Below are 144,179 nucleotides of genomic sequence, written 5' to 3'. Positions count from 1 at the left end.
CTGCAGGGTGAGCGCCCCCTGCTGGCCCCACTAACACCTCTTCCAGCAGCAACCTTAGTTTTTCCCAGGAGGTCTCCCATCCAGGTACTGAGCTTCAGTGGGTTACCAGTTGTGAGTTGCAGGGGTGATATGGCTGCTGGCCATTAAGCACTAGTTGGATAAAATAATCAAATACAGAGCGAAGGTAATAAACTGCTTGACAATTTTTTATTGTCAAAGTAAAGTAACCAGAAGAAGATAATCTCAAAACTGTATAATAATATCAATATATGAAAAAGATTAAACTGAATATAAATAAAATAGGAAAAAGGAAATGAAAATAGAAAAACACATGGTGATTTTAACAAAGCTCCATAGGTTTACAAATTTGGATAAACTTCTGTTAGAAAAACCTGTCTCGTTTTTTTTATCTGTCCTAAAATTCAAGCAAAACAAAAAGAAAGCAGTTCCCATGTAGAGAGCTAATACTGACGCATTTACACTCATTCTGGTCATGCCTCAAAATAAAACAATATGAGAAATTCATACATTTAGACCTTAACAATACAGCATAGTAAACCTAGAAATACAATACAGTTTGATTCTCTGTTATGTATTTCAGTCATTCTACTTTTGATTACATGAAAGTAAAAATACATTTATACTAAAAATTATTTTAACTGCCAGTAAGAAAACTATCAAACGAAAATGGTTTAGAACTCCCAGCATCTGAACAATGGATCAATGTTGTGAAGGAGATTTATGTAAAGGAAAAAATCACCTATTCTCTTATGTTACAGACAGAGAGGTCTAGCTAATACTGGCAAGCCTGGATTGAATTTATGACACCATTGAGACTTATTTTTATTCTGTGAAAGACAATGAAGCTATCTTTTTTTTTACACTATTGGCTGTTTGTTGTGTTTTTACTAATTACGAATTGCTAATTGTGTTCTTCCCTTGTTTGCATGGCTTATACTAATTATAATTATTTAATCATAAGTGTAAAATGAAAGATGAAAACAGAAAATCACTGTTATTTTGTATAGGTTTTACCTGTTAATCCTTTCGTCATTAAATAAAAAATTAAAATAAATTAATGCATCAGCAAAAGAGCTAGTAGCCCAAGCACTGTGATTTCACCTTTTGGAACTCATAACCTGGCTCTGGTTGCTAGCAGAGACATCCATTACCTTATTTCCAAGCCTTCTGGACTTGCAGAACATAAGGGAGCACACCAGGATGCAGAATCCCACATCTCCTGCAGCTCCTAGCCTGTGAATGATATTAGAAATGCAGTGCTTTTGTCTGCTCCTGTAGCAAGTACCCAGCTCTGGCAATGTTACCTCTAATTTTAGAATTGTGCCTTTAATTATGTGATAATTCATGATGTGATAAAGTCATTAAATGTTTCCTGAATGTTGCAAAAACATCATTTGGCCATTTTATCATTTCTGGGACTTATTGCTTTGGTCCTACAGCAGATGGACTCCTGAATGGATTGTGTGAGACAGCATGTAGTAATGCTTGAACATCCATCCATTTTCTCACCATTTCTTCCAATTCAGGGTCGCAGGGGAGCCTAAGCCTATCCCGACAAGGAAAGGGTTCGAGGCAGGATACACCCTGTCATTTAATATATCAAATACATATTTATAGATAGTATCTATGCCATATATATTAGTATATAATATAGATACCATGATGTTTTATTACTATTATTAGTTGTAGTAGTAATAGTAGCAGTAGTAGTAGTCTTCTAAAGGATCAAATAATAGGTTTATTCCATGCTGAAAAGGGAAGAAAGAAAACAACGTTTCGGCCGTGGAGCCTTCTTCAGGTGTGAGCACAACTTGTAATTATTCACTTGTACATCACATTACATGAGTCATTACAGAGACTAGTGAGCAGGAAGGGCTACTTCACGTCACAATTCTTGGGAACTCTTGCTTTTGCCCGTGGTGAGACCAGGGGTTTTTGACAACAAAGGCAACCACCCAGTACTTTCACAAAGTTCAAGATTTTGTGCTTAATTTGGAATTTTGGATGCCATCAATTAATTTATTTTGTAATCAAGATTGAATAACTAGTCTGAGAAACTGGGACTACTGTTTCCCTTTAAGGTTTCTTGTACTATTAACAACAGTAATATTGCATGCATACCTATTGTGTATATGTTAAGATTACATGGATTTTACTGTTACTCTTTGTTTTTTAATTGAAATATCCACGAGACTGCTCCCTGGTATCAGTGAAAATAACATGCCCCAAGGTAAATGGCTACAGACCAGGGGTGTCCAGTCCTGGTCTTGGAGGGCTGGTGTATCTGTGTGTTTTCAGTCCAACTAAGTTCTTGCAGAACAAATCAGCTTATTATTGGTTTAAGTGGACCAATTTAACAGTTTCTCTCAGTTTTTCAGGTGCTACTCCTGGAGACACACCGGCCCTCTGGGACCAGGACTGGACAGACTTGCTGTACACATAGTGAACTGTAGTTATTTTAATATAAGGTCATTTCTGGTAGCTGGTAGCAATCCCCAGGTCCAGGAGCCTGTACTAAAACCTCAGGGAGCTCATCTAATGACTGACTGCCTTAATTTAAATTATAGCAACTTTCCAACCTCTATATTTTGCTATTTGAGAACATTTAATTGGAATGTTGTTTGTTCAGTTGGGTACATGCCTGTGCATTTTTCACTCAGTTTCACTAAACCAAGAGAATATCCATCCAGACAGTAAGTTTATTTTTTTTATCTTGCATTTAACAAGATAATGACAACTTGGTGAGTGCCTATTCATACATAAGGAAGCTTCTTTATTTTATTAATTCTCAAGAGAACAAATACAGTCCCATCTAGGATATGAACCTATGTTCTTTAGGGTCTGAACCTTAACACCTACTCCTGAGCCTAAGGGTACACAAAGCACCCTTACATAAAATATCACACCACCCCTATCAGCCCTGAGCATATTATAATTATTAATACTATAATCTTTCCATCCAATTTCTAACCCCTTTATCCAATACAGGGTCACTGGGGAGCTAGAGCCTGTCCCTGCAAGAAATGGACACAAGGCAGAGAACATCCTGGATGGGATGCCAATCCATCAAAGGGCTGACAGAAATAAACACACACAGGCTCACAGCAGGGCCAATATTTCCCAGAAGCCAATTAATCAATTAACCTGTAAAGCGCTTTGAGTGGAGTGTCCAGAAAAGCGCTATATAAGTGTAAGCAATTATTATTATTATTATTATTATTATTATTATTATTATTATTATTATTATTATTATAACCTACAGTACCAATATGTCTTTGAGCTGTGGAGGAAACCAGAACACATGGAGTAAACCCAAGCAAACACAGGGAGAGCATATCTATTGTATTAAATAGAATGCACTAATTTGTATTGGAATACAGGATTACAAAATAACACAGAAGAAAACCAAAATCAGTGTTTGACACTGCAAATTCTAAAATCTCACAATTTCACACACCTATTTGTCATGAAACTAGAGCACCCAAAGGAAAGCCATGAGAACACAGAATGAACATACAAACTCCACACAGATAGCACCCCAGAAAGCGATTCCAGGTCCCCAGCACTGCAAGGCAATAATGCTAACCACTGTGTCACCCTGCTGCCTTTAATATTATCATCATAACTTATTTTAATGTTTAATCTACATTTGCCTCAAAGTGCAAAGTCATCTCATCCAGACAGGAAATGATGACGGTGACACACAGAGCTCGTCCTCAACTCTCATTTTTTTATGTACGGCAAACATGAGCCACTCTAACGTGAGGGTCTTGGACATATACACAGAACTTTCAGGCCTATACTCTGAACATGCTACTATACATGACGTTGTTTATATAGAAACAGTTGTATTTAATTTTTTCTTGTATGTGACTTCAAATTTGGCGGCATGTCCTGGAATTTCACACATCTATTTGTCAAAGTTCAAAGTCCCACTGGACAGGGGGCCTGCTGTGACACCCATGAGCAAGAAACTTCACTCACCAACACATCCAGCTGAATACAGTCAGACAAATATAAATCACCTTGTATAAAAGTCTCAGCACTAATCAGGGCAGAGAATACCCTAACTTCAAATACGGCAGTTGGAATGAGTGTTCCAGTAGTTAACAGGCAGGCTGGCCACCTAGTAGTTCTGCTGTTGATATGAAAGCTTCCCTTATGGAAGAAAAACAATGGAAATTTACAGTACCATGGGCTACAGTCAGATTCAGGCAGCATTTTTCAATACAGAGTGGGGTCTGTAAATTCCTTCCACCCAGATTACCTTTTAATTAGGTCCATTACATGCTAGCAGACTTGACCCTAAGCAATGCAGGGTTTTATTAGATGTAGTTTTACTACATATTTGGAAAACTATATAAAATGTATATGCATTAGCTACTGTTTGATACCTGGTTACAAGTCACAATAAATCATGGTAAGTAGTGTGTGATGCCCTCAGTCTGGGCACTCAGTCTGTAGGAAGGGGTGATGTGGAAACTTCAGGGGGAGCAATATGTGAATTTTTATTAACTAATAAGGAATTGGAAGCCCTTCCTGGAAGTCTCCTTCCTACAAGTTTTGAACTGTTTATACTGTATATATTGGACCATTCTTCAAGCAGGAAAGCCTCCACTTCTTTGAGAGATGAAGGAGGTGGAAATCTACCCACACTCAATGTTCCAGTTGATTATAATAATGATTGATGATTCCTATTAATAATTTTCATGATGTATAGATCTGGTGATTGGGGAGGCCATGAAAGGTGTCTGACTTCATTCTGGTATTCATCAAACCACTCTTGAATCTGTTCATCAGTGTGTACAGGATCTTGGAATATGGGAACATCTTGAGGAAAAAATGTTTGCACAATAGAGTGTACCTGGTCATCTAAAATGGCTTTGTATCCATTGGTTGTAATTCTACCATGCAGACTAATAATTAAAACCAAATGTCTTCCACAGGAGGGCTGCCCATACAGTACCATAACAGATCAACCACTTTGTTTAACAGTTGGAAACAGCCAGTGTGGATTAAAAGCTTCCTTTGGCTATCTCCAAACATGGACACATCAAGATGTAGGAAAAAGAGTAAAAGACGACTCATCAGACCATATTACTTTCTTCTACTGCTCAGAAGACCGGCTTTTGTGCTGCTTACACCAGGCCAGTGCTGTACATTGGCCGTGGTAAGAGGTGGTTCCTGAATGGCAACCCTACCATAAATATCAGTTTTGTGAAGTTCACGATGTTCAACGAAGTATAGAAAATAAATAAATAAAATATAAAAATACATTTTTAAGCCCATTGCTTTGTGGTCTTTAGCAACTATCCTGTTAACTGTCTGTCTGTCCCTGTCAGTGAGCTTTGACTTACGACACTGTTGCTGTTTTTTCTTGTTTGGTGTATTCCCTCATGATTTTTGACACTGTTCCCCTTGATACATTAAACAGTGTTGTACTTCTGTGACTGATGCAGCAGCAATTTGGCCATCAACTATTTGACATCTTATAAAATCTGTTAGATCTTTGCTTTAGAAACTCACATATGAAGGCGTTGATTTTAAAACTTATTTCAGAGCAGAACCATACTGGTAAGTAGTATTTGAAATAGATATGAAACATATACAGTATGTAGCATTCTTTATATTTTTAATTAAAATTTTAATTTAACTGTAATTTAATTCAAAATAAGTTCTTTCATTATTTCACCTGCCCTCCTTTATTAATACACTAGGTCCTGTCTTACCTATTATTAGACAGTTAACCTGCTGTAGGTGGCAGCCTATTAAAACCAGTCAGTACAGAAGCAAATAACAAGAGGGAAGATATAATTTAATTCTTCAACCATCTCAGCCTTTGTGACTTTGTGACTTGTGAAAAGACTTTGTGTCACTGATCCTGATGCCCTGCAGACATTAGGAAAAATATTCACCTCATCTACAGTAGCTTTACATATTTTTTTGGAATGCATTAACAAATTAATTTGATGGTTACATGCTCCCCGATTTGGAATTCTTGAATGATTTGAGTCAGCAGTTCAACCCTTCTTTTAGTCAACAGTCAGAATATCCTAAATATTCTGCAGAAAGCTATAGCACAGAACAAACCAAGTTCCCCTTTTGTCTACCTTGTGAACCTCGGGAAAACAAACTGTGCACAGACTCTTTTAAAGAACAGTGTGAGCAGGACACGACTTTGGCAGAGCTCCCTGAGCCCAGCGCAAGCAAAAGCTCTCTCCCCACTGTCGGGATCCTCCCAGCACTGAGAATCTGCAGCAGAAACCCAGCTAGCTTTTACCAGTTTGGATATGGAGTAACTTCATTAATCACATCATTCACGAGAAGACTATAACAAACACAGGAAATGTATTGTAACGCCCTCGGCTGGTGGTGAGGAGGAAGCGCCCCTAGGCGCTCGTAGTACCGCTGGGCATGCTGGGAGTGGTAGATGGGGAGAGTCTGAGGGTCAGCATGATGACCAGCGGCTGACCCTACCCGTGTAAATTATGTCCTAGTAGTTCTAGTGCCCTGTGTAGTCTTATAAGAGTATACCACCCTAAAGATATGTACGTGTTCCGTCAGTCTCCTCATGTGCCTGTAGATCGTGTGGTTGTTAATGAATAAAGCTAGTGCTTGGTTTGTTAATTGAATTCACAGGGTCATAGATGGCAGGTTGCTGTGTGTGGATGTGGAATGGGGGACCGTTAACCTGTGGCTAATCAATGTGTATTGTCCTACTGACGTGGGAGGAAGGGTGGAGCTACTCAAGGCACTCTCTCCCCTATTGTTATGTAGCACAGACGTGATAGTGGGAGGGGATTTTAATTGTATCCTAGCTCTCCGATAAAATTGGATTCCAGCTCACTGGCCCTGCAAAACTAAGTTCAAGACTTTAAGCTCTCAGACACATATAGATGTATATATCCCACAACAGCAGGATATACATGGTCAGGGAGGAATAGCAGCTCCAGAATTGACTATTGCTTTGTCTCAGAGAGAGTGAAAGCCTGAGGAACAGTGAGTCTGTCTCCCAATAATGCTCCAGCCGCCTACAGTATATGTCGATATTATATAATATGTCTTTGTTGTAAATGTCTGTAACATGTCTGTAGATTTTATTTTACTTCTATTTTTTGTTTTGTTCTATGTTAATTTTATTATTTTTATTTGCTTTGGCAACACTGATTGTACCTATCGGTCATGCTAATAAAGCACCTTGAATTGAATTGAATTGAATTGAAAGTTGTTGGGGTCACTCTTCAGCCTGTCTTCTTCTCAGATCATCAGGCTTTAGGGTGTAGAGTGGAACTCCAGGGTGGGACTGTCTTTGGCCCAGGCCTCTGGAAACTCAACACAAAGCTGCTAGAGAACAAGGGGGTAGTATCCCGCTACAAGGAGAAACTATTACAGTGGCTGTCCTTGCAGTGTCTGTACGGGTCAGTAAGAGAGTGGTGGGAGGAGGTGAAGGTGAGGACAAAGGCCTTTTTCATGGCTGAGGGAAGGAAGGCTGCTGCCAGACAGAGAGGAGTGCTAGCCAGGAAACAGAGGCAGCTGCAGCGTCTCTACACGATGCTGCACAGTGGCTTCGATGTGCTCGAGGATATCACCCTTTTAAAAAAGGACATCCGGAGCATAGCCAAAGAAAGTAGTCGAGGAGTGCTGTTAAGAAGCAGAGTGCAGTTCTTGGAAGAAAATGAGAAGTGTACTCGCTTCTTTTTCAGGAAAGTGGTAGGCTCCAAGTCTGTCATGGAAAGTGTAGTTGATGAGGAGGGATGAGAAAGAACAGAGCCGAATGCTATCCTCTCCTGCACCGAGGCCTTCTACTCAAGACTGTACAGCTCTACAGAGGTAAATGATGAAGAAATTCATTTTTTACCTCAAAGCTAGAAAATGTTTTGAGTGAAGAAGATAGGGAAGTACTTGAGAGGGATTTGACAGTAGAAGAGCTGAGACAGGCTATGGAGAGCTTACATAAGGGGAAAACTCCGGGTGCTGACGGGCTCCCTAAAGAATTTTATTGCACCTTTTGGGATCTGCTTCAGGATCCGCTACTGCTCCTATTCGAGGAAAGCTATAAGACAGAATTGCTGCCTGACTCCTTAAGAGAAGGCACTATCTCTCTCTTGTTTAAGAAAGGAGCAAAGAATGACATAAAGAACTGGAGACCCCTTAGCCTGTTTGGCGTGGACACTAAGATCCTGTCCAAAGCCCTTTTCCTGCGCCTACAAAATGTAGTGGCCTCACTGGTAGGGAAAGAACAGACTTGTGGGATAGCAGGACGCCTGATGAGCAACAACCTAGCCTTGTTGAGGGATGTCTGTCTGTACTCAGAGGATCGCTCCCTCCCTCTGTGCATTTTAGGTGTAGACCTAGAAAAGGCCTTTGACCACCTAAACCGGCAGTACTTAACATCGGTACTTGAGCACATGAAGTTTGGCCCCATCATGAGAAAGTGGATTAACCTGCTGTACACAGGTAGCAACAGCAGAGTAATGGCTAATGGCAATAGATCACGCCCCTTTGAAGTCTGTTCAGGGGTGAGGCAGGGCTGCCCATTATCCCCCTTGTTATTCATTTTGGCTATGGAGCCCTTAGCCTGTGCCTTGCACCAGGATCAGACCATTAATGGGATACCAGTGCCTGGAAGTGAGGGAGGAGAGCTAAAGACATCTCTATACATGGATGACGTCACCCTGCTCCTCTCTGACAATGCCTCAATTAGCAGAGCTCTGCAGTGCTGTGATCGGTTCTCTTTGGCTTCCTCCGCAAAAATTAACAAATCTAAGAGTGAGATTTTTTAGCAGAACTGGAGGGAGCCAAAAGAAGGACATGATCTCAGCCTGCAAGAGAAGAGAATTAAGGTCCTGGGGGTGTATTTTGGAGAAGAGATGGGAACAGTAAATTGGCAGAACAAATTGCCAATCTTAAACAAAAAACTGATGCAATGGAAGGACCGAGACCTCACCATGACAGGGAAGGTGCTGGTCATCAAAGCCGAGCTCCTGCCTGTCTTGAACTTTCTGGCTTCTACCTTCCCAATCCCACACCATGTTGTGGCGGTGCTGAGGAGATTGATGTTTCAATTTCTATGGGGTGGGAAGCAGGAAAGACTCAGAAGGGAAATAATGTACAGGCCGATACCCTCAGGGGGGAAGTCTGTCCCAGATATTGCTACGAAGCTGCTGTGCATTTTCCTGGCCTCAGTGCTGAGATGCTTTGCAACAGCACCTGCAGCGCGTACCTGGACTTATTTTTCCAGGCTCTGGGTAGGTAGGGAGGTGTTCAGGGTGTGGGGTGTCAGACCCAAGCTGGATGTCCCACTCTCTGACACATGCCCTGCAATTTATGGGACAGTTGAAAGTTTTCTAAGATCTCACCCAATTGGCCATATTCCCCTCCGAGATGTCAGCGTCCAAAAACTGGAAGATTTCGTTGCACCCCAGAACAATAGGCAGACCCCTGTGGGCATTTTAACATCAGCCCAAACAAGGAAGGTGTGGAAACACACATCCTCTAAATTTCTGTGCAACATTCACAGAGATTTAGCCTGGAGTGTCGTCCACCAGTGCTTACCGGTACGAACTTTCTTGTACCGTAGGGGCCTCACCCCCAGCCCTCGCTGCGTTAGGGTGGGCTGCGGCGAGGAGGAGACTGTGACCCATCTCCTGTGGTCCTGCTTTTTTGCTTAGGCCTTCTGGGCACAGTTTGAAGATTGGTTGCAGGCCCTCTCGCCCCAATTTACCCTGACCGCTGCTTTCGTCATATACGGCATCTCTCCTGTCAAACTTCCTCCTGACGTGTTCGACAGGATCTGGGCCGTGGTGAACAGTGGGAAAGACGCCCAGTGGAGAGTGAGGAACATGGGGCTGTTCAAAGGCATCGAGGTCCCAGTCAAGGCAGCAGGTAGCCTGGCCCTGTTCATCACCCGAGAGAACTATTACCTCAGAGATCTGTGGAGAGAAGGGAGGGAGGAAGCAGTAAATCTGTGGGAAATAGAGAGCATAGGTCAATATCTCAAGAAACTGTGAAAAACATTATCATATTTAAGTAAAGAATGTGATTTGCACCAGAAAAAAAGAAAATTGTTGCTATGTAACTGTTACCGTGTCAAAATATAATGAGATGTGATCATATATACTGTTTTAAGTATGTATATTAATGTAAAGCTTTCTGATTTGTGATGTCCTGTATTTTTTTGTGAAAAGAAAATAAAGTTCCTAAAAATTTAATCGCATCTCCACTGGTCCTTAGTTCTGAAAAGAGCCTGTAAATGCTACATTGGTGTCAGCAGTGGGATGGGATAGCCCTTCGCCAGGGACAGCGAGTTAAGTGGGGGAGAGTGTAACGGTTACGGCCATCAGGGTGTGTAAGAGCTGGCTTACTAGAGCAGTGATGTCGCCACCCTTCCCTGTGATAGCAGGACTACAGCTACTGGGCTGTAGAGAGATCTCTCTTTAGCTCACCGGGCTGGGTCCCTGTTGAGTGATGTGGGAGTCCCGGGTTCGAGCCCCCGACGGTGCCCCTACTCCGGCCGGGCGTCCTCCCCGACACTGAGGGCACCAACCCCCCAGGATGGGAGGCCTCCAGCCTGCGGCTAAGGACCGTGACGGGACAGCTTGCTGCAGTCCGGGGGAAACAGGTGCTTGCCTTCCGTGTAGGTGCAGTGACGGTGTGCCACCCCTGCTACTTTGCACCCATCCAGGAGGACTGCATTCTGGGGCTGGACCTACTGGAGCGAGTGGGGGCCAGTTTGGACTTGGGCCGGCAGGAGTTGGTGTGGCAGGGGGAGTGACTTCACCTGGTGGAGGGCAGGCCCGGTGAAGGCCAGGCCGAGTCGGCCGGGGGGCCAGATAAGGTGGGGGCCAAACGTTGCGTGGAAGCGAGGCGCGCCATTGAGGACCTCTACCAGAAGAGCTGCGAAGGCCTCGATCAGGACCAGCGGCAGCGGCTCCAGGAGCTACTCGCCCAGAACGAGGACCTCTTTGCGGCGAGAGATGAGGACTGCACCCGCACTGCCCCGGTCCAACACGAAATCAACACCGGCGACGCTCGGCCCATCCGCATCCCACGGGGACGCATGGTTCACGCCAAGTGGACCGCCGCTGAGGAAAAGATCCGGGAGATGGCCGCAGCGGGGGTGATTGAGCCCTCCGCGAGCCCGTGGTCGGCGCCAGCTGTACTGGTAAAAAACCCTCGTGGAGGTTCTGCGTCAACTACCGCAAGCTGAACGAGGTCACCCGGAAAGATTCCTACCCCCTCCCGAGGATAGATGACACCCTGGACTACATCACCGGGTCGACCTGGTTCAGCTCCCTGGACCTCCGCTGCGGCTACTGGCAGGTACCGCTTGCTCCCGATGCTCGCCCGAAGATGGCCTTTTCCATCGGCCAGGGCCTCTGGCAGTTTACTGTCATGCCTTTTGGCCTGTGCAATGCCCCAGCGACGTTCGAGAGGCTGATGGAGAGGGTGCTGGCATCGGTCCCGCGGAACCAGTGTGTGCTGTATCTGGACGATCTGCTTATTCATGTCCGGGGTTTCGACCAGGCCTTGACGAACCTCTAGGCAGTGCATGTTGTTGGACCGCGAGAGTTGGCTACCCACCCAGGTAAGGTCACCGCAGTGAGGGGCTGGCCGACTCCAAGCACCGTCGCGGAGCTGCGCAGCTTTCTGGGGTTGGCCTTGTACTACCGGAGGTTCATCCGGGACTTTGCCAGCATCGCTGCCCCACTGCACCGCCTCACCGACAAGGGCCGCCGTTTCGAATGGGACTCGGGCTGTTAGACGGCCTTCGGCCGGTTGCGTGAAGCTCTGGTGGGGGCCCCCGTGCTGGCCTACCCCGACCCGCGGTTACAGTATGTTCTCGATACCGACACGAGTAACTCGGGGGTGGGTGCGGCGTTGGCGCAGGAGGGGCCAGAAGGGGAGCGCGTAATGGCCTACTATAGTCGAGTTTTGATTAGGGATGAACGGAACTACTGCGTGACCCGTCGCGAGCTTCTGGCGATAATGGCGGCGGTCCCCCACTTCAGGCTGTACCTGTTCGGGACCTGGTTCCGGTTGAGGACCGACCATGCGTCCCTCACCTGGCTGCTCCACTTTAAGGAGCCGGAGGGGCAGATGGCGCGATGGATAGAGATCCTGCAGGAGTACGACTTCACCGTCGTGCACCGTGCGGGGTCTCGCCATCTCAATACCAATGCTATCTCGCGGCGCCCCTGCAAGGCCACGGACTGCCACCACTGCGCCCGGCGGGAGCAGCGTTAGGGGGCTGTCCACACCGTGGTGGAGGCGAGCATCACGGCCATGGCCCGGGAGGGGCCGCTGGGGGTGGGCCTGTCAGACCTGGCGCAGCTTCAGGCAGCTGATCCTGACGTGGGGCCGGTGCTCCGCTGGAGGGCAGCAGGAGTGCGGCCTACGCGAGAGGAGCTCGCCCCATACCCAAAGTCCGTCAAGGCCCTCTGCGCCCTGTGGGAGGCCTTGGAGGTAAAGGACGGGGTGCTGCGCCGGGGGTGGCGGGTACCCTCCAATGGCAAGGTACGGTGGCAGCTGGTGGTGCCACAGTCGCTCCGCGGGGGTGTGCTCCGAGCAGTGCACGGCCAGCCGGGCGTGGGGCACTTCGGCGGTAAAAAAACCCTGCAGCGTCTCCGAGGCCATTTTTATTGGGGTCTTTGCCACCGAGATGTGGAGCGGTATTGCCGAACGTGTGCGGTGTGTGTGGCGCAGAAGGGCCCCCCCGAGTGCTCTCGGGCCCCCCTCCAACAAAACCAGGTGGGGCTCCTATGGAGCGGGTGGGGGTGGACGTTTTGGGCCTGTTTCCGTGCACAGAGGCCGGGAACCGCTACGTCTTGGTGGCCATGGACTATTTTACGAAGTGGCTAGACGCCTACGCCCTCCTGGACCAGAGTGCCCCCATGGTGGCCGATGCACTACTGGAGGGGATGTTTGCCAGGCTGGGGGTGCCGGAGGAGTTACACAGTGACCCGGGGCGTAACTTCGAGTCCCGGGTCTTCACCAGAGTGTGCCAGCGCCTGGGGATCACTAAGACGTGGACCACCCCGCTGCATCCCCAGAGCGACGGGTTGGTGGAGCGGTTTAATCGGACGCTCGCCACCCAGGTATCCCGGCACCTCCCCTTTGCGCTCTGGGCTTATAGGACCACGGTCTAGGAATCCACCGGGTGCACCCTGGCCTCGCTCATGCTGGGCCGGGAAATGCGAACCCCGGTGGACCTGGTCTTCGGCCTGCCGTCCGGAAACGGGTCTGCACCGCCGGCTGCACCGGACTACGAGTGGAACCTGCAGCAGCGGATGTGGCGGATGCACAGCTTTGCAAGGACCCACCTGATTCAGGCGGGGGTCCGGCAGAAGCGGCACTACGACCTGCGCTGCAGGGGGCCTGCCTTCCAGCCCGGGGACTCGGTTTGGGTGTACAGCCCGCGCCACCGCAAAGGCCTCAGCCCTAAGCTGGCGCCATCGGGTGGTGGGCGAGGTCTGCTACCGTGTCCGGTTGCGAACACGGGGGAGAGTGGTGGTCCTGCACCGAGACCGCCTGGCCCCCTACCGGGCCCGGGAGGAGGAGCCGTGTGGGGAGGCTCTACTGGAGCAGCCGGGGCTGGAGCCGGCCGATAGTGGGGCATCCGTGGGTCACCAGCCGTCACTGCAGCGCAGCGGCCGCTCACGCAGGGTTCCACAGCAGTTAGCCGAGTACGAGTACAGCCTGAGGGGTGTGTTCGACGTTGGCGAGACGCAAGATACTTCAGGCGGGGGCAGTGCAACGCCCTCACCTGGTGGCGAGGAGGAAGCACCCCTAGGCACTCGTGGTACTGCTGGGCATGCTGGGAGTGGTAGCCGGGGAGAGCGTAACGCTTACGGCCATCAGGGTGTGTAAGAGCCGGCTTACCAGAGCGGTGACGTCGCCGCCCTTCCCTGTGATAGCAGGACTATTCAGAGAGATCTCTCTTTAGCTCACCGGGCTGGGTCCCTGTTGAGTGATGTGGGAGTCCCGGGTTCGAGCCCCTGGCGGTGCGGGGCTAACCTAATGCGGCAAGGGTGCCCGTCTGAACCTCTGTTGCGTTACAGTATATTTACTTGAGAATATACTGTTTGAGAAAATGCAATGCAGTGATTTAGTAAAAATCACTAAACAATGTGATTTAGTTATACAGTATGAGACTGACAGAAAGTTGATGCATATCTTGACTTAAAATATTCATTTTGATCACTGTAATCCCTAAGTGAACAATCAGCATTCGTATTCACAACAGATCATTTCACAGATCCATATCCGATTACGTTGTTGTTTATTATGCATGTTTTGGTTACATGAATAAATTGTATATTGTATAATTAGAATCTGTGTGTGAGACTGTAAATTATTGTTTCATTGTTTCCTAGAAGTCATCAAGTACTCTTGTAGTTAACTGAGACAATTTCTGATTGTTACAGCAAATTAAAATCCCCAACCTCCTATAAAGGACTACTTTATACTGACAGAATAACATAGATTACCATGTTTCATCTTAGGCTAAGGGACTTTTTCAGAATTAAATAGTGAAATGCAAACAGGACACAAATAGAAACTAAGGAAAAGTGCATTTAAAACATAGAACAGGAAAAACTTCTTTACACAAAGGGTTGTGGGAGTATGGTACAAGCTGCCCAGGCATGTTGGTGAACCGCTACCCTGGCTTCTTTGGAAAAGCAGCTTGATCGATTACTAGATGGACTAGATGGGCCGAGTGGCCTCCTGTTGCTCTTAAGTTCTTATCTCATTCTGGCATCACTACAAACTTTTAGGTGCACCATTAGTCCAAATGGTTTAGATACCCTGTGTGACTCACGCCCACTCAGCCCCAGCAACCTCATGCCAAGCTATGGCTGGAAACAGCATTTACAGAATATAATGAGACACCATTTCTTTGGGGTACTCAACAGTGTCAGATCCACCCAAGACATCTGTGAAGCTTAAGAACTAAGAGGTGTATTAGAAATGGCTGGTTAAGCCAAGAATGCAATCATAAATACAGCATGGTTCTCTGACAGCGGTGCTCTTAAATCAACCCAACCCTGACCTGATTTAATAGTGGACCTATTCAGTTTAATGGCTTGTGTTATTGGGAAATGTGCCTATAAGCTCTAACCCATTTCTGCAGCACAATGACTAACGGAGAGCAGCAACAGGATCAGTAGTGAAAGCCAAATGGCACAGGAACTAGGTTAAAACCAACTGTGCTTGAACATATGTAAACGTAAAATAGAGGGCTAGAATAGAGATTTTAAATAAGATTTTAAAATGCATCTTAACACTGTTCACATAACTTCAGTAATACCTGTTAGTGCTCTGCTAAAACACAGACTAGCAAGAAAGGTCAGTCCAACAGCGCAGCTGATTGCAAGAAGAATTTACCAGCCTGGAACTGTTTCCTTCTCCCTCTGACCTCTGTTCTTTGCTCCTGGATCAGAAGCTAAGCCCACATGCTTCATATCCCATCCGCACTCCTCTTTTCCAGATCACTAGCCTTGACATTCTCCCTGCTATTCCTCACACTTCTGAGTTCAAAACTGCTTACATAACCACTGTCTTCAAAAAAGCCTTCTCTCAACCCCTCCTCTCCCTAGGTCTTGGCGCTTTCCTGCCTTGAACGTTTGAATAATCTTTCATCAACTGTGCACTGCCTCAGACTACTGAGAGGCCGCTCTCTTCTCTGACACAACCTCTCTTCTTGCTGTCTGTGCTGCTTCTCTCTCCACTGTCATCCTTCTGTCCATCTCTGTGAGCTGTGCATTTCAGATGTTGCTCATGACTGGTTCTCTATCTCACCCTTCCAGGCGTCATGGCTCTCTCTCTCTCCTTAGTTTGACCTCTAGAGTTCCTAACAAATTACTGTATGTAATGCAATCTGTCATTAAGACATAAAGTAACACACATCCTGTGTGCCGTGTTGACAGTGGACACAGTGGCATAGCGGATGTGCAGGCTTGCTCAGCCTGTTCTTAGTGTCTGTGATTAGGACTGAAAACAGGAGACACTTTTGCATTACAATTATGCATTTCGATAAGCTCCCCCCCATGGCCCTGTAGTGGATAAAGCAGGTAGAAAAGGAATGGGTGGATTTTTTTGTGTGTCTGGATAAGTCCAATCATATTATTGAAAGATTCCCTTGGAAAAAGCTAGATCATGAGAATCAAACTCATTTCCTGGATGGTCTAGTGCTGCTTTTTCTGAGCAGACAAACTTTAACAGACGGCACTAATAATGACAGTTCACGTTTAAGCTTAAAGTGCATCAGGCACAGTAGTCCTGTAATTTTACCAAAAGCGGAAAAAGAAAAATAATTCTCTGTGCATCTCTTTATTCTCTTGCAGTCGTCAGTATCTCTGCTGCAGTTAAGACTGCTTCTCTAGCTCTTGTGACTTCTTCGTCTATTTTTTTTTGGTGTTGCCGTCAGTGTCTCTGCTACTTGTCAGGCTGTTTAAGAATCCCTGATGGGCAGCTTGTCCTCTGCTCATTCCACACTCCTACTGAAAAGAACACCAGGCTTTTACTGGAAGATTTGCACCTGCCGTCTGTCAAGGCAGTAACTAGCGGCAGCTATGATCTCCCAGGCAGAACTAGCTGATGCCCTGTCGCATACATGATATTACTCAAGGTGCTTTGCTGTTAATAATAATAATAATAATAATAATAATAATAATAATAATAATAATAATAATAATAATAATTGCTTACACTTATATAGCGCTTTTTCTGGACACTCCACTCAAAGCGCTTTACAGGTAATGGGGACTCCCCTCCACCACCACCAATGTGCAGCATCCACCTGGATGATGCAACGGCAGCCATAGTGCGCCAGAACGCTCACCACACATCAGCTATCAGTGGGGAGGAGAGCAGAGTAATGAAGCCAATTCACAGAGGGGGATTGTTAGGAGGCCATGATTGATAAAGGCCGATGGGGAAATTTGGCCAGGATGCCGGGGTTACACCCCTACGTTAATAGTTAATTACTATTCAAAACTGTCAACTGTCTCTTCATGAAGATGTAATAACTAATAAATGCCTCAATGCCTGGTTAGTAGAATTAAAATCATGTTGTTAATTAAACATTTAGACCCACTATGTAACTGAGAACACATGATGGAATAAAAACCAGAGAACACCAGGTCCTACAGGAAATGAGTCTGACACTGGGCTAGATGATAGCCTCTGTTCACAAAGCCACCAGCAAGCAGATCACGTAGGTGAACTGGGTGATGTAAAATGTCCTATGTTCTGGGCTCCCATCTGCCAGTGAGCCTGCACTACAGATTAATCTATTGTTTCTGATGAGGCAGAAACCCTCCAGTGGTACGTCTGCTGATTAGCAATCAAAATATATTAAAAGACTGGTGGTTTGTAGCATCTTCCTATCCTGCAGGGCTGTATACCATGAAAAAACAATCTTTTCTGAAAAATTAGGTTCAAGTAGACAAAACATGTTGCCGTCTTGATTTTCGTTTGGCACTTAACAAGTGTTTAGGAAACAACATATACGTACAGTATACATGTAGTGAGATAAGAAGTATTCTTTATGTTATGCAAACCACATGGTCCTGTTATTTTTAGATTGTTTTATCTTATCATTTGAAAGGCCTGTAATCAAATATCACTGGCAATTGCAATGCATCTGACTTAAATTCCTCTGACCATGAAGGACATTGAATAACAACACCATATAACCTAGAAGGGCAGCTGGGGTGTCTGTTCTATTCATGCTCCATTGCTCTGGTCTTGTCAGTTTCACTTGTTGGAGGAAGAAACCTAGCTGTATATTTTCATCTCTGCTTTGTGCTGAAGTTTTGTCTCTGTTGTTGAAGAACAGGCAGAATAGAGGAGGCAGAGCAATGTCTAGACTGTATCGGAGTCAAATACTATGGATCTCTGTGACACTAGGACCTGACACGTAACTGAATCAAATTCAAGCCTTTTTCAGTGTGTGGCTCCTAACAAAGTCTTCCAATATGGTCCATCAAAGCAACTCGTAAAAGGGTTGTGGCCAAAGAAGGTAAAGGGAAACTGCTTTCTTCCGAGACAAAGCGTTTCTTCAGAACACCTCCCAATCTCTCATTCCAGCATTTGTTTCTTGTTGATAGAATAACAATCAGCTTTATAACTCTACAAATTCACCTGAATCCCACTTTTGATGAGCCTAGAGTTCCTTATTTGCTCTTCCACTGATATCGCTGTTGTCAGGGAACCTATACTGTAGGTGGAATAGGAGGATCCTCATGCGTGACTGGAATCCCACAGAACACAGATTAGCGAAGGGACGATCCGAAAGACGATATCCAAAGGCTGGGTCGATAAGGGAGGCAGAGGGTCGGTAACGAGAGATATCCAAAAACAATCCAAAAGTCAAAATCCAGGAGGCAAGGTCGAAAAGGGAGGCTAAGGGTCCGGTATTGAAAGATACCCAAAACAATCCAAAAGACGAAATCCAGAAGGCGAGGTCAAGTGGCGAAAGCAGAAGATTCGTAACGGGAGATCAGTCGAAGGGCTTGGAAACGCACACTGGAGAATACGTTGAAAGGCTTCTCAATAGTGAGCATGGGAAGGGTTTAAATACAGAAAGGAAAGGGGTGTGATTGGATGATTGGTAAGGGAGTGAGAATTTGAGGAATCTGATGCATGTGAGAATGTGATGGGTTCAATAAGGGATGAGATTGTGAAGCAGAGTTTCCTGGAATGTAACGTCGTTTGCGAGGGAGAGTGTGGAATGTGACAGGGACAGAACGGCGTTTCTGAGGTAGAGTGTGGGGCGTGACAGCTGTCATATGACAGAAGAGCAAGAGATGAATAAAGAAGTGAAACACACTGCCCTCTCTTCATTCATACCACTGACTACCAGAAGAAAGTGGTGTCCACTATCTTTCTTCTTATCAGCAACCAGGATCTTTTTATCCCCCAGGAGGCAAGCTGTCTCATCGTAAAACATCCCCAGGTATCCCAATTCTATCTCCTTCCCAAAATCCACAAACTCAACACCACAGGATGCCCTATTGTCTCAGCATGCAATCGTCTAACCAAACTCATCTCTGTTTTTCTTGACAGATTTATGAGACCTCTGGTTGAAATGCTTCCCTCATATATCAAGGATACTCTCCAACGTTTCAATGATTTCCAATTTCAGGGTCCAGAATGCTACATTTATACCATGGATATCATGTTTCTCTATACCATCATTCCCCACAATGACAGTCTTACAGCCCCTCAAGATTATTCTAGACAAACACACAGTTCTGGATCCACCCACCCACACTCTAGTGCGTCTTGCGGAATTGGTTCTCACACTCAAAATCTTCTCATTTAATAACCTTTTTTATCAGCAGGTTAGTGGAGTCACCATGGGCACCAGGATTGGACGTACTGTAACTATGCCAATATTTTTGTCGGTAGAAGAATGCTTCTTTGCTTCCTATACTGGAATATGTCCCTGACCTCTAAAAGCAATACATCGATGACTGCGTTGGTGCTGCTAAATGCTCTAATGACCAGCTAGAGCACTTCCTGCAGCAATTTACTAACTCTCACCCATCCCTCAAATATACAGTTAACATCTTCCACCATTCTTCGTTTTCTAGACATACAGATTCACACAGCTATCTCCTGTACAGCTCTTTTCACTCCACTCACACCAAAAACTCCCTCCCTTCTTCACAGTTCCTCTGGCTACATAGACTCTGCAGTGACGACATGGATTTCCAGAACCAAGCACTCAAAATGTATTATTTTTTCATCAACAGAGGATACCCCACCCATGTTATTGATAGGGCCCTCAACCGCGCCAAAAACAGCCCTCAGCTCATCAACTTGACCAGGAACGTTTCGGCCGTGGAGCCTTCTTCAGGTGTCACACCTGAAGAAGGCTCCACGGCCGAAACGTTGTGTTCTCTTTCTTCTTTTTTTCAGCATGGAATAAACCTATTACTTCCTCAAGAAGTAAAGTCGGCTCTGTCCGTTCTTATAGATGGTCTCGATGTTCTTAGACCATTCCAGTCTATTGTCGATATGCACTCCCAGGTACTTGTACGAGTCCACCATCTCCACGCCACTCCCATGAATGTAGACAGGAGTAGGTTTGACCTTTTTCCTCCTGAAATCTACCACCAGTTCCTTTGTCTTTGTAACATTCAGTTCCAAGTGGTTCACCCCACACCACTCCACAAAGCTGCTGACCAGTCCTCTGTACTCCTCCTCCTGCTCACCCTTGATACATCCCACAATTGCAGAGTCATCTGAGAACTTTTGCAGGTGGCATGACTTTGAGTTGTACTTAAAGTCCGAAGTATAGAGGGTGAAGAGGAATGGAGAAAGAACTGTCCCTTGAGGTGCCCCTATGTTACTCACTACCTGTTCAGACACACAGTTCTGAAGTCTCACAGACTGTGGTCTGCCCATCAGGTAGTCAGTGATCCACGAGGTTGTGGAGGCATCGACTTGCATCTCCTCCAGCTTCCTCCTTAGAAGTAAGGGCTGGATGGTATTGAAGGCACTGGAGAAGTCGAAAAACATGATCCTTACAGTGTTGCCAGCCCTGTCCAGGTGTGAGTAGGCCCTTTGCAGCATGTAGATGATCGCATCCTCCACACCAACACTGGGCTGGTAGGCAAACTGTAGGGTGTCCAGTGATGAACTGACCAGGGGTCTCAGGTGGGATAAGACCAGCCTCTCCAGTGTCTTCATGATGTGAGAAGTCAGTGCAACTGAGAGATAGAGATAGAGATCTCTCTATCTCTGTTCTCAAAGAAGAGTTTCTCAACTCCCATAGCAGAATGACATCAGAAACAAAAATGATCCTGAAACTTGATTCACACCTTCCCTTTCTCTCAATACCAACTTATGTTTATGTAATCTTCTCTATTCTCATGCAGGTTTTGACTTCAACCCTTTCTTCACCCTTCTGCAATTTGCACTTCCTGAGCGGCCTCTCTGCCCCTTCTGCCTCCTTCCCTCTCCCTGCTTTTGTTTTTCTTTGCTTTTGAATTTTTGCTGTCTGCCCTGTCTTTCTCACACCTGAAGAAGGCTTCACAGCCGAAGCATTGTATTTTCTTTCTTCTCTTTTCAGCATGGAATAAACCTATTACTTGTTCTCTACATTCTCTCCTGCTGGCTGCTGGCTGTTGCTAATGACCCAGTTGGCAAGAGAAACCTCGGCTGATCCAGTCATGAGATCGTAGCAGGACTATGCTTTAATTCTTCCAGTAGTCAATACTTTCTGTGCCTCAAGCGGGTCTAAATCTACACAAACAAACACAGGCACAGTGTGTTCATGCACTTTACGGCCCGCTGACCATGCCAGATAATTAATTTAGCCTGAGAGAACATCAATGGAAAAAGCAAATTGCAGGTCTTATTCTCAGGCTTCTCACACATATTCCTGGTGCAATGTCAGGAAGGGAGCCTGTTCTCTCATGCTGCCAATAGTGCCAGAACTCCTTCAAACGATGTTTGATTCTGAACAAAGTCACACTAAGCAATAAGCTGGGGCCTCTCTTTCAGGTTGTTCAAATCAGGTGAATTGATTACAACTGCACAAGTCTTTCTGTGCATCATCAGTCAGTATAATGGAACAGTGATGACCTAAGCAGCACCTATTGCTTTATTGTGTGTGCAACAGTGTAGGGAAATCTGAAATGGCTCAGACAGCAGTACAATGAGAGCCAGACGTACTGTATCAGGGGATTGTGAATTGAAGGACTTCTGGAATGACAGAGGTTGGATACTTTTGGGTGCAGAACTAGAAATATGATTGTCACAGCCATCTCCACGTAACCATGCTGCTGTGTGAGATTGTAATTGCAATACAGAAACTGCTTCAAGGCTACGAGGTTACAAGTAGGTAATTTTCAGTAAATGATTGGCACAAAAATGGATGGATTTCTCCAAAATAACTTATCTTTCCATTCAATAATTGCACTCCTGTACAAGAGCAGTGTTTCATGTGAGAACTGGACCCACAGTCTTTGTCTTAAAGGCTCGTAGCTCCAACCACTGCACCACAGCTAGGACTAACAGCTCACCAACGTCTTTGCTCAGACAGGTATGTTTCCAGACAATATTTAAATATTTCTGTGATCATAGGCATTCTGTAGTTCATGTAACCGTAAACCTAGTGACATTTACTGCCACAGTCATTTTACTAAACATTCTTAAAAAAATGCAAAAGATACCCTTGAGGCGATGACCTAAATACAGAAATTGTTAAACTGCATATACTGTAGCAGGCTTAAAATACTCAGTTCCTTAAGGCCTTCAGACATATTTGCTTCAACATAATAAGAAAACATAAGAAAGGCTACAGAGGAGGTCATAACCATTGTTTTAGCTTTCAACTGATTTAATTAACGGCTCAGTTGAGTTGGATACAGTTGTCATTTATGTTAACAACTTCCCCTCCCCACTGAAAGCTGGTGTGTGGTGGGTGAACTGGCACATTATGGCTGCAGTCGCATCATCCAATTGTGGTGATAAGTATAAGCAATTCTTCCTCTTATTTAAACATCTGTTTTGGCTTCAAGCTGAAGCTTTGTTTTTTCTTTAATAAAATATGGGATCTCCAAATATTTTTAAAATATATGAACATAAGAATAGTTACAAACAAGAGCAACTAGTTTCATACAGCCATTTCTTGAAACAAGCTGGGCAGCTTGGTCCAGATTATTTTATAACCAACTAACAGATCTAACTTCACTCATCTTGACTCAGCACAACCTCCCCTGCAACAGCCAGATCAGACCAAGCGCTGACACACAGCTTACCACCAGACTGCTGCCAGCTCCAGGCAGCTGCACCCCACTGGTCACACTACAGCACTGGTGACACCAGCTCCAGTGCCAACCAGCAGCACCGGCATCGATGGGGAACTGGGCTGTGCCCCACTGGTGACACTGCAAGTCCCAGAGCTCGGGGCTCCGAATATCAGCAAGCCAGCTCAAACCCACTTTGCTCTGCTGGTTCCTGCTGAAGTCTTAGTAATAGCTGAAAGGTCTCTGAACCAAGCAATGTGATTTTTAGATCCATTCAAAATACACATTTTTTTACAGCTAATCCATTAATCAATAAGCCTAGAGCAAAAGCTGGAAAACACAGTGAAGTTATTTAATCCTGCTGCACACAGAGCTCAGTTTTAGGAAAGGTTTTAGGAATTTTAAGAACAGTAACACAGGATCTGTCTCAGATTGGTCGCAAATGTTGGAAGAATAAGATGCACTCAACTCACTATTGCCCCTCAGTCTGCGTTCAGAAAAAAGAATTTGCACGTACTGGTCGAGTCGCTCTGGAAATTACCAGAGCACCGTCTGAAGCAGCTTTATTAACACTGTAGGCAGAACCAGAAGCACAGAACTGCCGCTGGCTCCCCCAGCTGTGCTGTGCCGTTCTGTTGCTGGTGAATAGCATAGAGCTGCAGTCTGCACTGCTCACAATACATCTCCCACCTCCCACCTCCACAAGCTTGTTCTCTAATGGCAACGAAATCCCTGTTGCACGTTTTTCAGAGTTATCAGAAACAGATGCTCGCCAAGAAGAAACAACTTTTAAAACAAGTGTCTAGACATTTTTGCTTAATGGGCAAACCATTGCATTTTTCACACACTATAAATGCGTCATCTTATTATAGAGAAAAGTACTTTTTACAAGAAACTTCACTGGCAATGTGAGAAGAGGAAAGAAACAGTCTATAGTTCAGCTACATTAAATTATTTTTGTATTCCCTTTGGATCAAAACACATCTATTGATATTACTATTAATAGTTAACTTTGTTAAAATCTAACAACAACTTTCAGGAAAACAATTAATAAGGCTGCTGACCTGAAAAATAAAAAAGCACAATTAGAAAAGCGCTATCAGTGTTTCTCTCTACTGATGGCATTCATGCTGTTAATTTTGATGATTTATTTTTATGAATGATGTAAATGTAAAAATTATGTAACATTTAATATAACATTTTACATCATTTACAAATCATGTGAAAAATGTGAAATAATTGATATTTCATGTTTGCTCACCAGTGCCTCCATACTGATGTGTTTGAGCTAATTAAAGATCCTATAATTATTCTTTCACATTTGGCCTAATGTTAGTAACAGTGTATTTAAAGCAGAATTGATTATTTTTTGGATGATTTATTTTATCCACAGCAAACCATATGCCATGCAAATCTACCCCATCCATAAAGACATTTTGATTTCTCCATCTTTTTGTAACATGATGTCAGAACTATTAAGCAAACGAAACCGATTCAAGTGTTGTCAAGGTTGTTGTCTTTTTTTCAAAGCTAAGCTTTATATTAATTTATTATTAGATTTACAAATCTAAATCTGTACACCAGTCTTTAATTAAACCAATCAGACACACGCTGATTGGAAGTTCAATCTTAAGCAGTATCTACCATACACATACTTCAAATCCTTTGACAGAGAGATGTGCTTCTTATTGAGAGCACTGCAAGCTCACAGGGGTGACAGCAAGCAAAAGGCACCCAGCCTGTTTGCTAATGATAGACAGACCAGACTCAAACAGGCTACAACACACTTCACTGGTTAAACTGCTCAAACACTTTTAGCACAAACAGTATTAGCAGTGACAATACCTTATAGGCTGATGTGGTCAGCTCTCACAAGCTCAGCAAGGCTGGGTCTGGTCAGTACTGGGATGCTGTTGTAAGTGGTGTTACTGTGCCAGTAGGTAGTGCACTTTCTTCTGGACTAGACTTTCCAAACTGATGCTCCATTATGGTGGCTGGGTACATTGTGCTGCAGAATGCGATGTCCTTTGTATGAGATGTTAAGCCAAGGTTCAAAAGAAATTAGAAGAGAAAAAAATCAGAATGAAATTAATTTTATAGCATTTAAATCACACTTTCCTAATGCCAACATACATACTCTTCTAGTGTCAAAGAGTGACATAAAATGGGTGTATGGCATAAGCTCTTGGGTTATATGGTCTTTAAATATGGGCATAATGGCCAGGGTTTCTCCTGATTTCGGGTGTTTTGTATTTGCTTTTTTCCTCTAATCAAAGTCTCAAGGCCTCATAGTGCAGATAGTAGTGCAGATTGAACAACACACAAATTGCCCAGACACCCCTTAATTTCCCCAGTTAGTACCGACACATTGGATGTGTGGGGGTGCTGAACAGGTGGAACTGAACCCGAGACACGGGCCTGAAAGCAGAGAGAGACAGAGCACCGTTACACCTGGTAAATTGCAGCTCAATAATTAGCCCCACTCGTTAGTGGTGCTTTGGGATTAGGGGGAGACTATAGGGCACACTTCTTATGTGTGTCCCTTGTCAATACTTTCTCTTGTGTGTTTATTTGAGTATATAGTGATAGATTGTAGCTGTTAGAAAAACTGAACCTTTATGTAGTCTAACTGTCTTGTGCTGATCTGTGGGTGCACTGGTGGTTCTGGAGGACACGAAGGGCCAGGTGTGTAGAAAGCATCTCAGCCACAACCAAGTAGTCTCTCCAACACCCCAGGCAGAATTAAAGCTCAAGCCATCTCAAGCTCAAGCCAAGTGGTCTGTTCGTTCCCTATATTTGCTATTGCTTAACCAAACCTTGTCTTTCCTACAACTTATGATTTTACAGTACATCTGATAAAGAACAAACCCTCTGGTATTCCTCATCAATTTCCCAGCTACTGTGCTTTTAATAAAACTTTATTAGATCTGCAAATAACCTCCTACAGCTCTTTCATTAGTATTTCACATTAATATTGGCGTCCGAAGAGAAGGTCTCTTCAGAAGCAGCTTGTATAAGGGAAACGATGATGATAGGCATGGCATTAATCAAAAGCAGCTACAGGCAGGTGATATAAATACATATTTTTGTTTTATTTTTTCACCCTCCTTTTCTCGTTGTATTTTTAGATTTTCAGACGCGTCTGTCACCGGTGACGTAAGTTCTGCGAGTCTGTCTCCACAACAACTTGCCGCTGAAACACACCACGGCAGCTCGGGTAGATTTTTACATAAGGTCTCACTGATCTGCCTGATGCCCAGGTGAGGGCAAGCTTAGGGTCCCCGTGTTACAGGATTGCCTATACAATATACTCACCTGTATTACAGGGTCCCCGATGGACGTCAGCGGTAGGGACCAAAAAGTCGAAAAAAACCGAGATGACGTCCACAGAATGCTCCGACCATACGAACAACGTAAATACAGGCGTTAGGGTGCCGTAAGGGCGTCAACCTCGCTCATGCAATTTAAAGCGCGTGGGTTATTCTCGTAACAATCAAAGTAACAGAGACGCGATAGGGAATATTTGTGTTCACTAAGTTCCATCTACCCAAATACCCCAATTTCATTAGTCAACATTTACAAGTACCATTTTTACCCAATACAATATCATGTTAAACATTTTAAACGACATTTCAAACAAACGTATCTGAACCAAACACTCGTTTATGTGATCTTACCATGGAAAGGGGGTGAATTTTGTTTGGTTGTTACTGCGCTTCATCTTAGTTTCAGCACTGCAATAATCACCCGCACTTACGATCGGAACTCAGCGATGTACAGATGTAAACATAAACATAATATAACGCAACAGGGGCCCAGGCGGGCGCCCTTGTCGCATTAGGTTGGCCCCCCACCGTCGAGGGCTCGAACCCGGGACTCCCACGTCATTCAACAGGGACCCAGCCCGGTGAGCCGAAGAGAGATCTCCCCACAACCCAGGGCCTGTGGTCCTGCTATCACTGGGAAGGGCGGTGACGTCACCTGCTCTGGTAAGCCGGCTCTTAGTACCTGGCGGCCGTAAGCGTTACAATAAAATATTGTAACGACTGCGGGGTGTGGTATGGAATGGAGCAAACATAGAACTCAGGAAACGGGGTTAAACAACACATTTATTAACCTGAACCGGGGAAAGGTACACACACAAGGACAGGGATTACAGCGCTGCACCTACACTACCACAGACACGAAGAGAAGAGGGTGTCCCCCAGCCTCCGTCACACTATATACAGTCCCGAATTGATCCTTTCTGGGCCTTGAGCAATCAATTAGCAAGTACTATTGGATTTTAATAAAAGTAATATAATTTATAAAATAAAAGTCAGCTACGCTGAACTGGATATTCAAGGTTTTTTCTGAACTTCATTCACTAAATTGAAAACGATGTACTGTACTGGAGTGCGGAAAGTTTTACGTCGTGGCCCCAATATCTCGATGACGTTAGAGGAAAGGTACTGTATAAAAGGGGACACGTACACTAGATATTGAAAGGTATTTGGATGCTGTTTAAGAAGATGTAGCTTTAGATGCAGTATTTAATAGATCTAGCAGGGCCCGGGGCCTTTTCATTGCACCCGAGTTCTTTACTACAGTACAAAGGTTGGAGATTTTGATTTATTTAAGAAACGCAATAGTTCAAACACAGCCCCTGCATGTTAAGGAACTAAAAACAGAATTTAAATTAAATCTGTTATTAAGGGCTCAATTATTTATTTATGTAGCTATTGCGGAACAGAGCTGAAATGACAACCTGCATCACGGTGCTGTATTCCTACAGGCACTGTACAGCCGCAGTCCTCCTGTAGTACCCAGGGCTGTAAACAGGACTCCATACAGTACTGACACTGCATCAGTCTAGAACAAAATTCTGCCAAACATACAGGCAATGATGTGTGAAACAAGAACTGGGAAACTCAGAAAATCTCATGGTTACTAATTGTTTTTCTCTACAGTTTGATCTAGGAAACATGTAACCGTAATGGGTTACTTTTTTAAATGTGGACACCAGGAGTGCAGAATGCTGGTTAAAATGCCTGTTAAAAACTGCACAGCAAACAAATGAGGACAAGATAGACTATTGATAAAATCAGAGCAAGTAAAACAGACAAAGGAGAAGGGAAACTAGAACAGAGAGAAACCGCGATGCCCGCAGCATCCTACAACTATAACTTATTAAAACCAAAAGAGTCAGATAAACTTGATTCGACACCTGGTAGAGAAAGGGTTACTGCTGTCAAGTGTTCTGTGGCCATGACAAGCATGTGTACAGCATGTGAATGCCGTGCTTTAACAGAAGGGCATAAATCCTTGACTACACAAAGAGAAAGCAGCCGTGTGTGGGTGTGAGAGAGACAGTGCAGCCGTACTGGGATCTACAGGGTCTTGCAAAAATATTCACCCCCTTCCAGTGATGTCCCATTAATTCATTTTTTTATTGCAAATAATGTAGATTTATATAAAGAGCATACTTTAATAAACTTAAACTCTCAAACTGGACAATTTAATGGGTGAAAGATGAATTTGAACTTGAACTTGAACTTTATTGCCATATGTAACCGGTACTGGTACAATGGAATTCTTACTTACAGAAAGTCTCTTGATTGTAAAACAAGTGTAAAAAACAAGACAAAGTGCAAACAGTGCATCAAGACAATGTACAAACAAACAATAGACAATGTGCAAGTAAACATGTAGACAGATTGAATGTAAACAATACAGATGTGTAAACAATGACTGGAGATGTGCAATAGATAAGAAATCATAAAGAGGTAGATGGTGATGGTGTAGGTGTGGTCTGAGGGGGATGGCTAAATGTGTTCGCCAGTCTCACTGCTTGTGGATAGAAGCTATTGAAGAATCTAGTGGTAAGTGTCCGTATGCTCTTATATCTCTTGCCTGAGGGCAGTGGTGTGAAGAGCTCATGCCCGGGGTGGAGACTGTCCTCTGTGATGGCCAGAATTCTACCACGGCAGCGGTCCTCATAGAGCTGTTTAATCTCTGTGAGACCGCAGCCGATGATCTTCTGGGCCATATTGACTATTCTCTGCAGTGCCTTTCTTTCTCGCGAAGAGGTGTTGCCATACCACACGGTGATCCTGTTGGTGAGGACGCTCTCGATGGTGCAGTGGTAGAAGTTCACCAACACATGTATTGGCATCCCCCATCGCTTGAGGCACCTCAAGAAATAAAGGCGCTGCTGAGCCTTCTTCATGATAGAGTCAGTGTTCACAGTCCAGGTTAGATCTTTAGAGACGTGAATTCCAAAAAACCTAAAGCTGGTGACTGTTTCCACTTCCGTTCCATCAATACTGAGTGGGCTGTGAGTGTATGGCCTGTGTCTCCGAAAGTCCACTATTATCTTTTTCGTTTTCTTTATGTTCAAGTCCAGGTTATTGCTATAACACCACCTAAGCAGCTGTACAACTTCATCCATGTAAGTGGACTCCTCATCATCACTGATCAGTCCTATTATAGTGGTGTCATCGGCAAACTTAATGATGCGGTTGTTGCTGTGTCTTGCTGTGCAGTCGTGAGTAAATAGGGAGTACAACCTTGGACTCAGACAGCAGCCTTGTGGGGTTCCAGTGCTCAGGGTGAGTGGTGTTGATGTTTTATTGCCTATCCGCACCACCTGTGGTCTCTCGATAAGAAAGTCCAGCAGCCAGTTGCAGACAGAGTTGCACAGACCTAATCCCCTGAGCTTTGTCACCAGTTGACTGGGTATGATGGAATTGAATGCTGAACTGTAGTCCACAAACAGCATTCTCACATACGAGTTCTTAGTGTCCAGGTGTTCCAAGGCTGTATGCAGAGCCAGGGAGACAGCATCATCCACTGATCTGTTGTCAGGAAAGTGTTATCAATCACAAGATGTTGTCAGGAAAACAAAATCACAAACTAACATATATGAATTTTGCACCTTGTCCACATCTACTGTGTGTTGACAGTTGTAAAACTGGAGAGTATAAAAATGTATAGAGCTGTCAATTCCAGATCTAATAAAAGCTTTGTGAGGTACGAAAAAGAGAATACCGGAGTGGGCATTCAGCACAGAACCACTCTCAATTTAACTTTATTTCGATATCAGTGCTGAAACTGAGCTTGTGATATTCCACACTACTTTCCAATGCACAAAAGCATTACTATTGGTTTCATGAAATTCCACACTAATTGAGCTAGATAGTGATGCATTGGGCACATACCATAATCATTGATAGAAATATTGCCTTTTCTTATTAATCATGAATTGATCTTTTCTGGGCCTTGAGCAATCAATAAGCAAGTAGGATTGGATTTTATTTTTTAGAAATGTTTGCAAAAAATGCTTGTAGGTAAGTGACTTAACTCACTCTTGGGAAATTACCTGAAACGATTTCTTATATTTTATATATAAAATATGTACGTTAGCAGGCGATTCACTTTAGCAATTAGTGTATTAAAACTATTTAAAGGTTAAAACAAGAGATGATAGGGCAGGAAGCATGATAGTTTGTGTCTCTTCGACTTTGTGCTTTGTGTTTGACGCACACTTGGTAATACCGTATAGCAGGGCTCTGTACATGGTCTTGAGAGGATCAACATGTACTTATGTACTTACAGGTTGTGCAGCAGACATTGCACTGCAGAAATGTTCCAATGTGATCTGTATGCAGACTTAACAAGTAAGTTGTATTTATTGGCAAAACTGTCTCAAGGTCTAGAGCAATATTTCTACTGGATTAAAAGAGATGTATTCACAAGCCTCCTTGTTTACAATGTAATAGGGAAGAATTATCTCACCGGACGTTGAATTTCCAAATTCAGTAATTGCTTTAGTAACTGAATGAAAATCCATGTTGTTTGTCTGATTTGTTGAAATGTGTATGTTAGATAAACCCAAAAGCAACTTTTAGGTTCTGCTACATTCAATAAAAGATTTAAAATCAGTTCATTGTATTCAGTGATCATTTATGAGTATGCATGCAGTTTGACAGCTGGAAGAACCTTCTCTCTGTACACAAGGAGAACTGCCTGTAGCTGCTGAGCATCTCCATGACAAGAAATCTTCAGATTTGATAATAGAATACTGTACATGAGTTGTGAAACAATGATGATGAGAAATATCATCTCTGAGATTCGCTTGAAGCATGTCTTATATACTGTGCCCCACTCATCGGATCATAAACCATGCTGCCGAGAACATGACTGAAGAGCCCTGCAAGCACCCTGCTGACAAAGCAGATGGCCAGTTCTCATCCCGGAATCTCTCTGGCATGTATTCCAGGGAGCTCTGAGCAAGTGATGAGCCTTCTGAAGACATGAGCCATTTTCAGATGTACATTATATCACACAGGGGCTAATTTATCCAAAAGCTATGAACAGGGGTCATAGCTGGGTCACTTCTAAGCCTGAGGCAGCAGGGTTATCTTTTAGCTTGATCTTACAAGAGCTTCGTTAAGCTAGGCAAGGCCTGGTCAGTACTGAGATGAACTGGTTCAGGTTCATGCTAGGAAATCCAGGTTGCTGCTTTAGTGGTGATGATGTACCAGAGGTCTTCCCTCTGGATGAGAACTTCCAAACCAATGCCAATATATGAAGGGATACAGATCTGTAGAAAAGTGCTGTCCTTTGAAAGAAGTATTAAACGTCCGCTACCTGAGGGCATAGGTTTCTATTCGACTCCTGAACTACTGAGCCCGGGCTAATCCCCTGTTCCGCCACTACGCATATGGGTCTTTTTCCAGTCTCCTGCCTCTCCACGGTTTGTCCCTTCCGACATCTGTGATACTCATTGCATAACGCTTTTTAAAAGAGTACGATAGTGCTGACTAAGCTCCTCTCTGGGCTTGCTTGCTAAAGGTCCCTTTAATTTCACTAGTAAATCAATTTCTCACTCCTCCCTTGATCTGCTGTGCAGTGGGGCTGCTGGACCAGACTGTCTATTGACTCATGGGCTGCATGTTATTGATGAAATGGGTCCCCTCCCATGTGAGAAGTTCTTTGGGACCCATGGTAGGAAAAGTGACAATGTGCTGTAAATGCAGTTAAACATGAATAATTACTACAGAACTGAAAAAGTAGGGATACTGTTATGACCACGCACGGCACCTGCCATTAATTGAACCTCATCACCTCGTTAATCTATAACACCTACCTCCTCCACTATTTAAACCCTCACATCCCACATTCCCTCGCTTGGTATTGGAGTCTCTCACCATAATGAGCTTGTTGCTTGTTAGCAAACTCCTTCCGCGCTTTTTCTCCTGATCAACTCTCCAGACTTTTCGACCCAGATCCTGACCTTCAGATTTCTCGGACTATACTTTGCGGATTTGTTTGCCTTCAAGGATACCAACACACACCACATAGGGTGCTGCTTGTTTATTGGCGTTCAGCCCGAACAGATACCAATTAAGACAAATATTAAACTGCAAAAAAGCCATACAACCATTATTTTCAAGGCATTTGAATGGTATCCAGAAATAAGATAACTAATAATTATTCATTAATAACTATAACCTGTCTGACTGAATTACTGGCAGTACCAGATGTGTGGCCAGACACTGGCCACTACTGGCATTGCACAGGCTTGAACTGGGCAAATCTGGATTTGGACCTTCAACCTGTGCTCTGAATGTATCCCATCATTTTCAGGAAGTCAATACATACCATTCCTTGAGAAGATGGCAAATTTCAAAATATACTGCCTGGGGACAAGGAGCAATCAGCTTCATGTCTGCCTGCTCCTGGAGATATGTCACTGGGGGCAGGGGAACAGAAGGCACTGGAGAAATGGAGCTTTCATCCTCCGGCTCCAGTCTGTAACAAAGCCACTGTGTCCCCAGCACTCTGCAGGGGTGTCTGCAGGCCCAGCACACAGGGGAGATTGTCACGGGGGGTACCTGACTTCCCTTTCACCTGTGGTGCCACGTGCCTGTGTCATTGTGTGTCAATGGCACTGTGGGGAATCACAGCAGGGAGACAGCTTACGCCTGTCCTCGGCATAAGAAAGAGAGCTCCACCAAACCAAAGAAAAATGTTTTTTAGCTTTGCCCTTTACAAAAGTACTGAAGGCCACTGGTTTTCCATGAGGACGTCAGGTGTGCAGATTCCCTAAAGAAAGCGAAGAACCGATTCTGTGCCGAGAGGGAGCTGTTAAGAATCAGTTTGCTTTCAGAAGTGAAAGGTGGCTTTTATTTAATCTCTGTGTGTGCAGGAGTGACAGGTTTCATCAAAAACAAAATCTAGCTCAGGACCAGTGAAACTTTCAGTTTAATTCAATTTCACCTGATAAAACAGAAACTCTGATTTTGGTGTCAAATAAGTTAAAAAATGTTCACAAAAGTAGGGCTTTTCTGTGTTGAAAGGTAGAGCAAAAGAAAAGAAAGAGATTGATTTTCCACATGTATCATCATAGGAGGGGGCCTTGTACTTACAATACAGTATATACAACAGCCTGCTGTGACATCAGTTTTTAATACAAAACATTGTGGTTGTGTTGTAAATTCATGGACATGTGTGGTTTGTCCAGTATTGAAAGGCACAACACAGTAGACAATACAGTAGTTGTGTGGTCAGAGGCACATAGTGAGTCAGTAATATCCGTGACTTGCACCATAGATAGAAGGCTGATACTTGCACCAAGGGGTGTGGAAGCAGTATCAGAGAAAAGTATTTTGCAGATCCACAGTACTGTGAAACAAAGTATTAAACACCCATTCCACTATGTGGCCAACGGGAAACACTTTAAAACAGTGTGGTTTAAGATAAGAGAACAGACATTGTTCCCTGTTACTGGGTTGAGAAGAGCATGTTGAGGAGAACCTGTGCTTGAGTTGTTGGAAACAGGACTGTTGAAGTAGGGGATGTTTGACTCTCAGGATTGTCTGAATAAACAGATTTTAAATAAAAGTCTAAACAAGCAAGCAGCTTATGTACTGTGTAGCGGCAATGCTATTAATAAGACAGAATTAAGTGTTGCTGTGCTTTCCTAAATGAGCCCCCTTCTCTCTTTCTCATCTCTGTGGTGCACCCACAGAGAAGCTATTCATGCAGTTCTGATTTAAGGTGTTTTCTCTCAAATAAGGAGCAGCTCCCAAATGGGGATGCACCCAGCCATGCTTGGCTATCATGATCAATGGCCATTCCTGGTGCCTATCTGTCTGTGGCATCCTTGGGAACATCTGGATTGTGGTCCTAGATGTCAGAGGTTATTGTTACTCATCTCTCACCCTGACCATCCAATTAGAAACCTGTAGGGCGTGGTGACCCCATGTGGGTCTGAAATGCCCACTAAACTTTCGACCAACCACCACCTGTCTTGGTCCTGGTTTAAAAGACACTGCACAGCTCAGAAACTTTGCTTCTCAGGTCACTTTTTACACCCTCAGAGACAATCATGTGACGGCCAGTGTTGTCTGTATAGGGACTGGAACCTTGTTTCAACAAAGTGTCGGCCCGGGGAATGCCAGTACATAAATCGCTAGCCAATGCCAACATGGATGCTTCGCTTGATCACCGGAATATACGTTTGGACTCTTGTCGACAACCTGAATCAGTTTTTATTCAGCAGCAGCGCTACAACTGTAAGTCATCAATCAACACTAGAGATCTGGCTCAGACTAGGATGTAAGCCAGCAGACTGTGTTGCTTCGGGCCCATGGCTGGTCTCTGGATTATACCTGCATTAGATCAGAGGCTTAGGACACTTAGGACACTTTTCCACCAGAACAAAAAAGCTATCTCACCTATTTCACCTGTCTACTGTATATTTCTAGCTGTTTTGGGGGCGATCTTCATTTTGTTTTGTTTGAGCAGTGCAGTTTATTAGTTCAGCAATAAATGCAAAAACAATACTTTAATAACTAGTGTTTAAAATTTAATTATTAATCTGATTTTCAAACTCACTCCAGGCCTGAGCTATTTTATGCACTCTGATTTATAGTTTTCACTGCTTTGTCATGTTACCTTCATTTCTTATTGTCTGATCCCTTGGGACAAAACACTACATTACTTGTTCCCCAGATATGCGATTTTCAGAATTTTATTTCTTTGTTCCTCATCTTTCCCAACCTGATCAATTTACCAGTTTACAGCTTCCTGGGAAATTATACATTCCAATTTCTTTTCTAATGATCAGTGATAACTCAGTTGGACTTTCACTTGTAACTTTGTCTTTATTTACAGATTGCCAAATGACCTAGTAACAACCAGAATAGTCTTTTCTTCATTCTAGACTTGAAATATGTATTAGACGATTGAAGGAATCCCTACTATTTTCCTTTCATTTGTTTCTAAAAACGTTGGTCCAAAATCCACCTCCTGTGAGAGCACTCATAAATCTTCTAAATCAAGCCCTATACCATGAGCTACACATCTAGAGGCATTTTTTATCCAATTTCCTCAGAGATTCCTGGAGAATAACTATATTAACATTAAAGGGACTTTAGGGCCCTCTAGTGTTCCTAGATGGCTCTACAACTTTCAGTTGAAATTGCCTTGCCAAAATATACATAGGTTCTGGCACTGCTAGAGCAGGTCTGTCAAATCTTGGCACTGACAGTCAATCGGGACAGGACCAGGGTTTGGGTCTTCCTGAAGAAAACCAAAACTCTGGGAAACAGCCACCACTTTACACTGAACACTGAAGCAGCTACACAAACCTTGGTCTGACAATCAGTTCATCTCGGAGCCTGTCCTGGCAGTGAAGACACTGAGGAAGAAGGCATGCGTTATTGTATTTATTATACAATAACAAGGATCCTTTACAACATCAATTCCCCTTCATAAAATTCTGTAGGCGAAAGTGCATTCTAACCCATTGCCCATCTGTACATGGCAGTGAAGTATGGGGTCCATTTTCAGACCCGGATTACACTAAATTTGACAATCACCCAATAGAAGCCCTGCACACAGAGTTCTGTCAAAATAAAACATCAAACATCAAAGTGAAATCTGTTCAGTCAAGAATAAAGGAGCCTGAGGACTACAGTACATGGGTCAGCCAGGGTGTCATGGGGGCACAGTGATTAACATTCCTGCCTCACAGAAGTGGAGCCCTGGGTTTAATTCCAGAACAGGGGTGCTATCTGTGTGGAGTTTGTATGTTCTCCTCTTGTTCTCGTGGTTTTCCTCTGGGTGCTCTATAGTCCCTTTCACAGCCCAAAGACATACTGGTAGGTTAACCAGTTTCTGGGAAATGGGCCTTGGTGTGAGTGTGTGCGTGTTTGTGTCCGTGTGCCCTGTGATGGACTGGCATCCTGTCCAAGGTGTACCCTTCCTTGCGCCAATTGCTTGCTGGGATAGGCTCCCCCGTGAACCTTGGTTGGATGAAGTAAAATGGACGGACAGTGTTAAAGATTATACCTTTGTGTTGCAGGTACAGAACATATTATTTCATCAGTAATATTTGTCTCTCCCCCTTTGCTGCAATACTTTAACTCCACAGACATATTCCCTATCCTCACTGTACATCTGATCATGAGCCAACAGTCTGGTTCTGGGAAGTACTTGTGTAACCTGTTTGTGTGTTAGTTTCTTACTTCAGAATGAAGCCTTCTTCAAGCACCTCACTGAAAGCTTTACAGATTAACAATACTCTTGAAATCAACCTTCATCAATTACGCCAGGTACTAAATGCTTTCATAAAGCTTTAGTTTCTCATCTGATCAGGGATATCACAAGAACATTTCAGTCAGAAACTAAACTTCTGCAGCTGGAACATTTGTTTTTTCCAGGAGAGTAAAATTAATAATTGTAATACAAGGAAACAATCAAAGAATCTTAGACAATCTTCTGTACAAAGTTGTGTATGCCTGAAAGACTCAGCTAGGCGCCTGAGGCCCAAACATTGGACTCCTTCAAGTCACAGCTGGAAGAAATGTTTGATTTACTGAACTACTAAATGAGGAAGCTTTATGAAATATCCTCCTCTTTATTTGCAAACTTTGTGTTTGACCCCTCTTGAAATAACTTTAAGTGTTTGAATCCCACTGCCAGGAGTTTTTTTCCACCTCATATACTTATTCAATTCACCAGTTTGGTCATTAGGCATCTGTTCTTAAAGATCAGGAGCTCCTTTCAGCTGTTAATGACTTAAGCAGCAAATCTGTTCAAAAGAACTACGATTCTTGAGTGCTGAAGAGGTCTTTTAAGAAATTTTAAATGATCAATTACTTAACAGGTTACCAACTGATCACAATTATATTGTTGATTTACCGGAGACCTACAAAATCTGCTGTGTTTTTAGGACCAGGGTTGGGAACCCCTGATTTGTAAGATCAGTTTTATTGTGTCACTCCATGACCAGGTGGTCATGGACTAATTAATCTTAGTCGCTCTCTATGTTTTCTTATTATGTGTATCTCGGACTCTGCTAAGCCCATTGAACCAAGCTTTGCCCACTCAAATCAGTGGTAGATGGAATTGTTACAACAGCCACTACCAGGGCTCCAGCCTCTTCTCTTTCTGCAGGTATTATCAGCCCCTGCCCACGTACTGCATTCAGTAGGGATCCAGACACACTGAACAGTGTCTCAAGGAACGCAGTCTGGGACAATGCTTTTCTCTTCTTCAAATTTAACACCAGCTAATTAATTTCAAACTTGCACCCAGAATGAATGGTTGGAACAAACCCCACTGCCACGGGACCAGTTGAGGGCCATCTCTGATCCTGCCTGGTGCAGAAGCCCCGTGGGGTAGTGACCTGAGAGAGACCTCCTCTGGGTGTCCTGGTGTCCTGTGGTGCTAAAGGGTACAGAATTGGGCAAATGAGCCCCAGACCATTTCTGTGGAAAGGCAATTCCAGGCTTACAGGCGGGTCTGCTGGGATACCTCAGACTCAGACACCATTGCTCTCATCTATAGTTTTATTTCCATTCATAAAATGTTTACTTACAGTAGCTGCTTGTCCTTCAGTTTTCCACTGGATACTTTAAAAAGCCTGATGACTTCTTCAACGGATTTTTATAGTCCTATGAATGCCAAGTTTTTTCACAAAACAAATTTGTAAGAATCTTATTTGTTGATTCTTCTTCTTCCTTTAATCCAACACAGCCACTCTAGCTAGCACAGAAACTCTAAGACTTTCACATTAAATCATAACTTGATAAGATGGGTTCTAGACTTCTTAATAAAGAGGTTTCAACAGAACAGTGGGGACAAGGTTATCTGACAATTGCTACACTTCTACTAGGCTGTCTTGTACCCTTTGTTGTACACTAACACTTGTAAGCACAAACACACAGACAACACATGAAGTTTGCTGGTAACAGGCCTGGTTAGCTTATTAAAGAACCCAGAAAACCATCAAGGGCCCATTCTAAATTATTTTATTTAATGGTATTATTAGATCTCTTTGTTGTTAAATGTTTTGGAATAGAAAATAACTAATAATTTAATTTATGAAGAATGTGACACATTTCCAGTGTTCTATAATTAATGGTCAGACTGTAGAGGCTGTCAAGAAGCACAGTATAAGTACTGTACTTGAGAATGGTCACAGACAAAAAATCCTGAGATGGGACATACTGTATGTTGTTATATTATACCATTTATACCATTCTTAGGAAACTCAGCTACTTTAAGGTGGTCTGCTTCTACCTTTTCTACAAGTGTTCTAATATGCTGTATCATTTGTTGTTTTGCCAACATCAGTAATTGTAATAAGTTGGGAAAATTAGTGTAGATAAGCAGCAAAATCATTGGTGCAAATAAACCTAAATACTGTCTAGTCTTGTACTTAAGACTAAGAGCATTATGGAGTGTGTAGCACACTCCTTTGCTGTGAATTTAAACTATTTCCATTTGGGAGACACCTCTGTGCCCCCAGGTGTAATGGAAATAGATACAGGAAATTGTTCAGCCCCTCTGCTACAGTGTGTCATTTCCCAAACAATGTAAAATATAACTGCTGAAACACTGTTGTACTGAATTCTTGGTTGATGTTTGTTTTTGTTGTACTGTTGTGTTGGATTCTGAAATAAAACAAACTTCTTCCAAGGGATAATAATACTTGAATTGTACTTAAAAGGGAGTGTTTGGAGGGAGAGACAAGGAGCATCTTAAGAAAAAGCTTTGAACATGGTTAAAGTTGTGAGATTGTCTGTTTTTATTCATCAGGTACCACCTACCTTTACATTAGGATCGATGAACACTGAAAAAACTCAGTGACATAATGCCATTATTGGATAGGTTGGAAGTCAATATTCCAGCAGGACAATGAAACTAACTGTTCTCATCTGCCCCTGCCTGCATTCGATCACAGTCGCTTGTAGATTCAGAGTCACACGGTGCCACTCCCTGGACAATGTCTTTAGGCCACTGGATCAGCTGTAACTGATTTTTTTGCATGTTATTTCGTACCATACAAATGTTGACTATTTTAAAGCTTTCATATTTCATTGCAACCATGATTCAAAAATAGGACAGCAAAATAAAAGGACACAGGAAACAGAAATGTCTTAGCTAAGACAACAGATAAGTGTGCTGTGCTTCTCTATGAGCACATTATTATAACTTTATTGCAAAAATACAAGATCCATCTTCCATCGCAGCATTTACAAACTCTATTTGTAAACCATCTGAATAACCTTTACAGGGTCGACTTATCTCTCAATTCACATTTCAAAGGCTATTAATATCTGTACACACATTTATATACATATCTCAACAGTTGCAATAAATCATCTTTTTGGTTTACAGAACAAAAATAGACAAGCAGACAAATCCGTAACCTGCGTCTCTGCTGCGGATTCACTAGGGGGCAGTGTTGCACATTCATTCACTGGAAAGGCCAAGACTACAGTGAACAATAAATGTTAATAAAAAATAAAAAATGATCAAAATGCCTCTCATTTCACTAAAGTGGCAATCTTTGGTTAGTATTTGAATATGAAAATCTATTTTCATACAAGTCCCTTTGGAAGGAAGCTACTTTCTACTTTAGATACTTTAGATTACAACACTCCCACCCAGGGCAGCAGCTGCACAGTTCACTCTGGTCTACTTGGAGTATTTTGCAAGTGTAATCCCAGATCCCTTTACCCACAATCAATCCTCCCTGACTGGTAGAATTCCCCACTTTTTACTTGCAAATTTAGAGACTTTTCCAGTGGCCACCCAACATTAACAATACTCAATTTAGCTCTGTGCACAGGGGAAAAATAAAAAATGAGAGTATTTGAAAAATAGGTTTAAAGAAATGCTTGAAGCAGTCATTGCTCTCATTTGCAGAGATAGTTTACTTCCACAATGTGTTGTAACATGCATCTCAGCCACTCTGCTGTAAACGTCAATTGAAAAAAAAGGAAGATATCTTTACAATTTGTTAAAAAACACTGGCCTTCATTGTAACAACATCATTAAACATTTTAAGGCCACCAAAATCTGTAGTTTTAAGTTTCTCGGAACTAACTCAAAATCACCACTATTTTCTGTCAACACTCGCCCTTTACAAACAAGGCAAACTCTCCAAACTGTCAAGTTTAATCTTTCAGATCTACAAAGTTAAAATATAACTGTTATATAGAAGTGTCTCTTCTAGCAGGGTCCTGTCACAAGAACAGACATGCCAGTTAGTGATCAAAATATCACAAAACTGCCCCAGATCCTAAGGGCCTAATCTTTAGAATCTAGCTAAACATTTGGAAACACCTTAGATGTGTCCCTAGGTTAACAGTAAGTTACCCGACGTTCTCACAGGTGTCTCCATTCTGGAAAATACATATATTTCACTTGAATGGGCTTTCTGAGCAGTCCAGTTTGGCTTGCAATGCAATTTTAGTTCTATGTCTACTGAAATGTTTGTGTACAATTGCATTAAACAACAGTATACTGAGATCCACACTGAACACTGCACTGCAGCTACATGCCCAGGACAGGGCTGGGAGTTCTGTGGCTCACGGCGTTGAGCTGTATTTCCAGGAGCTGCAGCCCGCCCACTGGGCTGTGTGTGCGCTTGCGCAGATGTGCACGGCTGAAGTCTGCTCTTGGCAATGGCCAGGATTCAGAGCGGTTTGTCATGGTGCAAAATGTCCACTCTGAACTGTAAACCGCAGAGCGGGAAGAGGGAAGGAACCAGTTCCACTAGCCTAACAAATTCATGTATGTTACTCTCAACAGGAGTGCTCCAGGAACCAGCTGCAGAATCGGGAGCCCAGCCAGGACAGTTTGGGCATGTATCCCCACAACATCCAACCTACAACCCCAGAGGTGGTCACAGGTGGTCTTTACACCTCATCCCAACTTGTCCCTCCGTGATGAGTAGTATCATGCAAGCACGGACAACAAGGGGTCCATAATAACACTTCTTAAGTGCACTATGCTTCATCTGACTGCTAGTTTACTAATCTTGGGCCACAGCACTTTGGAAAAATATAAGATGTCAGTTGAAGTTTAACATTCAGGACTTGCAGCCTGTAACACTAGATGGAAGAGCACCGTTTGCTACAGGAAAAGCCCTCCTAGGAAAATTTAGAGTCACATATTTTCTGTACACAAGGAGCTGAATTCTATATGCCAGCTCTTGAATATCCTGAAACAAAAACAAGGAAAAAGTGTGTCTTTCACATCTCAATAGACTTCTCCTGTCCACAGCAAAGTGATGAATAATTACAATAATCAGTGACAGCAGAAACAAAAACCCAGGAAATATAGCATTAAAGGATGTAAGTCTTAGAAAACTGAATGCTAACTATAAATATTTTTACTTGAAATACCTGCTTAATACTCGAGCATGGCCAGCTAACTTGAAAAAAAGCTAAGTTACAGAAGATGTGAAATGTGCCCCAAATTCAACATACTGAAGCATGTAAAGCAATCAGACACCTCAACCTTAGTCTTCTCTCACTTTTTATGCTTCACCCCTTTTAGTCTCCATATTAACTTGTTTTCTGTCACAAATTCTCTCCCGCTCCTGCCTTGTCCCGCTTGTGTGATCAGGATCACACGCTGGAGCCCTGGGCACAAGATATCACCCCTGTCCCTTTCAGAAGTTAATGCCCGACCAGATATTGGCCTTGCACGCAGACTCCCTCACTAGGAAGGTTGACAAAGGACCTGCCTATCCTTGTAGCTTCCATCTGAAAATGCAAGACATACAATGAATTTTAACATCCAAATAGCAGGCATTAGAAATTTAGAAATAAATCTGGGAAAATCTACTGTAAATCATCACGTACAAACAGCCGGAAGAGCTGTTTTGTGAAACTGGGAATTTTCCATTGCGAAGTCTGGACTCAAACGCTTCAACCAAACACACTGAGGAGGGCTCACGGATCTGCGTGATACTCCAAACCTGCATAGCTGCGAAATAAAAACCAGAACAACTAAAACCAGTCCTGAACAACACTGACGTCCAGACTAGGATCTGCACATTATCACAATATAATATCCATATGATGTATTTGTCACTTTTAAAGAAAATGCATGATCCCTGTCCCTAATGCATTTCAATAACTCACACTAAAAACAAGATGATCAAAAGCAAAGAAAGCTTTAAAATGTGAAACATAAAAAATACTGGCCTATCTATTTCCTGTTATGGGTCTCCCATAGTACTGAACTGATCCCACAAGAGGGCAGTGCACTGGCATCAGTGCTGTCTGGACCAAACACACACCCTCCCATTTCTGGAGGACCTCCTTTCAGAACCTCACCACGCTCAGCGCCTGACACCTGAGCAACATGCCAAAAGAGCACAGCAATGACAGAGGGTGGCCTGGGTCAGCTGAGTGACCAAGGCTGTGGGCATCTCTCAGCTGGTGTGGCGGACACGGGCCATGTACACTCTGCAGGCCTGGCAGCAGCTATGAGGGGGCTCTGTAGGCCTCTGTTGGCACAAAGAGCAGGGCTGGGCAGAGCTCAGCACAGCCCTGGTATAAGGGGCAGGCTGGAAACCAGAGCCCACAGAAGGCTTCATAATGGGGGGGTTCAGTCTGATGTTGCTGTCCCTCCAGTCTTTCTCGGGGGGCATGTCCAGGCGGAGAGGCTGTGCGGTTGAAGCAGATACCGCTCGCTGGGTCGGGAGGGTCTGGTAACGGTGGGCAGGCTGGCGGTTGGCGTCATGAGGACTGGGCAGCGCAGGTCTCCTGCTGTAGGTATCTGGGGCTGTCCTGCCCTGCGTGGCACCAGGGCGACTGCTGCCAAGGGTGGCACAGCTGGTGTGTAGGTGTGCCCGGTGATCAGGAACGCGGGAGAAGCACGCAGCTCCGATGGGAACGTGCCGTGGTGCGTTACCTCTGGGCTGGGAAGCCATGGGGGTCGCCCCTGGCACTGGCCTGCGAGGCGCCCTGGGCAGGGTGCCATAACTTAGTGCAACACTGTGGTAGTTTTCACTGGGGAGAGCTTCACTCCGGTCAAGCACAGCCAAAAACTTCTCGACCTTCTGGTGATCTCCTGCAGGACAGAGGGCAAGAGGGCAAGCAGAGGTCACACATATCAAGGGTTAAGCTAGGAAGCCAAAAAAACAAACCAACAAAACAATAATCTAGAAAAAAAACAATGGCACCTAAATATATGCTAGTCGTGGTGTATGAAGTCTAATGCCATTCAATTTTCCCACATGATTTCCCAGTACTTTGGTTAATTCTGCAACCTGGGTGTGTACTGTTTTGGTTACTGTCTTGCATTGCATTATCTTACAAACTAACTGCTTTTGTTGTCTGTTATATTTTTTATACTATACTCACTGCTTGTTCTGAATTGAAGTTGCCTTGAATAAAAGTGTCAGCTAAATGGTGGTGAAATTTATAAAGATCATGAAACAATTATTTATGGAATATGGATTGTTTACATTCAATTACATTTCATACCTTTTTTGGTTTGTACTGATTAGCACTGCCCAAAGGCTGTGTGATTCTCAGCAAAACAGGGGGAAAAAAAATTCTAGGCAACACTGGAATTAGAATAATGAATGTGGCTCACTGCTATTTCAATAAACCAGTTTTTAATTTCAACACACATAAAAACAGAATTAGCTTAAAAGAGCAGCCCTGGCACACTGATAACAGAGCTGCAACACAACACCAAGCACAAAACTGTGCAGACACAAACAGTTCTAGGTTTGACACATCAGCTTTGTGCATCATGCAGGGCTTACTGCAGGTGACTGGGAACAACTGGACTCTCACACTATTTTGCAGAGGAATGCAAATTTCAGTGTGCATTGTATTCTGAACTGCAAGCACTTGTTTCCTGGCCTCCTTCCTGCAGTATGGTGACAGCAGACAGATGGCGCTACAAGCCCCGAGTCATGATTACCTGGCAGTCTCCGAGCAGGGCCCGCCACGCTGGGCCGCAGTGGCTGCTGGGATAGGTGCGGTGGTGCGACAGGGTGGTGGTGGTGTTGGGGGTGGTGGTATTTTTGGGGGTCAGAGGGAAACACAGGAGGATAGTGGGAGGAGGTGAAGTGGGGGGAGGTGTTAGCGTGACGCGGGACTCTGGTGTCCACATGCTTTGTCCTGCTGACCGAGGGCTCCTTTCAAACAAAAACAGACATGAGAAACCCGGGTGATGAGAACATGCGACACACATGTGACCACACGTGCGGTGGGGCACGAGACCGGGGCAAACAGTCAAAACAAGGTGTCACGCCTCCCTCTGCAAAACAGCACTTAAGAAACACAAACAGAGGGATGGGATGCTGAAATGAAAGCCCGAGTCAGGCAGTCTGCTGTGGGACTGCTCTTGTGACTCAGTCCTCAGTTATCTCACGCCATGCGGGGCTGAAGTGTGCCTGGCAAGAACTTCTGCATAGCCACTGAGAAAATGTGGGAAACTTTCAAATGTTTGCAAGCACCTGGGTGAGCTCACATCTTTCAGCAACAATTTCATTAACAGGCAAGGTTAATTTGATCTAACAGCAAAAACAACAGTAAAATCCTTTTGTAGGTAATTAAGTGCAAAATGTTCTCCCTAAAAATACTCCTTCTTCTTAGCTATGCCAGATTATTCTCTTTTTCCATATATCACTGTTATTCTCCCAGATTGAAGACATTTTGTTTGGTTACTTATTTTGAGTAGGTGACTAAATTTTCACAGAAATCAGAGATTTCAATCCTTCACTTTTTAGCCATATTTCAGTAGAACCGCCTGGTGTGGCCAACACTGATGGCCAGAAGCCACACATGGCCATGAATGCAGCGCTTAAATCAGACTTGCTGAAGTATGCAATACTTCCATGACTAAGCCAGAGTGTTTTCCTTTACTATGCTCATGGAAATGAAAGGTAGAAGCAGATGTTTCAGGAAAATCAATCCAGCAACTGCGGTATCAAATCTCAAGAGACCTGAGAATGGCTAATACATACCATGGACACCAGATGGCAGTACAGACTACATGAAAAGTGAAAGCTAACAATATGGAGGTGATGTAATGATGACATGAATGGCAATACAGATACATGGCCATGTACAGATTCTTCAGCTCAAGGGTGAGTAAGACAAGGGGAATAAACGTCTATCTGGTCTGTCTGCAGTTGTTTAAGTCTCTGTGAACCTGTGTAGTGTAAGTACTGGAATACTATATCCGATGAATACCTATTTTACAGGCGTCTACATAGATAGAGATACTAGAATTGTGGCTGTAATAGGCTAGAATAGGCTGTAATCTAATTTGTTGTTTAAGATAATCTTAATTTCTTCTTAACAGGGTAAATGACAGTTCCATAGGTGTAGAAGCTGGATATTTGGTTCCTCAAGCCATATTTAATATTAAGCCAGCAGCCATATCACCCTGCAACTCACAACTGGCAACCCACTGAACCTAAGCAGGAGTGAGCCTGGTCAGTACCTGGGAAAAACTAAGGTTGCTGCTGGATGCGGTGTTAGTGGAGCCAGCAGGGGGTGCTCACCCAGCACTCCTAATGCCCCAGTATAGTGACTGGGACACTATACTGTAAACAGGCACTGTCCTTCGGATGAGACTTAAAACTGAGGTCCTAACTCTCTGTGGTCATTAAAAATCCCAATTCGTTTCTAGAAAAGACTAGGGGTGTAACCCTGGCATCCTGGCCAAATTTCCCATTGGCCCTTACCAATCATGGCCTCCTAATAATCCCCATCTATGAATTGGCTTCATTACTCTGCTCTCCTCTCCACTGATAGCTGATGTGTGGTGAGTGTTCTGGCGCACTATGGCTGCGTCACATCATCCAGGTGGGGCTGCACATTGGTGGTGGTGTAGGGGAGTCCCCATTACCTGTAAAGCACTTTGGGTGGAGTGTCCAGAAAAGCGCTATATCAATGTAAGCAATTATTATTATTATTATTATTAATATGGTTAACAAACTATTGATCCAAGTACTGACACCCTGTAATCTGAAAAATATACAGTATTTTTCAGATTACAGGGTGTTAGTACTTGGATCAATATGTGTCTGGTATATAGTTTAGAAATACATCAGTTATATTTGGGTTAAAGTACCTATCCTCACACCTATGTAGGCGTTGAAAATAAACTTTCCTTGACTCTTCCCTATTGTTTCTCCAAAAGGGCTAGCTGGTCTATCTAGTAACCAATGTGAAGAGCTGACTGACAGGAGGTTTCTGGTTCAAATCCCAGCTCTGTTCCCGTCCCACTGTGTGTCACCCAGAGGAAGTTACTTAAGCCCACTGATCTCTGTCCCTCGGATGGGATGTCAAACTCAACACAGTCAATAAATCAGCAGCTATTCACACACAAAATTTCACTCATCATATTCATTTAAAGGGGAACTGCAACTCTATTTCCGCATTTCGGAGTTAGAAAGAACCAGCATTGATGAGTGCATTTGAAACTGCAATAAAATTAAAATATACACAGTAACTTGTAAAATTTTATACTATATCACAAAATAAATTACATTTCCAGGTATGCGCAGCACAATATTCTGCGATTCAGAACAAGGCAACAAAACGCCCGGTGGCATGTGTGGCCCTATGACAATGTAAACGAGCAGACTTGTGAATGATTTCAAGACAGTTTTTCCGACAAATACTACTTATTCATTCTCTGCATGGAGATCACGTTGGAACGCTTCTGTGGTGAAATTTCTGCTGCACAACCTGTAAGTATTCACTCGTACATCATACTACATTAATCACTATGAAGTCTAATGAACAGGAAGGGGTCACATCACATCGCAATTTGTGGGAACCCATGTTTGCAACAACATGGCGACTTACAGTTCAGGATTTTTAGTCACTGAATTCATTTCGTTACTGAGATTTAATCGGCAGTCTGAGAAATTGGGACTGCAGTTCCCCTTTAAAGCAACTGCTAAATTAGTGACTTAACTGTTGTTTACTTGTAATATTGTACTGCCTTGTCTTCACTACTCATCATGATCCCTTGTTTCACTTTTGTTTTCCGTGTTTCTAATTGGAGCACTAAGATGTCTACTGCACATAAGATTTCACCAGCTGTATCTGTACATTTTCCTTCTTTAAACTAGATTCAGTTTTATGTACACATGCACCACCAACATAATCAGAATGGCTGAACTGTACAGGATGTTAGTATGTACAGCATTCAAAGTCCTAATTTTCTTGCTCTTTCAAATTCCCTTTATTTTAAAAGTTTCTGGCTACAGCACAGAACTAGCTAATTATCCAAAACACTAGTTTCTGAAAATTCCTGATTCAGCAAAACTGTTTCAGAAAATGGGGAACTAGCTGTTTTTTATAGCCCTGTGAAAACCTGCATCCTCTCTGGGTCTCCTTGAGGAGTGAGGTGTTCGTTCGGCTGTGTGTGTGGGGGTGTGCACGGCACTCACAAAGCTGTGGGAGGTGGCGATGTGATCGGGGCGCCCTCCGATGACGGTGCCACTGAGACTGCGGGCGACACGGCGCAGGTTCTCCACGCTGTAGGTCTCGTCATCGCCCTGCGGCAGCCCACTGGGCTGTAGAGGTGCCGGCTGAGGAGAGACACCTGGCATTCAGACAGCTGACCCTGACATCTGCAGCTTGTTCAAATACTAGCAGCCTCTAGGGCTTTTCAGTGTTCAGATACCTGCACCCGCTAGCACCATTAAGAAACCTGCACCCACTGGCACCGTTCAGTGTTCAGATACCGGCAACTGCTAGTGCCGTTCAGTGTTCACATACAGTACTGGCAGCCGTTAGCGCCGTTCAGTGTTCAGACACTGGCAGCCATTAGCGCCGTTCAGTGTTCAGACACTGGCAGCCATTAGCGCCGTTCAGTGTTCAGACACTGGCAGCCATTAGCGCCGTTCAGTGTTCAGACACTGGCAGCCATTAGCGCCGTTCAGTGTTCAGATAACGGCAGCCGCTAGTACCATTCAGAAACCTGCACCCACTGGCACCGTTTAGTGTTCAGATACCGGCAGCTGCTAGTGCCGTTCAATGTTTAGATACCGGCAGCTTCTTGCACCGTTCAGTGTTTAGATACCGGCAGCTTCTCGCACCGTTCAGTGTTCAGATGCTGAAGGCCGCTAGCGGTGTTTAGACACCCGGACCAGCTAACACTGATCAGGGTCTGACATACTGTACGTGCTCATGCAGAAGGACCATCCACAGACCACAGGTGAACCCGTGTGGTCAGAATACTGGATAAATAATGGCCCCAAATGGCGAGTGAACATTTTGACAAGGCTTTGCAAAAGAGCGTGATATTACCATAGAATAATAGAATATTATTACAACAATAATAGAAATGCTTACAACAAATAATAATTAAAAACCCAATACATTTTCTGCACAAGTAGCTAACTGTTTCAGATCTGTTACTGAATGTCTGCATTAGTCCATTCAGATGTTGTCCTTGTCAATAACAGACATCTTTCTCAAAGCTGCCAACTCATGAATCCTGTGTCATTCTATCACAATATCTCCCTCCAATTTCCTCTTCCTCCATCATCCATCACAATCTCTCCACTCATTATTTTAATCTCTCTCGTGTGCTTACTGGAAAGACTGATTCACTGCTCAGTAAAGTGAGATGACAGCCACCGTACTGATGACCTCGGCTGCTTTGTCAAATTCTCAAGAACACCTGTGGAAACCGGGCATCTGTTATTTCTGCCTGCCTAACCTGTAGAGAGAGAAACCACACACCTCTCCTGCAATTACATCACATACCTGCCAATCAATAAGAGCCTTTACATACAGCCTTTTTCACCTTAACCTTGCACCAACATCTTTTTATGCCTTTCAGTCCTACTGTATATAGAAGTGCAGTACTTGCCCCTCAGAATACAAGCCAGTTCTGCCCTTTATCTTGTGCATGTTGTGTTTTAATGCAATATGCATTACGTTAGCTCATAATGATGTACTGTTGCTCTCTCAGCAACAGCTAAACACATCAAACCAAGGTTGGCATGGTTATAGACTCTGGCCCTTGTGACCAACTCCAACGATAAGGAGTGCTTACATTTTCACCCATTTCACTTTCTGGGGTCTAAGAAACCACTATCTGTAAAGAGAATGCTGCTTCATGCCTGGTCTCTTCCATGGGGTGGGGGCTGCAGCTGAGGACTGGTGTTTTAGAATCACACCTGCTTTCCCACAACCGGGCCCCTCAAAGTTTGTCATCGGCAGTGAAACTCCTAAGGAGCTTTAAAGTATTCGCAAGCAGCCTTCTTTCTTCATTTTCATATGCATAAGCAGCCATCGAAAAAGTCAGGTGGTTTGCACAAAATACAAAATATGACGAGGATCAAGAACTCAATTTTGAGAAATAACCTCACAATGACACATGACCAAGACTGCTTGCTTCTGCAAGATCTCAGAGATGAAAATCAATGAACAAGGCTATGTAGAGTTGCAAGAAGTCAGAGCTCAGTTCAGTAAAGGATTGAAATGAGTTTTAATTTATGAAAAGGGCCAATTTCCAGAGTGTACACAACAAATACACACATAATGTAACTTCCTGAAATGCTCTGCACCCATACATACATAGTAGAAAGGTTACTTCTGACCATCCCTGCCTTCCAGTTCTCTGAAACATCACACATAACACATGTCTGTCTCCCCAAAAAGAGCGAATTCAAAATGAACCCTTTCACACACACAGGTCACATTCTACAGCTACAACTGTCTCTGATATCCAGCACATCATTAGCATCCTGTGGACATGCCTCTATACCATATGCGCAACTTGCTGTGAGCAGGGTGCTGGTGCAGCCAGGTGCTGGACTGGAGGGTGTGGGCAGGGAGGGGGCTGTTACAGCCTGGTGCTTACCTCATGGATGTGGACAGGAGAGCTGGTACAGCCAGGTGCTCGGTAAGCGTTCCTCTCAATCTCGGCTGTTGGCGTCTTGGAGCGTCCAGGCAGCACTGCCCCAGAGAACAGCTTGCGCACAGCTGGTGTCGCTGCAGGACACATAGTACAGAGCAAAGTGCCAAGATAAGGGGACCAAACCTGCTGTCTCATTGGTTTTAAGCCTGCAGAATCAGTCACATGTAATAGTCTTTTCTTTCAGGAACTGGTTATAAATGACAAATATCTGCACTCAATTAATAAGCATGCAAATAATCATTAGAATGGTTCATTTTCTACTAGGCTGACACTGTCACAGATAAGTAGTAAGAGGTTTAGATATCAGTTTACAGGCATTAAACAGTTTATTTGTCTCTCTGGTTAATAACAAGGCCAGTGGTGGCTTAGCTGCGTTACCGTTCAGAAGCCTTGAGCTCACCTGCACCTGGTTTGCTGTAGGCCTGTGGGCTGGAGTTCTGCCAGGGCCTGGGAGTGCTGGGAGCCTGCAGACTCGCCTGGTAGAGGGAGTCCAGCTCCGAGAGCTCCTCACTGGGGGAGCCGCATGCGTCCCTCTGGGTGTGGTCTGTGGGTGGGGAAGGCTGGGAGCTGTAATAGCGCGTGACATTCTCAGCCCAGCGCTCCACCGGTATTGGAGGGCCTAGCACTGCCGGCTCTCGTGGAGACGAGGGGCAACCTGGTTTGCCTGTGGCGAGGTAGCTGTGAGGGTGGGGATCGGGACCTCTAAAGGAAGCTGCTTCGATTCCATCAGGTCTGTCCAGGCTCCAGGAAGACCAGTTCTGGGGAGCAGGGGGTGGCGCAAGCCCAGGGTTGGAGGGAGTTAGGACAGGAGAGCCATCTTGAATATGGGCTGCGAGCAGCTGTCGGGTCGGAGATCTGGGATAGCCCGTGAAGAGCTCCTTGTGGCTTTGTCCCCGCTCCTGTAAGCTGAGCTCAGCAGATGGAGATGTCCAGGAGTCGGCAGCAGACCAGCTGGGAGGGGAGGGAGACAACGTGTGGGGTACTGGTGCGGCACATGTCCCAGACACGCCTTGGTGAGATGGGAGTGCCAGGCCACGGCTCTCCCCTTCGCCGGCAGGCTGTTCCCTGCTGTCCAGGGGCAGCGTGGGTAAGGAAACAGCATTGTATTTGTGTATTGGCCTTACTCGCAAGCCAGGCTTGCTCTGAGTGACACTGGAGAACTCCGCGCTGTCCCAGCGTTTCGGGGGGCTCTCCTGCTCCCCTTCCCCCTTCTTCTCCCATCCTCCTGGGCTGGAAGGAGGCGGAAGCCACTCAGAGCTGTCCCCCAGAGATCCTGGAGCATGGGCCTGCCCCGCAGGGAGGGGGAGGAAGGGAGACGAGTGTTTTGAGGGTTCAGGGTGCAGGTTCCGAGTAGTGGGAAGGGGCAATGCATGGAGAGGAGAGGGCGGGCAAATAGCGGCATCCTGGTCTGCTTCCTGGTCCTCTTCCTGAGTGGCCATCAGCAGTATTTGGAGCGGGACAGGCTGTTCACTGGGACAGAGAGACAAAAGGACACTCAGTGACCTACAAGGATCAACGTTAGCAAACAGAAACACTGCATTCACCTAATACATCCCAATCTGGTCTCCAGTGCAATACTGCCCACTTAGGTTCTTACCACTTGGTTTCTTATGAAAAGCTTTTAAACCAGTTTAAGGCACATTATATTTTAAATATAATTCATATTAAATATGTCCCTTATTATTCATTCAATTATTATTAGGATGCGCCACAACACTCCAATCAAACTCCATACAGGTAGAAACAGACTCTCTGCACCAGAGACCTCAACTGCAGAGCCTGTGACGACAGGGCCTACTGATTATAGTTCCCCACATTTGGAGAGATTTTTAACACTCATTAACTTCCACTCAGCTGAATAACACCGTATCCTGCAGAACTTAGCTGCCTTCTCACAAGTAAGCAAGGAGCTTGATCAATCAATGAAAACTGCTCGTCTGAAAAGGTGAAAGGTACTGTTTGTAGCATGTACCTTCATGATGGCTGATGACGACGGCCTGAATACTGCAGCTTATCACTTTCAGTACTGTGAGGCCGTGACATGCACAACACGTTCAAGAAAAAAACTCTTCTCCTTCTGAGCAGGTTGTGTTCCAGTGCTGCCAGCAGGGATCTGCCTTACTGATCCTTTAGAAACATCAGGCTTTAACTAAATATCATTCCTAACATACGGGCAATCTCTGTAGATTTATAATTTGTGTTCTTCTGTACTTTAATTTGGCAGCATTTATAAACATGAAAATCTCTCAAGAGATTTTGGAAGGGCCTTTAGCCCAGGCCCAGCTAGTTTTCCAGCCCTAACCTCCAGGTGACCGAAGGAGAAAGGGAACTTTGTGTTAATCAGGGGGTTCCTGGGTCTACAAAACCTTTTAGTGCTTATAATGAAAAACATCCTGATGTATTCGGGGGTAACTCAAATCATGTTCTCTCCTGGGAGATCAGTGTGGCTTATTTTAAACATAGAATTTAATTTGTGCTCCTCAAGAACATCTGGGCTCACTGGTCTTCTGATCTGAATCAAAGAAAAGTGACTTCCGTTTCACAGGTGTCCTGAAAAAGAACATGCCCCCTTGTACTTCCCAGATGGGCATGGTCTTACACACACCATACAGTTACTGGTACCTTTGTGACTGGGCCAGAGCGCCCCCTTGTGGACGTGTCTGTTCTTGCTGCTGCATGCGCTGCTGTAGGCTTCGAGCTCTCCTCATGCACTTTTGCAGCTTCTTATCAGCCACTGTTCTGCTATGAGTGTTAGCACTGCCCTCATGCATGGTAAGTCTTAGTTTAGCTACAATGCAAAGGAAAGAACAGCAGAAAAATAGAAACAAAACGCAAGAAAAAAAAGGCTGAGTTATGGGAGCATGCAACCACTGTTGTTACAGAACACAAAAAAACGCTATGTACTAAAAACGTGAAAGGAAGAATCTCTACCCACACACGCCTGAGAAGGGTGTGCTGCATGAGGGGGAGAAATGGCTCAGACACCCTGAACTAGGCATGGAGGGCTGTGGATTAGATGCGTTTTACTTGATCATCTTGATTCTATTCAAAGTTGTTTTTTTTTTGCTACACTAGAACTACCATGTGTACAGGGAGATGGTAAAATTATAGACAAAAATGTTAAATAAAACAAGCTGCAAAGCCAATAGTAATGGTTTCTGGAACAAATAACATTAAGGTGGAGTGTGAAAGCACTTCTTGAATGCCTGGTCTGCACTGCTTTTGCTAGAAACAGCCAGTGTGTGTCGTGCCTGTTCACAGCCCTTGCTATCGAGCCCGGGCAGCAGGGAGATGTGCTCACTTCCAGGTCCTCAAGCAAGTGGACACAATGATCAGAGTCCATTTACATCTGTCACTGCCATTTCAAACATGGTGCACTCCCGGAGTCACAAGCCACACTCATTTCTGAGTGTGAAATGCACTACAGAGCAGGGGGTCTGCTGCCGCCGCCTGGGTGAGGGCTCAGAGCATACTCTAAATGCCAATGCATCATTCTCTTACATCGCTCTTGTAGAAGACATGCCTGGCTGCAAGCACAGCACTGCCTGAATATCTCTAAACACAATAACCAATGGTTAAACTGTTAAAATCTAAAATGTAAGCACAAGAGATGACAGACTGTGTCACTAGAAAGAGTACAGAGATTAAATCAGTGCGTTATGTTCCTTGGTTTTGTCTGTCTTTAGGGATTTTCATATTGCGTTTAAATCCTATTTCTGGTGTGACAGATGCTGTTTGTGCACTCAGAAACAAAAACATAGATGAGTTTTGTTCAGACAGACATACTGTAGATCAATACTAGATTCTGAGACCCCACTCTATGCCTCTCTGATGGGAGAGGCAGAGCAGGACCTGGGGCCTGGGGAGCTACAGCACAGCGTGCAGGGCAGCTACAACCCCCACAAGTCTTGCTACACAAAACAGCACCCATAGCTCAAGATCGCTGTGCCAAGAACATGTCAGCATTTTAAGATCCAGCTTTTCCATAACATCCAGTCACTTCCCCGGTGCAACCATCTGGCTGGCCCCATTAGTTGCCACAGCAACTTGTAAACAGCCTGTGGAGATGTTCCCCTCAATATTGGAGGGAAAGGCACACAGAATTATTTGTTTACCTGGACGGGAACCCTGGGCACACAATATAGAAAGGCCTGGATCTAGGCTGAGAACAATCTAGCAAGTGTTCTCTGACATTAATAATTCAAGCACACCTGCCCCCTGCCTTGTTTTTGAAAGGAAACAAGGCACTTGTGTTCAAATTCTTAAAGGCCGGAAGAAAATCCCACAGAAAAAGTTTGAACTCTAATACTTTTCAAGTTTTACTTTGATCTTTGAGGGAACAAACTTCAGGGGAAAACATCCAATTTCCTGCAGTAATGCATCTCTCTTTACAAATTCATTTATTTGAATTAAAATGTATTTAGAGAACTAAAGTTCAGTTATTAAACTGGAGAAATGTAATAGCTGTGTTTTGCACTAGCAGTTGTAGTTTTTCCAATTTGCTGCAGTAAATAATGAGAATGCATTATAAAGCAAACTAAAACTACCCTTCTTTGTGTCTGAGGTCTTAGAATTGAATCACTAATCTTCAAGTTCTAAACCAATCTCTTTTCATTGCTGTTTGGTTTTATCATGCTACTGTGGCTTAGGCCAGGTTGTCACTGTAAATGAAACTTTTTTTTCAATTGTTGTCTTGTTTAAAAAATGAAACATAAAAAGTGTCATTTAAATACAGTGCCTTGGAAAAATATTCACCTCCTTCCAATCCTGCCAATTCTCTTGCTTTTTCTGAATTAGAAAAGATGTACAGTATATACATTTTTAAAGTGTATGTTTAATGTCTTTGTATTCCTCTCAATAGGAGAATACATTATTACAGCTCTTAAGGCTTGTGTAAATAAAGTCTTTCCCCTAAGGTATCAACCTGACTTCAAACTCCTATTCTAATGACTCAGGTCCATGTCCTACAGCAGGGTGCACAGAATATTCCTCCAGTCTTTTGGAATGAGGAATGTATTCCTCATTACACAAGGAATTAATGCCATTACACAAGAACACAAGAGAATGCAATGCTATGAATGCAAGAGGAGGCCATTGGGCCCATCATACTCATTTGTTAGCTAACAGTTAATTAATCCCAGGATCTCATCCAACTGTTTCTTGAAAGAAGCCAGGGTATCAGCTTCAACTACAGGGCAGGGTGGCAGGTTCCACACTTCACAACTCTTTGAGTAAAGAAGTGCCTCCTGTTCTCGGTTTTATAAACACATCCCCACAGTTTCTACTTGTGTCTTCTGTTCTGTGCTTCCCTGTTTATTCTGATGTCCACAGGGTTGACTCTGTCAGAAGTTTGGTGATTTTGAACGCATCAAATTAAAGGCGCCCTTACAGTTTCCTCCTCACCACATCTGGAAGCACGACAGCAATAGGCATTGTGTTAGGCCCATTGCCCACATCAGACAAACACAGACACCCACGGGGACAGACAGGCACGATCACGCACAGTTAGTGTAGTGGCAGTGGCAGCAGGCGGAGGCAGGTTAGGGTTACTTACACACAGCTTCGTTACAGACAGCGAGCGCTGCAGCCACGTCCTCGCCCTGCTCTAGCCGCAGGGACTGCTCTAACAGTGAGTCTGCCTCCTGCAGAGACCTCTCAAAGCTGTCACCCTTCCCTGCAGATAACACACCAACGGGGCTCTTTAAACAGAGGCCAGGAACACATTCTCAAAGCTCAGCTGGAGGGGGCTACCAGTTTTATAGGATGACTGTGTTTGTGGAGAGAATCAGGCATATCCTTGATGCTGCAACCTTTCTTCTTTAAGAATTTGGAATGACCAACTCTTTTTGTTATATCCACCAGATTGGGAATATCGGTTGTGTTTTTCGTGGCTGCAATCCCTGTGATCACTTGCGGGCAGAATGAAGAAGTGTAGGCTGACTCCTCCTGCCCACCTTTGAAGTAATCGGCACATCCCAGACAGCACAGCCCCGTACAGGAGAATCGGCACTCCCTGGAGAGTTGTGTCCCTCACTGACAGAACTGCAAACTTGCAAGAGCTCGGGACGCCATAGGGGTCATTGCGAGCGCCGGCCACCTAACGAATCTCTCTGTCAACTGACCCAGCTTGAACCCGTGATCACAGAAATCAGCTTGAGCATGAACCAGTCAGGAGGCCCCTTTGCACACTGCAGGCTTTGAGCCGCTACCCCGCCAGTCCAGCGTGAGAATGTGTGTGTTGGGTGAAAAGGGTGTTGACTGTAGATACCCAAGGAAGATGCCATCTCTCTGCATCTAGACCAGTGGTTCTCAACCAGATGCCCAGTCCTCAGACACTGTCCGGGGCATCTCCATGAAAAAAGAGAAACTTCTCACCCCAAGTTTAGTAGCAGGTACAACTGACACAGGCACTGTGGTTCTGCTTTTAATGTATTATAAATGGCAACATCATTTCCATTAAATTCAGCTGATTTCCCAAAATGAGACCAGAAGAGGTTGAGAAGTCCCGATCCAGATGAAACCCAAGTCAGCAGTGTACAATGCAGAGCACTCCCATTCAGATCTCAGCTGTCACAACCGTTTGAACCCAAGCACAGAACACAGCACACACTGAAAAAGCCATCTCCAGCAGCAGGGCCTGACACGCACGCTACCACAGAAGGCTGATCTTCACACCACGGGCAGAGAAACAACATTCTGCTGTGAGTAGGAGACAGTGTTAATGTGGCCCAGAAGTGGCTTTGACGTGATCACCTGCTTAATGGTTTCCCACTGGTGGGAAACAAAACATTGCACCTTTCTCTACAGGTTCTATCTACCAACTTCAAACTTCAACTTTAAATCTCGTCCTTAAATACAAGCAACCTTTCTTTTTCAAGGAGACTCTAGTCCTGGTTCTCCTTTTATTTTTAAGATATTTTGCTGCCTATCCTCACCGATCCTGAAACAGGACACAGCGTTTCTAAGAACATATGACAAGGGTGCCCTTGCACTCCATTTCCATTTATTCTTTTGGCAGATGCTTTTATCCAAAGATGCAAAGGGTTCAGATACAGTACCAGAAGCATTTCTGATTAAACTCCTATCCTGTAGGAGCTTAACTCTGATGATCTCAGCCAAGCTAATTACATGGTCTCTCGGTATCCCCCAAGAGGCCTTAAAGTCCTGACCAGACCTCAATGAACACACTGCACTCCCAGGGACCTGAACGCTAATGCCACACAGCCTCCCTCCCTGGTCCCTGTTTCCTCTTTCAGCGTACCCTGATTCTGCAGCTCGTCCAGGTCCAAGAACTTGCTGGGTCGGGGGTTGAAGCCCATGGCCGCCTCCTTCTCCTTTTCCTTCTTCCTCTGCAGCTCCTGTTCCCTGGCCCGGCGAGCCACCTCCTCCTGTAGCTCATCCAGCTCGCTGCGGGCCTCCCCTGCTGGACCACACACACAGACAGGACGCTGAGACTGGCAAGCGCCAGCTCCAGCCCACACTGCTGTGCACACCTGCGGGGCCACACACAGCCAGTGCAGGCTGGGAGACCCACGCCACACTTGAGGACACGCCTCCCTCTCAGAGACATCCCTTCAGGTCGGGAGGAACAGCACAAACAAATGGAATATTTTGTCAACACACCCAGAGACCTCGCTGTGTGTTCTTTACTTTTCCCAGAAACTGCACAAAACTGTGAATCTGAGCTTCCATCCTGGCAGGACAGATACGTCTAACTGAAGTTCTTTTACTTCTTCAACCTCCAAAGTGCTGCTCCACATCTGTGCTGTAACAGCATTAACAGGTTCAAATATGATTTATGGGCAAATCATCAGATAAACAAATGACTAATGTTTTCTGTGTCTCTATACCTCAAACAACCTACACAAAGACCTGGGAACAGACTGTTTTGATGAAATGAGCTTGTCTAACTGTCTGATGCTGATTCAAAACGACAGCAGAGCAAACATTTGGACTCAGGAGAGTCAAACAGGCTCTGCCGGGCCCATCTTGTGCCCTGTGTTTTAATTTGCAGGAGGAATGGCACACATACTCTCCAGCGCACACAATTTGCTGAAGGAGTTTACTTATGGCCTTGACCTCATGAGAGCACAAGATATAGGCTGATCATGTCAGACAGCAGGATTTAAAGGAACGCCCATCCTGTGATGTGCTCGGCCTCGATACTGTATGTGCTTACCCAGGCTGGCATGGCTGTTCCTCCAGGGGGGCGTCTTCAGCTCCTGCAGCAAGGCGCTGCTGCTCTTTGATTTGGGCACACTGCGCCAGGATGGGCCTGAGCTCAGGGGCTTTTTTGTACCTGTCTCCCTGTTGGAAAGGGAAATGATAAGGAAATAATGAAACAAGAACTTGCTTTGCAGTCTCCCCAGGATGTGCTCCAGTCCCAAGTTGTCAACCAGCCACACATGTAACTCATCTAAAGCAATAAAGCTATTTGTACAGCAGATGTCATCTACTTACTACAATATTGTGTAATTAAACCGAAGGATATGCAGAGGCTGACATTGCTAATCAGTCCATCAGTTAAGAGCCATCAGACTAGCTCAATCCAAAGCTCTAGGTTTGGGACTGAAATGCAAGACATTAAGCCCCATAGTGTCAGTCTCATCTTCAGATCCCTTGGCTCAGATTAAGCTGTGCTGCTGTGATTGTACACAGGACCTGTCCTGGTGTGGAGCGCCCCAGCACTACTCATGAATGTATACAATTGTCACAATGGCCCACTGTTCCCTGCGCCCACTCCCCTCTCAGCGAACCTGTGTGAGGTGGCTATGGAGCCCTCATTCAGGGGCATGTCCAGGCTGACCGGGCTGCTGCTGTTCCTCTCACTGCTCTCGTAGCCACTCTCCATCCTCTGGATGAGCCGGGGCTGGCTGTCCAGGCTCCGCAAGGGAGGGGCAGGAGGGGGTGGTCGAGCAGTGCTGGCCAGGGTCGCCCCAGCCCCTCCTTCTGATGTAGCTGGGGCTGAATCAGTGTGGGCACCACTGTCCTCGGGCAGCGGTGAGGCCCCAAGTTGACTGTACCCAGCCTGCCTGCGGCGCTCTCGGCTGAAGATGCTGTCGATGTTCAGGGCCTCCCGTCTGGGCCGCCAGGCTGGCCTGTAGCGCCCCCCCGAGGAGCTTGACTTGGACCCACTGCTGGTGCTCTCGACTTCCCAGTCCCTTGTCCGTGCACCTGGCTCCACGACCCCTCCCAGTCCTGAGCTGGAAGAGGAGGAGAGGGGCCGGCTGTGGATGATGCTGCTCATCGTCTCTTTGAAGTCCTTCAGCCGACTGGATGAGGGTTTGGGAACTGTGCGTGGAGCCTGCTGCTCCTTCAGAGTCTCTCCTGGAGAGAAATCAAAACAGGGGCAGGGATCAGGGGTCAGACTGCAAGACCACGGCAGGGCTCAGGGGTCGGACTGCAGGACAGCTGCAGGGCTCAGGGGTCGGGGATAGGACTTCAGGACAGCGCCGAGGTCAGGGGTCGGACTGCATGACAGCTCAAGGGGTCAGGGGTCGGACTCAGCCTTGCACCTCTGACATAATGCTACCAGGAATGTGGTATTTGTATAAGAGTAGGAAATCTTTATTTGCCAGGTCACTTGTGAAGCGGACCACCTAGGCTATGACACACTTCTCCCCTCCATGTCACCCATGCCATCTGTCCTAGCCTGGATGGTCTATAGAGAGTACTATAACTTTGAATCAACAAAAATTGTTTTAGGATATACCAATAGCATAATAAATATCAGAAACTATAAGTTAAATGTTTTAATAGGACATCTTTTCATTCAACAATGATCAAGGCGTCATTAGTGAAGCTACAATATTGGGATAACCAGCAAATCCTTTCTAGGCTGTGTTGTGTGAGTATTATTCACAACACAAAACACACACAATGTGCATCATGGGATTCATAAGAAATAAGAATATTTCATAAGTTCATAAGAACAGCCTATTTGTGGTCTTCCCAGGTATGATTGAATCAGGATAGATTTAAACTCTGGCCTGCATTTGTTTTTTAGTGTCTTAAGGAAAAATCTCAAGGAACTGCACAAATAACAGACAAAAGATGAATATGTTACAGGAATGAAACCAAAATAAAACAAACCACAATAATGTTAACAGCCACATTTGGAATTTTTAATGCTCTAACTCAATTAATACCTGTTCCAATGGAAAACTTCCACTAAATTTTAGGTTAAAGAAACTCATCTAGGTCTTTTCATGTAGAGTATATTTTATCGCTTTCATCTCCTGATGAATGACTTACAATGGGTTGTTTTCGCTCTGAATTCCTTCTTGCAGAAGGAATATATTAAGCTTTTGCCTCACTTTTCCGTGTAAAAAAGTCAAGTCATAAATGGGCCTCACACACAAATCTTCAAGGAATCTGTCCAGAGCAAATAAATATTTTTATAAGCAAATTAGGCTGAGTGCCCAAAAACGTAAAAATGCAACCTAAGTCTTAATTATGTCATGTCTGTACAGTTCTGTGCCAGACAGCAAGGTGACAACCACCAGTAGCCCCCTGATGCACTGTGAGAGATCCTGCGCCCCGGGCTGCAGAGATGTGCGTACCCTCGCTGTGGTACCCTGCAGAAGACACCTCATCTCCGTTAGTGGCTCGGCTTCGCTCCTCACACCGCCAAGGACGACTAGAGCTTCGCTTCCTGTTCCCTGCCCCGCCTTTCCTGTCCACAGTCCCGCCTTTCCTCAGTGTGTATCGCTGCACTGGCTCACTGTCCATCATTTGGCCTTAATGACAAGAAACAACAGTTTATAGCCTGCCTACAGCACAGCTAGGACTGCACAGTTGGTGTCTACCAGTGCACGGATATTCAAGATCAGCTGAAACAAGGAAGTGCCATGATAATGGCTTGTGACTACTTCTATTGCTTGTGTCAGTAATCTATGTAAAATGACACTGTTTTAGCTGAGAATGGATGAAGAATGAGTAGACACACTTAATGAAAACAAAAAGGGATCCCTTTGATCTTGGAGACTGTTGTCTCCAGGTAAGACCTAACCGCTTGCTCCACACACCCACTGTTTACAGAAGAGCCTCTTATTCTTCAACTGCAGTTCATGTGCATTTATGCCCCTCAGGGACTGCGGACACCAGAGCACAGTCTCTGGGGACAAGCCCGTGTCTGTGCAGGGGTGTGGAAGCAGGGGTGTGTCTGAATGCTGCAGAGGACAAGTGTGGGATTACCGGTGTCCAGGCTGCTCTGGGAGGCAGTGTCGTTCTCGGGGTTACACACAACAGTGCCCTGGGAGTCAGAGGAGAAGTGGCTGGCCATGGATTCATGATGGGAATGCTTGTACGTGTAGCTGTCAGTGGAGGAGTCAGTGCGAGTGTCACTGGATATTGAGGGCTCCCGGCCTGAGAATGAAAAAAAAAATACCATGATATCAGATATCATGCTCCTCCAATACTACCAAGAACTTTTTAAAAAGCCAGGGTATTGGCTTCAACCACATGACTGGGCAACTCGTTCCACACTCCTATCACCCTTTGTGTAGAGAAGTGCCTCCTGTTCTTGATTTGGCCTTCAAAGACAGAGCTCTGAAATACTACTTGAATGTGTCCCTACTAAAAGTGAAAGCATGCACAAATAGCCACACCTGGTTACAACCCTGAACCTTGCAGGGCTCAATGCAGCAGCTCATGAAGAAGGCCAATACTGTGAGGATATGCAAGTGAAAACTGTGGGGAACCAGCAAAGGTCCACTGTGTTTGAAGCTCTCCATTTATGGCAGGACACCACAGAACAGTAAAGCAGACAAATACTGGAACCTTGAATCTTAAATTCATCAGTTTGCTGTGAATTCATCAGTTACGGTGAAAAAAAAACCTGACGTATTTGTACTCTCTTCCACTATAACATCTTAAACACTTTTGATGTTAAAAAAAAGTCACACCAATAAACTTGTCCAGCTTTAGACACAGGGTGCCAATACCTATAGTATGTCCACAACTGCATATCTGGCTCTGAACGGAAAATAGAGCCAATTTAATAGCAAGTTGTTGTATGGAAAACGGGCTGTCAAACCTAAGCACTCTCTGTGGGAAGGCGCCACTCGCTGGCAGTGAGGCTGCTGGGAAAGGAGAGAGCCCTCAGGTTGTGCCCAGTGCTGTGTTCTAAAAACGTCATGCCATTCACACCACGCATTCACACATGTAAATGTCAGGCCAGGCAGCGAGGGTCAAGGTCCTGCTGGGCCCCCCGCCTCGTACCCGAGTCCTCGCTGTCGTAGTAAGCCTTGCTGTAATGGTGGAGGTCCAGATGAGATGGTAGGTCTTGCGTTGACACGGGTGTCCCTCGGGGGTCAGCGTAGAGCAGTAGCAGGGGCTGGTAGTGGCCCTTGATACACCTGGACACCACGTCCTTCCACTTCGGCCCGATCTGCAAGGACAGGGAGAGATGAGATAGTCAGAACTGGCACACAGACAGGCATGGCATAGAAAATACACTGTGTGCTAATGTCCCACAGCCTACAGTCAACAACTAGTTTCACTCAATAGACCCCCAGTAATTAACTCACACATTTCCAGAACTACTTAGTAACATAAAGGCTTTTAAGAATAAAGGTATTTTACTTAATCTTTATACAGCACCTAAAGCACTTTGTTTAATGAGCCTCTTTCCAGTGCAAACTCTCAGCTGAACACTTAAAAAACTGCTTGCATTGAACTCTAGACCCATTTTCAAAAGGGCATTCCAGCAAGACAAATTCTGAGTAGGACATTATTCTGGATCAAACAAAACAAACCTTAAACAGCATACTTCAAAGTCAGAAGTTGTGATAGTGTCTGTATACACCTGATCTAAAATACATAATGTTTTGGGCATGTGCCAGATTTTAAGGTGCTGCTGCTCTGAAACAGCAGCATCACTGTAGGAGATCGCAATAAATACCATCTGGAAACTAGACCTCCCTTTACATAGTGCATCAGTCACTCAGCCTTCAGTGGCAGTGGTATGGCACCTCCACCCCCCTAGACTAACACAGTTTGGCTTTTAGCAGCAAGAGTGTTCTGAGTTCACTAGCTGTGGGCAAGACATCCCCTGACATGCAGCAGGGCAATAAGACATAAAACACCAGCTCAAGTGGAGATCTGAATCCGCACTACTACAATCCAGTCCTGTCCTTCACCCTCCAGCCTCGTCCCAGGCCAGATGGGCTTGGACAGGCGAACAATAGGGGGATTTCCTTGTTTTCCATCTCATTTGTGGCTCACGTGGCAGCTTAGTGGGGAAAAAAGCTGCTTTGCAGGCAGTGAGCTACATCCAGTGCAATGCAAGCATTATCTGAAAGAGCCTCATCAGAATGGCTCAGGCTTGCTCAGCGCAGGTGGCCCTGCAAACTTCAGTCCCTAGCCTGTGCCCCCAAGAAGCACAGATACAGGTCTGACCTTCATTTTCACTGTAGTTTCCATTAGGATCTCTCAGCCACGCTGAGGCCTGGACTGCCTGCGCTTCATACAGTGTCACGGCTGGCTAAATGCCTCTAACATGTTTAGTGTAGCTTCTGAACACACACAGATGCCTCATAATGAGATACTTGACCAAATGAGAGTGGCAGCAAGGGTAATTATACCACACACTGCTCTTGTTTTCATTCGCAAGATGGGGGTGTTTCTCATTTGATAGCTCACATTGGAAAACTAAAAATACCACAGCCAAATGTCTCCAGAGAAAGCACAAAATAATTCCTCTTTTGCCAATGTTTAAAGAGGTCTGTTAACTGTCTCATCCCTAGCAAGGCGGAATTAAATCAGCTCAGTAACAGAAAAGCCTCATGATGAAAACAACGATGTGGAAAAAAGATTTTGCCTTTGGGGTTAAATCTAACTCCACATCACAGAGTATGAGTGCTGATACCTGGGTTTCCAAACAGTGCAAAATGATAAAGATTTTTTTCTTCTAAAACTGTTTGCAGGTAGGCCATTAAATTTAAAACTGGGCAGGTATCCTGGGATAAAGGCCATTAAATATCATTCTAGACAGGTGCCCTGGGAAGGCAGGGACAAGGCTCTGGGTTGCTCTCACCTCTTTGACGTGCGCGTCATCGAAGTACATCCACCTGCGGATCTTGGTCTGGAAGAAGAAGGTGGAGTAGTGCTTGCCATAGTAGCACACCATTCCCACCAGATAGAGCTCGGACTGCTTGGCCTTGTCATCTGTCACTCGGTAGAAGAGCTACAGGAGAGAGAAAAAGAAACCCCTCACATTCCACCTGAAAGATCCATGTTTCCCTACTTCAGCCAACCAGCTGGGCTGGGTCCTCAGCGCTCCAGTTTCTCCAGTATCCCAGTTTTCTCAGAATCAGATGTGAAACATGGACCCCAAGACACAGATGGAAACTAAGGGCCATGCACAAGCGTTTACTTAAACAGAGTTGAGAGAATCTGAAAGAAGCTATCTAGCCATGTTATCAAAGCCAAAACCCCAAAACCACCTAGATAAGACCATTTGGCCAATTAGCATCTTGAGAGCTAGCTGGATCAAATGACCAACTCTCAATTGTAATCCTTCTTGCATACAAAACAATGGGATTGAAATGGACAATTACTTTATGTTAACTGCCTGCAACTGGCTGCATTCACACACAATACAAACTTAATAATAACTTGAAGATAAAAAGAACAAAGTACAGTAGATTAAATAACTGATGGCAAGGGAAATGTGGCTCTATAAAATTTTACTTAGATATATGCAGGGCAGTTCTCCTAAGTATCCTTATGATCAAGTTATAGGCTGGCCAAGCACATGTTTCTCAAGGCACCGTTAATCTAGCAGATACAAGGCCAGAGCAGATCAACCCTCTCCTTTAAGAGTCATTATGGGAACTTAACACTCTGGGTCCTTCTGAAATAAGACTCAAGGAGTAGAAATGATGTTTGTGTGGACCTTCAATGTGTACAAAAAGTGTCAAAAGTCATGAACTGTGTATCTAGTCAGCACTAAACCAGGTGACTCAAAGTCACCCTTTTATGTGCCTGCCATCCAACAAGCAGATCGTTTTCAGGAAGCAAGGATCTGAAAATCTGCATAGCTTTCAAATCTGACAACAGTGAGTGGAAGTGCGATACCCACAATATAACAGGATATTGTTACTGCCTCTCTGGATAAATCAAAGCCCTAATGTGATGTGGAATTAAAGGGACCTATAAACTTGCTGGGCTATATGCCCTTGTACCACTATAGAGCACCACTGGAGAGCAGCAGTGTCTTCTGGTCTAAACTTCAATGAAACCCTCCATTTACTGAGCTGCATCTTGTTACTCATCTAGCTGGTTAATTTTAATTCATAAATGCTTCTTTACGTTTACAAAACCACTACTTTAAAGTAAATGCAGCTTGTTAGCAATCAAATGCAAAATTTCTTAAAACAAAATAAAATGTTATTTCCACTAATTTAAGTGTATTCGGTAATTGAATCTGGAGTCCGGAGCACTGGTGCCTCCTGGGAGCTGTACAGCCCAGCCACCCTCTTCACCTCTATGGCGGCTGTGTGCCGTCAGTGTAAACAAAGACGGATTGTGCTCCTCAGCATCCATGAAGTCTGATGACTCACAATCCTCCTTTTTTCACTCCGTTTCTATATTTACGGCAAACACTGAGTCATGCAGTCTGGGCATCCCCTTCCAAGAAGGATGAGGAAACGTACAACAATGACTGCATAGAACTGCAACAGAGTGCTGCCTCCCTGGGACTGAGCTTCCTGGAATGATATCGCCCAGACCGCTGACAGTCCACCTCTGAGGGGACAGTCTAGAAGGTCCTCAGAGGTGGACTGACAAGGGGGTTGGAGGTCTGTCCTGCTCAGAAGGATGCTCACTCGCTGTCCCTCGGGAATCAAGCAGGCCAAGTGTACCTTGAGGAATACCTTCACAGAGGATCGATGACTGATGTTTTTGGAGATCTTCAGATCAATCCGTGACTAGCAAGCCAAACAAGCCAGATGGGGCACACAGCCTGCTGTCATTTGTCATGTTATGTTCTTAGGATTATTGTTAATAATAGACCCAACAACCTCTCCCTTTACACCATCTCCTTAAAAACACCACCCTTGTTTATCTTTTCTGCCAATTCCCAAAAGAGTCCCCTGGGTGGGACACTCTGGAACGATCTCGATTAGAATCCTATCCCACCCCAAACGCCCAACGTGGACTTACATCTCCGAGACGCAGGCACGTGCCCAGACTGTGAATGACGTCTTCTGCCAGGTCGGAGTGGTCCGAGTCCCAGACCAGGCCGATGGTGATGATCTCGGGGGAGTTCATCAGGACACGCCGGATGCGCAGCTTCTCGCCACAGTTACTCTGAGAGACACAGAGGGGCGTCAAGACACCGCTCAGGATGGGAACTGCGCCTCCAAGAGCACCAGCAGCATATATTCCAGAAATGGCCAGCAAGGCCCAAAGCGCAGCACACTCTCTACAACACTTCAGATGTTAAAACCCTGTGGAGAAAAACAGCAAACTGAACCACCAGTTAGTGAGGTGGAGAATTGACCAGCAGTCCCAGAAGTGAATGGGCTCTTTTCCTCTGGAATCTCACCTGCGGTCCTGTGAATGTGATTGCCAGCATGAGTACAGCTGCTCCAACAGTACCATTAATGGATAAGCAAATATCAAGCCACAGAAATGTTTTATTGTGCAATAAGCAAGCACAGGTGTTTGCCTAAATAGGCTTTATGACAAAACTGCATGTGCTTTTTGTAATGAAATGTACCCTGCATACGCTCTTTCCCGTAGTGTGGCAAAACCTGACATTTGGAAATTTGACTTCAAGCACAGCCTCCCACAGGTTCTTTAGATAAAGAGCAAGCAGTGCGGTTAGTTCCTTCTGTTGATGAACAGTGCAGAGAAAACAGAATGCGGGCCGAACCAGAGCTCCATTTTATACTCCATCTCGCTTTGTTCTCACGCACATATACCATCCTCCGTGTATCATCTCACACCTTTGGTCTGAAAACTGTGGGTAACCCATATCACTGTCATCAGGGAAGCACCCAAGTGATTCTATTAGTTACTCTGCATTTTAATTACTGAACAGTACAGTGTGGGGATATAAAATAATAGTATTTATATATTCAGAAAACGTTTGTGAATGCTTTGGAATTACCTGGATTTCTGCATTAATTGCTCAGAAAAATGTGGTGTGATCTTCAGCTAAGTCACAAGACAAACACAATCTGCTTCAAATAATAGCACACAAACAATTTTACTCCTCGTCAATATTGAACACATCGTTTAAGCATTCACAGTCCAGGCTGGAAAAATTATCTGAACCCTTGTATATAGTAATCACATCTTGTCGTAATCGTGGAACTCACAATGTCATGGCAATGCATGCTTGTACTCCTAAAAAGGAAAGATCTGCCAACACATTGTTTGTGTAGAAAACAGGCAGCACTGACGTATGCCATATTTTATAAGGGAGGATTGAAGAAAGATATAAGATGTGAAAAAGGGGTTAACTGATTTCTTTCTGCACAAAAACTTCTTGTGACACAAGACATTCCATCCTTAAGCACCTTTGAGTTATGGCAGGATGGGAGTTAATTTATATGAAATTCCAAGTGCAAGCTAGTGACCCCCTAACAAAGGAAAGATAAAACCGACCATTAAAAGTGTTCAAGGTCTTGGGAAAGTCCAAACACAGGTGCCCCCCCCGTTACCATGGTAACAATTTGCATCAGAAGCGGCTGAAATTCGCTAATAAACTGAAAGTTTTGTACCTATATTTCGAACAGTACTTTGGTCTTATTGTTCCTTGCGTGCAATAAACTCAATTGTTTAAACGTCATCTCGGGGTCCAGCACTTATTTGTCTGTTACAACAGTTTGCTCCAAACATTGCATTGTGCGTTTCTGCCAAACTTTTGTTTCATCCCTTCACAGAACACTGTCCCAGAAGCGTTGTGGAACATCCAGGTGGTCTTTTGCAAACTTGAGACATGCAGCAATGTTTTTATTGGAGAGCAGTGGTTTCCTCCATGGTGTCCTTCCATTAACACCATTCTTGTTCAGTGTTTTTCCTATAGTGGACACATGAACAGAGACTTTGGCAAGTTCAAGAGATTTCTGCAGGTCCTTTGCTATTACCTTAGGGTTCTTTTCCACCTCCTTCAGCATTGCAAACTGTGCTCTAGCCATGATCTTTGCAGGACACCCACTCCTAGGGAGAGTAGCTACAGTACTGAATTTCCTCCATTTGCAGACAATTTGTCTTACTGTGGACTGATGAAGACCCAGGCCTTTAGAAATGGTTTTGAAGCCTTTTCCATCTTAATGCGTCTCTGAAATTCTTCTTCTAAGGTCCTCTGATATTTCTTTAGATCGTGGCATGGTTCACATGAACAGCTCTTTCTTGACTCGGTCAGTAACCAACTGCCTTTCTAATAGGGCAGGGCACCTCCAACCCACACCTCCAATCTCATCTCATTGATTGGAACACCTGACTCCAATTAGCTTTTGGAGAAGTCATTAGCTTAGAGGTTCACATACTTTTTCCAACCTAAACTGTGAATGTTTAAACGATGTGTTCAGTACTGACAAAGAAGTACAATTTTTTGTGTGTTATTAGTTTAAGCAGATGGAGTTTGTCTATTATTGTGACTTAGTTGAAGATCAGACCACATGTTTATGAGTAATTAATGCAGAAATCCAGTTAATTCCAAAGGATTCACAACCTTTTTCTTGAAACTGTATATATAGTTTTTTTTATAGTTTCACTAAGCAAAATGCTTGTTCAGAAATAATGTGACTGGTAATTTATGTGTTCATGCAATAGCTAAGAAAGGGTCATTTTCGACTTGTGTAAATCTCAGGGAACAACTGGGTGTACATGAAGACTTGACGAACAGAACACTTCCCTAGGTGAGGGAGTGCGTGGACATCCTTTCACCTCTATATCCAGCCGATATCTGCACCAATACAGTTACTCCAATCCTCCCCCCTTTTACAACAAATGCTCTCTCTGATCTGTCTTTAAATAATGATGACTCACTCAAAGAATTCTGATTTGCTACATGTATTTCCCTTGTGCACGCGCAATAAATCTGCTTATTACCGAGCAATTTTCAAAAGAAAGCCTTATCCTGACAGCCTGGTAAATGTCAGGGTCAGATGAGCCACAATGAATGAGGCAGATGATAAACCTCCATGCAGTCCACCTAACCACAAGAGAAAGACTGTTTGTTAACAGGGAGCAGGTAAAAGTGCAGTAGAAGCCTCAATGATTCCTTTCCACCTTGAAGTATATAGCCTTAAAGAAAGGTTAAAATAAAAAAAAAAATCATACTTTGTCCTGACAGAATTGGGTCCCTGGTCTCACATCACTACATGGGTAGAAGACTGACCTTGCTTCCCATCATGCACTGCTACCTCAATGCTCGCTCACTACCCTTCCAAGAATCTCTCACACTACGCCACTCCTTGCTTGCCCCTGTGCTGTGTGATAGGTACAGGCTGCACTGATTCAGAATCAAGAACATGTCAGCATGGCTCCCAGAGCACAGTCAAGCAATGCAAACTCTCAGTGCCAACAGCTGGAGCCAACAGAGAGCAATTAATCCCCAGCAGTGACAGCCTGCATAGAGAATCTGCAGAGTGCTGCACCATCTCACAGTTACATAACAGCCACCCAATGGGCTTGTTCAGTGAGACTGTGAAGATTCAGACCTGAGCTACCACGAGCGGGGCCACAAAAATCCTTCTGGAGCTTTCCTTCCAGTCACTCTCCCATCAGGGGACAGCTTGGCAAGGAGAAGGAAGGCAGCAAAACAAAAGCTCAGCATAACTGCCGCTGTGACCTTCATTAGAGAGAAAAACTCTCTAGTCTCTTCACAGAACTGGACAGAGTTACACTGGCACAGAATGAGGCCTTCCAAAAAGCTCCGACATGGAAGGGAAGGTGAATTCTCAGCAGTTTCTGTAAACAGAGATGGGTGAAGGCTGTCACAGCACATTGCAGACTCAATAGTAAGAGCAGGAAAAAAAAGAAGCTCAGTTCAGAGAAAATATTACCCTAAGCACATGCTAAAAGAGCACTGGCCCTGCATTTAAAAGATATGGGTTATTTTACTAAAAGAAACTCTTTTATATGATACAACAGGAGTGTCCCTTCTTCACTATATATATATATGGAATAAAGTACCATGGGATTCAGCCAGAGACCTGCTTTTCGTTGCGTCTGCCTGCAATAATTGATAGTGAACTGCTCCAGTTCATCAGGCTGGCTGCCATTCCAAGTTGATAATGTGGGCCATCTTCCCGGTCGACTCTGGGAACCCAGCTCACAGGATAGAGGATGTTTCGCCATGCCACCTAAGCTGTGAGGCAGCATTATTAAGCAGTACTAAGGTGCTGGGAATCCTCACAGCCGCCATTATGCCGCCAAGTTCCCAGGCTGCTAGCCCCTATTCTTAGAGCCCATGATATACAATAGCTTATTTTCTCAGAGTGAAACACTTAATATTCCCCCTGAGCTGTGGAGCTGTACTGAGTGCACCTTTACCGGCATTCTCAGCACATAAATATGCTAGTGTAGACTCACAAGGGCAGTGGCTCCACACCTGCTCACAAGACGCGGTGCACTGTGAACACACTCAAACAGCAGATGGTGAGCTGATGGCCTGATAGCTTCACCACCTCTGTCACAGCAACAGGCTGCTAGCAGCAGTGCTGTCATGTTGTGTTCTGGCAATCTGACCTGGGCAACAGCACTGCTGTTACAAACAGGGCGTCACTGGAAACAACTCACAGAGAGGCTGTGAGCGTTCCTGCAATAATGAGCTGAAACCACAATTCACCTGCCTATCATCTAACTTTCACATGGACATGAAAATCTGAAATTTGTGATGTTGAGCCAACTCTTGGCATTCATATCTGCCGGCAGCAAATGACATTTTTAACAAACTCTTCTTCCTTTAGAAATGTAATCTTGCTCATACATAAGGCCACACACTGAAAAGAGATACTGAAGTGCATTTTCTGATATGTTGGTGCTCCTCAAAACAGATTACTGATGTACTCACGCCTGGAGCCTGAGAAGGTTCCAGATTGACAAAGTTTTGTACTGAATTTCAGAAATACCAGTTTCACACCACGGCTCACTGCGCACCACTCACCGGGCAGTTCCGGAGGTCCCCCATCGTGCTGGCGTTGCGGAGCAGTTCTCCAAACATGTCGGGAGTGGGCTTCTCCCGGCACTCCAACATCCGGATGGCCTGGTTACTGCAGCATACAGATGCAACAACAGGCAGAGGGTTGGAAATGGGCAGCGATACCAAATCTCACAGAAGCTTGCCAGCTCTACTGTACTGTAAACCAAAACTTTTTTTCTCTTTAACCTCTCTCTCATACAAATAAAAGAAAACACACAAACTTCCACAACATGACAATTTTCTCTTTTTTTTTGCTAACTAAACAGTTCTATACACATATAATACCGGTGTGGCTCTGTTACTGATTTTTTTTATTTACATTTTTTTAAGTTAAAAAGGATACAAAGGCAGGCTCAAGTAAAAAGAAATAGACAGAATTCCGTCAACCGAACCTCTCCCGCACCAACATCAGTTTCTTTTTGCCTTTGTCTATTAATCTATTAACAGTCTGCTCTGTGAACAAGAGGTGAAATTCATGACACTTGAAGAAGGCTCCACGGCCGAAACGTTGTGTTTTCTTGTTTCTCATTTCAGCATGGAATAAACCTATTACTTGTTCCTTCATGTAATGTATGCTTAGTCAGATTAGCGCATTTCAAAACAGCCCTTAGAATCCATTTCACGATGAACAATAGGCTGCATATTTTTAGTGCAGCAGATCTGGACTGGTATTCTGATCTTAATTACTACAGTAACTCAATCGTTTTAAGGCCAGATCAGGAAGCACTGCATGTAGAGGAGAGCTGTTGCTCAGACTCTGCTGCAGTGCTGGCCCCGAGAGACCACACTGGTGCCTGCAGCTCATGAAGCACTCTATCCTCAGCGTGACATCTGTATTTCTTTCAGCATCTTTGCACACCTGGCACATCGGTATGTTTAGCATCATCGGAGACTGCTTCGCTAGTCATGGGCTAGGTTTTTCCAATGAGCTATTTTTCTCTAGAGCCTGATTTTTTACAACAACACTGTACTATATTGTTGCCCCTCTTCCCCATGAAGAGTCACAAACATCAGAAGGGGCTTCAGAATCGTCTCTCCAGAGACTGAGAGGCCTCATGATAGCTGTAATTCCTGCCTCTGAACCCATAGCAGTGTGTATTTATAGATCAGCTCTGGTGCCTTAAGACATCAAATATGCTGCTACATTCCAAGAATTGCTGGATGACACCATGTGCCACACGTCTGATATAACGGGAAATGAATCTGTATTATGCAGCACAGAAGATCTAAAAACTCCTAAACTGGGGATTTTACATAAGTCACATTAAGGCAGACTTGTTGAACAGATTATTTATGGAAATGTTTCTTATGACTGAGACAATGGGAGCCCTGTACACATGGAGACTGGCTTGACTGCCTCAGGAACTCAGATCCTGTCCCAAAGGTTAAGTCAGTTAACCAGTGGCTGTTAAGGCATCTGAAAAGGAATCAACAAATTACAGATGACATAAAGAATTATGTTAGAACAGAAGTGTGCAATTACAGATAAATGAGCTGCAGCCATGCCACAGCATTTTCACTTATACCTAGTGTATTATATAGCTTGCAATCCATATTTTCTATTTATCGCTCTGTCTCTGTTAAAAATGTCAGTGTCTTTGGATACGGTGATATACAGAGGGTGCCAATAAATTCTTGTGCCAGTTAGTTAACATCCATAGGTACTCTAAGGAGTTTATCCAATCCATAGAAAAATAATGTTCATTTTACAGTTTCTTACTTCATCGTGTCCTCTAGATGTGCTCTCTGCATGCAAAGAGCCTGTGGCAGTTCTGTGTCCAAATGAGAATTAGCCTGAGCTGTTAGATAATATCTCGCTCTTGGCACTGGACGCATGGCTGGTCCAGAGCAAGGAGCTGATTCTCTGGGACAGCAGCAGCTCAGCATCCTCACAGGGCTGCTGCTGGAGCAGCTGTCTGTGCATTACGAGGACTCAAGGAAACACACAGTCACCTCCTTTCCAGCACTCATGATCAGTCAAGTGCAGCATGAAGAATGTGTGCTGACATAGAAACAGTGAATTTTATATATATATATCTTACCCGGTATAAAGTAACCTTTAAGATCACATCAACAGTCTGCAAACAAGAGGAGGCCATTTGACCCATCTTGCTCATTTGGTAGTCTAGTGAATTTTAATTTTAATCCTGCCATTTCTGAAAAGATCCCAGGGTTTGAGCCTCAACCGACTGCCTGGGAAACCGGTTCCAAATCCCCACAGCTCTTTGTGTAAAGTAGTATTTGCTATTCTCCATCCTAAATGAAATCTCTGTGGGTTTTCAACTGTGACCTTCTGTCTGTATTGTGCTTATGAATGAGAAATAGACCCCTAGGTTATCTTTATCCCTTAAGGTGCCATATACTGGGATCGGATGTCCTCTCAATCTCCTCTGATCTAGATTGAAGAGTTTTGTCTCCCTTAACCTGTCTGTAAATGACAGTCCCCTGAGAACATGAATCATTCTTGTTGCTCTTCTTTGAACATCTAAAGCTATAAATTATTTTGTGGTACAGTGACCAAAACAAAATACAATAGTCAGAGAGGTCTTATTACTGCATTGTAAACCCTAAGCGTAACTTCCCTCAATTTAATTTCCACACGTTTGCTATACACCCACGCATTGTTTACTTTCCTAATTGGTTCCCCACAGATACATAGATGAATTAGCATAAGCACCATCAACCCTTATGTGCAGCTTCCTGTAACTTAAAATTACCATGTGATGTGTATCTTGTGCATTCCTATTAATGTGGATCTTTCAGCACATGCCCACTCCATGATTTCTCTTGTGGCAGTCACTGTTTGCCACTTCACCTATTTTGCAGCACCTGTATTTTTAACTAGTTCACCAAGCACAACAGAAACTAAACCTGACTGTGAAATTCGCAAAGTCGGCAGTGCGGGGTGTGGTCCCTCCTGCTGGGCACTGTGGAATTGTGATTCCTCCTGCTGAGCACTGTGGAATTGTGATCTTTCCTGCTGAGCACTGTAGAATTTGCAGTGTCGTCAATGAGAGCTGTGATCTCTCCTGCTGGGCACTGTCAAATTCACAGTGTCATCAGTGAAGGCTGTGATCCCTCCTGCTGAGCACTGTAGAATTGTGATCCCTCCTGCTGGGCACTGTGGAATTTGCAGTGTCATCAATGAGAGCTTTGATCCCTCCTGCAGGGCACTGTGGAATTGTGATCCCTCCTGCTGGGCACTGTGGAATTTGCAGTGTCATCAGTGAGGGTTGTGATCCTCCTGCTGGGCACTGTGGAATTGTGATCCCTCCTGCTGGGCCCTGTGAAATTTGCAGTGTCTTCAATGAGGGGTGTGACCCCTCCTGCTGGGCACTGTGGAATTTCGCAGCAGGTCACACAAAAGGCTCTGTCAGGTGGACGCACCTCTGTATGTGGAGAACCTCATTCCTCATGGGAAGTGCAGGGGGTTGTCATCTTTAACAGAGCTCAATAACAACAACTAACAATCCAGGATTATACTAATGTATCTTTCAATTTATTAAACTTTTTCTCTACGTGGTAGTGCATTTGAAACTGTGATCAGGAGGCACTTCACTCAAAGGGTGAATCAGACAAAGCTGTCAAAGCTGACAAACTGGCTTCTTTCAGGAAACAGCTGGATGAATTAGAATTAGAATTCAGGAATAAATTATCTACTTACTATCAAACAGTCTGGATGGGACAAATAACCTACACTGCCTGCACTGAGGGCACAGCAGAAATACTTTGTCGCTGACATTTTAGGAGAGAGTTTTAATATACTGGCATGTAAAAGTAGTTGCAAACAGAGGTCTTTTTAGTGGGCAACACCTGTGGAAGTCGTGCCAACATCTGTACCACTCACCACAGGGAGGTCGTGGAGATATAGTGAACCATCTGGATGAAGGGCAGGGGGTCCGATGTGGCACCACAGCTGTTACAGACACACTGGGGGGAGAAAACAAGCACAGGAGGTCCTCAAAACTCATACTTAGTCAGCAGAAATGAGCAAGAGGGATTTACTGCAGTACCATGGTCATGAACAGAAGCATATTTTAATTGCTCTCTTGTGTGACTGGCGAGAGCTAAATTGTGACACAAGGGTATGGAAGGGGACCCCATTGGTGAGCGGTAACCCAGTGGTTTCTTGGCAGCTGAAATGTTCTGCCCCCTGGGGACTGCATAGGCATCAGCCCGGGCTCTCCTGACAACAGCAGTGCGAGTGAGCAGTCAGACTGCACAGCAGTCCCCATTTTTTAATGACAATCGACTGAACTTCTCAACACCCTGCTTGACCAGATCAGAGCTTCTCCTTCCTCTATGTCACCGGCAGCACTTGAGCTAGTTCACAGGCCCCACCAACTCTCCCAGAAGGTAATTACAGAGCTCCAAAAAAAGGAAAGTCAAGTCACTTGGCCAAATTTCAGACATAACATCCACTGAACTGAAGGGGTGGTAATAGGAGTGTTCATACTGCTGGCCAACAGGATTGTGGCTCATGCACTTTCCTGGTGACACCGCTTAAGCTAGGGGACTCAGAAAAGAACCCACCCAAAGCGGTGGGGCTTCCCAAGGGCAGATATGTCTGTTGACTACAATGTCACTGGGAGTGTTGTCTGCACATCCAGTTAATTTAAGAGTTAATTCCCTTAAAATATACTACACACAACTTCATTATACAACCTTCTATTAAATACTTTGTAAAAAATAGAAGGGAACACACATTCTTTGGATGGGTGGGACCCTGTAAACAATGAAATTATATCTCAGAAGTACAATGGAATGTTCTGATTCTCCCACATTACACATCCGTGGTATAAAATCGGTGTTTTGCTTAAGCATCTGTGTCAGGAACTGTGTGATGCAAAAAACTGTGTCTTTAACCCTGCTGTCTCACCTGCTCAAACAGAGTCATGGCGAACTTCTGGTGGGGGATGCAGTGCTTGGCAGTACATATGTCCTCCTTCGTCTCGTCTGCAATGTGGAAGTGAATCCGCATCAGGATGTTCTCCTGCAGGAACAGTCCCCAAGAACATCCACAGTAGATGACATGGCTGTCTACCCAGTGGAGACACAGCTACAAAGAATTCATTTTTCGCTATCAACATTCACTTCTTTCTGATTAAGACAGATTTGATTTTTCTTCCTTCACAGAACAAGTGTAAAAGAACAAAATCTTGCTACTGAGTCCTGCCATAAATTTCATTTACACCTTCCCCCAAAGCACATGTGAGCTGCAAAAACCTGTGGCTCATAGAAGCTTCACTCCCCCCTGCTTTGTCCCCTTTGAACCTTGTGTGTGCTGTGCATTCCGAGTGAATCAGACAGTAACTGAGCAATGGTAACCCAGAAACACAGGTGAAATTAGGTAATGAACTCAGCCCTGTCGCAGAGACTGCAGACATGGATGGATTCCCAAACCCCCAGGCTGGAGACAGTGGAGTATTTCAGGCCTGTGCTCATTAACAGGAAAAACGTCATCAAACTACCTGACACCACTGGGGATGCCCCATCTTCTCAACAGCTGCCTCAGTCACTGGCACTCCAAAGCAAAAAAAATACTCAATTTTGGGGAAGTGTTAAACTGCACTGAACAGTGTTAATGCCCAGCTACATTTGCAGCTGCCTTGCTCTAGGATACTATGGAGCGGCAGAGCATGGAGTGGGGATCTGAAATTAGAACAAGCCTGCATCTCAAAGCTCTCCTGTGGTTAATAAATGAGCTAGTCAAAAAAAATCCCCCCTAAAGGTTGAGACATTAATGTGTGAACTGAAAAAGAAAGCTACCACAAAGAACTGGTCCTTAACTTGAAAGTCTCCTGAGCTGCAGATCAGTCTGACACACGAAAAGAGGGTGTGTGTGGTTTCAACTCTGAACCACAAATCTCAAAGGGGGTGTGATTAAAAATGATAAAGTGGTGGCCCCCAGCCACAGACATGAAACACCGCAAAGTATGTCCCCAGGGTTCAAGTTGGTAGAGGTCACAGGTGTTAGAGCTCAAGGTGGTAGGTTACCGTACTGTGGGATCCCTGGATCGACACTCACCCTCCTCCTCTGAAACATCAGCATGGCCCTCTAGACAGCCATGCCAGCATATCCCAACTGAGCTCAGGAATTAACAACAGGGTGGTTGGAGTGTAACTGCTCCCTAGACCTAAAAATAACTTTAAGCTTGCTTTTGTCTCAACTCCCTCCATGAAACAGCAAACACAACCTGCTAAAGGGAAAAGAAGCCTAGTATACATGTAGTGCTAACATCCAATTACCATCCTGTCCCGTCCTGTCCCGTTTGCTATAGCAGCCCAGGCGTCTCACAGACACAGCGTCTGCCCCAGCATTTTGCAAACCCGTGCTGTAGGGCACAGCAGAAGTGATATTCAGAGTCCCTGCTATCCTCACTTGCCATGCTACTCAAAGCCCAAGGGATTTGGCTTACCTGTAATTCACAAAAAAAGTATGCTTCTGGATGTATTATTCTGCAACATGGAATATAACAGAAGAACAACATGGGACGTATGCTAAGGTACTTTATATTCTGTCATGTAAGACAGCGTAGAAGAGCTGCAAACTAGTGGAAAAAAATAACTGCCGGAAGGCAGTCAGCATTTCGTTGCTCCCCAGACAGTAGCAACAGCAGTGTGGGAGGGATGGCAGAACTCCAGGTGTGTCGAGTTTTAAGCTGTGCCACGGACCCAAGGGGAGGCCAGCTGTGGGGAGAGGAGGAGAAGGGGAGCTTACGAAGCACTCGGCGGCGTCATCCATGATGCCCAGCTGAAAGCGCTGTTCATCTTGGAAGGTCTTGGCTAGAGCGCTGCGCAGGGCATCGGAAGGCAGCACCTTCTCACTGCTGAACTGGAACTGCGCGAAGATGCTCTGAAACAATGCACAAAACAAATCCATCATGCACAGAGCCCACAGCACGCAGCTCCTCACACACAGAAGGCACACAGACCACAGTCTCTTGGACACAACATGCTGCCAGCCCCAACCAACCAGGCCTAGATCTGGAAGAGAAGCAAATACAACATGTATACATTCATCGGCATGCAGAAGGTGTACCTGTTTCCTTTTAACCAAGAGTGCAGGGGGACCTTATCACTACACACAAACATAAGCATTCAGATACAATAATCCGCTGCTTTATTAGAGATTACTGCAAGATCCCCAAGTAATCATTGTACTAACCCTTCACGTATGATGAGTTCAAGACAGAGTCAGCAATCAATGAGTTATGTGCTTGTTTGGTCTGTTCCTGCTAAAACATGTTAGTGAACTTGATGATGAAGTTGAGCCAGTATCTCCTCTAACTGCAGTCATGCTGGTTGTAAGAATTCACCTGGGTATTAGTCAAGGTCCTGGCGTGTCCCAGTAAATACTCCCAGTAAATTGGCTTATCTCCATTTTACTGTTTTGCTTGCTTAGCCTTTTGTTTTTCTTCACTCACACCTTCGTTTCAAAAATTCCCCAGTGCAGTGGTTCTCAATCCTGGATAATGCCTGTGATGTGTGGTTTTGCTCCAGTCAAGCTACCTAAAAATCATAATTGATTTCAATTTTCTTTTCGAAATCTTTTGTTTTTTTTTAATTTACTTTCAGCTCTTAAAAATGCTAATGAGATTTGTAATTGATGTGAACCCACTGCCAGGTAGTTACAGGACTGTCCTCATTCAAGTGTGCCAATAAAACAGAGAAATACGATGAATTGGGTTGAGCAGAAGGAAAGGCACTGCCTCACTGTGGGAGCTGTCTGACACAGTGTCATTCTGATCTGTGTCCATTCACCATCAATTGATCAACAAATAATTGAGTTGTTTCATTAGAAAGAAGGAAAAAAATAGGGTACATACAGTTCTGTATACTGAAGTGGTGAGTAAAAAGGCACTTGTTTTTTAAAACAAGGACTGTAAAAAAAGTGATATAGACCTCAGTTAGCACGGTTGAATAAGGTACAAGTTGGTTGTAAAGGTTTATTCCATGCTGAAAAAAAGGCGTCTCTTTTCCATTTCGGCTGTGGAGCCTTTTTCAGGTGTGACAGAAATGTTGCATCTCTTTTCCTTTCAGTGTGGAATAAAGCTTTATTTGTTCCTGTTGAATAAGAGCCTAGTTTTAACCGAAACGAGCGGATACTGGAGTTCTCCAGGACCATGACCGAGAATCACTGACCTATTGTAGGAGACAAGTGATAAGACAACACTTGTTTTGATTTCTCCCTGGAAACATAGTAACTTGAAGTTTAATATTTGATCTAACCAACAAACCTCCCCCTTGCCTAGAGGCATTTGTTTTATAATGGATCATTGAAAAAATGCCTTTACCCCCCTTGAACTCAAAAACCAGCAGGGTTTTTAAATGCACACTGGTTTATGTCTAGAAAGATCTACAGAGCTAAAACAGTTTTGTGCTCTTTGGCTTGATGGCTTTATATAAACCTGAAGTCAATCAGACTGATGGCTCTCTGCCTTATGTAACACAGCTGCGGAGTTAGGGTTATGGATGCTGTCTTCAATAATATATTACTGCTCAAGGTACAATTAGATGAGCCTTGCAACCATTTAAATGGAGCTTCCATTAGCCCTGGGAAGAGATCAAGGCTCCGGCTGTCTTTGATAACTCGTGATTCTGGAGACTCGGCACAATTCAGCCCCCCTTCACCTTGGCTGCAGAACTGGCTAACAGATACAGCCGTGTGTCCACAGAGGAGCAGCTCACCAGTCAGAGACAGTTAAACAGAGATTATAAACAGACTGTGGTAACAGCTCCCTCAAGGGCTTCATTGAATTAATTCCCCTGTACTTCTATATATCTCCATCTGTCTGCACATCACACTATTTATAAATACAGATATGGTGTATAAATCAATATTAATGGCTAATGAGTCCTGGGGAACAGACCAAACGCACTTGAAGAATGTCTTTTAGTGTCAAGTATGGATATAATGCTAAGCGGAAACACTGATTTAATAAATCTTTATCATGTGCACACTGGGGCACCTGTAGGGTTGTGTGAAATCCACTTTTTATTTTTATTTTGATTTTTGGTGTTATAAAAAGACACAAAGAATTCACTTGAAGAAGTGTACTTTGAGCAGGCATATAGGTGTCCTACATTCACTACATTCCCAGTGGTAAAGAGAATGTAGTGGAGGTCATGTGCCATTTGCAGTGTGACAGTGCTGCCTAGTCCTAATCCTGGAGGGATGCTGTTGCTGCACATTTTCCAAACCTTGTTAAGGCAGCAGCACCTGGTCTAGTTAAGCCAGTAACAAGCTGGTTTAGATCTTTAAGAGCCGTGTTGGAAAAGAAAAACCTCACAGTCGCACTGGCCCTCCAGAACCAGGATTGGACACCCTGCATAAAGACAGGGTAAACTGTCACAGCAGATACCTGCCCAAACAGCTCATTAATCAGACCTGACGCAGTCTCGGTTCAGAGGTGTTCAGCAAAGGACCAATTATTACTCTTTCCACACTGGCACAGCGGCTTGGACATGTGGAGCTGATGCTACTGGAACAGTAAATTGCTGGGAGTTTTTTTACACCATCCAAGCAACTGTGACCTCAGCACGTTTTGGTCACAGCTAGTTATGGCCTTTCCACATAGAAACACATTTTCTGTGGGGGCACCTTAAACAGAGAATGCCCAGGAACAGCCTAGGGACAATAGAAGTTTGGAAGAATCACAATGGGCAATTATTCTTGCATTAGGAATTAGTCTTTTCGCATACCCCACCTTGATCTCCATGAGACACAGACAGGGAGAGAAGCTTGGGGTCAGAGTGCAGGGTAAGCCATTCTACAGCGCCCCTGGAGCAGTTGGGGTAATAGCCTTGCTCAGAGGCCCAACGAAGTAGGATTCCTCTGCCGGCCACGGGATTTGAACCAGCAACCTTCCAGCCACCGCTCCGCCCCTGGTTTAGAACAGGAGGCTCAACACCGTGCTGGACAGAGTAACGTGTTGAGTAAGTGAATAGTAAGGTGTGTTGAAGAAAAAGCAGATGTCTGGCCTAAAAAACCACTTAGGAGATCAGCAACTGCAATTGACTGCACACGGGCAATTGTGAGCATAAGGGGTTTATGATTGTTATAAATAGCAGAGTGCACTGTAAAACCATTATGTTCATGTCCAGAAATGGCTAAAAGCTACTGATAAAGCAGTGGTTCCTGAAAGGAGAGATTCCAAACAACACAAAACCCCAGACAGACTGCAGGGTGGCTGCTGTGAAGGTAAACCAAGCTCTGCCTGCAGTGCTGAGAGCTGCTCTTTGACAGCAGCTGTATCAGTGCAGCTTCTTCATGACGATGATGAAAGGAGACACCAGTACCAGAGCAACTTCATTAAAAATTGCAGTCCTGTTATGGAGATTCTCTCCATTCAAGAGGAAAGCCTTGATTCAGCCTGCCAGATTCATGAGAAGAGGTGTGGGTCTCCCAATGTTTGCAGAATTAAGAATCTTGCACAGTAAATCTGGATTTTCCAAGACAGGCTAAATCTCACACTATGTCCTCATTATTGTACTATTCATGTATTCAAAATGAAGATGATTGAAATCTGGAAAAAATCCCAAAGAGCAAGAGCACAACAGAATCCAAAACATTTATCAAAGACAACTAAGGCCAGCCATATAAAATGTGCACACAAGAACATTTGCTCTTTCATATGGCTCTTTCGACTCAATGCTTCGCTCCGTCTTCACCAAAACACCAGATCTTCACTAACATCTAGTCACGTCTCATCACTATTCTGTGTCAGTATATAGATAACTCTGTGGATTTTAAATGAAGGGATGTTATGTTGCCAGCAGCCATATCACTCTGCAACTCACAACTGGCAACCCACTGAAGCTAAACAGATGTGAGCCTGGTCAGTACCTGGATGGGGGACCTCCTGGGGAAAACTAAGGTTGCAGCTGGAAGAGGTGTTAGTGGGGCCAGCAGGGGGTGCTCACCCTGCAGTCCATGTGGGTCCTAAAAGCGCTATATAAGTGTAAGCAATTATTATTATTATTATTATTATTATTAAAATTGTGCAATGCACTACTGAGATATCATTAAGAATACTGTGTATAATTTTAGTCATCACATGATAGAAAATCTATTGCAAAGAAAAGCAACCAGATGCTTTCCAGAGCATTCCCTTGAGCCCTTCACCGACACTGAAGGAACTGAATCTTTTTGCAGAGACAACAGAGGGACTGAGTCTGCCCTGTGGACTTCATCACAATTGACACTCAAACACAAATCAAGAGGACAGAGGTGGAAACTAAGTGCTCTTACAACAAAACAGGATCTTCACTCCTGACTTGACAGCAGGCACTTGTTCTCAAGCTCTCTGCATTTCTACGGAATGCTGCAGATTCTTGTTTTGTTATCATGCACTAAGTCTCTTTAAAGGCATATGTTGCGAGTCAGTGTGCTATAGGTACTCAATATTCTTGCATGTATGGAATGTCATCTCTGCTGTTACGGGTTTGGGTGCAATATTGTTTTAAATCACATTGAACTCAAGCTCAAGCTTTATGTCTTGATCTACAGCTGGGTGCTGTTACTTCTTTTCCATCTGGCTGACTGCAGCTGCCCTCGTACTTTCACTGGAGACCGGAGCTATCTGTTGGGGTGCCTTGTGCCTCTGGACAGGTTTAACTTTGTGTCCTGGACCCTAATGTGTACCAACTTGGATTCCATCATACTGCCTGGTCTTTGGAGCCCAGCAACAACACTTCAGACAGCACAGCCTATTGCTGCCGAGCTTCAGGCTGAAGGCACTGAAATGTCAGCTGCTTCATACTACTCTCGTCTGTGACTCAGTACGAGGCACCGGCTGCACACCCTGGGGGACGCCAGGTCAGACTCACAGAGCCCCGTCCTCAGACGCTGTGCAGATTGCACTGATGGCACGACCAGAGCTTCACAGACCAACATAAGCAAGCAGAATGAAAGCTTATCACACTTTCACAATGTTTCTCGTTGGGAAATTTAAATTCTTCCTGCTGGTCTGTTTAGAATATCCATCTGTTCACTTGCTCGTGTGAACAGCAACACAGGCAGAAAAGCTTTTGACATCCCTGGTGCTACTGCCTTCTATTTGCTTTGCTGCACTAGTGCTTCAAGTAAGCCATCTTGTTTGTCTGGCATAACAACAGTCCCCTCTATATTCCGAATGCACACAGCTCCAGAGTGTTGACACATTAAAATGAGCAGAACAAACAACAACTACAACTGCAAACAAACACAGGACACAGGATGCAAACATCTGTATTTAGCAGCCTGGACTTTATGGCACTGACTTGTCTATTAGTGTATAGTTTAAGTGTAAACCCATGTCTAAGATACCAATGTCTTGTGTGCACCCACATTGCTGTATGTAGAGCCCTGCAAAATTCCCTTTGGTGATTTTCTGATCCATCACTGTTTTTAAACTATTTAATCTAAACTATTTAATCTTTAAAAAAATCTATCAGCATGTTTGTAGATTTATTGCCCACAGGTGTGGCCCTAATGTGAAAAAAATGGGACCACAGTGGGGTTCTGTGTTACACCTGACTGAAAACTCTAGTTATTTTACTGCTCAAATCCATCTTTAAAATCCAAACATTTGGTCTTGGTACAATTATGAAACTACTCTGCAGATATTAACATAAAAAACGTAGACATTAGGGTTTATCAATCACTGCTACCCAGATTCAAAAGCCAACAAGGGGAGGGAAGATGGGTTAATCCTATCATGACATAATGAAAACATTCCAGAATGGAAGAAATAAAGTGCTGGAAATCCCCCACATCAGGCTCTTGTCGTGGAAAGGCTAACAGTTCTCAGGCCTGTAATCAGTACAGCAGGCCGCATGCATGCCGACAGGCTGATCTAACACTCCCACCCGAACGTCTGCAGCTGAGTGCATGAACAGAGATTTGGATCTTTGAAGGCCCTATCCTTCTTTTTGTACAGGATTTTAATCTTTTATGATGTTTTATCGAGCACAATCTCCCCTCTGTGAACAGCTGTGCAAGGAGAAAGCTGCTGCTCTGCTCACACTGCTTATGCTCTGTGCTCGCAGGATGCATTCAGGTTGGCACCTCCCTCACCAGGAACGAGGGCTTTCCAATACCGGATGGATAGTGACAGGTTTCACTAATAGTGCTTGTGGAGACTATTGTGAGAGACGAAATTTGGAAATCCTCTGAGGATCCTGGAACCCGGCATCTTATTCCAGAGCACACAGCCGTGACTGAGACACCTTCCCCCTTCAATGATCCCTTAGTGGAGCCCAATGGGAGGGACATGGAGTGGAGTGGAGTGGGTAGCCCCCCCCCCACTCTCCACTCAGCAGGCCACAATCACACTTCCTGTCTCTCGCTAGTGGCATCCTGCAGGGGCAGCAGGGAGGATTTTCAAAAGGAATTTAATTTAAAAAAGGGGCATTGACTTCAGACTACAGAATAATGTAACACTGGCTCTTTAAATAAAACATTCCAAAACAGAGAGAAAGAGGCTAGATTGAAGAAGGTTAAGTAGAGCAGACTTGAAAATGGAGACAAACACTAACAGTTGGGACAGTCGGAAAGCTGTTTTCTCCTAATCAGACTGTAAAGCAAAACTGCTGCAGCTCTGTGCCCAGATGCTCAGCCTTGCCAAGCGGCTTGGTAACAGAGTGCAGGATACAAGCAGATCCAGAGCAAGACCTGCAGAGAGAGCAAATTAAACTGGAAGCCCAGAGAGGCCCAGTTTCATAACCAGGGCACTAACGAAGCCTGAGAAACGATGCAGCTCTTAAGACTGCAAGGAGAGAACGAGGGCTTCTGCTGGGAGCAATTTGGAAGGGGCAAGAGGAACAGCTTTGAGCACTGTGTCTCATTTCCCTAGTCTAATCTCCACCAAGAAAGCCACGTCCTGGGAATTTAAAAACCTTGTTGTGGGGGGTCTGAGCAAAGCTGATTGTACCTGCTGAGTTGCCACAATTAGTGATGCTTTTTAATCACATTTTCAAAGAAAGAGCTCAAACGAGAACAGGCAAGACTCCCGTATTAACTGTGATTTAAAACAAAGATTGCAACAGTCATCAGAACAGTGGGCTCATTCTAAGCATAACATGCAGCAACTAGAACTGATGGCAGCAGTGGTGCACAGAGGGAACGAAAACACTCTGCGATACAAATAAACACAGCTTTGCAGCTGGAAAGATTTTGCACTATAACTTCATAACTGTATAGTGCTTAAAACATGAGAAACATTCATTATCCACTCTGAACACCTTAGAAATAGACAATGAATTCCATGAAAACATTTTTGTTCATGGTAAATCAACTGCTAGGACCTTATGGTGTCATTCAACATGTAATACTGCGTGCTTTAAGATTTTAATATGGTTACTCATATAAGTTGGAAATTGAATTTAGAGGGATAACCTTGCTGCCTTTCAAGCTCTAACTACCACATAGGTAACAGTGTCTGTTCTAATGTGTCTGTATTCCAGGGAAAGGGCACATTTTAAAATCTCCAGCTGAAAGGCTTTTGTGAGCTGAGACATTTTATTTAATGATGTTCCTAAGACTCACAAAAAAACTCTAACCAGTTCAAGTAGGAAAGTAGCAGGGTAGAATATTCTACCTGAATATTCACTGAAATCTGCTACTTCAAGCTAATTTGAAACGGAAGGAACAAAATTTCCAGAGCTAATAGAATGTAAATTTGTTGGAATTACTGTACTATAAAATTTGAAAAACTTTTATCAGCAATTATTCATGGTTACCCGTATGACACTACACAGGGAACATATTCCATCTGAGAATTAATTTTTAGAATTTGGTTTCCCAAATTTGGTCTTTATCAGAAGGGGTGACTTCTGAACACTTGCAGCTGGTTTTACAAATCAGCCTTTGCTAACGTCCCTAATATGACAGATTTTTTTACTTCAACATTCTGGATGGCTATGTTCATGACAGCATGGCAAGGGCAGACAGCAGCGTGCATACAGGCATACAGAAGTAAGAATCAAAAATAATGACTTACTACATTGGCAGACATGGCAAAAGCCAGTCAACTTCCGTGGAAGTTAACAGGCAACTGTCATTGCTGTACATGTCGCTCAGGTGGAGACACTCATATCAAGTAAACGCATATTAATTGAAGGAAGAAAAAAGCTGGCTGAGAGAAGTTTTTGGATCTCATTAGTCTCAAATCATTCAGCACAAAGGAGCCCATTTGAGAGATGCTAAGATGCATCTGTCATCGGCTACATGCAAAGCATTTACATGTATTTAAGCAGGCAGCTGAAAGAGCTTTAAAGAGATGCCCAGACCAGATTCTAATGGCTGCTCCTCATATAAAACAGCCCAAACATCAAGGCCACCAGTCTCTCAGTGTGGCCAGAACAAGCTGCTAAGCTAATCCGGTGAACAGGTGAAGAGACTGACCAAGATGCATGACTGGGTACTGTACCTTGAGAGCACAGAAGATGCAGGAGTCCTCCATGCACTTGTGGGAAGTCAATTGGCGGAAGCTCCTGCGAAAAATGTCCAGGTGCCAGAGAACCTGGAGAAACAGAAATGTGCATTTTAAGGGATAGTTTACTACAGAGGGCACCGTTCACATGCACAGGGGCAGGCTCGTCTGTCGGCACTTGTATTTCAACAACTCTTGCTAGGACTGTTAAACAGCAGATGTATACTGTAAAACAATGTATGCACTGACCAATATTGACACTGGGTGCCAGTCTTACATTCACTACTGTTACCAAAAGCCCTTAATGCAGAAAGGGCACTAGTCAGTTTCAACACTAAAAAGGAGAAATTAATTCCAACCTCTGTGCAATCATTGAGAAAATGCTCTGAGCTTCTGGTGAGAACACCCAGCTGGTCTGAATTTCATGTCACCAGATTCATCGGTTGAGTAAATCAGGATGCCGTTTATTCTTTGGCTTTATTAAATTTGAACAAGAGAACTGGACTAATCCGCTCTCCCCTCGACAAACGCATCTAGTACCTGGATCCTTCAAGCAGAACCCTGCACTAACTCACTTGTCTGTCGCGGCTGCAGGATGTCTTCTGGATTCTGAATAATACAACACAATCCAGTCGTCCTGTTCAATCCCTCCTGGCTACAGCTGGCCAATTTCCCCGTAGTGTTCCAATCCCCTCCATAAATATCAGACAGCCCCCGCTCCATTCCCCAGAGCAGGAGTGCTAGATGAACACTTCACTTAATCCCCCCGTGGAAGAATTCAGCGCATCTCTGCGCTAAGATCCTCTCAGACATCCCAACTTTAAACAAATCAAAGCCTGAGTGCGCTTGCAGCACGCTGCAGAGGATGTGTGCAGCCTGCCAGGAGAAATGGGTGTTGGAGGACCCAGAGAGAGAGAGAGAGAAAGAGGGGGGGGGGCAGGAGACGCAGGGAATGTCATCACTTCCAGGAATTGACACTGGTGCTCCGTGTGAAGATGTGAAGTGACGGCAGAGACAGCCTCACTCACCTGGGCCGGCTCAGGACCCTTGCCATGTTCAAATCAGCCTCCGCTGCAGCACACGTTGGGGGTACACACAACAACAGCCTGAAATTTGGGGGCTTGGGCCTCCTACATATTGCCATGCAGCCCCACCATTGTGTTATTAAAGTAAGCCACACGCATTGCTGTTCAGAGTAGGGTGAGGACTTAATTTCCTGTCCTGCTCCCTAAATGGAAACCGATTTACTCCTTCACCCTTCAGCCAGTAGCAACCCTCTGCTCCGATCTTGATCAGTTCTTTCACTGGGTTCTTTCCCCAGTTTCTCCACTGCCCGAACAGACATACACATCACTGTCATACATAAACAAGCATGGGAGTCAACAAGAAAGCTTTGTAAGGTTTGTAGCTCAACCCAACCCTAATGACTGCCCTGTCCTGCAGAGTATTCTGCCAATTCAAAGAATGTAAAAGCAGGTTTTACAGGAGACCTATAGTCATGGCATCTGAGAATTGAAAGTAACGGTAAGTAAGACAGTAATTGATTAAACTGAGTCACAAGGAGCCAGGAGTAGTAAAGACCTCTCCACATCAGGAGTGTTGCCACTGCAGCAGATGTTATTTGGCTAGTTTAACAACCACAATACGCAAACCGTGCTATCAACAAACAGCTCAACTTTAATCTCATTAAGGTATCACAGGAATGGCAAATCCCAATGATTTAGTCATTGTTCTATGTGCATAAACACAGAGAAATAACCTATTCTATATAGATGTGGGACTTGTTACCATAAACCGGTTACTGGTTATTTTTATAAGGAATTCTGGGACAAACATTAATGCCAAAAGAAGGAAGAGATTCATTGAAAGGTTAATATACAGTCTATACACACTGTGTTGTATAGAGGCCTTAAAATGACTGAAGTCTCAAACTCAAATCCCTTAGCTCCAATAATATATCCAGGCAGACTAATTGGTAATGCAGTAAGAACCATAAGGAAGCTGTCAGCTAGACAAACAGGTTTAAATTTCACAGAAGTTTCATAGCTCACACAGAAAGCACTGCCATCTGGGCTGGCCTACAGGAACACCATGGAGAACAAGAATCAAAGGGCTATGCAGACAAAATGTGCATTTAACACAAAACCATTGCAGTTTCTTGTGATTAGATAGCAACGAGGTCAAAACCTAACCACAATACTAAAATAATTAAAACAGAAGCATGCCTCAAACCTAGAACTGATGGAATGATCTGAGTCCATATCAGAACTTGCAAGTCAGTCATCACTTTCCAATCCTGTCTTAAAACTCTAGTGTTTCATTCTGCTTCATTTATGGTGTAAGGTATTCCTGTCTGCTGTTTCACAGTACAGCACCTAGATGATGTACCATGAAAGGCGTTATATAAAAGCTGAGTATTATAGAATGTAATTCTCATCCAGTCAAATGAACAGGTAAGGGGTTTATTCCATGCTGAAAAGAAAAGAAAGGAAACAACGTTTCGGCTGAGGAGCCTTCTTCAGGCTATGGGAGTGAGGAACGTCACTGATATGAAAAATCCCATTCCAACAACAATTGACATCTTTCACCCTGAACCATTAACAAACACGTTCTGCAAACAGCTGTCAGGATGCCACTGTCACATCCCAGACTCCAGCAAAGATTTTGAACTGCACACCAGAAAGGACGTGCTGATCATTTCTCAGGATTATGATGCGGTCAGATGATTTTTTTAAATGTCAGTTTGAACAACATTTGGAATTTAAGTTCTGCAGGACTATCATCTGTCAATTTGAGCTTTAAGCACAATCACTAAACCTGAGATCCATACATATCCTAAGATCCTAAGTGGAAATAACCCTGCCTTAGATTCTGTTGCATCATTACGGTCTTCACTCAAAACAAAAAGCATATTTTGACTTTCTGAAGAATTAATATGGACACTCTGATTTTAGATGCGTGTTGGGGAAGAACTGCACTGGGTGCTGATTAAAATAGCATGTGCTTTGGGTAGACACATTCAAACTGATCTGCAGGAACATGCACAAGGAAGCTGAACGCAAAGGCATCGACTGAAGAAGCAACAGGAGAGATCACTCAGCCTAAACCCAGGAGTTCACCCATCACAGAGAAAGAAAAGACCTGTCTGTCAAGATCATGAAAGAGGAGCAACATCAGCGTAGGGGTTTCCTTCTGCTCGCCTCAGTGGACTATCAATCTGCCTTCAGCCACTCCAGAGCCACAGGGGCTACACAGAAGAGCCACGCCGAATCCCAGAGCCAGGACTAAGGAAAGAGAAAGTGGCAGGTGACAGATTGTATGCTGGTTTTAGGATTTTTTTTTTGTTTTGAATTGGTGATGATTCAGCTTTTGCTGAATCAGAAACAGATTGTTGAAATTGCTAAAATCCTGAGGTGCAGTGCTGACGAGGCAGGCTCGGCACAGCCCCCCCTCCAGGCAGCATGTGGGAGCGAGTAAGGAGACAGTCAGCACAGGGCTGCTGTTTGTTTAACCACACGGCAGCAGCTCAAGAGCCCGACTCCCAGAGCCAGTCTGAACAGCCCCAGCAGCAGCCAGTCAGTTTCGGGTTCTGGTAGAAATGGGCACTTCCTCCAGGTCAGTGAAAACCGGCATTGCTCTAATGATGCCTTGACCAGTATAAACCTGCCGCCTAGCCGCTGAGTCAGTGCGAGCAGCTTGTGGGATAGACTACTCAACTTCTTCAAGTATCTTCTTTTTTGTGTGCAGCTGGAAACCATCTCTACTTGGCCACTATACTGTTCTCTAAGCATCCTTCAGTACCGGTTACAAACTGCAGCCTCCCATAAGCAGCCTGCGATGCTATCTTTTCAGACTGTCTGTCTTTGGACAGTCAAAAAGCAAACTTTTGAAAAGACTAGCTACACACACAAGACCTCGATAAAACGTTTTTAAAGACAACTGTTCTGTTCAAGCTGGCTCTGGCCCCTCTTATTGGACTCTGTCTGAGCAGAGTGCAGGTAATTCACTTGGTTAAAGACATGCTCCAGATCCACCAGCAAGATCTCTCCTCCCCTTTTCTTCAGGGAGTCAAAAGGCTGCAAAGATGATTCCATTGTGACTGCGGCAAACACAGTGTGACACACTGTGTACTTCGAGGCTGTTTTAGAATTTTACTTTTTAATCAGTTTTACATTTCAAAATAACAAGCAAGCACTGCAGTAACCAAGCCTAGGACAGTCAACTGCATCTGCTGGTGTTTCCAGAGAGAGAGATCAATATGAGGAGGCTCTTTCCCCTCTGCACAAGTGTGTTTTCTTTCAGTAGCACAGAAGTTTAGCAGGCCCTCATGCACAGCAAGTGCTCTCCTGCAGCAGTATGAGGTAATGGGGCTGTCTCGATGATTCATTGCTCTCATTACTATAAAGAAGACTAATGACAAAAAAATTGCTTAGCAAAGCCTTTATGCCTGCGATCCAAGTTTGAATTCCCCCACTTTCTATCTGCACAGACAGACGCTTCTCGTTTGTTGTTTTTTTTCGTGTAGGTGTCCCACAGAGATGTGAGCTGCTCTTTGCTAGGAGCTGCCGGGCAGGTGAAATGGAAGGGCACGAGCAGCCGAGTAGCTGTGTGGTCTCCAGGTGTGCGGGGAGAGGGGGCTGCAGACTGTCAGAGCGACTGTCTTTCACTATCCCTGCGCACGCCAGGGCCTGTCACCATCCAGAGGCCTCCTTAGTTCCATTCCCCAACAGGGACTGACGGAGTGATGCTACAGCCAGGTGGCTTGGAGGAGCAGCTGTGGATTACTTTCATTTCTGTCCACTCAGTCGCACAGCTCCTGATCAGAGCCGAGCCCAGGGGGCAGCCGCACCACCTGGGAGTGTCGCGCAAGTTCAAGAGAGAGGCTCTTTTTAAGGAAACTGAAAGTCATGAACAGTTGGGACAAATCGGAACTTTGACCCTCTCGCAAATTACATACTCAGGCCGTGGATTCGGATCCCAGTTTTGAAGAGGCCTATTTCATCCACCCAGCAGAGACGCTCCCTCCCCAACAGGCGCGAGAAGCTGGTTGACGGTTTCATTTAATCCAGGCTCAAATCTAGCAGAAGGATCTGGACACATGCCTTTTTTAGTGATAACTAGGGAAGTCAGAGTGCAATGCTATGTCACATTAACTGAACTGCAACAGCCAGCATCTGGAGTTACCATCTGGACTGGTGTCCTTGGGTTAAATTAAAGTTGTCAACTGTAGTTACACTGCTGCGGACTCATCACGCGCTGCACACTTGCACACCGAGTAGAGAGCATCATCTTGCACCCGTCTGTGACCAGATCTGTGACAACAAACCTTCATGGGGACTTTTGGTCAAAAGCGCAACAGGTGAGAAGACGCCCCAAAATCTCCTCACCTCTGATGAGCCAGGCACTCTTGTAAAATGTCCAAGCCTCACCCCTCCTCAATGACACAGTAAAAAAAAAAATAAACGAGAACAGGCACAAAAACTGATCACTTTGCAAGCTAAAATTAAATTATTTCCAGCAATTTATTCTATTTCCTGTGATTTCAACACGGTGGAAGCTCTGTAATAGCACGGACTGAGCAGATCCGAGTACGCAGCTGCTGCAGTCTTGGGGAAAAGCATTTATTAAGAAGATAAACCCTCTCTACAGAAAAAACAAAGCAGCTGGGGAAGCCATAAAAATAACATTAGCAAAAAGGGCACATGCTCTGTAGGATCAGCCGGAGAAGCTGGGATGCAGTTATTCACACTCACCATCAGCAAATCAGGAGAAGACCGGCACTCTAGTACAGGCTGGTGTCTAGGATTGGGCCTGGAGGACCGATACATCTGCAGGCTTTCATGTCAATTCTGCTCAACAAGCCAAACCGGCTGGTTAATAGCCTCACTGGGCCACTTTAACAGCTTCTCTCAGCTCTTCAAGTGCTGCTTCAGAGACCGCAGCCTTCAGGAACAGGAATGGCCAGCCCAGTCCTAGAGCCAGGACCTACCTGGAGGCTCTATCTGGGTCATCAAGGAGCAAAGACCTGCAAACAGCCTCCCTCCAGGACACTCTTATGCTAATAAGACCTCAATTGGAATATTAAATGGGACAATTTACGGGATCTAGATCCCATGAGCCTATTAAAAAGGAGACAAGAGGAAAAATTGATCCAGTAGAACTGTGTGAACCCAGGGGACTGTTTCACACACGGAAATGTAGAAAGGACATGGGATCACAGTTGGAAATTCATAAAGAACTGAGAATACAAACTCTCCTTGTGTCTTTACAAACCAACACTGCCATTTGCTTCTGAAAAGTTGTTAGAATTTGCCAGAAGATTATTTTATTCATCCCTTTTTCACCTAAACAATTTCTCTCCACTGTACTAGACATTCCTTTCAGGAAAAAGGTGTCCAGATCTTCCTGTTTATTGTGACCATGATAAGGAGACGTGTGTAGCGGCCCACGCTATCTGACTGGGAATGTCCAAAGCACCTGAAAGACTGCATGTCCACGTGCTCGGGAAGGGAGCATTCATATGGTTGGTTTAAGACAGAAACAGGTGGTTTACAGGTAATGCAAGGTACCAGACAATATTCAAGCCTTTAAGTGCACTGTACTTTGAGATCTAAATAAGTTAGAGTTGTGAATGTCTGGAAGAAACGAGCCATGTTGCTGAAGCTGATGCCCTGGCGTTTTACAAGAAACAGCTGGATGAGACCCTCAGACCAGTTAGCTACTACCAAATGGGCTAAATGGGCCAAAAGGCCTCCTCTCGTTTTTAATTTAAATTTAAAAAATTGAAAGTTTACATGTGAAATTTGCAGAGCTTTGGTTTTCCATATTCATTTTGTGTTTATCATCTTGTTTTTAAAAACAAGATAATTTTTTGTCACAAATAATTCCTAGTCAAAGTGAAAAGGGCAAGTTTCCATATGTGTTGCTACTGCCATCACATTTTACTATTTGCAGTTGCTCCATCTCCATTGAACATGTGGACATGGCTTGTGAAACTGCACACGAGTAAGAGCAGGGACACTCCCCAGTGTTAAGCACCATGGGGAAGTGGTACACAGCCTTGAACGCCACTGGAACAAGCCAGTTTTCTCTTCTACTCAGACAAGCTTAGATACACTGGGACAGTGGCAGCGTTAATACTGTAACAAGCGGTGGTGTGACCTGCAAATGCCAAACCACAGTGCATCCTGTTTTATTTAAATAACAAGCAGAAAAATTGTGAAAACATTGATTCAAAAAAAATAATCACATTCTTTTATCCATTTTTCAGTAGGATGTACAGTATTCTTCCGTTAAATATTTTGGGAGCTTTCTTGTGACAATCAGAAGCACTTCAGAAAACTACAGAACTCTCAGTTGCAAGACATCTCAGATGTTCAGTTCAGACCCAGCCTGCTCCACATACACGTCCTTGTCAAGTGCTAAAATAACTGTTCTTCAACAGAGTAAAAACGCTTGGCAAGGGCAAATGGTCAAAACTGCTTCTTTAATGAAGTCATCTTCTGACTGCTGAGACTTTAAATACTGTGGAGGAAAGCAAATTTCACAGTTTGGAAACTGATAACAAGCCTGACGCACTCTGTGGAACACACAGCAAGAGGGGAGAGAGAAACGGAGAAGACAGTGCAGCTACAGTGAGGCCTTGGTGGGAAACCAGCATTACACCATGAGCTGCAACAGCAAAATTACATCTCACATGCAGAGGAAACAGTTTATCCCATATCAGAGAGGCCTGGACAACTCTAGAGCACCCAGGAACTGTGAGAAGAAGTCAAGAAAGGCACTTTATAAAATAATTATCACCACTACCACTGCTTCCTTTTCACATGGTTTCCGAGGGTAATTTGCAAACACTATCTCATTTACTTGAGCACTGACTATTTCATTCCCAGTTCTGGACTGAGCCAACAGTTGGCACCGGGCCCTTTTATTGTGAGAGCATTCCCATTTCTGCTGGTCTATAAAAGCAGTAGACAAGATCTGTACGAGTAACTAGGCACTTTCAGCCATTAAGTTTAACCATCTTTGTTTCAGTCCTTTTCACAAGCCACTCACCCAGGAGCAGATCTGTGAAACCAGATCAAAAACCCGAGCTGGAAACGTATGACTAAACAAATACAATAATAGGTAAAGACATCTGGCCTTAGGCTGCAGATCTGTTCTAATTGGCAGCTTCAACGGCAGTCACCGTGAACACAGTCACAACAGAAAGCAACAGCTCCTATCCTTCCTTTAACTAGCAGACCAGATCTCAGCACAGAAGACCTGAGTGAAGGTACCTTAATCTTCTTGAGCACCCAGTAGAGAACAGGGACACAGCCACTTATTTCTGTATCGCTTCTCACATTTTCTAGTCAGATAAAACAAAGAATTGATTTTGTTCAATCTTTGAGTTTCCAATTCTGCTGCATTGTCAGAAAATGAGACCTCAAGTTACCAAACCTATTGTATGCAACCGGCAGTGACTGCTGGATTCGGAGGCACCATCAAGCCACTAGCTAACTGTTTCACCCTACATTTAATGATCAGAAAATGCAGAACATAAAAATTCTCCCTTGAAACGGGCCATCTCAGATCACATGGACAGCTGGTCAGCACTTTCTACATCATAACAGGATCTTTACCACCAGCAGCTAAAAATGGCGATTTTTCTAACATAGCATCTCAGACTAAAATGAGTACACTGGCTGTAGCTGAACTGTATGCTCAAAGCAAATTTACATTGGTCTGGAGCTCTTTTAAAGCCAATATGTAATGTTTACCAAAACACAATCCACCCGGATGAGGTCATCATATTTTTCCAGGCTTATTTTTTTTAACACCTTCTGCAGGTTGACTGCGTGGGTGGGATGCTCTCAAGCAGTTACAGTGCCTGGAGTTAATTGTTTCTCTAGAATTACAGAGCCAAAGTTTCTATTTGCTATTCCTCATTCCGACAACACCTTGAGGATACAGTACATAGCAATAATATAATAAAACTACAAAGTGGAATACAATGACAAAAAAAAAAAAGATTTCCACTCAAGGCTAGCCAGGACTCCACATTACAGAGGGGAAAAACTGCGAGATTCATTTTAAGATGCCTAATGATGCAGCACAGCCTCAGGTAGCTACAGTAATTATATGAATTATGGACTTCAAGGATTACACCAGTATCAACACCCCAAATTTAACTTCTCTCAGGTTTTTTTGAAAACAGTGATTACATAACCAAGCAACAAAGCAAAGCACTGTTCTGGAACAGGTACCGCAACAGTCATGGGATTGTTCAGGTTGCCAATGGTAGGACTAGGAACTGAAAAGCTCAGCTCTACTGCAGCTGATGAAAAGAAAATGACTTCTCTGTGATGATTAATGATTGACTTGTTCAGCTAAATCAATGAACAATGGCTGGATTGAAGGATGTTTGGGGGAGATTTCATTAGGTGTGCGTGGACCTGGATCTCAACAAAAGTAGCAAGGAAAACAAATTCAAGACAAGGTGCTAGATACGGGATCGTTTTTTCTGCGAAAGTGGGAACCACGCTCGGAAGCAGTCATCGGGAAAACTACATTCGCCTTTGGCAGTCGGAAGGCTCCCTGTACTGAACAAAACGAACAGGAGTTTAAGATGGATTTTTCCACAATGGCTAGAGGGACAATGGGGAGCTTTAAATGTCTCTTATAAACAAGAACAAGCCACAAGTCATTTATTTTTAAGTATCAGTGGGCAGTGGCGCAGCACAAATTCTCAGCGGTAAAGGTGATGTATCAGACGAATCCTTTTCCCTCTCACAGACAGTCGCCCTGTCACATCCTGTTTAACGGGGGAGTGGTGAAGGGGACATCAGAGGAGAAGATTCTGCAGGCAGCTTGTCACGAAGGCTGGCATCAGCAAGAGTGAATCACACCAGCGGAGGAGAGGTCCCCAGAGCCACCGCGCAGGCTGTCCTGGATATCCGCAGGCCAGGTGGCACTGCCACTGAGCATCCAAAGGGCTTGCACTGCCACCGCTCAGGACAACGGTGCCACCCCTTCCCACAGCAGGAGGACCCAGCCTGCCGCCGGCGAGACTTGGAAAGAAAACAAATGCAGCTATGTGCCGCGATCAGCAGTGGCCATGTGCAAACCGCTGCTGGAAATCATAGGTCTGTATTACTTTTATTATGGCAACAGTATGATGACAAAAACACAGAAATTAATGGAAAAAATAATTTACAAGGTGAGCGGTACCATTAAACTGAGGTCTCTTCTTTTTTCAGCAAAGATCTCTTGGCACTACAGTGTAAAAGTAGAGATGTTACCCCGGTGTCCTGCATACATTCCACCCTGTTCTTGAACAATCTGCCCTCCCTAAAGTGTGAAGCAATTCCTGTCTTTGGATTTCCTCCCTCCTCCCCCTGATCTGCTGTGCAATAGGGGTGCTGTGTGACCCCCAAGGTGGGGGTGGCACTTCTGTTATGCAAGCGGGTCCCCTGCTAGAGGTGAATCGCTTTGTATCGTTCAGGATGAAAACCACTGTATAAATGAAAAAGTTTATGCCTGGTCACCTAAATATACTTTGTGCTTTTGACTTTCAGTTTAAACCAAAATCCTCAAATTCACAAAAAATGATGAATGAAGTATTTTTATTCAATGAACACTAGAAAAGCACCACAGAGGGTAATTCAATCGCCACAGACCTCTCCCATTTCAGTGCAGTTTTAAAGGGGATGGCTCTGCATCTTGTACATGTCAATGCATTCTGTATACATGAAACTCCCAAAAAACACCACACAAGATCACTAAAGAATCATGTACTGTGCGTTTTCAACCACCACAACCCTTTTGGAAGTTTGGCTTTGTCCATGGAGCCTTTATTGTGGAAAATGACAAAATAAAGAGGGTCATAGAGCAAAAGCAGTATGGAATTAACAATCGCTTGTAACTGAAACATTTGATACTAGACTTACTGAATACAGTACCTATCATCTAAAAGGCAATGATCTTGAAATCCCTTGAACAGACTTTGATTACATTCATCTTCATTAACAGTGTTCTTTTTGATTGCATTCTACAGACATTAAGCACTTTTTCTTTGCTGTTAATTAAAATAAAAAATGTAGAAGACATACTAAATTTTAAACAAAATTAAAACATTATTATGTAAAGAATTGCTTTTAAGAAAATCTAAATTGCAGTATACAACTAATTTGGGAGGGTGACAGATAAGCTATCCAATCACAACACTTTAAAAAACAAAAACTTATTTTAAAACATTAAACCCCAAAAGAACAGAAAAATATAAGCTATAGGTATTTGTTGTGTGAAAAAACAATAGCCTCATGGGGTCTTAAGTCCTGTATAGCACACTTCTGATCAAAATGCTGAAAATGTGGCAAAGCACATTTTCCATAGTGAGTTGAGGAAGATTTCAACACGACTGTGTACATGCAATCATGCAGAGGACCTCGGACCTGTGAACACAAGTGCCTGTGTGCATTCAAGGTCAGCAGTCCATCCCTAGCAAGTCCTCACTCTGGGCCTGTCCATTGTCTGGGGTAGCATCTTCAGTATACCGCCTGGGTGCTAGCAAGCTAAACTCTACCAAGTTCTAGTACAACTACAACTAGGACTACCAAGCAAGCTGAACTCTAACAAGTCCTTTCCCTAGCAGTACTCTTGGGATGGTCTGAGGGATTCTACAGTACAAACGTGTCTGTGCTGAGTATGCAAGAGGTGTAGAAGGTGCCACTGAGCACCCTCATGGCCCGCAGGCAGCAGCAGAGAGCGATGGGCGACTGACAGTCATGGTGCATTGCTGCTCTAGAGCTGGAATGAAGGAAAACCGTGACCCCAGAGGTGTGGGCAGCCTCCAGCCAGAAAGCGTAAACTCTGCCCCACCAAGGGGACCTCACCGCTGTGTTTTCTAAAAACATTTATATACTGTTGCACAAAAAAACAACTAACATCTAATGGGTTAAATCAAATATTTCAGAAGAATCAAAACTGCAGAAACAGTGAACGAAAACACAGAAGAATCATATATTTGCAGTGAAAACTGAGAAACACTAAGCACAAAAATCACAAAGTTAACAATGAATACAACCTTTCTGAGAATGTACACAGCTCTTGACCACCCTGAATTGTGGCGAGAGTGTGTTCGAACAGTTAATAGTAACACTTAGTCATCAATGGGTGATGACTAAAGAGCTAAAGATGACTAAATTATTAAAGATGGATTTCAACGAGATGAACACGGCACCAGCAGAACTTACCTGCCACATAAGGATTTGTGATAATACTGTTAGCTTTCCTAGCAGTGCCTATTGATGACAAAGGTGAATGTGGGAAACTGTAATACTCAAAACATTGCTTAAAGGAAAAAGGCAGCAATTACTTTCCAAATGTCAAAAAACAGGTGTTGATGATGATGTCCTCCCTGTGTCATCCACTTCCACCACGTCTACTATCAGGTCTTTCAAGGGTCACACTCCCCTCAATTCAACTTTCCCAACTCTCTCCTGAAAGGCCTGTGAATATGCAGGTCTGTTTCCCCACATACTGGGTTTTTCCCAGGAATGTGTTGCCCTCTACCCACTGCGATCTCCCTAAGATTAGGTAGATGGATTCGATGGTTGTGAAGGTCCTGAGCCAGTGTGGTAACCTAACAGTACCTGACCTGTCCCACACAGAGCTGGTACCTGGTTTCTCTAGTCTGCTGGTTGTTGCAGCTGAATATTTTCATTTTAATCTTCATCTCAATAGCAGCCAGGCGATCTGCATCACTCCGGCAGGTCATGACTGGACCTTCACATGGCCTTGGATGTACTAAACTCCTATTTGAATGGCTATTTATACTTCATAGACAACTCAGATTGGAATTCTAACACAAGTCAAACACTGAGCTCCCGATGGTTTTAAAGATCAGATGACTTCTCAGAATTCTCTTATCCCAAGGAACAATATAATTTAAATAGACAAACCTGTCAGTTCAGTGTTTAAAATGTGAATCACTGTGTGGGTCCAATGATCTGCTGAAGTTACATCTTTAGACTATTGCATTTTCATTGTACATCAATACATCCTGAACTCTAACATGCTAAAACAAGCAGGGTTTTCTGATACAAAATTGGAAATAAAGCAAGAACGCATCAGTGGACGTGTATGTTTAACTGTGGGATTGTGTCTATGGGCACACGGTTTTGTAACCGCGTTAGTGCTTGCTCATGAATGCATGTGTGCATGCATGTGCGAGAGAGTGTGTGCACGAGTCGGTGAGCGATAGTGTGTGTGCGTGTCTTACCTGCAATGCACTGTTGAGGAAGCAGCTGTTCTGGCCAGGCTCGTTTATGAGCCCTTTGCTGGGAGCGATAGACGTCATGGTCCGAGGAGTAAAGATGCCCTGCAGCCCACTGCTGCCGGATGCAAAATAATTCCTCTTCCAAGACATGGTCCTCTTGCTCTCCTATGACCTGCCTGACCACAGGTGTCTCGAGAGTCTCTCGCTGTCTCCCTGCAGCTCAGGAAAGGACCGTCCAGCTGCGTGAGGAGCTTAAGGAGGTCATCCTCGCATCAGCAAGTCCAGGAAGTAACATAGAATGTCAGTCAGTCAGAGAATGGAAAGGAAAATGCTGGAGCAGAATGTTTGTGCTGGCATATTCCTCTAGTTATTGCCATGTGTTAAGATGGGACTGCTCCTCTCACCTGATGATACGACTGAGTTTGGATTGGCCTAAACAAGAAAGTACGGTCATTAAACAAACCTGTAGCTTGACAGAGCACAAGAGGCAATGTCTTAACAGATGAACAGCTGGAAGAAAAACTGTCTGCTCAGCGATATTAGAAATTGGGCAGAAGGTGCAAGCCAACCTTTCCTGCTTCTCAGGGGGTCGAAGAAGAAGGGCAACGCTAACAAGGCTGTTTAATGAGGATTTGCCACCCAGCACTGCTTATTAGCTGGGTCTCTGCTCCCACTCTCTGGCTCCTGGGACTCATTTACGAAATCAAGCACAGCTCTTGCGTCAGACACTTGATCGTTGTTCCGGCAGCTGCGCTGTCACTGGTCAAACACCCCCGCCGCTTCTCCGATCTGACCTCTGGGACCCCCGATCCGCAGGCACACTGTAGAAAGCTCTCCCGAGCTGCAGTTCTCACCCCGTGTCCTACTGGACCGTCACACGCTCTTGTGGAACCGCTAGGCCGACAAGCATTCTGCAGGTCATCTTCTCAAAGGCTGGAAAAAAAGAACAAAAACAAGTTCAACAGCTCGGACCACACTGAGCAATCCCAATGGCAGCTTAACAAAGAAGCACACAATACACATTGGGCTATAGGAAAAAGGAGAGGTTTGCCCTCGCAAGGCTGGAGAGGTTAAGATTCCCCACAGGTGTACCAGCCCAACACCCTGAAGCAGCAGCTGGTTACCCCTCGGTGGTCCTGCTGCTGTAATTGTCTAGATGAACATGGAAACGCTGCGGTTCAACATAAGAGCAGTTTGCTCAGAAGGGGTTGAGACCACACAGCTGTTTCCTGCTGCGGCCCGTGAGACAGGGTTGTGAAAGAGGCGCTGTCAAATGCGGAGGAACGGGCTCCCTGAAGGCAGTCAGGAACCCCTCAGAGATGCACGACGCTCAGCTGCTCGGTCCCCCGCCAGGAAACGGCACACGCGCATGCCATGGCGCAGTCCCATCAACCGCAACAACAGCATGACGACACGCGCTGTAACAGGCCGAGCCCTTCATCCGGGCACTCGCACTCGCCAGAGCGCCGGCTGCTGCACTCTGCTTCCAAGGAAACGCCACGTGCTTGACTTGCTCATTTCTAGTTCTTGGATAAGACAAGTCTGTTGCACGCGGGTTTAGCAGTCTGACGAACAGCACACTCCTATTGGGCTCAAAGAGGAAGTCTCCATCCGAGACTGCAAGTCAGTGCTTTAAGGAAAAAGAATCAAAGCCACTGCTTTCTGGAGCAGGGCTGGAGCTGTCAGGCTGGAGCTGTTCAAGAACAACAACTACTAGAAGTTAAATAGGCAAGACAGGCCAAGAGGCCTCCTCCCACTTGTAACCCTGCTGGCATCTCTGATTTACAGACAATGGAAAGTCAGGCAGTGTTTAATAAATATGACCTCCTTTCTGAGAGCTCCCGGGTGATGTTTTAGTAGACAACAATAAAACCCCTCCTTGCACAAACTAGAAAAGCCAGAGATGCTTTTCAGTGTGTTCATGTCACCTGACAGAGCCCTGGGCTGAGTCACACACTGGCGTGTTTACTGGGCACACAGTGAGTCACAGGCTGACCCCTCACTCCTGATGCAAGTCAGTGCATGGCTCTCTCTTCAGAGCCATCTCCCTGCGGGCTCAGAGAACCACCCATTAACAGTGTGGACTGCCACTACAGGATTTCCCAATTTCACTGAGGATCAGAGCTTCTGCTACAAACAAGTAACAATATAAAAATACCAGACAATAACACAGCAAGTGGTCAGGCAAAACACTGCCAAATTAATACATGCAGACTAAAATGCCCAAGGAGCACACAACACAGATGCAATGTCACTACTCCCCCGGCTGCAAAGAGCCTGCAGAAAGCCAGCCTCCTAGTCCAAGTTGTAGCACTGCACTGAGGAGCACCGCTGAAAATGCAACCTGTTTGGAGAGTCTCACAGTTCAGACTCCCTTTGTCAGCACACTCTCCTTAGCAGAACCCCACTGCCAGCGAGTAAAGCATATATCATTACTAGCATCTGCTCTGCAGTCGGCTTTCACACCGTGCTGTTCACTGCGTATTCACCATGACATTCTCTAGTGCAGCAGGCTCAGGCAGTGCAGGTCAGAGAAGCAGTGACATTTAGCAGCATTACTGATATCCATCTACAGTATGACAACTTGGCTTGTTATTTAATCCTCAAGAGGCATTTTTAAATATCATCACTGCGTGTTTCCACAGTTTTCCACAATAGGTGGAAACTGACAGGTAAGCCATGATATTCCTTTTTCTTTAAGTGGCCTGTAGCAACTGTAAAATGTAATTCCCACTCCAACACCTGGGCTCTCCTGCTTCCCACCCCTCACCCCCCCCAAAGCCCTTCCGTGGGTGTCTGAGTATTAAAACTCTGATCATTAAGACAGGGGGCTGCAGTGGCTCTGGCTCTTTCAGACCCTGTGTTTGTACTCAACCAACAGTGCACAGGCCCTCCTGTCTGCAGCACGTGGCGCACACGCCGATCAGACGATCAGGATGGGTTGCTGCATGGGCTATGAGGGTTAGTCATCAATAGGTGGAGCATTATATTTAACATACATTTGCTGAAATGTAGTTTTGTAGATGTTGCTGGATTAACAACTTGGCCTCATTTCGAGACCCTCTTGCTCAGACAGCACTTGTCCGACACCACAGGAGACACCCAAACCATAACGTGCTGGATTAACATGCTGCACCACAGTCTGTTGATCACATGGCAACACGCCTCCCCCTCAACCAGAAAAAGGGTTGGGGCATTCTGCCGTCTTCTCTTGGTATAATTGGATTGCTGAGTAGAGAACCGACTGCGATCAGCCCTACAACATGCCACACTGGGGAGATTAGCCTGATCAGATGCACAAGATTAGCCTCTCTGACTCCACAAAATCTGTCTGGAGCAAAACCCAGCCTTACAATTATTTCACAGCACAATAATTAAATAGGCTCTAGCTCAACGCTATCCACAGCAGGCCTTGATTGACGAAGAACAAAGCTTATTCTGCTGAACACAGGGATTTCTCTCACTAGGAAGTACACACAGCTAAGTTACTCTGTAACTCTAAGTGTGCTAACATTACTCTGCACACTTCATCACACAAAAGAATTCTTCTTGAACAGAAAACCAACTGCATTCGCATCTGTATTTTATCAGAGCACAGCCCTAGACTGAGATGTACACAGCCAGGACTGTGAGAGCTGTTCTACTGCACAGGAGCTGGAGCAGAGACAACACCTCTGCACACACAGTCTGTCACTATGCAAACAACAGAGGAATGTAATCAGGGAAACACAAAAGTCCTGGTCATGCCATTCCACATGCAAAAAGACTTAGGCGCTCAAAGCAATACTTAGTGCCCAAATACTGCTTCAGTGCCACAGATTAGATCACGCATGCATGGGGACAGGAAAATGAAAGCCCTCAAAATACTCTATAGAGAGAGGCAATTAACAAGACGTGCAGAAGTTCTCTTTGATGGATGCACAAGTTCTCTTTGATTTTACTGCTCTTCCTGGACAAGAGCACCTCTTTGTTATTCCTACGCACAGACTAAGAGGCTTCCTGCAAACCAGACACTTTGGTCCAGTTTAAAGGGCTAAAAGCAGAAGCAGACTCCTATTCCGATTCAGTAGATGAAGGAGTTTCACATGTGGGCACTCAAATAGCTAACAGCCTGCCACCCACTTTCCAAACAGCAGTCCAGAAATGCCCTTGGAACAATATTGCATTAATCTGGCATAACAGCGAGTACAGCTGAAATTTGAATTACCTGTAGTTGACAAAATACAGTTTAGTTGTCCAGCTGTCTATTAAGTAATATACTAAAGTAAACTCAGGCTCAAGCAAATCACAGATTTCTAAAGTACAGCTTCTAAAAAGGAGTAGAAAGTTATCAGATAACACTGAATGAAGTTCAGAGCAGAGCTAAGGTTCTTCTCTTCGTCTGAATTAAACTGAAAATCATACAGTGTCCAGGCTCTTATTTCTTCCAAACAAAAGCTGGGGAGACAAACTGCTGGATGACCTTGTAATGATCATTACAAAAGAGTGTCATCTTCAGAAAGGGAGGAGGTTACTGACTTGAGAAGTCCCAATTGGTTTGAGAATACTACCTTAATAAAGATAGTTAAAGGCTAATTGTAACAGCCAATAATTAGCTAATCCTCCTTGGGCCTTTAGCAAAGAAATAACAGAAGCAATCTGCGTGGAACTGTGAAGTGCTGAGGATAAAACAGAATGGCTCAAAACAACACCAACAGCAGGAACTGGCACCCATGTAGATGCACAGTGATTCAGGAAGACCTTGCTATCATCTGAATCTCCCCAGATGGCAGGGGTGCTTTGCCGTACCTCTGCCCTTCAGAAGGAACAAGATTCTCATTGGTGTTGAGCCCATGACCACCTGTTGGGCCCAGCTGCCAGCTCTTCTTCATGCCAGCAGCCATATCACCCTGTAGCTCACAACTGGCAGCCCACTGAAGCTCCGTAGATGTGGGCCTGGTCAGTACCTGGAGGGGAGAGCTCCTGGGAAAAACTAAGGTTGCAGCTGGAAGAGGTGTAAGTGGGGCCAGCAGGGGGCGCTCAGGTGACTGGGACACTATGCCTTAAAAAAGGTGCTGTCCTTCGGAACAGACGTAAAACCAAGGTCCTGACTCTGTGTGGTCATTAAAATTCCCAGGGAGTTTCTCGAAAAGAGTAGGAGTGTTACCCTAGCGTCCTGGCCAAATTTCCCATTGGCCCTTATCAATCATGGCCTCCTAATAATCCCCATCTATGAATTGGCTTCATTACTCTGCTCTCCTCTCCACTGATCGCTGATGTGTGGTGAGCGTTCTGGTGCACTATGGCTGTCGTCGCATCATACAGGTGGGGCTGCACATTGGTGGTGGTAGAGGAGAGTCCCCATTACCTGTAAAGCACTTTGAGTGGAGTGTCCAGAAAAGTGCTATATAAGTGTAAGCAATTAATTATTATTATAATTACTATTCTACATGTGACTGAAGAAAATCTAGCCTCTTAAAAATGCTGTTTGCACAAGTGCAGATCCCTTCAAACTTTCCATCCATTCACCGATCCATTTTCTAACCACTTCTTCCAATTCAGGGTCACAGGTGACGCAACCTATCCAAGCAGGCAACAGAAGCAAGGCAGAGTCCCTGGACAGGACACCAGTCCATCACATGGCACACAGCCAATTAACCTACCAGTATGCCTATGGACTGTGGGAGGAAACTCAAGAGAACTTGGGGAGAATGTACAAACTCCACACAGACAGCACCCCAAGTCCGGAAATAAACCCAGGGCCCAGTGCAGTAAGGAAGAAATCCTAACCGCTGCGCCACCATGCCACCCCTTTCAAGCTTTCCCTAGAGGACAATAATAAAAGTTTGAGTCGGAGATTTCAGTGGTAGAAGCAGGCATTTCCTTTCAGCCTTCAAACGTCTAATCAGTTTCTTCAAAGAGTTCAGGCCCAGCATCACTCCGTACCTGAAAGATAACTACACAACAAACAAATGGAGGAAACCCTTAACAAGGCCACCCCTAGGTTGTGTTTCTTTGTAGAGAGCTCACCTTGTTGAGGGGGGAAGACAGGTTCCCAGCTTGCAGGAGCCACTCCCTGTAACCAGCCATGTGAGCACAAACACAAGCTTTTACAGGTCACGAGCCGCTGAGGACAACGAGCTGGGACTCAAGCTACAGCCAGCTCCTTTCAAACAGCAATTCTAATTAAATTCAGATAAGGAAGAACAGGATTGGTTCTCAGAGCTAACTGAAAAACCAAGGCGTTCATAGCAAGCTTAGTTTACCGATGACAGACTAAGTAATTCACCAAAACATTCTTAACATAGCAAACCAAATTGGAGCAGACTGTTGTGCTTTTGGACACTGATAATAGCTCACGAGTCTAATGATAATAGGGCCACGTGTAAAAGCACTGAATTATAATTAATGAGAACCTCTTATTTAGATGAGAAAATGAAGTTTTTGTGCATTCAAGCTATAGGTATAGATAAATACAAAAAAAACAAGTAAGCTTTTCAAAATGAAACATCAGGTTATCAATCGAGACATAGAGCCTTTAAGACTTTATCAGTAATAATCACATGGAAATTGCTTACATAATGTGCCAGCCTGCCTTGCCCAGCCCGATGGAGAAACACATTGTGCCCTCCTACGCACCCCAGAGTCTCTAATCACCTCCGACTCCTTCAGCTGGCATCTCTTCCTCTGCCAGCCTGCCACGCTGGAGCATCCGAGCGGCATCCTGGCACTTGGTGTGCCACAGGGACCCAGCTCTCTGGTCCTCAAAGCAAGTCCCCTGAGAAATGGTCCAGAACTGCTTGGCACAGAATGACCGCTCACAACTCCTGCAGTCTTCTCCCAGGTTTACCACATGTCTTTGATTTGTCATGGTCTCCTATGGTAGGTATGACCACATCTACAGTGCACTGTGCATATGCGATACCTACCATACTTACTATACTGTGCTTTTACCATGGTGTACAACTTTCATAAGGTTGTGGTCAAACCTTATCAAATAATAGTGGAAAGTTCAAGCAAGTGATGATTAATTCCCAGGGGCAAACTGTTTACAGTATAGCTTGAACTTAAAATTAAAATCTCCTCCAGATGAGTTGCAAAGCCCCCTGAAAATCACAGCACAAAAACTATTTACCAGCAAATTCACATTACTAATGAAGCTCGACTGCAGATCTGTCACTGTGTCCCATCTGTGATCTGACAGGCATCTCCAGTTTTATCCACTGATTTCCCTTTCTGTGCAAGCAGTTTCTCTCTTTTTAGAAATAGTGCAGTTAAAAGAAAAGGTATTCCCAGATGGTACAACCAGGAGAACAACTAGAAAACAAAATGACTGGTGCTGATCGAAACGTAAAATACAACACAGGGGTCTGAACAACAGATAATGTTAATTCTAACAGTAAAAAAGACCATAAAACCAAAGCAACAAAGAAGGAGGATTGTCAGAGTAAGCTTGACCCCCCACCCCATCCAGCGATCTTCAACTGCACCTGTGAGATCACGCCAAGGAAGAGCCTCAAGCACTAGAATCCAAGAACATTCCCATCTTCCACATCTAAAATGAAAAGGTCATTCAGGTCTCTCTCTAGCAGCATGAAAGTCCACAAGAGTTCAAATGGCTGCTTTTTATCTGTACTTACAGAATCCCTGAAAAAGTTCAAGTCGGTGCGTCAGCATGCGTAGGCTGCAAAGGAACAAGTAAAGGTCTATTCCATCCTAAAAAAGAAAAGAAACAATGTTTCGGCTGCGGAAACACACCCGAAGAAGGCTCCACAGCCGAAACATTGTTTCTTTCCTTCTATTTTCAGCATGGAGTAGACCTTTACTTGCTCCTTTGTATCCTTGAAAATACCCGTATCATTTAGCAGTGAAGCTGTGGCACAATCATCATTTGTATACAAAAAAATTGGATTAAAACAAGAAATGTGTATTTTTCGGCTGAAAAAAAAAGGCCAGCAGCAGACCTCCGGTACTTCTGGTCTGTGTGAAGACCACATGTTCAAGGATATGGGGCTGTGAAGTTCTTTTCAAACAAACTAACAAGTGCAGTCCCTACCTCTTGAAAAGATTCTATGTCCAGCCCCACTGGTGACTAGCCGGCCTGGACACTATAAAAGCTGAAAAACTACGCAAACACTTAGCGAGCTTTTAAAGGTTGGTTTGCTTGCTGCAGCTCCGCAGTGTATAGTACTTTTATGATTCTGGCCACTCCTTCCTCAGCCCTTGGCCACCAACCAACAAATACTGTATGTCAAAATCAAAATAATCTGGTGGTCGCCAGGGACTTGCACGCCTCTAATTCACAGCAGTCTGAACACAGAATGTAGCACTGCTCCATTTAGGGGAACCAGTACAGCTCCATGTTAAGGCCTGTCAGGAGTTCCTGTTCACCATAAACAAGAGACAAGTTGTCTCTAACTCCATACTGTCCTCCTCTCCACAGGGATCCCCTCCTGCTTCCTGTGTTTGTAACCTCCATCTCCCAAAGGCAAGAACAACACAGCTCAAGCTTCCCAACTGCCTCAATAACACAAATTTGTCAGGAACAGAAGGAGAGTAGGAGGAAAGTGCTCAGCTTTCCCTCAATGGTATATTTACCCTCTGTGGAATTAGGTGAGTGCGGGGGTCTTCAAAACACATGATAATTGCACAATGAAAAAATACACCGATAAGGTAAAATTAACCAGAAGGCGATGCTGTAATCAAAACCAGTAAACCAAACCCAGAGGGTACAAAAGTAAAAGGCACATTCTGAGCAAGTAAAAAGAAATTAAGCCAAATTAAATCAAGAACACCTTATATCTTGGGGCATTCTTTCAGAAGCCCACATACAGTAGAACTGTTGACAAATCTCCGTCTTCAGTCAGAGGTGCAAACAGAATGTGAATAGGTTTGTTCGACAGAGCAGAAAGATTCCAATTGGAGCACCAGAGTATTATTTTGAAGAGCCTGGAGCTCTAGCCCTGGACAGACGATCAGCAGGACATCAGCATAGGGGAGTCAGAACTGCCAAAGATGCAACAACAGATGGTTTCCGAGTCGCTTCCCAACTGAAGCAGACTTTTCCTCACCAGATCGACAGCTGTGGAAAAACACCACATCACATGGCTCAACCCCGACTAGTGTTTAGCTGTGAACCATGAAACGGGTGGTAAGTATGTTTCAACACAGCCCATGACCGGGAGCAAACGAGCTGGTGTGGCCACAGTGCCTCCTATACTTGAACAATGCGACCCGCTCCTGGGAAATTTATTTTTGCCACTCTTGGAACACGCAAAGCTTCCACACATGAACTCAGGCCGCTCCCCGCAGCAGGCGGCACAAGGACCGCAGGCACTGAACCCCTGCGTGGCTCCCCGACTCCAGCAGAAACCTGAAGTGACATGGGATCGTGGCGGGAAGGAGCGGGCAGGAGGGGGCTTTCAGTAAATTTCCGCTAAACGAGAGAAAGGGCCACTGCACTCGGTGCCGCCTGACAGTTGCCGTGGAAACAGAGAAAAGCTTAAGCACATGATTCAAGGGAGAGGCCTGCTAGCCCAACACACACAGTCCATCTCCCCGGCCCACTCACCCCCTCCGGCCGGCCCCCCACCCCCTGCTGCAACAACATGCCATCATAAAGACAACAGACGCAGAAGAAAACTCTGCCTCGATGCACCAGTGACTGGAAGAGATCGTAGGAGCGGAGAGGGCCAACACTGGCACCAGGGTAAGAGGTTAATGAGGCTGCAGGTCGAGCTCTGTGAGGGATCTTCTGACGCACTGCCAATGAGATGATCAAAACAGCTGCACTGGTGCCAAAACCAGCTACCAGTTCTCACCACTCATGTGCCTGAGTTACCTGAACATGAATCCGAGAGCTGTGCTTGTTCCCTAAACATATTTCTTAATTTTTTACATAAACCTAAACAAAAGGTTAAAAATGCTTAACAAAAAAAAGAACTCACACAAAAAGAATAGCTTTCTCTAAATGAGATGTGAAGCCTAGGCTGTTGCATTTTTCCAACTAGCACAGAGGTCAGCAACCTTTCAAACAAGGGTATTTTTCACTGTTTTTGACCAAAATATTCAGAGAGCCACATCACGTGCAAAGAGGTGTGATCACAGCTATGGTCTCTCTTGTAACGATTCACAATCTATCAGCATGTTCTTAAGAGTGCTCAAGGAATTCTAGAAGATGAAGAGTTTGGATTGTGGTCCAGCCTTTGAACTAGGATTAGGATTTGTGATACTAACATTAAGTTAACCTTCAACAGAAGCCAGTTAGTAGAACATTAGTGCTAGTTAAGTAGTATTTTAGAATATTTTCATTTAGAAAATGTTAGTTTAGTTTAATATAATAAAAAATGATTATTCAATATTTAAATATATTTTGCATATTTAAGTATTAATATATGTGAAGTAACATTTTAGTGAAAGGTCTTCTGATAAGCCTCTATTTTAGAAAGAATTCCAAACCTGCCTGCAAACTCCAGGGGTTTACTCTGCGGCAGTAGTGCTCGGCTCCAGAATGCTCCTCAGTGCTTGTTGTTCCGTATAAGGGCCAGACAGTAAGTAAAAATAACTTTTCTTGTGTAACGCAAAAAGAGTGATCACACGGGCACTGTATCAGGTGAAAATCCCAAATTCCTATTCACCACAAACTAAAGTTCTGATAAGCTTTATAAGCTACTGCTTCATGAACCCCAAAGTTCAAGAGTACAAATATTTAACAGCACCTACTAAAGAATGATTCTTTGGTTTTGGGAAGGACTGCGGGTTTGAAAGCGATCAACACACGTTCGTCCCAGTGTTAGCCGGGATGGAAACGCCAACATTATTAGACAGAACTTTTCCTGTTGCTGTTAAAGTGAACTTCAGGAGGGCTTATATTGTAAAGTACCTGCAGACGACAGAACCTCTCGTACCTCTTCAACAAATATCCTTTCTCATGAGAAGCTTTGTTGTACTGCTTGAGCTAGTGTGCATACACCATGAACAACATGTTGGCACGAAGAATTACGTCACTATTCGTGGAAGAATTATGATGATTCCTATAGTCTGAACACAAATGTGAATGTGCAGATTTACATTGTTACTCCTGGAAGCTGATGTCCTACCACATTTTACAATCTGTAATCACACTTTTATTATAAGCACATACATCTCTGCATCAATTAAAAAGCACTTCTAAGTTTGTACTCACAACATGCACAGCCTAGCACAGAATTAGGAGCATGTGTCCTTCGTTTCAATCTGCAAGAACATTCTGTGCCCGCAACACTGCAACGTTATCTTACTTATTACTCCCATTGATTGCTGCATCCTGGCACTGCTGTCAAGTGTCCTACATTTCTAAGAAGTCCTTCGAGCGCTCAGCTGGATGTTTACTTTGCTTCACATAGAGAGAATCCACACTACTTACTTCCTGCAAACCAGCCAGTGCAGAATTACAAACAGCTTCATCTTGAGACAGATGTACTAGATTGTACATGTAGGAGTATTTATCCTGCTAAATAGCCATTCAATTACACGGATCAGAGAACATCACCATTATTTGCCAAAACAAAAGCTCTAGAAGGTCATCTGAGGACCTGGAATTAAGCCATCTTCATATAAAGGGGACTCGAGGACTTAAGTGCCAAACTGATGAACAAGGATGATCCACATTACAGAATCATGCTAATTGCCTGCTTGTACATATTGCCTCATCACATTTGCCAGAAAAGCTGTCTGAAAGTTGAGCGATTACAGTATAAACTTTGGAAACTGCTGCAATAAACAAAACTTTTTTCACATATAATTATCGTCTTTTCCAGCAGGAGTGGGAATATCTGACTAAAGCTTTAAAAAAAAGCCTTGGGGAAATATTCTTGTGTACAATACAAACAATAATATCCAGACAGCAAGACCATGGCTTTTTACATTACTCTAGTTCTTCTCTGTTTAGAAAAGTAGCTCAGACCCCTGCAGAGTTCACAGCCCCACCCTGATCCAGAGACCACCAAGATCACCCGAGTCTAGGGGGCCAGCAGCGTGACGTCTGGGCTTCCTGCAGTATGGCAGGTCAGCGCAGAGGCTGAACGAACCTTTGGACCAATCCATAACTGACCCAAAACCACATCTGCACATAACAGTAGGGCTGAAAGAAGAAAAAAGGAAAGAGTGCAAGTAATTTCCTTTGAAGCTCTTCTGCGTGGCAAAGCTTGTTAACATGGTCTTTCGCGGATGCAGATGAACTGAGCAGTCACGTGGGAGACAGGGCTCATGTGATCCAAAGTAGCAGAAGCCTCAGGGTCCATTCACACTGCAGCAAGCCCACCAGGACCTTTGAACTAATTGCATATTCTCTCCCCAGCTCCCATACTGGCTCAGGGGCCCCCGCGGAGACACTCCTGGGCACCCCGCTGATGGACTGAGAAGTATTTCACCACCCAAGTCCAGGACTTTCACTAATCAGTTCTCCTCACTCAAAAACTGATCATCTACCCTGCATTTCAGTAATAACCAATTTCAAGATTCTTTAATGTCAATTGATGCTTTAAATGCAAAGAATAGATTTTGCATAGGGCAAATATTAATTGCTACTTCAAGGTGTCACGGCTGCCAACTTATTTTTTGCATATTTTTGCAAAGCACTGCACACATAATTATAAAATGCAATGGTACTGATCCAAAGTGGTTGAAAATGGCTATCTCAGGTCAATCAAAACCTAAAGAACAATTCTCATTCAGAGCCCCCCTAGGGAAACATGATATAGACTTCACTAGTGTACGATGAGCATTCTCTGCACTACAAACCTCAGGCCAGGCCTCCAGGAGGTGATGCAGTATTTACACTAATGGTATAGAGAAACCTTGTCTTGAAAACTGCAGGTTAAGCCTTCATGCTTACATTATGGGGCAAAAAAACCTTAATAAGGAATAATCTTGCTGTCCTTCTTTGCTTGAAGTCTAATTCCTGAGCAGGTTCATCCAGCGCTTGTGTCTCTGCGCCACACCGCTCCAATGAACTCCCAAGAGAGTCAAGCATCCCATTTGCCGACGAGAACCCAGCCTTAGTCCCCAAGACTTACATAGGCCCGACCCTGGCTCTCTCCCAGACAGCCCTTTCGAAAACGCAGCACACTTATAAAACTTTCAGGTGTCTGGGGTGTCTCCAGACACCATGTAACCACAACAAACCCCGGGCAAATGGAGTGTGAGAGCGAGTTTATTTAGGGAAACGCTGAACTCTTAGAAAGGACGCCGCTCAAAACACTACTGCTCTAAATTCTTCTGACCTCATCTGAGGTGACATTTCCTTTTTAAGGGATGTGCCTGAGCCTTTCAAGCTAAGTGAAAGAGCAAAAGCTATGCCATATCAAATGTGTACTCCTCCAAACACAGAACTGTCCAGCTTCCCTTACAATGCTTACATGCCCCAGGAGCTTAAGCATCTGCATCAGACCCTGCACAATGCCAGATTCCATGTTACCAGAGACAACTCAACTTTTGGATATGCTCCATTTTAATGAATGTTCTCACAGAGCAATAATAATTCAGCAGGGCTCTGCAATTTCATCATGCCATGATCCCAATACATATTTTCCAATTAATGTAGCCTTTTGTTGCAACTTAGAAAAAAAGATTTCCTGGTATAATTTTTATGCAGATTTCCTTTACATAAAAGAAAACATGACCCGCTCTCCCAAGGTGAATTCTCAAGATTCATTTTTATTACAGCAAAACTGTCCTGCCAAATAATACAACTTTAAAATTAAAGATAAAATTATCTCGTTAAGACTAACGACTCGTTTACTCAGACGTCAGTCTTGAATTTGGGGCAGCAGGTAACTAACAACTACAGGTGTAAATAAGTACTACTGTGCATTGATAGCACGAACTGATAAGAATCTAACGATTATCTAAAGAGGACACACTAAAAATGAGACGTCATATTCTTCATTATACACGAACTGTCCTACTGCGAAGGCACACAGACTCGAAACGGAAAAATTAACTATAGATCCTGGTAAAGTAGTGTTTTATTAAAGCAACATGTACTGTAATGCCTTAATCTCTTTGCTATAGAAATGACGGCGACGCCACACAGATTTTTACGGTGGTATAAAAACTGTCCTCTGCGTCGCATCTTCTCTGAAATGGAGAAGATTCGTACTTTCACATAAACGCAGCCAACACGCTGCACTAGTCTTGAGAAACAGAAATTGCTCACACGGTAACTTTCATCCCTTGTGTTTAGGGAAACTGCAGGGAAAGGCTGACAGGAAGGTTCCAGCGCTGCTGGCAGGGTTTTCCGAAAAAGCCGAGATAAAGTAACCGGGAAACTGCACAGGTGCGCGTTATTACATCAAAATCAGCACTAAACGGTTATTGGAAGAAAGTAAATGTTCAAAATCACTTGCGTTTGAGCGACACAATATAAACATTAGAGTAAGTGAATTGATTAGAAATAAAGCATAGTGTAACCACGGAAAATTATCTTTAAAAAAACGATGCGCAGGCTGAAAAAGCCTTTAGCTCAGAGAACAACTAGTAGTAACCAATACAGTTCCGTAACACAACAACTGGGTAGATCTTACCGTTTTGAACATTTTGAATACGGTAGCCGTAATTAAACTCTCAATGTGTTGGACGGGAGAGCGACACAGGCCAGCCAACTACAAAAGTGGTTATTTTCATCTGTGCAAATCAGTTGTGTGGTTCCTTAAACTGATAAGTCCCGACACACTTTTTAGCTGCAGGACTTAGACGCAGGCATGCAGCCCTGACCGCAGTTCGAAGGAGAGAAGGCAGACTCACAACAGATGCGCTGGTTTTGCTCGGAAAAGTTGCAGTTTACAACTTTAGGGGGAAATCGATACCAAAGTTACAAAAGTACGAAAATGCAATGCAACGTTTCTTCCCGGTTAACTTTATTCCACAACAGCTGAAAACTAGCTTCCATTTCCAACACAAACCTGCCTCGCCGCAGCTGAATAACGGGATTCTGAACGCGGCAACAAGAAAACGCGTTAGAGACAGGGGTGCATCCTTGGCCGCAGCGCTTCATAAGATACAAAGAAGTAACCGAACGTACCTTTTTATTTTCCACGTACTGGATGGATGGCTCCCAACACAGTACTGATAAAAGGCAGAGGCACGGTTGCTTTCCCCCTCATGCTAGTGACTGTCCAAACCGCCCCACTCCCGAGAAATCCGCTTCTCCCGCGCCGCTGGGCGCACTGACCCCCGATAACGGGACGGCCCAGGCTGCGGAGAGGGGCGGCGCCACTACCTGCGGCTCCAAACAATGACGAGCGCTGGGCTCCCGGCGGAGGGAGGCGGGTCGGAGGAGTGTGCTTGGGACCAGCGGCTCCGGACGCCACCAATTGCGGAAACCTCATTCCCGGCAGGCGGGGGATGGGCAGGCTGGAAGGTGGAGTTTATACCTGGGTTTTCTGCTAACCAAGCCATCAGCGAAGCGAGAAGGATTCGTGTTGTTTTACCTACCAGCAATCACAGAAACTGAGAGAAGCAGCAAAGTCCCATTATCGCAGCAAGACGGTAACAGCGTAAAAAACAATATTATTGTTAATTCACATCCAAGCAGTAGGGCCTAGAAGGCAGGTAATAATTAAACAACTCAATTTATAATCAATAGTTAAGGTAAATCATTAAAGAATTTCAGAGAGTAAGACATTGGTACGATTATTTCTATCACAAAGTTTAATTTACGCGGGCTCCTGATTTCTATCCCTCAACCGACTCCTTGCACAAGCTGAATCGAGGACAAATCTGTTGTCTCACTGTGAAACTAAAGACGGGGTTGAACTGAGAGATAAGGGCCAGCGGATTCTGGGAAGGGCTGTGAGTCACACCGTGACTCAGGGAAGCGAGGTTCGGCCACTGATCAATCCGGCAACAGGAATGCGCTGCCGGCTCGCCTAGCAACGCAGAAACTGTCACTATATTGCAAGGCTTGTGATGTGTGATGGTTTTTAACCGAGAGTTTAAACCAACTCAAAACCAGACTTACCAAAACTGATAACCAGTTTGGCAGAAAGTCCGTAATTCCTGACTGGTCTTGAGTGATTTGCAGCCCCAGCTGTGCAGATACCCGTCCTAGCTGTGATAGTTTACTGTTGGAAGACTAGGAATACACACATGGATGGAGGTCTTCACGTCACAGTGACTTCCTTAATCTTTTGTCTTTAGAGAGGTGATGTTTGGAAGTAGACAGCTTTGACGTGAAATGTGCGAAGGACACAATCTTTGGATTAAGACAGCTAGTGAAAAACAGGATATTTCTCTAATCCTGCTAGAACCCCCAAAAAAGTTTCACTCTGATGGATGTCGGCCACTCCCAACTTCTCAAGTCAGCCGTCTGTTTAAAGAGAGGTATCATTACCCGTCTGAGACTTGTTTTAAGCAAATGATTTTTATTTCTGAGGAGAAAATTACCAGGTGAGCACATTGTGGTAGTAAGTAAAAAGAAAAACAGCCTGAAAGGCTGTAATTATGAGGTTCTCACTCATCGTAAGGCAGGTATTTAGCGGAAGGGCTATGCTGCTGCTGCAACTCACAAACAGCCATTTGATTCCCTGAGGAATGTTGGTTTGGAAAGTGGCTGGAACCTGGGAGCTGAGCTAAATCCTCCTCCCGAGGGATTAACAGCCCACAAACAGCCTGGATCTGGCTCCATGCTCTTCTCCACACACTCCAGTTCCCGGAGCCCACGAGACGAACATACTCTGGTAACAACAGGTAACAACACACGAGCAGAATGGACACAGACTTAGTAACATAGCAAAGTCCAGTCCTGGCCTTCATCAGTTCATCACCTCAATATCTAACATTTTTAGGCCCAAAACGAAGGCTGCCATGTTGCACTGGCATGTGTACAACCTGCAGGGGCATGCAGACATGATACATTAACACAATTAACGTGTGTTTTCACGATGAGTCTCCTCCAATGTCTCCTTACTTACGAGGCATTTAAAGCAAGCTGTGCAGCTTGCTAATTTTTTCACAGATTGGCCTGACGCAGGAAATATGGAAGCTATAAGCACAAGGCAGGAGTGTCTCTACTCTCCGAGCTCCTGAGTCATTGCTCAGCAATGCCGCTGGGTGCAGTGTTGCACAGCTCACACTCCCGTGTGCAGCAGCTGGGTGAAACAAGCAGGGGGAGGATCTTCTTGTTGTTCTGCCATTCCTAAATGTGTGAGCTCTAATTTCTGACAGCAATTCAGCTGGAATTCCAATGAAAGAGCAGGGTACTAAGTTGTAATAACCTCATCATGTAACGTTCATCACCTGGTAATAGGCAAGAGACAAGAGGAGGCAATTCAGCCTATCCAGCCTGTTTGGTAGTACACAGAAATCTCATCCACTTGTTTCTTGAAAGAAGCCCCAATATCAGCTTCAACATCATGGTTGGGCACTCCCATAACCTTTTGGGCAAAGAGATGCCTTAAGTTCTCAGTTTTAAATGCACTTCCACATAGTTTCTTGTGTGGTCTGGTTTGAATTGCACTGTTTATTCTGAAGAAATCCACTGGTCTGATATTCAAAGGTACAAGGGTTCAGGGTACATCAATTCATGATGTACAGACACTGGAAGGAATGATAATGTATTAATAACTGCCCACAATTAGCTTTTTTTTCCCTTCTGCAGAAGTCCAGCTGGTTATGTTTAAGGGTCACACTTCTGAAACCCAGAAATTGTTACAGGGTTGATATCACAGTACATATCGCATCTCGAAAGCAAACTGATAAACTTGCCTGTAACAGACACCTAAATGAATTAGCCCGGGAACAAGAATTCAGATGGAACAAATACCAAAAGAGACAGAGCAGCATGGCTGGTGTAAAACATGACGGTGAGATACAAGACTGTATGACAGAAAAGCACAGTCTGCGTGGTTATAAACTTACAAGCAGAAATGCTTAAATTAATGCTTACACAATTAGCTGCCAAATTGTAGGTTTTGATGTTGAAGCCAATTATATTCTTACCTTGTGAGACTTTTAAAAGCAACTGAAATTTTAACAATACTTAGCGAGCAACAGTATGTATTTTATTGTTATTGTGTTCATTAAAAATATCTACCATTTCATCTGGTCTAAGAGATTGCATCTCCCTCAGCACCCCAGCAAGACTGAGTGGGGATCACCGTGCTCTGTGCAGAACAAGCAGGAACCTAATAGAGAGAGCAGGGGCTCTGTCGGCAGAAGCAGAAAACATCCTTGTTCCCACTTGTAGCAGGTCTCCTTAACCATCAGCGTGGTGTAAGAGCACCTACTCACTTTGAGCACTCAAACTACAGGCAATGGCGAGGCCAAACCTGGTAAAACAAATACCATACCCATACCCACCATAACTTACTGGCCTACCCAATTTTCCCTTATGTCTAAACTGGACCAGGAACAAGGTTCGTTAAGCGTGAGCCAGCAGCTCTGACCACCATAGAGCACTGGCTCCTTAGAGAGTGAGCTCGTCGGCAGGAGCCAATCCTTTTTACCCAGTCCCTAACCAATGGTTATGCCATTACTGTGTACCCATTTTGCTACACCCCAATCAACTGGCTAGCACCGAATCTCCTCAGTTGCTCCCTTCGAATCTGAATAACATAACCAAAAGGACAAGCCTCAACACAAGATTGACCTCTTGAGGCTGGTCTAAAAGATTGCATTGGTCTGATCTCACCTTAAGATTAGACATTTTAAGAAAAGAACAGGCACATAGAAGACCACCCCAGCAGTACAGTGTAGAAGAAGTGACCAAGATATAACTATAGCTTTATAAAGAGAATTTAAGAATTCAATGCCACATCCTAAAACAAGTCTGTTCATGGCTAATCTCACTCTCACATTTTTGTGCTTTTAACTCCAAATATTAATGAATGCACTGCAAGCTGGCTGAGCACTTCATGCTGTGGAGACTGGGCTGTTATTTTTCACACCCTCAGCAGTGGAGGTTTCAGACACTGGGGAAGGGGGTGTCTTAAATACAGCAGTGGATCTAATCCCCTCAGAATACCTATTCAAGATAAGTACAGTAATTGTAACTGAAATCCTAACGCCTCCTCAAACAGGGAGCAGCAATAGCTTTGGCAAGTCGCTGTTAAAAGCATAACACTTCTCTGTGCATTAAACAAAGGAAGGAAATAGGTCTTGTGGTCCAGTTGCCAACACACAGTTTAAACCGGTTAGCTGAGCAAAAATCTATGACCATGTACAGGTAGGCACAGAAATGTACAGGACATGCAACAATGTGGTAATTCATCTGTCCTATGCCAGCCAGTCTCACAAGATCAGGTCCATCTGAAATAATTAAATCAGTAATTGGGCAAGTTAAGTAGTATAGCACTGGGCCGAAGTGAATGTAACCTCCTGTGGCCTTAAAATGTTTTCATCATTAATCTCTGAATTATTTACAAAATCACCTGCAGTTGATCACAATCAAATACATTTCATCCCTCTAGATACAGATGATTTAATGGTTACGTAGAAAACCTAAGCTGGAGCTCCCAAGGAGCAGTTCTAGAGATGCCTAATATAAAGTTTGAACTTAACTGGCTATAAAATGTCACAAATCAGTGAAAAACCCATAGTGTGATCCTTAAGCAAATCTCTGGGACTTCAGCGTCTTGTGGTTTTTGTTCCAGCTGAAAGTACCGAATTCCTCCTTCTTTAATAAGATTTTACAGACGGTTATCTACTTCCGGCAGTGCTGCTAAAATAAACACATTGGGTGCTATACTGCTTCTAATCTGCACATCAGCTGGAACGTCTATCAAGAACATCACAAACACCAGCAAATCAGCAGGCCCCGTGAGTGCAAGGTGTATCCGGTACAATTCACTGGGAAATAAGACAGAGATCATAAGTTCGTTTTATTGTTTCAAACGAAACAAACAAAAAGTAACGTGCTCTTTAAGCCGTGTGGATCAGTTTCGTACTGCAGGGTTGGCCAGGCTGTGGAAACACTTCCCCACAATAAGCTATTCATTACCAAAGACAAAAGCTTTGTTTGAATACAAAAGGATCCCAGATAACAGTGTTTGCTCTTTCAGGCCAAACTAAGCTTCCTCCTCCCAGCACAACAGACCTTCATCAGCCTGCCCACAGAGAAATGCGCTTCAAACAAATCATTAAGTTCTCTAAAGCGGCTCTTAGCAAGTTTCAGTTAAACATGAGCTTAAGAGAAATCTGCCGCTTCCCCAGTTTTTTTGACACTGTCTACACATTGGAGAGCAGAATGAAATTCCTGTTGGGATGATGTTTTCTAGTAGTAGGATTGGTGCTTAAAACTGGAGAACAAGAGTTGCAAGTTACTGTACTGACTAAACAGCACTCTTGGAATACAAATAACTAAACTAAATGGGAGAGAAGAAATGAATTCTTCACCTACCAGTAACTGGGACTACAAGTTTAAACCACTGGTCTCTCTCCAACAGTAATTTGGTCTTGTCTGTATGACTGGAATAAATGGACTACTGATATACAGAATAGTTAAGATGAGACAAGATCACTTTATAAGCCACATACAATTTCTTGTATGAGGAATTTTGTCTTTTCGCATACCCCAACTTACTTTCCAAGAGACACACAGACAGGGAGAGAAGCTTGGGGTCAGAGTGCAGGGTCAGCCATTTATACAGCACCTCTGGAGCAGATAGGGTTAAGGGCCTTGCTCAGGGGCCCAATGGGGTGGGAGTATCTCTGCCAGCCATAGATACGAACCGGCAACCTCCCAGCCACAGGCGCAGATCCTTAGCCACAGAGCCACTGCACCGCCCTATTATATATACATGGAGTTAATACATAAAGTCTCTTCTGTTAATCCTTCTTAACTCCTACTAGTACACTAACTGCTGCCTCCTTAAATAATTTACAGATAAATTGCTGCACCTGGTGACATTAATGTTTTTCTCAAGGTCATTTATTTTGATCAAGTTCTCATTTATCTGACCTCAGTGAAGAAATTCTCTTCTCAGCTCCTGAAGAACCCTCACCAGCCAGGGCTAAATCTCACACAAATAAAACACAAGAAACAATAAGCAACAACACTCAAGCGTTTTGGGTTCGACCTCTCCACAGAGTTGGCCATGATTCCTGAGAGTAATGTGTAATCTTCGTGGTCCAGTTTGCTTGTTCACTCACACACAAGCTTGTCCTCATATCCGAATAGATCCACTCCAGTACTGATCCAGTAAGGATTTAACCAGCTCCATAATGATTCTTTCAGCTAAATATGAGCAATGTGGATACACTGCTCTAAGATGAGCTTTTACTGACCTAAAATAATATTTATTTTAATCCAACGCTACACTTAAAAAAAAAAAAACTAAAGCAAATATATATGAAACGTATGTGACCCACAGCCCTCACTGCAGTGTTATGACATTATAAAGACTGATTATGACTGTATGCTGGAAAGTAAGAGGAAATTCCCTAGTGATTAAGACAAAAGTCCAAGTTTCAATTGCATCTGCAAGTTTAACGTATTGCACCGATAATTACAGTTTTTTTTGCTGTATTTCTCACATAATGTGTAGTCTCTCCTCTACAGGACAGATCATGGTCAAATGTACTGGACATATGAAAGAGCTGTTCCCTCAACTGTTCCATTACAACTGTAACAGTAGCTCTTTGGACTGAATTAATTCTAATTCTGCTCTAAATACTGTAGGTTTGTGCAGTGTTTCCAAGTGAGCACTAAGGAAGCTGAGCTAGTTCTGTCTTCACATCGTGAATGTCATCTTCATCTGCAGGTTCGTTGCCAAGGTGAGCCGGCGCCAGCGGAGGGGTTTGAAAGAACTGGGCTGAGCAGCAGATGAAGACTTTAGTCAAGGTCTGAGCAAGTACCTCTCACTGAAGTCTAAATTCAGACACTTGAGTTGCAGATGCACATAATGGTAAGCCATATTTAAAACAAAGGTACTGTAAGTAGGTAATAATCCCAGGGCAATAAATTACACAGATTTGTCAAAAATACCTCCCTGTTCCCTAGCAAGCGGTAATTAACGTTCACATACAGTTCACTTGAGAAACAGGCTGCCAATTAGCATGACTGCAACAGTACATGTTGCTGCAAAATCACTTTAAAGAAGGGAAACAAGATTAAGATTTACTCTATTTATTCTCAAATAGTGAAGACTAAAAGAGAAGAGAAAGTGATAAAAATATTTATAATCTTAAAGGAGGAGCAAGACTCAAATAAGGACCTAAGGGAAAAAGTGGAAATTAGGTGGAAATGCAATTTGCACTGAAATCTAAGTGTGTCTTTACACAAAGGGTAGTGGAGGTCTGGAACTAATCATCAAACTGTGCTATTGACGCATACTCCTGGATTACGAGCAACTGAATTACCTCCTCTTATCTGTTACTTTCTTATGCTCACTAACATGTATTCTCACAGTACAGTACCATATAATTGTCCTGTGATAAATTACTGCAGTCCAGTTCAGAATCCGATTGAAGTCTAAATGTTTTATTACAACTTGGCAGTGGTAGAGCTAGAAAGACAGGAGAATTAAACAGGAGAATTAAATATCTCCTTGTGTTTATTTATGCTACAAGTAAATAGCTGCCCCGTATCTCACTGAAGAGAAATTACCAACCCCACTGAACGTTAAGCAGTTTTCCTCTCTAGGAAAGTTACCACGGTTACAAAGAGGACTTAGGCAATCTAAGCTGGGTTGGTCATATCTAATAATCAGATGCCTTCCAGGAAAAGAAAAAGAGTTTGTAGGGGGTGGAGGGGAGAAGCAGAATTACTACACTCGCAAGATCCAGAAAACTACACAGACAGAAAGCAGCGGCTGTCTATATGCCAGTAAACACTCAATCAGAGAGTGTGAAGTATGTTGTAACCCCATCACACCCTAACCCACTTCAGAATTATTCTGGAAGCATCTCACGTGACCTCTCGCATGAGGTCCCATGGTTTAGAATATGTAGCTCAGGACTGTCCGGCCCATCGCACAAGTCTTCACGCTGGCCTGTCAAACAACAGAACTGGCAGATTCGCCCAGTTCATCAAAAAAGCTTCTTTCTGTTATTACCCACAAACATCTATTTCTCTTCACTGGAAAACATGCAACAGGCAATTTCCACACGGCACAAAAGAGCTAAAACAACCAAAGCAGGTAATAACAAATGGGCACTAATGAAGAACTCAACCTGCCCACAAAGCATTCAAAGCAGTTTTCCTGTGAGCCTGCACATAGTAGGTCACAACACCAACTGCAATCTTTAGTTTTATACATTTAGTCAAATTAAAATTAGTAAGAGGCTGTTAATAATAATAATAATAATAATAATAATAATAATAATAATAATAATAATAATAATAATAAGAGCCACACCATTGCCAGTCTGCTGTGATCAGCTCGACCTGACAACAGGTGCGGCTCTGGCTTCTCTGTAAACACCAGCCTGCACTCCTCTTCTCGTAACCTGAACACTCATCTGCTCACAGCGCCCTCAGCACAGCTGCAATCTCCTGCTGCCCACTCTGCCCACACTCAGGGGGTCTCTCCTGACAAGAGCTAGCAGCTACTGTACATCTCAGGGCATGCACTGCCAGTCTGGAGGTTTTCCAAAAGCCTCAGTCTGTGATGGGCACACAGAGATAATTTATTGGCTATATTAGCAGAGACAGTAGTGTCTTAAGCATTTCTGTGGTTGATCAATCATCACCCTTCACTGTGCCTCTGGGAACAATTACTATTAAATATGTACTAGCTTCCAAAAAATTGCTTAAAGGAAAATAAAGGGGGTTTTCTAAGACAGATCCTCCAAAGCAATGGGAGGGACATGGATTAAGGAAGGTCTAAGAGATGTGATGATAAAAACGATGTGAAGCAATTTTGCTCTTTTTGATCTCCTGCTCAGTGAGGTTAGGAGCTTTTTGCCTGCCAAGTTTCAGAATTAGCAGCTCTGGCCAGGGTATGCTTCTTACAGATTTCTACAGGAAAACAATCAGTAGTTGTTTCTTACAACTCAGAATCGTGGGGGAAACCCAGCAAACAACAGGCACAAGGCAGGGTACACCCTGGACAGGACTCCTGTCCAACACAGTGCAGACAGAAACAAACACAATCACAAACACATTTTTTCCCAGAATCCAATTAATGTATCAGTTTGTCTATGGACTGTAGGAAGAAACACACAAGGATATGGGAAGAACATACAAACTCCACACAGATAGCACCCCAGGTCCAGAATTGAACCCAGGCCCCAGTGCTGCGAAGCAACAATGCTACCCACTGTGCCACCATGCTGCCCCGGTCTACATACAGTCACTTTAAAATGCAGACTGCAAATTAAAACATGACTGGCAACAGGAACATGAAAGAGGTACAGACCACTGTTCAGTTAATCAATTATATTCCAAGTCTCACGACCCTACTCCCCGAGATACACCAGCTAACTGGAGAGCCACATGTATCTGTGAACAGAGGCACTGCAATGAAAAAAAAAACGCAACAGCTCTTCCTCTGACACCTGTTTCTCCCTACACCCCTCTCTACCTCGGACACTATCTCGGACAAAAGATGACTAGAAATGCCTTATCTTGAAGTAACTGTGTTACAAAATGCCCAGAGGAACACCAGTAAAATTGGTCAGTTTGGACCTCCTTAAGAACAGTCCTGTTAACAACAGAACTGTCCAGACGGTACACCCATCTCTCATCAACTGAACATTCAGAAAGGCTGACACATATACTGTACTCTCCCCTCATGACAGCAGTAACACAGATCTCAGCTGTGGGAAAGAAACTGAAACAAGTAATTCCCAAATCCTAACAAAAATAAATGCTGTCCTAAAACCAAGTGTGCTTTTAATGAGTCTTAGTCAAGAGTGTTACAGACCTGTGGGTTTGGCAGGACACAATCCAAAGCTAACAGCTGTGCTGCCTGTCTCCCGGCTGGGTCTCTCCAGGTGAGGCCAAAACGATGACATCACCCCTGTCAGCACACACCTGTTTCCTGAGGAAGCCCCTCCTCCTCCAGCCTTTCTAAAGTCTTAAAGAGACAGAGTCCTTAAGGACACACATGCCCCACCAGGCTTTAAAGTTCAGTTTTTCAGCTCTGTAGTTGTTATTTTGCCCTCTTTCACATAGCTGCCCAAAGATGTTAGTTCCCGAGGAAACAACCAACCAGGCATGAAAATTGGGGTCTCCCTCAGCTTTGTGAGATCTTGTGAGATCAGCTTTGTGTCATGCTGAAGCATCCTCTTTCAGCATGACAGGTTTGTCAAGTTGCCTCTTCATTTAAATTGATTAACACACAGCCTGTATTTGATTAAGCAATTTTTTTTGGTAGCTTTTTCCTAAAAATAGCTTCCTCTGACTTGGCCATCATTTGAAGGAAGAAACAGGAATTTTAAAAGGAACAGTTTTTGTACAGTAAGTTAGGAATATATATTTCTTAATACAAGGCAGCAGAGTAATATGAGTACCAGGAAAAAAAAATACCAAAGCTGACTTTTGCTTTTAATTTCATTTAACATTTTAATACTACCTCTTGCTATTTAAGGAATTTAAGAAATGGATGTGAAGGATAAAAGATCACTTTATTGATTCATTTGTCATTCATTTGTCAGTATTTCAGAGAGCCTGTCATGCTCAGAGAGCCTAGGAGACAAACTTAACACAGCAGTGAGTGGTTCTGGAACTGTAGGACCAGTGTGCCTTTTCATTCCAGCTCAGCTCTTAATGAGCTAAACCAGCTCCATCAATCATTATTTGCCTAACTGGACCAATTTTAGAGCTCTGCAGGAAAACCTGCAGAAACACTGGCCCTTCAGGACCGGGAATGGTCACCCTGCCCTACATTCACCTCAAACATCAGTGCCAAGACTTCACAGAAACCTGTCTGGCCATTCAGAATATTGAAACAGGAAGTGCACGCACCCAGAATTATCTGATGCTGACATCGGCTAACCTGCTTACATACTTGCATCCAATTTCACAATTCGGCAGAAAAAAACATTTTCAGAAGCTAGTGCAAACTCAGAAGCACAGTCTTTGAATGAACTTATCCCTCTGAGCCAGGATGTTCAGTCTAGTGCCCCCAAGATGACAACTGAGGACACCGTGTTGTAGCAGGTGCTTTTAACCACTGCTCATAAGAGTAGGGTGTCCAGGCTAAATTCCAGGAGTGGGGCTGCTGGTGCACAGTGGCCACCAAGATTCACCCAGGTGCGGGCTGCCCTTTAGTGGTGTCCTATACATAAAGCACTTTGGGAATATTTAGGAAAATCAAAATCAAATCAAATCAAAGTTTATTTATCAAATGCACAACAATACAGCGTGCAGTAGTAGTTGCTGGTAATGAAATGTCGTTTCCGCGAGCTCACAAAAATCAGAAGAATCACAAAAATCACAAAAACACAAAAATCACAAAATTGAGGTTATGAAAATAAGGTTACATAATCATAGATGTAATAGAAATTTAATAAAACTCAATATGAGTAGAGCTGCTTTGTGTCCATGGTGTATGCAATACATACAGTACAACTAGTGCGGTGATACTGAATACATGTGAAAACTGTGTGTCCATGTAGCCATTAAAGGAGCTGCAGGTTGGCTATTTAGCAGTCTTATTGCCTGGAGGTAGAAGCTATTCCGCAGTCTGTTGGACTTGGACCGAATGCTTCGGTACTGTTTACCGGACTGTAGGAGGGAAAACAGTTTGTGATTGGGATGACTGGGGTCCTTGAGAATGGACCTGGCCTTCGTCAGACATCTAGCTGAGTAGATATCCTGGATGTTAGGTAGCTCACAGCCGGTAATGAGCTGTGCTGACTTCACCACCCTCTGCAGTACTTTGGCGATCCCGGGCGGAGCAGTTCCTATACCTGGCAGTGATGCAACCAGTCAGGATGCTCTCAATAGTGCGCCTGTAGAAGCTGGCCTGGATATGTGATGGCAAGCCAAACCTCTTTAGCCTACAGAGAAAGAATAGGCACTGCTGTGCTGTTTTGACCACGGTGTTGGTGTGGTGGGTCCAGTTTAAGTTCTCTGAGATGTTAACTCCCAGGAACTTAAAACTGCTCACCCTCTCCACTGCAGTCCCATTGATGTAGATAGGTGTGTGATCTCCTCCCTGGTGTTTTCTATAGTCCACAATCATCTCCTTAGTCTTACTGATGTTCAGAGAGAGGTTGTTCTTCTGGCTCCATGCTGCCAGGGTTTCAACCTCCTCCCTGTACGCAGACTCTTCACCATCTGTGATCAGGCCGACGACTGTTGTATCGTCCGCAAACTTAATGATGCAGTTTGAGTTATGCCTGGCGACACAATCATGGGTTAATAAGGAGTAGAGGACAGGACTAAGCACGCAGCCTTGGGGGGCTCCAGTGTTTAGAGTCAGGGTAGAGGATATGTTGGAGCCCACCCTCACCACCTGCGGACGTTCATCAAGAAGTCCAGGATCCAGTTACAGAGGGAGGTGTTCAGTCCCAGGTCCTGGAGCTTGATGACACACTTTACAGGCACTATGGTATTGAATGCTGAGCTGTAATCAATAAACAGCATTCTCACATATGTTCCTTTCTTATCCAGGTGTGAGAGGACAGTATGGAGGGCAGTGGCAATAGCATCTTCTGTTGACCTGTTGAAAAGAAGCACTAAACAAGCACTATACAAATTCTTCTTCTTGCTTAAATTATACTAAATGCAGTAATATGCAGTAACTTCTCTTTTTATTTCAGGACCAGAGAATTTCTGTGTACAACATGAAGTGCCACTCACAGACCACCAGAAGAAGCCTAATTGGTATTTTTGTGAACGGAAGGCCACTGACCTCCACACAAACATAGCTGACATTTTTTGTTCTTTTTCTTTTCTCTGCGTCTCAATAGCCTATGCGCACCAAATGTCATCCTATATTACCTAGAGAAAGGTCAGTGTGTAAAAATGAACACCAGTGAAGCTCTAGGGAGTTACTTTAGCATTTTCAAGTAAAAATCTGGTTTAATGGGCTTTTTATTAATATTAAGGACGTTCAGCCTATTAACAGACCCTGGGTATTAAACACAAGACCTACTTATCTTTAAAGTGTTAATGCATTAAAAGGCCCAGCCATTCCCCCAACCTAATTTTATTAAATTATTAAACAGAGGTTGGACACAGAGTAGCTGTCTGTCATCTGTCACAATCTATCCCTGTTTGAGCCCTGGAGGATTATTTTTTAAATCTGTTTTATCCCCTAATCCTACCAGTTAATCAGCAGGGCTCCACAGACCTGGACTATAACGACTATCAGAAATGTCTCAGTTTCATAGTTTTGTTGTGACCCATAACATTAGAGTGATTATTTTCATATATCTCTTTTACATTGAAACATTTTATCACAGAAAATTCCAAACAGATCTCAACTGCAAGCATTGTTTCTGACACAGAAAAGGACATAGTACCAAAATGTAAGGCCACAACAAGAGCCTTACCGTTCTCCACAAAACACTTTACTGAGGAGAATACCAAATTACCTACGATTTTGCAATGATGTACAAAAGCAGTTACACACAATATGGTGAAGAGAATGACCAAACAACAGGTTAAAGATTCTATACAGAAAAGGCTGTGGGGGTATGGGAGTAACATGCTTCCCAGCCATGTTGTTGAACCCAATACTGTTTTCTTAAAACAGCTGGCTGAGTTCTGACTATTTATAAGCTACTAACTACCGTACGAAATGGCCTACTCTAGTATTGTAACATTTCTTATGTTTTAACAGCTCATAGGTCCTGGGTCTCAGCCTGGGGTCCCCACCCAAGTGGAGTTTGCATGTTCTCCCCACATATGTGTGGGATGTTGATACTGTAGGTGTTCCAGTCTCCATCTCTAAATAAAAGCATAGCCTGGACCCTTATCAAGAATAAGTGCCTGATGAGGATGGAAGTTGTTGGGTTTTTTACAAAATCCGTCTTTGGAAGAAGCCCTAGCTCAGAGCTCTGAGAGTTCAACAACAAAAAGAAAACAGAGCGGCACAACAGGAGCCCGATGCTGCTGTGTTTCTGTCTGCTCTGTTTCATGCGTGGTGCTGTATAATATATCTGTGCCAAGGCTGCTCAGTTGACTCACTTGTGTAGATCCACATTCCTATTACAAAATAAGAGAGGCCTACACAGCTATTCCACTGGAGAGGACAGGTTAGGCAGTGAGCTGTGATACAATGTACATACACTACGTTTACTGTGCTGTGGGTCTAACTGTTAAATTCTATGTGCATTTAATTGTCCATAAACAGGTTAAATTTCAAACATTGTGTTGTTTATCCCTGTTATAATTTAAGCAATACAAAACAAAGCGATAGCAATGCTATCAGCTAATGGATTTTTCTCTCCCGTTTAATTAAAAGCCAGGCTCATTATATCATTGAGAGCTAAGAATAGGCCTTGAAACTGTGTCAGAAAAACAGAGAGGAGAGGAGAGGGAAGGGTAGGTCAGCTTGGTAAAGACTGGTGATCAATCTCGTTTCTCTCTAAATCTAAATCTCTTTTCTTTCTGAATACATTGTTCCAAAAACCAGAGCAGGTCCCTTTGCTGAGATTCTGACCCAATTCGATACGCTAGAAGTGATGAAGAAGCTAGAAGCCCACTCCTTCTCATGATCTGGTGTCCATGGGGGTGTAATGGGTAAAAAGGGCACAAGTAAAGAACTTTGGGATCCTTTAGGAGGGAAATGCTATATACCAGTAATAACTATGATTATTATTGTCTCAGCATCACTGGGGTTGGCTAGGGATCGCTGGGCTCCCAGCTCAACACTCCTACTGATAACGCCACAAACCAGAGAGACCCAGCAGACCACACTGGTCCAAGGGAATCTCAACTCATCAAACCTTGGGCATCTCTTAAACCATCCACTCAACAGAAGAGCAGTATAAATGATAGGCTTCAGTATTAAATTAGGATGTCTTCTTAATCCGTGTGGCTGTTGGCTACATTAGAAGTGCCTTAGCATGCTGGCTTGCAGCTCTTTTTCACAGTTAATAAGTGCTGAAGAAGACCTGTCACTTTCAAGCAACACATTTCTCTAAGAAAAGCACATGTGCCTTCACCAGAGGCATCAGATTGAAGGGAGCGGGTCCCAAGGTCCCATCTGCAGAGGCAGGTCTTGGAGAGTCTCAGAGTCGACTGATCCCTGCAGGACACTGGCTCTTGACTAAGTAGGTTCTCACCCTCATTACCTACAACAAACTAGGACCACTTTCATAGTCCTGCATAAGAAAATGACTTGGGTTATTATGTTGACAAATCGTTTACAATGCGGAGAAGCAATCAGACAAAATGTTACGCTGTATGATCAAAAGTGTAGAATTTAAATCAATCATGTAAATCATGTACTAGTTAGGCCTCATTAAGAATATTGTGTACAATTTTGGTGACCATGTTATACTGTAGAAAACATACACTGCTGCTCTGGAATCCCTCATTGAAATCTCCTACACTGAAAACAGTCTTGAACACAGAAGACTTTAAGGAGACCTGAAGCAAGTATTCAAAATTCTCAAAGGCATCGACAAAGTCAAACCCACAGACTTATTCAGAATGAACAGTGAAAAACAAACCAGTGTATACAAAAGAAAACTACATGGAAGTGCATTTAAAACCAAGAATAACAGATAGTTCTTTACATAAAGAGTTGTGGGATTGTGGAACAAGTTTATGCTGCCCAGCCACCATGTTGTAGACTCCAATACTCTGGCTTCTTCAAGAAACAGCTGATTGAGATCCTGGAAAATGGGCCAGATGGACCAATGGGCCTCTCTCCTTTGTTACCCATCTTATGCTCTTTTTTCTCCTACCACGTGCTGCTTGCATCCTGTATATTTGGTTTTCACACCACAAAACAAACTGATCTAGAAAATATGTCCTTCTCTTTGCAGACACATGGGGACATGAACAAGACTCACATTGTAATGGCACATAGATTTAATAAAATTTGAGCTGAAATATCCATCCACAATTCAATAGCCTACACAATAGCTCACAAAGCTGAAATGGATCAAACTGCGTTAAGTCATAGACGATCAACCAGAACAAACAGAAGAGGTGGCAATCTGTATCCATCCATTTTCTAACTGCTTCTTCCCGTTCAAGGTCGCAGGGGAGCCAGAGACAATCCCAGCAAGCAACTGGCGGATGGGATGTCAGTCCATCGCAGGGCACACGCAGACACAAACACGTACATGCTCACACCAGGCCCAATTTTCTCACAAGCCAATTAACCTACTAGTATGTCTTTGAACTGTAGGAGGAAATAGGAGTACCAGAGGAAACCCACGTGAACACCGGGAGAACATACAAACACCATGCAGATAGCGCACCAGAAATTAAACCCAAGGACACCAGCGCTGCAAGGCAGCAATGCTAACCACTGCGCAACCAAGCCACCCAGTGGCAATCTCTGTAGTATCAAAGTAGCTTGTCCTCCATTTACTATAAAACCTAACTAAGTAGTCTGCATATGTCTACATATCACATTTCGCATATGTTTCTCAAGAGGCATAACAGCATAACAGCAAGAGGAGGTGGTCAATCACTTTTGTCAAAGAAGGATGAAACTGTGCTCTGCACCCAGTGTCACACAAGCTTTCCACATTTCTGACTAGTGCCTCAGAGTGCCAACAGCTGCATGCAGTTTTCCTTTTAATTTGGGACTGAAATGTTTAATAAAGCACATGACCTGCTTAGCGCAGGATTACCCAGTATGCTGTTTTTGCATGATTGAAAATCTCTGCTGTGCACCAGAGGGGATGAGACTGTCATACCTTCCTGGTGTTTAAATATTCAAGACACAACAAATGCAAAAACACAACCATCATACAGGCTTGTCAGAATCCTGCTCCTACTACACCATCCACAGAGATTCCTAATGTCACTGGGCGTCATTCGGCACTGGGGATTACTGTTCCGAACATGACATGGTGTTGATACTGTCATCTGTCATTCTGTCTGTGGTCTACCAATTTCCTTCTTGGTCTTTGTAATTCTCTAGGCCACCATAAAGGTATACAAATTAACTCACAAACATGGACTCACAGCAAGAATATCTACAGGGGATCTTTTTACATTTAAAACCCTTGCTCTTTTCCCACCTTTAGGCACAAATTTAGAAAATTCAACTTTTTTGACCAAAGAGTCCTCTTACCCCCCAGGGGAGCCAGAGACACTGGAGGGAGCCCCCAAAATCTGCCAGAAAAGGGGTCAGGTAAGTTAGATAAGTGTTTATCTCAAATACACCTCCCAGGATGTCAGTTTAGTTTTTTTCCCCTGCCAATAGCTACATATTTTCCTGGCTTTGGATACAGTTTTCCTATCAGTTTACCCTGCCTTTTCTGCATTTTGCTGTGCTGGACTGTGGTAAAAATATGATCTAGCATGTGGATAGCAGCAACACCGCACAGCTCCAAGACAAAAACAAGGAATATTGTGCTGTTATCATAATCTGGTGCAGTGAAGCACACAAAAGGCAGCTGGTGTCAAATGTAGAGGAAAAAGTACAACATTCACATGCAAACTCACCACTGGGGAAGATTTCCATATGGCAGGAGGCATGTTTATAGACTATATGATAGCAGTCATAAGCAGTACTGTACAGTGCAGCAGGAGAGTCTGTCATAATGATCTCATTCATAACTCTCTTCAATAAAAAAGCCTCACCTCAAAAAGAGCTGTAAAGTACAAATCTAACAGATGGGTTTACAAGTCAAATACAATTCCTTGAGTTAATATATTGCTTTTACTTTAAGACAATTTTACATGTTAGAGGGAACCCAGTTCATCCAACACTGAAGTCCAGCACCCACCTGGGTGACAGACTGCAGCCCCACTGTACACATCAGGTGGGCAGGTGAGAAACTGCTTCACTGACTGCTTTAGGGCGGCCAGATTGTGAAAGCCGAAAGTGGAATTTAGCCTGGCTGACACTGGTGTTAAGAACCCTCCTCTTTCAAAAAGTACCAAGTGATCTTTAATGACCAAGTACTCAGGACTGCAGTTTAATGTCTTCACAGGACAGCACAGTGTACCCTGTCACCACACTAGGGCATTGGTTATGAAATACTGGTCCAGAAGGAAGAGGGCCACCTACTAGTCTAACATCATCACTTGCAGCAGCAGCCCAGGACTGCCTGGGCATGCTGAGCTTCTGAGAGCAGAAGGGAACAGCCAAGAGCAAGGTAGGACTGCTGGTGTATTATGCAAGGATGTGGATGAGAACCTGGCAGGAGCAGAGACGTTTGCAGAGCCAGTGGCTCCACCTTATCTGAGTAAATTACTGGGTCAGACCAAGGTTATTAAAACCCACCGCTACACCCACAGATCTCCTCACCCTTATAAATTAACAGTGATTCTTACCTCACCTCTCTATCCCAGGACAGGCTGGTCCCACTGTTAACACAACTGAAGGGGGTGGGTGGGACACGGGTACTCCCTCCTCCCCAGTGGGGCAGGACTGGTGCCTGTAATCAAGCCAGTGATTAATGGAACCCTGCAACGTAACAGCTAGGTAACCCCTCTTTCACACAAACCCAGAGATCCACCATGGGAGGAGCCCCGCAGAGCCCTGGATATCCAGGGAAAGCAAGGAACGGCGGTACACGCTGCAAGGCCATGGCAAGGGAAAACACAGGAAATCGTCAAGAGTTACAGCCAAAAGTACTTTACCACAATATACCAAATATTCACATGCTCCGTCTTTTATAGTCCCAAATATAGAGACCTATAACCTGCATAAACATTTTCCTTTGCACAGTCTATTAAAGGTTTCAAAGGGAAAAGAGGTTCTGTACAGCAGGTCTGTGGCACCCCCACAGTGTAGAGTCCTCCAGCCTGGCCTGTGTCTGATTAGAGCAGTTCTGCCAGGGCTCTGCCACACTGCAGTCACCGTCTCCCACATTTCAAGACGGAAAAGCTCAGGGCCCTTTTCTTGCTAACTTATTTGTATTACAAATAATAGGCATGATCATGCTTAACACAGCCAGCTGCAGCTAATCTGCATTTTCTCAGCATTGGATTGTTTGGGCCGTGGAAATCTGAAAATGAAAAAATGAAAAAAAAAACTAATCTGACCCCAGCTTTGATGTGTGAACAGAGAACAGCGAGACTTGTATCTCAGGAAGCCCTGTCTCACAGTGTGGTTTATTTGAGTTAGCATTGTCTTACAGAAACGTTCAGTTCCTGCGCCAGGCCAACAGGAGACAGAGTGCCTGGCCGAGGTGCCATCTCACCTTTGTCTGAACCCATCTCACAATTTATGTGACAACTGGGGCAAAACTCTGGCACCCAAAACATCTACCTGTTTCACAGTGGTGGGTAATAGACTCGAAATGGGAGGTGTCACGTTGACACATTCTCCTTTTTTTAAATAGGGGTTTCTTCTCAAGGCTTCTTAATTCAACTTGTCATTATACTTACACAGGTGCATATTATAGTGAAAAGTGTTTTTCATTAGTCACTCAGTGCAGTATATAAATAGAACAGAAGATAAGACAATAGACAGTAACACAATAACAATAACAGTGTAATAACATAACATGTAATCAAAACTGTCCAAATACGCAGACAGAGAAAAGAATACAACAAGGGGTCAAAACAGAAACACATCCACATGAATTACACACATTTTACAGTCACTGAAAAGGAATTTGCAGACTATGTAAGTTTGCAGAATGCCATAACTTGGCATTGAAAATATGGTCCATCTGAATATAAACAGCCCTTTCAAAGGGTAAAGGAGATGTGGCACAGGACCGGTGAGTCACTGTGATCTGAGCGAATCACTGTGCAGGTAATTAATACGACAGTCATGTGCCAGCTTTCTCTGAGTGCAGCTTCGAACACATCCTGCCAGCAATGGAAGGAACAGAGTGTGCACTCCCACACATCCCAGAATTCTTCCCCTCCGCCTCTTTGAAATTGACATGGATATGATACAAAGGGCAAAACACTCTTCAGAGAATACTATCAGGCCAGTTAGCCTTACATTTCAGCATAAATATTACACTGAGCTTGTTTGATTATTAGTAACTTATTGATCAGACAACCTCATCAACACATTCTTAAAATAAGCCATGGTATCATCTTCAGTACCATGGCTGGCTAGTTTGTTCCATACTTCCACAACCCTTTGTGTAAAGAATTCCTACCAAATCTCGGTTTTAAATGCACTTTCACGTAGTTTCCACATATGTGCTCATAGTTTTCTTCTGTTGGAGACTAAAAGGGTTCAGTTCCTTCAGCCTGTAAGTGAAAGACAATCCCAAATTAGTCCGAACTATGAAGTGAAAACTACTTTTCTAAATAAAAGCTTAGCATTTAATTCGAGACACTTTAAAAGACTTCACATTATCAGATTTTTCTTCCCTCTCTCGGTTAGTGAATCCTTTTCTTTCTTTTTTTCCTGTGAGGAACTGAATGATCAATACAGAATCATGCCGGGGTTTTTCACATTTTAATCATGAATGACCTTAGCTGGGGTACATCTAACTGGACTAAATAGTCAAATAATAGTTTCATGTACCTGGGTTGAGTGGGAAGGGGGGAGGAGACAAGCAAACATCTGGAATGAGAATGACAACCTCCACTGAAGCTGACACACCTGCAGACAAGAGCTCTCGTCCATAATCCAGGGGGCTTATTGTCCAATCACCATTGACAGAGAACTTTGGAAACACATTTACCCCACAATCAGTGCTCAGCAGGCTCGTGGAGTCATGTCCCACGGACAGATGTTTTCTTCACAGAGAGCTCGCCCCCTCGCTGCCCTCCCCTCCTGGCCAGCCTCTCTCTAACAGCGCCAGGCTAGAGCCTGAGCTGAGGTGCCTAGCAACATGGCAATTTACTCAGCCCAGCCTTGTACAGAACAATCTGGCTGCTCACCTGGCGTCGCCCCCCCCACTCCTGCGCCCTGCGCCCAGCACCCTGCTCCGTGCTGCAGCTCGACAACGAGAGAGGAAAGGCACTCATGCACAGGCTCTGCCTCGGACCCGCCCAGTACTTTACCAGAATGGCCGCAGTCACAGGCTGAAGGAAAGCACAGTGGGCAGTGGGAGGGGACAGCCGCCATGACACAGAGGCACAACGACCGCTGAATCTGGAGACTGCGGCACAATACCAAGGAGAGTGTGACGTTGTCTGACATAGTGCACAAGGGCCCCAGTTGTCCAGCAGGACAGGCGTTTGCTCAAGCTCAGTCACATCTATTTCACAGAGCAGGCTGGGCAATCAGCCTTCCATCCATGTTAGAAAAATCTATAACTGACATACAGTAGTAAAGGGGCTTAACTGCAGCTTCAGAATCACATTATGTAACAAGTGCAGCTTGTACCAAACAATAAAGTCCAGAGGAAGGTTTCCAAATTGCCAGGCTCACGGTTCCTATCTCACATGCTGACACCCTGCTCTCCTCCAAGCAGGAATCCCTGTGAATATGAAGACAAGGCCTGTTTTGTGGCTCTGCCGCACTGATACAGTAGGCCAGGTCAGGAGGAGATACCGTTATCAACAGTTACGGCATGTCCCCTGGTTAAAGCACAGCAATGTGCAAAACAGCACAGGGGAAAAGGACACTAACACAAGAGAAACAAATACCATATTGAGAAAAACATAGTATGACCTACAAATTATCAACCACTTTTGCCATGGTGAATGTTTACAAGAGCACTTTGTTCATAAGAGTTGGGGTGTTAATCTCAGTGTGCTGGCTATAATCCACCCTGGAGTTATACAATCCAGCCTCTCTAAAGATGCCCCTTAATTCAGATGGTAAAGCAGGCTCCCATTCCCCAGTCTCTCTCTCTCCCTGATCTGCTGTGTAGTGGGGCTGCTGTGTGTCACCCAGGTCGGGCTGCACTGAAGCTGGGGAATAATTAGGGTCCCTTTCTAAACGTAAAGCACTTTGGGATCCTTAAAATGAAAAGCTGTATATGCAGAGGCAATTATTCAGTCTTCATTATGACATCCTAGTCCTACTCTCATTTTAAATGCATTACTTTTGAGCTCCATATCAGCGAAACAAATTATACACAATCGCCACACAATAAAAGGCACACACCAGAAATATTGTAAAACAATTAAACAGCAAAGTGCCGCAGCATCTCGTACAACGGTTAACTACAGTATGTATAACTCATGGCTGACTCAAATCAGCATTTAACCGCACGAACTCGATTAAAAGAAACACAGTAAACAAAACAAAGGAATTATTTTGGAAACTACTCGGGAATTGTTTCGCTTGTTTATTTAGTACAACAGCCAACCAAGCAGGTCGCAGTAATTTAAAAAGGTAAAACGACCCGTCACTCTCCTGCAGCCTACGAGGCACCGCCGTTAGTCCCACAGTTGCCATAGCAAACCTCGTGACACCGCACGTTCTTGACTCGTCGTTTCTGAGGCTCCAGCCCGCAGCCACAGGCAAGCGGACACTGGGCGATCTGTTTTAACAAAGATTACAAAGCTACTAACGAGACTGACTTTATTTTGCCTAATCGTATTTTTTTATATGAGGGCAGAGAAAGCGGATCCACGAAGCTTAAAAAGTCAGTAGTGTATTTGTTTGCAGATGTGGCTGTTTTATCAATCCGGAAAGTTTTGAAAACTCTGTAAAAGACGAAATCCAATCCCGCGTGTCGTAAAACAAAAGCATTGCAATAATACGGTCAAGGGAATTAGCTTTATAGAGTACTAGCAGAGCAGAACAGTTCTTAAATACGTCAGCAGCTCAAGTACAGTACTGGGCCAGTATCATCCTTACAGTCAGGAGCAGTGTCAGGCCGAAACACAGCAAAAGGCAGTTCTTGCTCATTACCGGGAATAACCGTGTATCAGAAACCGTTATCGATTTCCCTCAGGATGAACGCACATTTATGGTTGTTTAAGGAACGTACGTCCGAAGACAAAGTTTAATTTATGAAGTGAAGGGGTGGACCGCTGACGTCAGCCCATCAGCACAAATGAGTGTTTACATCCCAGCTATTACAAACACAGGAGGAGTCGAGCCACTGTCCGTTCAGCGGCGTCACTGCTGGTCAGCACCCCCGATCACCCCGATCCTACGGAGATACAGTCGTGTCACGGCGAAACACGCAGCGCGCGGCGGGGCACGGGACGCAGGACAGCCATGCGGTGCGCAGTTTCATCAACTACAGCAAAGGACTACGCCATAAACCCCCAGCAAGACCCAGGATACTCCACAGGCCGACAACTGTCCATGCAATCAAAAAATCCCTATTCCTAACTGCAGCGAAACACACATTCTCTGGGTAAATATATAGAAATAAGACTAGTCCTGAGAGCACGCATTAAGTCTCGCAATGATGCATATTATTTAATTTCTAAATTAACCTGTAAGAAAAAATCGCTTAATTACACATTTGACACCTATTATTCCGATGTTTGGCTTAATCTTTAAAGCCAAGCTAAACTAGATAGCCGTCTATCGGGACTGGCGCTGCATGTGGGTTACCCACAGATGGAAGCGGGCAATCGTTGATAGCTTTAACTCGCTGATACTTACTGCGTAGCGCTCACTCGCTCACACAGCATCTTCAGACGCCAGTGGCACAGGCATCAGGCGCTAATGTCATTCTCAGTCTGTCTCCCGTGCACTTGTCCCACAGTTTATCCCACTGTGCTGATGTTCGTCCTAGCATGACATTCGTAAGTCTAGCCAAAACAGAGCCTCCCCCAGCTCTCTGGTTCGTTTCGTCGTAGTTAAGCGGGCTAAGAAGAGCCTCCGTACTCACCTCGCACTCGCGCTGGAGCCCCCGCGCACTGCCGACCCCCCGCTGCCCGAAAGGACTCGGGTGCAATAATCACCGCCGCGCAGCCCTCACCCGCCAGCTTCACCCAGCGCTGCAGCCAAGGCAACCGCCTCTCGCGAGATCTGCGCGCCCGGGCCCGGGAGAGAGAGAGGTGCTGCGCGTGAGTTACTCCCTCCGGTCTAAAGCGTGAGCGATGCTGTGTGTGAGATCGGTGTATCTCACACGCAGCCCCTCGCTCCGTCATAAGTGGCGGTGTACTGTACTGTATATCGTGGTTCCAGAAAGTAGCAATATCATTTGGAGCGGGGGAGTCTCTAGTCAAAACGCCTGTACTGTAATGTAACAAATCAGGGTGCGTAGTGAAATATGAAATCCAAGGGTTTGCAGCCATTTCTTGATGGAAGACGGCTTTTAAAGACATTACTCTGAATAAGGATGTGGTTTAATCCTATTACAATTGAAGTGTGTACTTCCTGTAAACAATCCTGCCGACTGCAGTATCGAGCATGACTTGACGCCCCTGTGAGATGGTGAATCTCAGGCGCTGCTTGGGATGAAAAGTTCTCTCTTGACCCCCACTGGTTGTCTGGCTGACCCCCTGAAATGGACTCTCTGGTTGCAGATCTCTGAGAATGTTACAGCTGAAGTTTCCCCAGAGTCGAAATTTACTCACTTGTGGGATAAATCTGTGCTTTGGGCCATTTTCAACTGATACATAACTGTAATCCTTCTGTCCCAAACTCGCACATTCCTTCAAAGTCTGAAACATTGAGCATCTGTTTTAAATTTGTACCGTTTCAATGCTATATGAGGAATAATTTTAGAAAAAATGCACACGAAAATTATTTTAAAAATACGTAACATACATAACACCTCCTCCTCGGGTGATGCGGCGGGGTGCACCCGGGTCGTGCATGCGCCGCCGGGCAGGCTGGGAGTTATGGCACCAGGGGCCTGGGGATGGTGCGTGAGAGTGACCACTAGGTCATTCTGCTCATGTAAATAATCCCAATCGCATTGTGTAAACTGCAGTTTAGTGTTTGCCTGTATTATTCTCTGTTATTGTCCCTTAATGTGTAACCACTCTGACACTGCCTTTGTGTTCCATTTATCACCCTAGTGTATGTGTCATCACTGAGTGTGAGTTGTGGTAGAATGGGTGGTAGATTTAAACCAGATTCTCAGGCCGGTAGGTAGACCCCCTGTAGTACGGCTCATAGTGCTGTTTTTGCTCCTGCCTGTGCCAGGTGGGTCCCAGCAAAGCTGTGTGTTTAATGCCTTTGCTGCTGCAGATCCCACTCATAGTCTGGGTAGAAAACAGAGAGCCAGGTCCAGGCCATTTCCTTCCCCAGCGTCAGGGAAGCTGGAGTGCACCCTGTAGACTCCCGGACCGCAGTCTGGTATGCTCACAGTGTGAGGGGGAGGTGGTAGTCACAGTCCTGCTGGTGCTGGGAGACCAGGGTGGCCAGATTGGTGGAGAGCAGTTGGTTAAAGCGCTCCACTAACCCATCGCTCCGGGGATGCTGCAGAGTGGTCCACCTATTGTTGATCCCCAGGCTCTGGCACACCCTGGCGAAAACCTGGGACTCAAAGTTGCGCCATAGTTGCTGTGCAGCTCCTTCCTCATTTGATATTGCAGGAGAGGGACTCAAGAGTGCTCATGGGGACTCTTCTGCTCAACGTCCTGGTGACAGAGCCCCCTATAGAAATACCATAGGGTTTTTGCTGAGCCGAAGTGCCCACACCCATCTGGCCATGCACCGCTCGGCCCATCTGCATCCCGCCAGAACGCATGGCTCACGCCAAGCAGAGCGCGGCCAAGGAGAAGATCAGGGAGGTGGCCGCAGCAGGGGTGATCGAGCCCTCCGCAAGCCCGTGGTCTGCCCCGGTCATGTTGGTCCAGAAGAAGGGCGGCTCATGGAGGTTCTGTGTCAATTACCGATAGCTGAATGGGGTCACCCGGAAGCACTCCTATCCCCTGCTGAGGATAGACGCCCTGGACTACATCACCGGGTCGACCTGGTTTAACTCCCTCGACCTCCACTACGGCTGCTCGCAGGTATCGCTCGCTCCCGACGCTCGCCTGAAGACGGCCTTTTCCATCAGCCGAGGCCTCTGGCAGTTCACTGTCATGCCGTGCGGTCTGTGCAACGCCCCGGCGACCTTCAAGCGGCTGATGGAGCAGATGCTGGCGTCGATCCCGAGGAGCCAGTGCATTGTCTACCTGGACGATTGTCCCTGCTGCGAGCTTCGACCAGGCCCTGCCAAACCTCCAGACACTGTACCCTGGTGGACCTGGCCTTCGGTTCTCCACCTGGGGACGAGCCGGTACCGCCGGCCAGACCAGACAATGAGTAGGACCACCGGCAGCAAATGCGTCAGGTACACAGCTTTGCCCGGACCCACCCGACAGGCGGGAGTCTAGTAGAAGCATATATGTGTAGCTCAATATAATATATAGTACTACGACCTGCACTGCAGGGGGCCTGCCTACGGGCCTGGGGACCTGGTTGGGGTCTATAAACAGTGCCGCAGAAAAGGCCTCAGCCCTAAGATGGTGTCATCATGGGAGGGGCCCAGCCAGGTCCGGGGTTGGTGGGTGAGGTCTCCTACCAGGTCTGGTTGTGAAAGTGGGGGAGGGTGGTGGTCCTGCACTGGGACTGCGTGGCACCCTATCAGGCTAGGGCAGAGGTGCCCAGGGCCAGAACTGCCCAGCGGTGACGGGTCGCCAGCCATCACCACATCACAGTGGGCGGTCACACAGGGTTCCCCAGCAGCTTGTGGAGTGCGAATATAGCCTACGGGGTTTGTTCGACATTGGTAGGACACCGCATGCTGCAGGTCAGGGCAGTGTAGCACCCTCGTCAGGTGATGAGGAGGAGGATCACCCAGGTAGTGCATGTGCCGCAGGGCAGGCTGGGAGTTATAGCCAGGGGATGGTGCATGAGAGCAATGAGCAATGTAAATAATCCCACATTTGTATAAACAGCAGTTTAGTGTTTACCTGTGTTATTGTCTGTTGTCCTTCAATGTGTAACCACCCTGAATCTGTGTACGTGTCCCGTTTACCTCCCTGGTATATGTGACAACCCTGAGATCAAGTTTGTCTCTGTTGTGCATAGCAGGTTGATGGAGGTTTAATAAAAGGTGCTTGTGTGTCAAACTAGAGTCTTGTCTGGTTCTTTTTTTCTGCACAAACCTGAGATTGCTACAATGTCTTTTCAAACCATATTAAGTTGTGCAGGAATGTGTTTTGAAATGGAGAATAAGCAGGTCATTCTACACTAATAATAATAATTGCTTACACTTATATAGCGCTTTTCTGGACACTCCACTCAAAGCGCTTTAAGGTAGTTATGAGTATACTACTAATACTCTACTAATAGTTATGAGTATTTTGTGCATGCTCCAAATTATTATAAAAATAAATAATTCAGTTTATCATCTCAGAGTTCCTTTTATTACTACTTAGGCAGGCATGACTTAAGAATGAAAAGTAGGAATAAAACTTATAGTAATAACATGTCTTAGTTTACATTACCCATTTTCACAGAAGGCCCTAAAATATTCAGTATCGAGATGAAATAAAGGACATCAAAAGTCAGTTCATTGGGCTGTTTTGATGTACAAATCGTTATATTGAGCTACACATATACAGTAAATAGGTTTTCTATGCTATAATTTAATAATGTCAAAAATACTTTACACAGCTCCCATTAAGATCATAACAGTTGAGAGGGAGCTAGTGAAATTTAAAAACTGCCTTTATGGATCCTCCTATACTTTTCTGTTTCTGTGTTGATGATCGGGAAGAGGCTTAGACGCAACCCAACGTGTGGAACCTGAGCTGTAGTCACTGTGGTTCTGGTCCATAGTGTCCCTTAGCGTCCTCTAGTGGGCAGGTTCAGCACAGACTTTACAAGGCGGCTTTCTGTAACAGCATCGTACAGCTGACGCACAGCCCTGAAAACGTGCACCTCAGCCACCAACAAGATCTTCATGATTTCAATAAAACAAATGTTTGCGCTACTACAGCCGAAGGCCGAAGTGGGACAATACTGGGGAGTCCTCTATATCTGCACGGTGAGGGGAACCGTTTCAGGGTTCGTATTCTGAGCCTGGGTGAGGTGCCGCTCTGATTTAACACAGAAGCGTGTTAAATTTAGAAGTCCGATGCTGATGAATTTGGAATCCCGCAGGCGGGTGGTAATTTGCCAGCGAGTGCGATAAAGCCCTCTAGCAGACAGATCAGTGTCACTCTAGGCTGGGCGCGGAGAGAACAGTCTTGCGGCTGCTCAATTAAATGCCGTGATCATGATAAGTATCTTCTGATGTGGCTTTTGACAGAACTCCGGTTTTCTCCAGATGATACGGCTCCTTTAAATTCTTATCTTTCACAATCCTAATTTAATTCCCACCAAACTACCTGAGTCAAATCAATTCAGTCATTACTAATTTTATTTAGAGGAGTTCTGCTGACGTGGTAGCAGAGGAGCACAGTAGTTAGCGCATTGCTACCTTGCAGCACTAGGGTCCTGGGATGAATTTCAGCCCTGGGGTGCTGTCTGTGTGGAGTTTGTATGTTTTCCCGTGTTTGTGTGTGTTTTCTCTGGGTGCTCGGCTTTCCTTCCACAGTCGAAAGGCGAGCTGGTACTGTAGGTTAACTGGCTTCTGGGAAAACTGGCACTGGAGTGAGTGAGTGAGTGAGTGAGTGAGTGAGTGTGTGTGTTTGTGTCTGTCTGCCCTGTGATTGACTAGCTCCCTGTTCAGGATATGCTCTGCTTTGTCTCCATTGCTTGCTGGGATCCAGCTCCCTCGTAACCCTGAACTGGATGAAGCAGTTAGAAAATGGATGGATGGATCTGTCTGCCAGTCCTACAAGCCTGTTGTGGTTTGGCTGTCCCTCCATTTAAACCTTACAGCTGGTCTTTTCTGACAAGAGGGTTTATGACATCGTTGCATTCAGAGGCAACAAGTTTGTGGCATTGGTTTTATTGGTAGCCGCTTGAAAGTTCATGAGATTCACTGTTTTTGGAAGAACTCTAGCATCTTAGCCCATCACCAGCCAATCCCCCCTGTTTAAGACATGTAACGACAGTGGCCACACCAGCACAGTCTGTCAGGTAGTGCCATGGAAAGACTGCAGTAACCAATTGGCGCCACTAGCAGCCGCCAAAGAGAGCCTCAAACACTTCAGTACTGTAGTTTCACCTAGTGTAAGCTAGTCACATTGTATTTTTGAGTAATGGTTTGGAATGCAAATTCTCACATTGGTGTAATTAGAGGGTTTACTTACAGTACGTATAAATGGTGTCTCATGGTAATAGTGGTGGTTGTTGAATAGTAAGGCTCTAAGCTTCTGGGAGAAGTTCTGGGAAAGTGAGAAGTTAAGGTATTTTGGAAGATTTAGTTGAATGCCATTATTGCTTTTAAGGTTGTACAAAACCTTTAAATTAAGCTTCCTTTACCTTTAAATCAACATTTAAATCAACGAGAACAGTTCTCTGGATCCACGCTAAAAGTAGAGATTTGTCAAGTAAGACAGCAACCCCTACACCAGCACCAGACCTGTCACCCCTAAACCATTCAGACCTGTTGCCCCCAACACAAGTCAT

General features: G+C 44.5%; 1 protein-coding gene across 19 annotated transcripts; it reads right to left on the bottom strand.

Moving 5' to 3' along the window:
• Positions 1 to 39,240: 39,240 nt before the first annotated feature.
• Positions 39,241 to 138,871, bottom strand: usp54a (ubiquitin specific peptidase 54a). 19 transcript variants are annotated; one of them, XR_001478449.2, is made up of 23 exons: positions 138,547 to 138,869; positions 99,841 to 100,770; positions 86,574 to 86,666; positions 77,882 to 78,016; positions 76,040 to 76,153; positions 75,008 to 75,090; positions 71,125 to 71,230; positions 66,165 to 66,311; positions 64,036 to 64,185; positions 62,220 to 62,388; positions 61,194 to 61,364; positions 60,560 to 60,736; positions 58,754 to 59,324; positions 58,177 to 58,304; positions 57,259 to 57,420; positions 55,552 to 55,671; positions 52,620 to 52,785; positions 50,398 to 51,467; positions 49,941 to 50,071; positions 47,515 to 47,655; positions 44,022 to 44,238; positions 41,942 to 43,157; positions 39,241 to 41,842 (listed from the first exon to the last, which is right to left on the bottom strand). XR_001478449.2 is itself a non-coding variant. In XM_015347771.2 (23 exons), the coding sequence occupies exons 3-23, from the start codon at positions 99,985 to 99,987 to the stop codon at positions 42,517 to 42,519; spliced, it is 4,839 nt and encodes a 1,612-aa protein (XP_015203257.2). In that variant the 5' UTR covers positions 99,988 to 100,770; positions 134,950 to 135,043; positions 138,547 to 138,869; the 3' UTR covers positions 39,241 to 42,516. The 19 variants fall into 19 exon arrangements, 18 of the variants coding, with proteins under 18 accessions (XP_015203257.2, XP_015203256.2, XP_015203260.2 ...); XM_015347771.2 differs by adding an exon at positions 134,950 to 135,043 and having other exon boundaries at positions 39,241 to 43,157; XM_015347770.2 differs by adding an exon at positions 133,160 to 133,263 and having other exon boundaries at positions 39,241 to 43,157.
• Positions 138,872 to 144,179: the final 5,308 nt, after the last annotated feature.

Source organism: Lepisosteus oculatus, chromosome 4 (assembly GCF_040954835.1).
Source record: "Lepisosteus oculatus isolate fLepOcu1 chromosome 4, fLepOcu1.hap2, whole genome shotgun sequence".
Taxonomy (NCBI): Eukaryota; Metazoa; Chordata; class Actinopteri; order Semionotiformes; family Lepisosteidae; genus Lepisosteus; species Lepisosteus oculatus.
The sequence above is the reverse complement of the archived record's forward strand: the minus strand, read 5'-3'. Positions and strand labels throughout refer to the sequence as shown.

Bases quoted from the DNA above. Each gene is read 5' to 3' on its own strand.
- usp54a (XM_015347771.2), bottom strand. From the start codon at position 99,987: ATGTCTTGGAAGAGGAATTATTTTGCATCCGGCAGCAGTGGGCTGCAG. The intron at 59,325-60,559 runs GTACGCACATCT...ATTTCTCTCCAG, and splicing joins TGCAGGGTACCACAGCGAGG to GAGAGACTCTGAAGGAGCAG. The intron at 52,786-55,551 runs GTAAGTAACCCT...TTTGCATTGTAG, and splicing joins TGTCTGTAACGAAGCTGTGT to CTAAACTAAGACTTACCATG.